This window comes from Cryphonectria parasitica, assembly GCF_011745365.1.
Source record: "Cryphonectria parasitica EP155 unplaced genomic scaffold M406scaffold_2, whole genome shotgun sequence".
Lineage (NCBI taxonomy): Eukaryota > Fungi > Ascomycota > Sordariomycetes > Diaporthales > Cryphonectriaceae > Cryphonectria > Cryphonectria parasitica.
The window spans coordinates 566,280-710,458 of record NW_024468910.1 but is presented as its reverse complement, the minus strand read 5'-3'; the positions used below and the strand labels follow the sequence as shown (position 1 = coordinate 710,458).

At 39.9% G+C, this 144,179-nt stretch overlaps 14 protein-coding genes across 14 annotated transcripts; 9 read left to right on the top strand and 5 right to left on the bottom strand.

Moving 5' to 3' along the window:
* Window positions 1-3,960: 3,960 nt before the first annotated feature.
* M406DRAFT_251087 (uncharacterized protein) lies at window positions 3,961-4,113 on the top strand (the record flags this gene model as incomplete). The annotated part of the gene is made up of 1 exon (XM_040916743.1): window positions 3,961-4,113. A coding segment is annotated over one exon (153 nt), but the record flags the coding sequence as incomplete, so codon positions are not given.
* A 22,715-nt stretch (window positions 4,114-26,828) lies between these two features.
* On the top strand, window positions 26,829-27,098 carry M406DRAFT_250937 (uncharacterized protein; the record flags this gene model as incomplete). The annotated part of the gene is made up of 1 exon (XM_040916730.1): window positions 26,829-27,098. The coding sequence occupies one exon, from the start codon at window positions 26,829-26,831 to the stop codon at window positions 27,096-27,098; it is 270 nt and encodes an 89-aa protein (XP_040779269.1).
* A 31,661-nt stretch (window positions 27,099-58,759) lies between these two features.
* On the bottom strand, window positions 58,760-59,023 carry M406DRAFT_250041 (uncharacterized protein; the record flags this gene model as incomplete). The annotated part of the gene is made up of 1 exon (XM_040916668.1): window positions 58,760-59,023. A coding segment is annotated over one exon (264 nt), but the record flags the coding sequence as incomplete, so codon positions are not given.
* Window positions 59,024-71,052: 12,029 nt separating this feature from the next.
* On the top strand, window positions 71,053-71,809 carry M406DRAFT_75461 (uncharacterized protein; the record flags this gene model as incomplete). The annotated part of the gene is made up of 2 exons (XM_040925852.1): window positions 71,053-71,064; window positions 71,114-71,809. 2 exons carry the CDS (start codon window positions 71,053-71,055, stop codon window positions 71,807-71,809), a joined length of 708 nt encoding a protein of 235 aa, XP_040779267.1.
* Window positions 71,810-75,501: 3,692 nt separating this feature from the next.
* Window positions 75,502-76,095, top strand: M406DRAFT_58315 (uncharacterized protein). Its single transcript, XM_040924599.1, has 3 exons — window positions 75,502-75,562; window positions 75,616-75,774; window positions 75,824-76,095. Exons 1-3 carry the CDS (start codon window positions 75,545-75,547, stop codon window positions 76,073-76,075), a joined length of 429 nt encoding a protein of 142 aa, XP_040779266.1. The 5' UTR covers window positions 75,502-75,544; the 3' UTR covers window positions 76,076-76,095.
* Window positions 76,096-86,059: 9,964 nt separating this feature from the next.
* Window positions 86,060-88,781, bottom strand: M406DRAFT_251055 (uncharacterized protein; the record flags this gene model as incomplete). Its single annotated transcript, XM_040916741.1, has 3 exons — window positions 86,060-86,870; window positions 87,129-88,590; window positions 88,640-88,781. The coding sequence occupies 3 exons, from the start codon at window positions 88,779-88,781 to the stop codon at window positions 86,060-86,062; spliced, it is 2,415 nt and encodes an 804-aa protein (XP_040779265.1).
* Window positions 88,782-91,295: 2,514 nt separating this feature from the next.
* On the bottom strand, window positions 91,296-92,019 carry M406DRAFT_249383 (uncharacterized protein; the record flags this gene model as incomplete). Its single annotated transcript, XM_040916608.1, has 2 exons — window positions 91,296-91,522; window positions 91,578-92,019. 2 exons carry the CDS (start codon window positions 92,017-92,019, stop codon window positions 91,296-91,298), a joined length of 669 nt encoding a protein of 222 aa, XP_040779264.1.
* A 2,692-nt stretch (window positions 92,020-94,711) lies between these two features.
* On the top strand, window positions 94,712-94,921 carry M406DRAFT_250828 (uncharacterized protein; the record flags this gene model as incomplete). The annotated part of the gene is made up of 1 exon (XM_040916724.1): window positions 94,712-94,921. A coding segment is annotated over one exon (210 nt), but the record flags the coding sequence as incomplete, so codon positions are not given.
* A 5,259-nt stretch (window positions 94,922-100,180) lies between these two features.
* On the top strand, window positions 100,181-100,551 carry M406DRAFT_326853 (uncharacterized protein; the record flags this gene model as incomplete). The annotated part of the gene is made up of 3 exons (XM_040920143.1): window positions 100,181-100,209; window positions 100,249-100,330; window positions 100,360-100,551. The coding sequence occupies 3 exons, from the start codon at window positions 100,181-100,183 to the stop codon at window positions 100,549-100,551; spliced, it is 303 nt and encodes a 100-aa protein (XP_040779262.1).
* Window positions 100,552-102,589: 2,038 nt separating this feature from the next.
* M406DRAFT_326852 (uncharacterized protein) lies at window positions 102,590-104,217 on the top strand (the record flags this gene model as incomplete). Its single annotated transcript, XM_040920142.1, has 4 exons — window positions 102,590-102,615; window positions 103,302-103,514; window positions 103,581-103,770; window positions 103,843-104,217. The coding sequence occupies 4 exons, from the start codon at window positions 102,590-102,592 to the stop codon at window positions 104,215-104,217; spliced, it is 804 nt and encodes a 267-aa protein (XP_040779261.1).
* Window positions 104,218-107,227: 3,010 nt separating this feature from the next.
* On the top strand, window positions 107,228-108,328 carry M406DRAFT_75465 (uncharacterized protein; the record flags this gene model as incomplete). The annotated part of the gene is made up of 1 exon (XM_040925853.1): window positions 107,228-108,328. One exon carries the CDS (start codon window positions 107,228-107,230, stop codon window positions 108,326-108,328), a length of 1,101 nt encoding a protein of 366 aa, XP_040779260.1.
* Window positions 108,329-109,202: 874 nt separating this feature from the next.
* On the top strand, window positions 109,203-112,642 carry M406DRAFT_349714 (uncharacterized protein; the record flags this gene model as incomplete). The annotated part of the gene is made up of 4 exons (XM_040922494.1): window positions 109,203-109,825; window positions 110,123-110,203; window positions 110,273-110,348; window positions 110,435-112,642. 4 exons carry the CDS (start codon window positions 109,203-109,205, stop codon window positions 112,640-112,642), a joined length of 2,988 nt encoding a protein of 995 aa, XP_040779259.1.
* A 10,674-nt stretch (window positions 112,643-123,316) lies between these two features.
* M406DRAFT_251266 (uncharacterized protein) lies at window positions 123,317-123,472 on the bottom strand (the record flags this gene model as incomplete). Its single annotated transcript, XM_040916755.1, has 1 exon — window positions 123,317-123,472. A coding segment is annotated over one exon (156 nt), but the record flags the coding sequence as incomplete, so codon positions are not given.
* An 11,267-nt stretch (window positions 123,473-134,739) lies between these two features.
* M406DRAFT_250676 (uncharacterized protein) lies at window positions 134,740-134,916 on the bottom strand (the record flags this gene model as incomplete). The annotated part of the gene is made up of 1 exon (XM_040916715.1): window positions 134,740-134,916. A coding segment is annotated over one exon (177 nt), but the record flags the coding sequence as incomplete, so codon positions are not given.
* Window positions 134,917-144,179: the final 9,263 nt, after the last annotated feature.

Genomic DNA, 144,179 nt, shown 5'->3' with positions numbered 1-144,179 from the left:
AGCAATACGGAATACGATAGCTCCTTCAGAAACCCCTTCGTCCTCGCACGCCCCCACTCAGGAGGAACTGGTTAACCAGGTGTACCAGCTTATTCAGCATATTCAGAACCTGCGCGAACAACAGCAGGCTCAGAGCGCCACCATCGCTAACCAGCAGGCCCAGCTAGCTCAACAGGCTCAGCAGGCGCAGTCTACCTCTGTGATCATCAGTAGCGCCGGAAAAGCATACAAGATGAACAAGCTTGCTATATATGATGGCAACCAGAAAACGCTGCATGGATTCCTCACCCACTGCAGGGCGTATTTCCTGCACTACGAAACCCAGTTTACTAAGGAATCTGAGAAAGTTATCCTTGCAGAGATTCATCTCGAAAAGGATGCTCTCATCTAGTACAAACCTTCTCTATACAACTACTTGGAGCATCAGAACAACTCCAATGCACATACCCAGGGTATTAAGGATATATTCGATTCCTTTAAAAGCTTTGAGAAGGCTTTTAAAGAGACCTTTGGCAATCCTAACGAAGAATGCACTATAGCTCAGCAGCTTATGAATCTCAAGCAGACTAAATCAGCTTCTGCTTACACAGTCAGATTCAAGCAACTCTCAGTGCAACTTTCATAGAAAGATAAGAATCTTATAAAGTACTATTACAAGAGATTCAAGAATAACATTAAAGATGAAATCTCCAAGCAGAATTGGCTGGAGAACTTTGCAATGTTCTCCAATCAAGCTATCCGCATCAACAACTGTTTGTATGAACAACGGGTGGAGAAATCCAAGAAGAAAGAAAGCTAGACTTGAAGGTTTTCAGCTAACACAGGCAAGAAACTCCAAAACAAGAATAGCGATTGATATAGCAGTACAGCTTAGAGCGGTACTATGCATGCTGATCCTATGGAGCTCGATGCTGCTAACAGGCAGTATAGTAAGAGGAACAGTATTACTTGCTACAATTGCAACAAATAAGGATATATTGCATGCAACTGCTATTAACTCTGGAAGAACAAATAGCAACTAGTTTAGAAAGAATGCTAGGTGAATATCGCTTGGCAATAGAAATCCAATCAACTGAATAAAAACATCTTCTTGGAGCAAGTATCGGATTCTGTTAATTACGGAAGTCTCAGCTGAACATTCTGCTATAATGATAACTGCTTAACATACCTCTTGAGTAAGAAAGGTTTAGGATGATTCTCTCAGAAACCTAAGCGCTGCAGACAAATAGCAATAGCAGGGCGAGGGTATACGCTCAGCATGATTACAAGCAGCAACAACTCGAACTGCTCCGATATCACGGAACAAAGCATTCAGGCATTGGAAGAAGAACTTAGCAACGATACCCTTCAACATTCTTCATCGCTTACGCCAAGCACTATAACTAGGGATATAAATAAAGAATGGTACTTCCTTGGTTACTGGTATGAATACTTAAACAATACCGAAAACGTCTCTCAGGCAACGGAAAGATCAAGCTAGAACGAACGATCTAACGATTTACCGGAGTCTTCTATAAACAATGAATCCAAGAAATTTACAGGAAGGTTTCCCTTCAGCATTGAATGGAACAAGGAAATAATATGGATTGAATATCTCGTCTATAGGATAGGATTGGAAGAGCTCTTTGCCTGCATCCCCTTGCAGAACATCGAAGCACGAGAAGATGAGGACTCTTGGATTAGTTCACTTCATAACCTATACCACGAACTAGCTTGGATTTCCTGCACCTATCATAGCTGCAGAACGCATTTCTCAGATAAGATGCAATACGAATGGTTCTCCATTAGAGAATCAGAACAAATCCTTCAAGCTATTGAAGAAAAGGAACTCCGCTTCAGAGAAGTTCTCAACAAATAGCACTATAATGCATACATCGGGCTACTGAATAACTATCCCATGCAATGTATAGATAAGAAGATAAAATGGTGGCAGTACAAAACGATACTCTGTACGATTTACATTAATAATAAGATTTGCAACTAGCATTAACAGAAGAAAGATCAGGAATAATAACAATACAGGCAAAAACAAGCTAAGAAGCTTGCTCGAGAAGCAGCGAAGTAGGCTCAGAAGGATAAACAGTTCTCGATGAATCCAAAAGGATAGGATCGCCTGTAAAGGGACTGCAGACGATCAGACTAGAACAGTTCCTATGTAAAGCTTCTAGAACAGATTACGCTCACATTAAGTTCGATATATACATTCAAGGATATAAATACAGCATACTATTGGATAGTAGCGCTTAGGGAAACTTTATATCTCTATACATTATTAATCAGATACAACTACAATAGAAATGGAAGAGATGCTTATACACTCTCAGCACTGTAGAAGAACAATCTGTTGCATATAACCAAGGAGTAATCAATAAGAAGACTAATCATTTATCTGTCTTGATCCAAGGATATGTAATCAGAGCTTCTTTTGATATCACGGATACAGCACAACATGAGCTGATTATAGAGCTTCTATAGCTCAAAGAGCACAATCCTCGAATCGATTGGACTACTAGCCAGATCTCATGGGAACAAGCTGTACCCAGAGAGATAGTTACAATCAACAGCGCAGGATTGAAGCCAGTGGTTGAAGAATACTCAGGAAAAGAAGCTTCACACAACTTTATACATATCTCCAAACCAGCAGAGCTAGCAGTTCAAGGAGAAGGACCTAGTAATAAGCGAACCCAAACAGTGCCAGAGCGCCAACAGATTAGCAAAACAATGGAAGCAAGACCCTCAGCAAGTCGGTTCGCTCCGGAGCAATAAGAAGAAGCTTCAGAATGTGAATTGTAGACTCATACGGGAAAAACCTCGAAACCAGGCTCTCGAACGCTCGGTCCGGCCCGGAGCGAACGCTTAAGGCTTTCAAAAACGTCACCAAAAACAACGAACAAAAAGAAGCACGCTTAGCAATACCTACTGTTCCTCCAGATAGCAGAAACAGCACAAGGATCAGAACCAACACTCGCGAACATACTACGAGAATATTACAAGTTCAAGAAACTATTCCAGGAAGAATTGGATACGGGATTGCCAGAATACAGCTTATACAACTACAAGATTCTGCTACAAGAAGGGAAACAGCCCAAATTCTTCCCCATCTACAAACTAGACAAAGCACAGCTAGAGACACTTAGGGAGTATCTCGATGAGAATCTTAAGAAAGAATACATACAATCATTGCAATCACCAGCAGAATACCCCATCCTGTTTATACCCAAGAAAAACAGCAAGCTCAGGCTATGCATTGATTACAGGCAACTCAATAATATTACAATCAAGAACCGATATCCGTTGCCACTCATCAAGGAACTACAAGATAGATTGCAAGGAGCTCAGTAGTTTACAGTTCTAAATCTAAAAGGAGCTTATAATCTGATCAGAGTAAAGAAAGAAGAAGAATGGAAAACTGCTTTCAGAACACGCTACGAACACTACGAATATTTGGTTATGCTCTTTGATTTAATAAATGCTTCAGCTTTGTTCCAGGAAATGATCAATCACGTTCTATACAAGCACCTGGATCAGTTCGTCATTGCCTACCTCAACAATATCCTTATCTACTCTCAAACACTGGAAGAGTACAAGAAACATATGAAGATAGTATTGCAAACGCTTCAGAATGCGAAACTCCTTGTAGAACCCGCAAAGAGCCACTTTTACATACAAAAAGTTAACTACCTCGGATTTACAATCAAGCTAGAATATATCAAGCCACAGAAAGATAAGATGGAAGCTATTAGGAACTAGCCAATTCCCAGAAATATCAGAGATGTTAGATCTTTCCTTAGATACATTAACTTCTATAAGCAGTTCATTAGAAACTACAGCCGGATCATACACCTTCTTACAAATCTCATCAAAAAGAAATAGCCTTTCGAATGAACCTCCAAGGCACAAGAAGCTTTCAACGAGATCATCAGGCATATTATCTCAGAACCAATTCTGTATAAAGCAGATCTCCACAAACCCTTTGAAGTTAAGATCAATACATCAGAATATGCATTCGGAAAACAACTTGATCAGCAAAACAACCAAGAACGTTTAAGGATTATAAGCAATTTCTCAAAGAAGTTGAATAGCTCGGAAATCAACTACGGAATCCCTGATTAAAAACTTATAGCAATAGTAAAAGCTTTCGAGAAGTAGCAATACTATTTCATTAGCATACAACACCCGATTATAATTTACTTAGATTATAAGAATCTAACTACATTTATAACAATCAAGATTTTGAATAAGCAATAAGTCAGATGAGCAGAATTCCTCTTACAATTCGATTTCAAGATTGTGCACTACAAAGGCTCGGAGAACGAACAAGCAGACGCTCTCAGCAGAAGATCAGACTATCGAGATGCAGATTCTTCGAACATACAGAACATCTTCGCCCAAGATGAGTTAGAAAATCTCGTTAATGCATACAAAGAACTGAACGCAGCTCTCAGAATCGAACTCTCGGAAAGGAATCCAGAATCAATAATTCCGAATAAACAAAACAACTACATCAAGAATGTATACAGTATACTAGCATATGAGCATCAAGAAGTTAGAGCAATCTACGAATGTATTAAAAGATACTAGAACTTATTAAATCTTAGGAAAAGGATTGAGAATATCTTATAACAATGCAATAGCTACAAAAAGAATAAAGCAGAAAAATACAAGCCTTACAAACTACTGCATCCCTTACTAGTACTTACAACTATTTAGCAATCCATCAGTCTAAACTTCATTACTAAGCTATCTCTCTTACAAGAACTCTTAACTAAGATACAATACGATAGCATCCTAGTAATAGTTTGCAAATTAAGCAAGTATGCTTATTTTCTTCCCTATAAGGAAAGCAGTACAGCAGAAGAACTCGCATATACATTCCTCAGAACAATCATCGCTAATTACAGCATATTAGAAGAAGTAATCTCCAATAGAGATAGAAAGTTTAATTCGAAGTTTTAAACTTCGCTTATAAAACAGCTCGGAATACATTACAGAATATCTATAGCATTTCACTCACAAATAAATGAACAGACAGAAAGAATGAATCAGATTATCGAATAATATCTTCAATACTATATTAACTAGGAACAGAACAACTGAATTGATCTATTGCTTCTTGCACAGTTCGCTTATAATAGCGCAGATATAAGCATGATAAAGAAATCACTATTCTTCGTACTCTATGAATATAATCCAACAGTCTACTACGAAGCATTGCAAGAAGCAGATGCAGAAGCTGCGAATAAAAGAGTTAAAAAGATTAAGAAAGTTCAGGAGAAACTCCGATCAGAACTACGATTCGTTCAGAAACGAATAGTATGATATGCAAACTCCAAAAGGATTGAGAGACCAATCTTACAGAAGGGAGATAAGGCTTACCTACTTCGAAAAAACATCAAAACAACCAGACCCAGCAACAAACTCAACCATAAAAAGTTGGAACTATTCAAAATTCTACGAAAAATCTCCCCAGTTAACTACGAACTTGCACTATCCCATGGAATAAGAATATATCCGGTTTTCCACATCTCACTGCTGAAACTAGCAGCATAGGAAATACTAACAGACAATATAGCAGAAGTAGAAAACAATAAACCAGAGTATAAGATGGAAAAGATTCTCAAGCACAGAGGCACAGACAATACGAGGGAATATCTCATCAAATGGAAAGATTACTCAGCAAGCGAAAATTCTTGGAAACCACAGAAAAACGTTAAAAATGCTCAGGGAAAAGTAGCTGAATATTGGAAAAGGAAAGCCAGCACCTAAGACAACCGCTCCGCCCCGGAGCGAGGTCCAGGGGCCTCAGAGATCTCGCCCTCCAGGAAACCCAACTAATCCACTACTGCATTCCCCAGATCCACAGAATTCCAGTCAAAACTCTCAAAAGAAGAATCTCCAGCTACAACAGCAGATTCCTCAGCTACTACAGCTTGCACTTCAGCAGCAACACACACCCTCTCAGCCTCAGCTTCCTCAGCCTCCTCTTTCTCAAGCTCTTCGAAGTTCTTGAGACCTCGACAAATAGCCCGAGACATCCTCTCACGCCACATCTTCTTTTGTTAATGCAGTCGAAGCAACTTCAACTCCAACTCTTCTATCTCATCCTCCAGCTTTCGATACTGAGTAGAGATAAGGAGGAGTTCAGCAGCGTTCATCAGCTCCAGAACGTCGTACTTAGCGCGATTCTGGGAAACGCACTCCGAGCAACGAGATAAATCGTGAGGAGAAACGATACACGATTGCAGGCCTCAACTGTTGCAATAAGAATAGAAATGCATATCGAAACTGTTTGAAAGAATGAACTGAAGAAGGAGATCTTTCTGCTTCTTTTTATCAGAGCGAGGATTCGAGAATTTCGGTTTTGCAACTTTGTTAATTCTATTCAGCATCTCAATTAGGAAAGCAAGATCATAGATACGGAGATTTGCTAGAATACTTACAGAAGATCATTGGGAATAATAACTGATAGAAGGGAGATGATATTATAACTCATCCAACATGCAGATTACGAAACAGATTACGAGTAACAAGAATCAGATATCAAGAATCTAACGTTCTAACAAAGCATTGATTATATAATCCAGGATTAGAGTTGTAAAGGAAGGAGAATCGTTGGGCTCGTCAGCGATCCCAACAAGCTTCACACCTTGGATCGCTAAACTCGCTAGCGATCCCAACAAGCTACACTGAAGAGCTGAATATATAATCACACGTTCATTACCATTAAACAGATCATTGTATATAGCTCTTCAGTTGTTAATCTAAGTATTCAGTTTCATATACTAAGTAGCTCCAAAGGCAGTGAACACTTGCATCGCTTATTAGGACTTGTACGGTTCCGTATTCAAGGACTTGACACTTTGATACCGCTCTTGTTAGCATAAACCCCTTCGTGTACTTAGAAATCTTCGGATTGCTGCAGTGCTCATTACAATAAGATAACTATATTAAGAATATATATAGTGCACTAGCATATGAATACTAGGAAGTTAAAGCAATCTATAAATGCATCAAAAGATACTAGAATCTGCTAAGCTTTAGAAAGAGAATTGAAAACTTTTTATAATAATACAACAGCTGCAAGAAAAACAAAGCAGAAAGATATAAGCTTTATAAACTACTGCATCTCTTATTAGTATTTATAACTATGTAATAATCTATCAATCTAAACTTTATTATTAAGCTATCTTTCTTATAAGAACTCTTAACTAAAATACAATATAATAGCATTCTAGTAATAGTTTGCAAACTAAGCAAGTATGCTTACTTCCTTCTTTATAAGGAAAGCAATATAGCAGAAGAACTTGCATATGCATTTCTTAGAATGATTATTGCTAATTGTAGCATACTAGAAGAAGTAATCTCTAATAGAAATAGAAAGTTCAATTCAAAATTTTAGATTTTGCTTATAAAACAGCTTAGAATATATTACAGAATGTTTATAGCATTTCATCTGCAAATAGATAAATAAATAGAAAGAATAAATCAGATTATTGAATAGTATCTTTAATACTATATCAACTAGAAATAGAATAATTAGATTAATCTATTATTTCTTATATAATTTGCTTATAATAATGCAGATATAAGTATAATAAAGAAGTTATTATTCTTCATATTCTATAGATATAATTCAACAGCTTATTATAAAGCATTGCTAGAAGCAGATGCAGAAGCTGCAAACAAAAAAGTTAAAAAGATTAAGAAAGTTCAGAAAGAACTCCAATTAGAACTATAATTCATTCAGAAACGAATAATACAATATACAAACTTCAAAAGAATTGAGAAACCAATCCTATAGAAGGGAAATAAGATCTACCTACTTCGGAAAAATATTAAAACAACTAGATCCAGCAACAAACTTGATTACAAAAAGTTAGAATTATTCAAAATTCTATAATAAATTTCCCTAATTAATTATAAGTTAGCATTATCTTATAGGATAAGAATATATCTAGTTTTCTATATCTTACTGCTGGAATTAGCAGCATAGGAAATACTAGCGGATGATGCAGCGGAAGTGGAAAACAATGAATTAGAATATGAAGTAGAAAAGATTCTCAGATACAAAAGCATAAACAGTACGAGGGAATACCTTATCAAATGGAAAGATTATTCAGCAAGTGAAAATTCGTAGGAATTACAGAAAAACATTAAAAATGCTCAGAAAAAAGTAGCTGAGTATTAAAAAAGAAAAGAAACCAGCATCTAGAACGATCGCTCCGCCCTGAACCGAAGCTCAGAGGCTTCAGAAATTTCACTCTCCAGGAAACCTAACTAATCCACTACTGAATTCCCCAAGTTTACAGAATTCCAATCAAAACTCTCAAAAGAAGAATCTTCAGCTACAATAGCAGATTTCTCAGCTACTATAGCCTGCACTTCAGCAGCAATACGCACCTTCTCAGCTTTAGCCTTCTCAGCCTTTTCCTTCTCAAGCTCTTCGAGATTCTTGAGATTTTAACGGATAGCTCGAGATATCCTTTCACGCTATACCTTCTTTTGTTAATGCAACCTAGTTAATTTTAGCTCCAACTCCTCTATCTCATCCTTCAGTTTTTGGTATTGAGTAGAAGTGAGAAGAAGTTTAGCAGCATTCGTTGATTCCAGAACATCGCACTTAGCGCAATTCTGAGAAACATACTCTGAATAACGGAACGAATCGTAAGGAGAAACAATATACAACTTCAGGCTCCAATTGTTACAATAGGAACAAGAATGCATATTGAAACTGTTTAAAAAAATAGACTGAAGAAGAAAGCTTTTCTGCTTCTTTCTGTTAGAACGAGGATTCGAAGATTTCGGTTTCGCAACTTTATTATTCATCTCGATTAAGAAGGCAAGATCATGCATACGGAAAACTTGCTAAAATACTTACAGAAGATCGTTGAGAATAACAACTGATAGAAGGGAGATGATGTTATAATCCATCCAACATGCAGATTACGAAACAGGTTACGAATAACAAGAACCAGGTATCAAGAATTCAACGTTCTAACAAAGCATTGATTACATAATCCAGGGTTAGGGTTGTAAAGAAGGGAGGATCGATGAGCTTGCTAGCAATCCCAGCGAGCTTCATACCTTGGATTGCTAAGCTCGCCAGCAATCCCCGCAATCCATACTGAAGAGCTGGATATATAACCGCGCATTTATTACCATTAGATAGATTCAGTACATAGCTCTTCAGTTATTAATCTAAGTATCAGATTACTCTCCTACTCTAATAGCTCCAAAAGCAGTGAATACTTGCATAGTTACTCAGTTGTATTTCCGTATTCAAGGCCTATACTTGGCATCGCTCTTATTAGCATAAAACCCTTTGTATACTTTGAAATCTTCGGATTACTGCAGTGCTCATTACAAATCCGTATAAGTATTAATTATTCGCTTTTAAAGCTATTCAAGTATATAATAAATGAATACTTAGATTAATAACTGAAGAGCTATATTCTGATAGTCTATCTAGTAGTAATGAATGTATTCTTATATATTCAGCTCTTCAGTAGGGGTTGACAGAGTCGGTTATTGACTTCTTCAACTGGTTAACAGAGTCGATCGTTAACTTCTTTGACTGTGCAACCATTATAACCCTAACCCTGGTTATGTAATACTGTCTGTTGTCCGACACTGAGTTGCGATACCTGGTTCTTTGTTGGCCGGGTCTTTCCTGTGACTTGCATACTGGATGGGTTATAATAATAAAGTAGTAACTAAATTTCAAATTTGAAATTTAAGTAATTTCGGAACTCACATATAGTAGACCTTAATTTCAAACTTTGTATATTTTAATTGATTCTGATATACTTTTGAAAATATATAGTTTATATGTTGTTGTGGTGGCTAGGGTGGTAGTCCGTGAGACATGGAGTACAGTGGGTTAAGGGTCCTCATACATATAAAGGATATCACTCACTTTTTAAATTCTTTAGCTATAAAAAAAACAAGCAAGCATCCTTTCTCTTCTTTTCAATTTTGAACCCTTTGAACAGGTCTAAGACAGGTTTTTCACCCTGTTCTTGCGCTCGTGTGGCTTTAGTTTGCTGTCCTCATCTGTACAAGCACGCTTGAGTTGCACGAGCTCTTGCTCATTGCTTCGGCAGCTGTTTGTTCCTTTTTTTTTCTTTCGAGAGCGACGGCGCCCTAGTTCTGATTCAATGTAAATAGCAGCCGGAAAATGAGTACTTTGCTTTAGTAAAACCTATTGCATATATAGAAAAAACAGTCATATTGTTCCAATATGTTCAAAGTTTAATATCTGATTTGAGCAAAAAGTAATATTCATAAGCTCAGATCCCATTTTGTATCTCAATAATGGTTTGGATTTCCTAATTGCGCTTTATAGAATTCTATACTCCTCGAATCAAATGCATCTGTTGTTTATATGTTAATTTAATCTTCAAGAAATAGCTACAGCTATTGCTATTATTTATTAATAGTATTAGTAGTGTTAGTACTGCAGTATTATTTTAAAAACAAATTGCTTTTTTTAGCTATTATTTCGAATTATAGAATTTAGCAGATTTACAGATTCCTCTTTTCAAAGATAGTACTTCAGCTGAGTTTACAAAATATGTTTTCCGAATTAAAGGAGCTGCTTATTCCAATAAGCGTATCTATTTATAAAAGCTATATATTCATGTCTTCTTGATTATATCTAATAGCATATTGATATACAAAAAAGTAATATAAATATAGTATAAATTTAGCAGAATTTATAAAGTTTTAAGCAAATAGCACAGCATTTATTTTTTTCTGCTTGTTCATTTCGTTCTTAAACGCCATGGACTCGCTTATGTTACTGATATTATCTCATTTATCAGGCTCTCCTGCAACATTATGCTTTTCCTGCTATAGCTCTTCTTCGCTATTCCTCGAAGATAGCCGAAAGACAGATGCAGAATCAGCAGCTCTTGCATCTGCTATCCTAGCTAGGGATATTGAAAAGGTTCAGCTGCTGCTTGATTTGAAAATCGTGCTGATAAAGCCGCAAACATGAGTGTTCTTCGATGTATGTTTGTGCGGGTTAGAAATGCTGCAGCTCTTGCTGTTCAATAGCGATATGGATTTCAATATTCCAATTTCTTACGATGATGGCGATGCAATATTTCACTTTGTTCTCCGTATACTCATAGAGCGTTTTTAGAATAATAAAAAGGATATTGTGAAGCTTTTGCTGCATACTAGCATTGACTTGCTTCAGCAGGATTGTTTAGGAGATACAGCACTCCATCTTTCAGCAAAAAATACGACTGAAGGCCATATGCTTCTGCAGCTCCTTTTGGAAGACTGCTCTGAAGCTTGAGAGCTTTGCTTAAAAAATATAAACAGCACAAACTTATATAAAGATACACTGCTTGTTATAGCTATCCGTTATGAAAATACTGATTGTATGCAGCTGCTATTAAAGCATGGAGCTGATTCAGAGCAGGCGAATGAAGATAGCATAACAACTTTGAATATTGCTATGAAGCAGAAGCTTTCAGAGATTGCTGAACTGCTTCTGTTTTGAATAGCAGAGCTAGAATAAGAAGAATCAGAGTTGATCGGAACTTATAATCTTTCTCAATTCGTGAATAAAAAATACAAGAGTAATATAAGTTTGTCTAATATTAGTACTTGTAATTATATGAAATAATTAACTTTTTGTAATAAGAGTTTTATTTATTAATGTTATAAATAGCTCTTGAAATATTATAGATTAATTATTACATGTATTTCAAGAGAGATTAACTTGAGGTCTGAGAGCTCTCTTTTTATCCCTTGCAATCAGCAATTTTATTCCGTTCGGTAGCCCCATTTAGCTACCTTTTGCTACAGTAGTATTAAAATCAGGAAGTCTTCTAAGCATGCAAGTAGAGTATGTGAATACATTCTTCGAGCTTAATTCTCTAGAAGCTGCCACATTGAAATCAGAACTAGGGCGCTATGAGGATGTGAAGCCATCACCTATTCCGTTTGCCTCAGGATCCCTAGCTCTAGCTAAGCCATACAATGGCCAGGCCTCAAGCAAGGCCATCACAGAGTATCAATCAGGCAATTTCCCCCTGATGTATTCAATGACTCAAACAAGGCCGGATATTTCCCTCCCGCTATCTGTAACCTCGAGATACAGCCACAGTCCGTCGTCTGAAAACCAAGCACTTCTCAAGCACAGATACCACTGTTGTGGTGGCCAGGGTGGTAGTCCGTGGGACATGGAGTACAGTGGGTCAAGGGTCCTCATACATATAAAGGATACCACCCACTTTTCAAATTCTTTAGCTATAAGCAACAATGAAGCATCCTTTCTCTTCTTTTCAATTTTGAACCCTTTGGACAGGTCTAAGACAGGTTTTTCACCCTGTTCTTGTGCCCGTGTGGCCTTAGTTTGCTGTCCTCATCTGCACAGGCACGCTTGGGTTGCACGAGCCCTTGCCCATTGCTTCGGCAGCTGTTTGTCCCTTTTTCTTTCGAGGGCGACAGCGCCCTAGTTCTGGTTCAATGGTGCGGTGAGTGTAGACTTAGCTGTTCAGGCTGGTAGCTCAGGGCTGTTTGCATCACAGTTCGTGAGAATCAGTAAGAGCAGCAAGTTTACCCTATGGACGGGCGCACTCTTTTTCCCTGCTAAGCTCTTTTATTTCCTTTATCTATCATGCTTATACAACAGGCTGTGCATCATATCTGGACTCTGGGTTATGCCTGAGATCTCTCGTAGAGAGAAGATGGGTGAACAGAGGAGGAGTGATGTGAGTTCTGATCGTAAGCTGGTAAACGATATATTGAGCCTGCAAGCTAATATTATGAAGAAACGAATTCCTTTTTCCAACATTTCCCACATTAATCAACAATCCTACACAGAAGCTGATACAGCTTAGACCTGTACAAGCTGCAGTGGAAAGTTTAACCATGTTGGATGTGGGTTCATGGTTAAATTACAAAGTGGGATGCTTTTGGTGGATGGTATTCTGCGGAGAAAAGTGGTATGATTAACAAGGTCTGTGCTCCTTGCAATAGTCCGATCAGCACGCTCTACCTGGACACGTCTAGCTACATTGATCCTTTGGATTAAAAGCTTGCTGATTGCATTATCCCAAAAGCAAAGAACACAGAGAGGTGAAGATAAGGAACTGTTAGTGCATACGAGGAATAGAAGTTAAGAATTACGACGATATCATCCGATATTAAACTTTAATCGACGCCTTATACCTAGTCAGAAATGCCTCCATTGATTAGCAGGACTATTGATAAAGAAAATTCTAGTGCAGCACAGAACAGCTAACTCAATCCTTTGTTATTTATCACAAGACAAACCTTATGCACGCTCTACTCACAGACTGAACCTCCCTCAAGCATCTGAACCCTCTCGACCTCTACAGTATTGTTTTCTGCAGGATACGGAAGGCATTCCGGCTGTAGCGCTCTCAACTCAAGGACCTCGAACTAGGAAGGCAAAGAAACATCGGAGGAAGCAACAACTAAGAGGGAAGATAGCCTTTACGTCTGAGAGCTCTTCTAATCAGATACTCAGTTCAGCTGACTATCTGGCCAACAACCACTATAGTCAGAACTTCAGATTCCCCTCCTACAGTAAGCTTGCTGGTGGTGGGTTGATGTTGTTTGCTCGTGTGAAAGTCTCCTTGTAGCTGAAGCGATTCAACTGATAGCATCAGATCAAAGGGATTGATGATACTCAAGTACTCAACTTCATGAAAGGCTTCTATACAGATATAATCGTTGCTGGAGAAGTGGAGAGATTTACTACAAGCGCTAAAACTTGGAATGAATAGAAGAAGCGACTGTTGGTTGCTTATCATCCTTGGAATCATCTCCAGGCGTATATCTCCGAGCAGGAGCGTCTGAATATCATCAACAACCGTTTCATTACTAATGCTGTTAGCCTCTGATCATTCATTGTAGATTATAATAATGCTCTCACTTGTCTTAAGATCAGAGATAGTCAATCTGTGGCAGAAGCATGGATGAAGCTCTTTTCAATCTGGATTAAGCGCTTCCAAGCTAACTATAGTATTACTGCTGAAAGCGTTAGCAACAAGAAGTAGCCTTATCTTATGAAAAAGCTGTTGGAGGTTTATTGTGAAGCACTTCAGAAGGAGACTCAAGACTAACTTGCTTCCAGTGCTACTAATCTTCAACTTTATCAACAGGCTCAATTCCAAAGTCCTTCTATACCTCTACCTCAGCTAGTCCTTGACCAGATACAGCCTGTTTCTGTTCTACATCCAATGCATAGTGCTCCCAGTCAACCGATGAATCCGTTGGAACAAGCAGTAGAGCTATCATACTATTAACTGCTTTAATAGTTAATTTGTAATTAGCAAGCTTAGCCTGAACTGATTAAGCAGATCTTAAAGGCTAAATCTGCTTAGAAGAGCAACTAAGGATACAACTAGTTAGCTTTAATGATGGAGCAATTCCGTATTGATTAAATTGCAATAGCAAAATTCTTAAAGCTGCAGACTAATGCTCTCAGACAGATGCAGAATGTTTCGTATAATCAAACCAAAGCTCTACAGGAGATCTTACAACTAATCAAGCATTTCCAAACTGTTTCTGCGAGAAATCCTTTCCAGGGGAATGCAAATTCCTTACAGATGAGTATTACCTACACAAGTCCGGAGAACGAAGGGAAGCAGTACTCTGAAGTATAACAAGCGGAGATCAATGAAATTCTGAAGAAGGATAGAACTCTATACAGATGCTACAGCTGTAGATTGAAGTTCTATAAAGCTTATGAATGCATAGAACTCCGTACTATTATGAACTATAGCATTTGCTATGCTCTAGCATTAGCGAAGCTAGAGTGGCATCTTAGCAATCATTCGGAGTTTCTGAACTCTAGATTAAAACCAGTATTATATAGCTAGATTATATCCGCTCGAGATAATTCCAAAGGCGGTATAATCCGTCTGATTCTCAGTCTCTGTAAGGATCAGCAGCTGAAGGGTGTTGAGGATTTTTGGATCTCTCGATATATTAGCCTGATTCAAGAGGATGAGAAATAGCGTAGAGACTCTGAGATAGCTAAGAATAAGATACTGTGGGAAGAGACCGATTCCGTTCTCAGATGCAACAATCAGTATAGGACTAATAATATTGAGATCCTTAGCAATGCTAGTGAGATTCAAGTAGGGAAGTTATATCTCACTTCAGCTCAAGCTGAATTGTATCTACTAAAGCTTCTCAGCATCAATGCTGTAGGTATTGGATCTGTTCAAGCTCAGATAAATGCGAGTAAAGCAAAGAAGTGCTGTATTAGGAAGGCTGGGTATGATGATGATGAGGTTGGAGGAGATGCAAGTATGAGAACTGTTGAGATCTCTATACATTTCGGGAATATTGGACCAGAGGAATTCAACAAGCAATCCAACAGTCTAGATAGAGAGCTAACAATTCAGGCTATTAGTAACAAGCTTCTGAATCAGTTCCTAAATCACTCATTGAAGATCTCAGGCTGAGAGATAACAGTTATATTACTAGGATGAGGAGCTCATCTGATTCATAGTTTTCAAGGAGTTAGCTCTGGAGCTCGAAAAGTTATTGATCTTGATAATCAAACCAGCTCGAACCTGTATAAGGTAGATACTGCTGGATCAGCCAATTTATTGCAGCATAAACCCGGAATCTCGACGCTTTCCCAGCCTGAAGAGCTTATTGATAATTAGATTATCAACACTTGGGATATTACTGAGTATCTTTCGAGACTAGCTCAACTACTCGCAGTTCAAGCTTTATCTCTTATTGCTAAATCTGGCTATATCAAGCCTACTGTTAATATGATTTGAGCTTTCAACAAATCCTCATTTCCTCCTATAATAGCTTTCATGACTGCTCTCAGCAGCATCCGAGATAGAAGCATCGCTCCGATAGCATACATCTCTCTGCAGCTGAGAGGTAAAGAGAATGAATCTGTACGAGCAATGCTGGATACAGGTGCTGAAATGAGCTTGATAGCTCTCTCTCTGTATTCGAGCATGCGCTTATCTTATATGCTAACATCGAATATTATCTTATATACATACAATAGATCAGATATAGCGCTTATTGAAATTCTTGAAACCGATATTTTCTGTAGCAGCTTCTCTGAACAGATGATATTCTATATTATCAACAACAGATTGATATTGCCAAATCATTCTGTACTGTTAGGAATGCTATTTGTAATGCAGATCAAGCTTTTCTTTAATCACTCCATCCCCAGATTTCTCCGTACGAGCTTCGCTTTTGGAGAAGTACAACTGATTATCACAATCAGCAGTCAGAAACTCCTTGAAGGAGAGAGTTCACACAGAACCACACCAAAAAACTGAGTGCTAGCAGCCATCCTGAGGAATGCAGGGCTGTTAGCAGAGAAGTCGTCCCAGAGTAGATGTTGTTGGAGGAGAGAGATATAGCTGTGATGTTCATATCTGAACGAGATATTGCGGCTGTTGTGAACGAGTTAATAGTAGAACTGATGAGAAGGAAGTTGAAGAAGGGTTGCTCCATAGTAAATAAGGAAGGAGCAATCCGAGAGTCTTGCTTGTATGAAATGCACAGCAGCCAGCGCTATTCACGCTAGCCACATTGTGTGGAGAAGGAAAGAAAAGATGTTTTAGGCCTGGTTAATACTCTTTACAAGCTCAAAGATAAGAAGATTAAGCCAATTAATGATTCCCAGCCTAATGATTTAGTACCGGAAGGGACGATTGAGTAGAAGCTTGCTAAGATTGAGGAGATGAGATGAGCTCAGCGATCCACAAAGCCTACCAAGTATGATAAGTAAATTGAATCCAAGTTCAGCGATCTGAATCCTGATTAGCGCCTGAGATCTGATCGATGGGCTGCTATGCAAGAGAAAAACTATGAAGGGTTTTCTAAAGCTGAGAAGGAAATGTTCAAACACATATTGAGAAACAGGATCAAAGCCCTTGCATGGGACTTTACTGAGATTGGAAAGATCATTGAGAAAGTAGCTCCCTTGCAAGAAATCAGAACTGTACTCTACGAAGTCTTTCAAGCAAGGCACATTCCAATCCCTAATGCTCTCAAGCTAAAGCTGATAAAGCTTCTGAAACAATGTATCAGGCGGGAGATCATTGAGAAAAGCCATGCATCATACAGAAACAACTGATTTCTGATTATCAAAAAGGATAGTAGCTTACGCTTAATCAATAATGCTCAAAAGTACAACAAGCACAGCTTCAAGAATGCCTTCATGCTGCCTGCCTCAGATGAATTCTCGGAGGAATTCGCTATATGCAAGGTTCTTTCACTGCTCAACTTCTTTTCCGAGTACAACTAAGTGCGACTGCATCCTAACAGCAGGGATATAACAACCTTCTCAACGCTCTTAAGCCTGTTCAGGATATATACTCTATTCCAGAGTGCTACCAACTCTATTGCTCAGTTTATAAGGATAATGGTTAGACTTCTGTATGATCTTATTCCTCATATATGCCAGCCTTTCCTCAATAACATTCCTGTTCGTAGTTCTACAACAACCTATGGAAATGAAGAGGTTCCGAGCTTTCTCGGAATGCATAGATATATTGCTGAGCACATCGGAAATCTTAACAAGATTCTTATAAATGCAGAGCTAGCTAAAGCTACAATCTCAGCATTCAAGTTAGAATAGTGCTGAATGAAAATCGATATGATTGATTATGTTGTCAGTTCCAGCGGATAACAACCTCAGAACAGGAAGATGGAAAAGCTTCTAGCCTGGACAGAATACAAGGATATCAAGAACGTTTGCTCTTTCATCGAACTGGTTGTTTATTATGCAGCTTGGATTTAGAACTTTGCAATCATTGCCCAATCACTCTACGATCTTCTCAAGAAAGATGCTGCGTAAAGATAGGAGAAGAAATAGAAAGAAGCTGTTGCCACACTTATCCAGATACTCACATCTCGTTCAATCATCATTTCAATTAATTACAGCACTAATGCTGAGAAGATCGTTCTTATAATAGATGCAAGCTTGTTGAGCTGGAGCGCTGTACTGATGCAGATAATAGAGAATAAACGAAAGCTAGCATATTTTGTTAGCAGAATCTGGATAGTTGCAGCATAGAAGTATAATGCTACCAAGAAAGAGTATCGCACTATCTTCTGTACTCTACAATCTCTTCAGCAGCATCTTTATAGTTGCTATTTCATTTTGGAAACTAATACTCATATTCTGGTAAACCAACTCAATAAAGGAATGAACGATATACCCAGTGCTCTTCTGAATAAATGGATAGCAGTAATCAAGATGTTTGACTTTACTATCAAACACATTTCCGAGTCAAAGAATCCTGTAGCTGATGCTCTTTCTCGATCTTCATACTCAATGCTATCTAAGAAAGATGAAGATAGCAATATTGAGAACTAGTATAATGCTCAGCTTAATAGCATGAATTCAGATGGAGCTAATCTAGTACTGCTGCTAAATCTAACTCTTTAGTAGATGGAATAGTTGAAACAGTATGCAGAGTTCTTATGCTACGGGATCATTTCATCAAAACTTTTCAAGAGAGATTGCAAGAACTTTATAGTAGAGGCATTAAAGCATCAAGTATTTGATTAAGCTCTGTAGCGCTGCGCTAGTGCGAAACTCTTATGCTAATGGATAGTAGATAATTCTAATCTTCATTGCTGAATCATTAGAGAATATTATGCTAAGTTTGGATATTGAGATTGAGATTCTATAGTAGCTCGTATCAAGCAACTTTACTACTGAAGAGATCTCTGAATAGATATAGCTAATGCTATCTCGGATTGCAAGAAGTATACAAAATTCAATTCAAAGATGTGAAAGAAAGAAGTGATTCCGATCCTTCCAAGTTAACCCTTTACAAGGATTAGCATCAACATTCAACATATAGCTGAGAATAGCAGTTACAGATACCTTGCAGAAGCTTGCTGTAATCTAACCAGCTATATGCTTGCAAGACCTCTCAAGAAAGCTACAGCTGCAGAAATAAGGAAGTTCATTTTGAAAGAAATCATTCTTATATTCAGATGCTCTCTCAAAATTACTGTTAATAGAGAACCAGAAAACAAGGCTGAGATAGCTAAGACCATCAGAGCTCTTGGGATCCTGCTTGTTCAGATCTCCAGTTATAATCCCTATGCTCAAAAACAAGTAGAAGCTAATCATCTTTCCTTAGCAAGTGCCCTTGCTAAGCTAGCTAATGCTTAATTCTGAAAATGGAGGTAATACTTGAGATTTGCACTCTTCGCTAAAAGAACTACAATCCGCCAGTTGCATAGATATAGCCTCTTCTATTTGATTTTCGGTTGGAAGCTGCTTATCCCAATTGAAACTGAAATCCCGATGTAGAGAGTTCTTATATAAACTGAAGACTAATCCCCTCAGAAAGCATTTAAAATGCAGTTAAGAATGATTGCAGCTAAAGAAGATAATATGCAGAAAGCAATTGAAGCTATTCAGGCATACTGTTAAAAGATTGCAGCTAAAAATCAAATGCAGAATCTAGTACGAAAATCTCGACTGAATATTGAAGATCTTGTGCTTATCTATAATCACATCCGGAAAATGAGCTACTTACATAATGCTAAGATCTCTTATAAGTAGAAGAGTTCATACCTAATTGCTCAGATCCTAGACAAACATGCTTATGAGCTCAAGATTACAGACAGAGTTCTGCTAAAAGGCACATATTCAGCTACCAATCTCAAAAAGTTCGTGCAGAATATAGATAGCATTTGGGAATCCGAGATGCTCATGCTCTGGGAAGAAGATATCGAGCTTCAATCTGGCTAACTATTAGCAGAAAAGCTGGATTCGATAAGAGCTTTCTAGCAAGAGGAACCAGACAATAATATCCTCGAAGTTCAGGAAGCAGATTTAAGCGACAACGCTATATTCTGGATTCCAGATATCATTGAGCACAATCTTACGCCTGGCTAGACCAGTTCTGATCCAGAGACTGTTAATCTAGCAACTGAAGCGGATGATAATGCTGAGAATGGAAATGGAGTTAGTAATAGTGAACATTTTACACAGGCAATAGAGAAGGAGAGATGAGAACAGGAGAAAGCAGATAGAAGTAAGATGTTTATATCAATTCCAACTAAATCAGCATTCCTAGCTCGTAGAGGAGATTGATTTCTTTCTGTTCATATTTCCTTTTTGTTTGCAAAATACATTTTCTTTTCATCTTTCCTATTTCATCTTATATGTTTTGCTGGAGAAGGAGGGATGAAGTATTATCTGCTACTACTTGCTACAGAATACTGTAAACCCATCTAAAAATTTCAAAGCACCCAGTACAGAGCATGTTGATCAGCTCTGAAGCTATTTTCGTTGTTCAAAAATTGCAGTATATTGGAATGCAATGCATGAAAAATGCAGAGCGCTGAAGAAATACTGCAATCTATAGAAACCCCTTACTTTTATACATTATTCTTATTACCGGAATATCCGTAAATATCATCCGATAGCTCTCTTCTTATTCTATTCAGATCTATATTATCCATATCATCCGCTGAAGAATCGTTGTTAAAAACAGAGGAAGAATCTTGAAACTGAACGAATTTAGCTCGTTTCTCAACACGAGATCCTACTACAGCCTTGCTCTTGCCTTTATCCTTGCTGCGAGATACAGATTATAGAGCTGCTTGCTTAGACTCAGATACTCCCTTCTTGGGAGCAGAAGAAGCAGTACTCTTCTTGCTAATCTATGCAGATAAAGTTAGCAGTAATCTTCTTGAGCATCGCAATCATAGTTGGTTATGAGACTTATAGTATCCTGTGAATACCATTTTCTTAGTATAAGAAGAATTCATTTAATCTGATTATATGCAATATCTTTATTCTGCATAAGCTTGTATTGAGCTTTAATAATACGCTTAATATCAGCATTGGAGTTGATTTGAGAATCTATCTCGATTATACATCAAGAGCTGAGTTAGTAAAATAAGTGCTAATGCTGCAAGAAGAATAATAATTAGTATATGCTCAAACCTAGTTAAGAATATTAGAATAGAAATCTTACTTATATATTGCGCTCTTTGATACAAGAAAAGTCTTTGGTATAGTTATACCCAAACTCTGCATAATAAATGCAGTTGCTATACTTTCTATTGAAGAAGCTCTCCATTGAGATGCATTCTAGAAAAAGCTAGTTAATATTGATCTGCTGCTTCTATATAAGCATGCAAGCAGTAGCGTATCGACGGGAGCAGCAATCGCAAGAAACTAGATTATGCTGATCATAGAACTGAATAAGAAGAGAATTTACTCGCTCAGATCGGGAGAAGATGCGAGTAAGGTACTCGCTGAAGAGCTTCCAACCGGCTTTACATACTACAATAGGATTCAGTTTGATAGAATCCTTATTATTCAGCCTTGCGAAATGAGCAGCAAAGCCAGGGCTTGGCAGTGAGTTGTTCCAAAACATGATATCGCCTTGAATATCCCAAGAAGCGTATATTAAGCCAAGATCTCCCTTGATAATATTGAAGTCTGTAATGTTAAGGAAGTTGATATGAACATTCTTGAGCTAGTAATAGTTGCTGCTCTGAGAAGGAGGAATCGAAGAAGAAAACCAGATCCAGATCTTATTAACTTTTTGAGAAGCAGTGTTTACCTGCGAAGAGAAAACAGCATTGGTAACGATTCGAGACATCTTGAGTATATTGCAGAGCTGGGCAAGAGAAGGTTGATAGAAGGAGAAGTTGTTGTATGAAGGATGAATTGAAAGGTAAGGTGAACTGAGGAAGAGATTGTTGAACAGTTTGCTGAAGGTTGATGAGATAGCAATAGGTAACAAATATACTCAACTGAGTTACCACGCTTTCTATCCGGTCTGTTGCTGAATAGCTCCTATCTAGCCAAGGATAAAGCTGTTTGCCTTGTAACAAACGGAAAGCAGTGAATTACTTGGATAGTTGCTAGATAAGATAAATTAGCCATTCCATCCATACTCGCAGCTAGCTATTCTTCTTCCTCCTTCAACCTCTTTACAACCACCTTTTTCAAGCATATATACACCCTTTTTCTTCCTCATTAACGCTGCTCCAGATCTGTATACTGATATCAGAGCAAATTGTTAACTGCTCTGCTTATATAACATCATCTTCCTTAACAGATCCTCAAGCTGAAGCTGCATTCTTCTCTACCTTTCTTTCTCAGTCAACATCCTCTCAGTCCCTTAACTTTATACCTTTGCAAACCCCTCTCGCAATTGCTTACCTTCCGATAAAGCTGTTCTTTTCTTTTCACTTTCCTTTCAACTCAGCAGCAATAGCCGAATTCAAGTACTCTCTGTTCCCACCTATCCAGCATAGCTGAGGGAACTGGATGATCAAAGCCTACTGCTTTCGGACTGTTTTTCCCAGAGCGCTGTACCTAACTGAAGTAATCAAGAATCATCCGCCCTACTTCAGTCTAAGGGATGAAGAAAATCATCTAGCAGCAGGACTCGTCGAGAAGTACTTCCCAGAGTTGCTCCCTTGCAAGTTGTATTTGCCTACGATCTTCAGCGCTAATCCTTCCAGATACCTTCTCGATATCTATAATCTAGTTGGATTCTTAGATGCAAGAGTTCCTTAAGATATTAGTTTGCAGCACGCTATAGCTGCTTTTCGTTATTACGCTCAGTACAACCAACAAAACGTATTCTTGATAGGATGCCTTCATATTCCATTGATAGCCCATTCATCTAGCTCTCCTGATATTCTTAATAAGCAGGATCTGCTCAGATATAAGGCTAGACAGAGGCGCCTATGGGTTCTTCTCTCAGTCAATACAGCAACTTCAGCTTGTGCTCTATCTTAACTCGATATGAAAACTGAAAAAGGATTTTACATTGCTATATACAAATCCAGCAATATCCTACTAGCTTATACAAGCAAGCATTATCTGAATAGTTAGCTCAGGAATGCTAGAGCCAATCAGGATTGGGATTTCGAGAATGTTCCAACTATGCTGCTAGATAATGATTCGAATGCAGCTCTGCTCTATACAATCGAACTGTTTCGCCTTTGAATTCTGGAATCTACTGATTTCTACCAATCATCTAGTAGCTGTTCAGACTGGAGGCAAGCTCTTTATCTTAACTATAGAGAGACTACACAAAATATGGAAGAATGGGGTGCAGAGATAGCTATAATGAGCCTGCACTGCTAAGCTTTCTTCTATGAGCTGGGATATAGCAACTATATACGATATCCTGATTAGCCATTAAGAAGAAGTGCTTTACTTCAAGAATACAAGGCTGTACAAGTAGAAGCTGGTGAAATACTGAATATAACTTACAAGCTGAATGTTACCTTCTTTGTGAAAGGAGTTGCAGACTTGCCTAAACTATCTATTGAAGGCAATCTCGATAGAATGAGAAGGAATATATCAGCCTTTGCTCTGGAGGATTTCAGAGCGAGTAGAGCACCCAGCCTAGTTCCATCAAGACAACAGTTCCGAGAGAGCATAGCTCCAGCTAGCCTGATCTTGCATTTATCAAGAGAACGTAGTATCAGCTCAGAGTTAAGTCGATTCCTATCCGGAACTCCTACCAATCCTTACTCCTCTTCACCTCGAGAAACGCCTATTGATCCAGAACCAACAATCAACCTATCAATACAGCAAACAGCTAAGCCTGAACATGCTACTGAAGCCCCATTGCATCAGAGACTGAGAAGCAGCAACATCATGCCTCCCAGTTTTCCTGATAAACCTCAGAAGCCTCGTATGCCTCTATAGAATGAGCTTCATAGCCTTAACCCTATCAGGCTCTCAGTAGGTTCTCCGAACTGAATAGAGTTTGATTATGCTATCAAGATGGATATGTATGAAGCGAATTGCGAAAGAATCCGTCGAGTGAGGATGCAGAATCAGGAAAGAACTGCTGCTGCTGCTGCTGCTCGAGCGGAGTTTGAAAGCAAACGGAAACAGAGAAGAGATTAGCGTTAGGATCTATCCAGATCATGCCCGTATTACAAATGAACTGAAGATGGATACTGATACTCCTGCATTGATTTGAATAATAGCTCAAGCAATAGGAAGAAGTATAAGAGTTGAATTGGGGAGGATGGTTTGGTTTGCAGTATTTCCTTTAGCAGTTTGCAATGAATTCTTTATTTCTTTACTTCATCTCCCTCTGATTAGATCTGATACACCATTGGACTTGTTACAACTTTGGAAGAAAATTGCTGGGGAAGGACTGTTGTAGTGGCCAGAGTGGTAGTCTGTAGGACATGGAGTACAGTGAGTCAAGGGTCCTTATACATATAAAGGATACCACCTACTTTTCAAATTCTTTAGCTATAAGCAACAATGAAGCATCCTTTCTCTTCTTTTCAATTTTGAATCCTTTGGACAGGTCTAAGACAGGTTTTTCACCCTGTTCTTGTGCCCGTGTGGCCTTAGTTTGCTGTCCTCATCTGCACAGGCACGCTTGGGTTGCACGAGCCCTTGCCCATTGCTTCGGCAGCTGTTTGTCCCTTTTTCTTTCGAGGGCGACGGCGCCCTAGTTCTGGTTCACCACTATACCAGCGCACCAGATACCTCGGCCTCAAGATCGGGGATAAGGACGTGGCCTTTCCCTAAGTACACTGGGACAGCGAAGCGTTCAGCAATGAGGCGGCAAGGGTTGAGGATAGAACATCCTTATCCCTATGGGTGAACTCTGATTGGAAAGGAGACAAGGCGACGGGCCGTTCAACGTACGGCGTCGCCGTTCAGATAAGCAATGGCGCGGCCAACTGGCGTGCAAGACGGATGTACGGACCGCATGATGCTGTCTACAACAGAGGCTGAATATCACTCCATCTGCAAGGGAATGCAGTCAGGTCTCTGTCAAAGGTGCTCAAGTCACAGAGAATGGCAAGCGAAATAACAATAAGGCCGCCGCTGCTTGCACAGAGTGGCTGCTAAGAGTTGAGCAATGTGAGAAGCAGCTCATTCCTGAGGTGGGGGTTGAGAGAATTGCATCAATTTTCGCACAGGCTTTTTCCTGTTTCAAGTGCCATGCCCTATACGCCTGTTTCCCCTTCTATGAATCCCTGCTCTCACCCTTCCCAGCCTTCAGCTTGGCCTTTTCCAAAGCTTCCTGATAAATCTCCTCCTAACTCTTATTCTCATGAAGCACGTCTCTCTGCAGAGTTAGGGCTTCAGCAGGGCTCTTCAGGTTAGCGATGGGCTCCTTGGATTTACCGGCTTCAAAGTGTTCCGAAGTGGCTTTCGAATTTTTCTGGTTATATTGAATTCATTGTATCCTGTAATTGTTCAATCTGAAGCCTTAATTGTATCTTGCTTATTGAGTTGCTATTAATCCTTCTTTTTCTGTAATCACTATGGCTGAATATACAATCCACTCCCTGGTCTTGTATCAGCTGGTCTAGTTCATATGAGCAATTGCTTATATTCCATGAGCTTCCAGCAGTATTTATGTCAATGCTAACCCAGATCTGCAACTGCAGAGACGAGACCTGTACCTTAATCATCCGGCTAAACTGGTCCTGCGCAAGCTGACCACGAGGGAGAAGTCTTGCAGCGCGGACTGTTTGTTCATCGCCTCGGAAATAGATTATACTATCCTTGATTTGCATCAAGAAACTATGCAGCCCTGAGCTGCGAATAAGCCTGCATTGCAGGTATAGAATGCAGAATGCCGAGGTAGCAAGGCATGGCTGCTCAAACAGCTCAATGAAGAAAAGTTGTGCTGCAATAGAGTTATACATCGATCTAGGGAGATCAGGTCCTGAGGTAATCGTGTAGTTCGTAGTAATGGGAAGCTTTAGCAAAACATCGTCTATTGATACCTTTCGTGGAGCATAAATGATCTGAACTCCATTAGTAGAGTGTAAAGAATGCAAGCTCCAGTTTAATTGGTTGCCAAAGCTGATAAGTCGAAGCACCCCCTTGTGGACACCCCCCCCTTGTGGACACCTCTGGCCAGCCACACCGCCATTTCCACCACCTTTACTTTTATAATCTTTTCTCAACCAATTCTTATCCGAATAACTTCATCTTTTTACAGGGCCTTCATACGACAATAATGAAGTCATATACCGAGTGTGAGGTAGCCCAGGCCGTCGAGGCTGTTAAAAAAGGCTGGTCTCAGAAACGAGCCGCACGCGAATACGGGATCCCGAGGACTACTCTTCTTCATCGCCTGGCAGGAAGAGAATCGCATCAAACAGCTCATCAACATCAGCAAAAGCTCTCCTTTCCTCAGGAAAAGAAGTTGGCTGAATGGATTCTTGTTCAGGAAAGCCTAGGGCTTGCACCAAGCTATTCAGAGCTTAGGCACTTTGCTCAGAGGATCCTGAAGGTTCAGAAAGATACTCGAGAGCTAGTGTAATGAGCACTGCAGTAATCCGAAGATTCCAAAGTACATAAAGGGTTTATGCTAACAAGAGCGATGCTAAGTATAGGCTTTGAATACGGAAATACAACTGAGATAACTGTATAAGTGTTCACTACCTTTGGAGCTATCAGAGTAGGGGAGTAATCTGATACTTAGATTGATAACTGAAGAGCTATATACTCATGATCTATCTCATGATAATAAGCGTATTCTTATATATCCAGCTCTTCAGTTCTAACTATGATAACTATATTCTAATTTCTCATAGTTATCTTCTGACTCTGTTAACTATGTTCATAGCTAATATAGTTGCGCTAGTAATTCTAACTCTGGATTATATAATCCTTATTAGCTGTTCTGATGTTGAGTTATGATATCTGGTTCTTCTGTTAGCTGAGCATGATTCGTGATCTGCATGTTGGATGGATTATAACATCATCTCTCTTCTATGGATCGTTGTTCCTAATGATTTTCTGTAAGTTCTCTCAGCTATTCTTCTTGTTATACTTCATGCTTTCCTGATTCATCATGTTGAGCAGAGTCAACAAATCTCGCATTTGCAAACCCTTCTCTGTTCCAAAAAGTACCTACAACCGAAATCTCCTGGTTTCTCGCCTTCTGGAGAATTTTGTTGAGATGCTCATCTGTTCTTACTGCAAAGAGCGCGGTTTTGAGTTCTGCAAGGTATTTTCCGGAGACTCTTCTCGTTGCATCAAATATATTCGCCTAGATTGCTCCAAGTACGATGTTATAGATTCCTCTTCCGAGAAGCTTTGCAATATTGCTATCCAACATTGAAAGTTGGAGGATGAGATTGAGAGGAAGGAGACCGAGCTTCTCTGTCTGTATTAATAGAAGTGGATGTGGTTTGAGAAGATGAAATGTGCTCTACGCTGTAGCATTACTCGCATAGAGGAATTGGACTGCATGGAGGCTGAAGAGCGTAAGGCCGAGCGTCGCTGTGCTGCTGTGATTGTGCAGGAGGTGGTTCTCGAGGAAGCTGCTGTGATAGCTGGGGATTCTTTCTTTGAGAGCTTTGATTGGAATTCTGTGGATATAGGGAATTCTGTAGTAAACTGGTCTGGTTTCCTGAAGAGTAAGATTTCTGAAGCTCCTGGGTTTCAGTTCGGGGCGGAGCGATCATTCTAGGCGCTGGTTTCCTGGAGAGTAAGATTTCTGAAGCTCCTGGGTTTCAGTTCGGGGCGGAGCGATCATTCTAGGCGCTGGTTTCTTTCCTTTTCCAGTATTCGATTATCTTTTTCTAAGCGTTTTTAATGTTTTTCTGTAGTTTCTACGAATTTTCGCTTGCTAGATAATCTTTCCATTTGATAAGATATTCCCTTGTGCTATCTATGCTTCTGTATTTAAGGATTTTCTCTATCTCATACTCTGATTCATTGTTTTCTACTTCTGCTGTATCATCTGCTAGTATTTCCTGTGCTGCTGATTCTAGCAGTGAAATGTGGAAAATCAGATATATTTTCATTTTATAAGATAATACTAACTTGTAATTAACTAGGGAAATCTGTTGCAAGATTTTGAATAGTTCTAACTTCTTATAATCGAGCTTGCTGCTGGATCTGATTGTTTTAATATTTTTCCAAAGTAGATAAATCTTATCTCTCTTCTGTAAGATTAATTTCTCAATTCTTTTGAAGTTTGTATATTGTATTATTCATTTCTGAATGAATTATAGTTCTAATTAGAATTCTTTCTGAACTTTTTTAATCTTTTTAATTCTTTTGTTTGCAGCTTCTGCATCTGCTTCTAGCAATGCTTTGTAATAAGCTATTAGATTATATCTATAGAATATAGAGAATAATGATTTCTTTATTATGCTTATATCTGCGCTATTATAAGCGAATTATATAAGAAATAATAGATTAATTTAGTTATTCTGTTTCTGATTAATATAATATTGAAGATACTGCTTAATAATTTGATTTATTCTTTCTGTTTATTCATTTGTCTGCAGATGAAATGCTATAGATATTCTGTAGTATATTCTGAGCTGCTTTATAAGCAAAGTTCAAAACTTTGAGTTGAATTTTCTGTTTCTATTGGAGATTATTTCTTCTAGCATGCTGTAATTAGCAATAATTATTCTGAGAAATTGTTATGACCCATCCAACATGCAGGTCACGAAAACAAGTCACGAGTAACAAGGACCAGATATCAAGAATCCAACGTTCTGACAAAGCATTGATTACATACCCCAGGGTTAGGGTTGTAAAGGAGGGAGGATCGTTGAGCTCGCCAGCGATCCCAACGAGCTTCATACCTTGAATCGCTGAGCTCGCCAGCGATCCCAACGAGCCGTACTGAAGAGCTGAATATATAAGGACACGTTCATTACCATTAGATGGATTCAGTACATAGCTCTTCAGTTGTTAATCTAAGTATTCAGTTTTATATACTGAGTAGCCTCAAAGGCAGTAAATACTTGCATCGCTTATTAGGACTTGTACGGTTCCGTATTCAAGAACTTGATACTTTAATACCGCTCTTGTTAGCATAAATCCCTTCGTATACTTAGGAATCTTCGGATTGCTGCAGTGCTCATTACATTTTGACAACTCTTGTTCAAGAACAGTTCAGTGTTATCCTCTTGAGCAATACGGAATACGATGGCTCCTCCAGGAATCCCTTCGTTCTCGCGCGCCCCTACTCAGGAAGAACTAGTCAACTAGATGTATCAGCTTATCCAGCGTATTCAGGATCTGCGCGAACAACAGCAGGCTCAGAGCGCTACTATCGCTAACTAACAAGCTCAGCTAGCCTAATAGGCTCAGCAGGCGCAGTTTACCTCTGCAATCATCAGTGGCGCTGGAAAGATATACAAGATGGATAAACCCGCTATGTACGACGGCAATCAGAAGACGCTGCATAAGTTCCTTATCCACTGCAGAGCGTATTTCCTGCATTACGAGACTCAGTTTATCAAGAAATCTGAGAAGATTATTCTTGCAGAAACTTATCTCGAAAAGAATGCTCTTATTTAATACAAGCTTTCTCTATGCAACTATTTGAAGCATCAGAATAATTCCAATGCATATACCCAGAATACCAAGAATATATTCGATTTCTTTGAGAGCTTCAAGAAAGCTCTCAAGGAAACCTTTAGTAATTCCAACGAAGAATATACTACAGCCTAGCAGCTCATAGATCTCAAACAGACCAAATCGGCTTCTGCTTATACAATCAGATTCAAGCAGCTCTTAGCAAAACTTCCGTAGGAAGATAAGAATCTCATGAAACACTATTATAAGGAACTCAAAAACGATATTAAGAACAAGATCTTCAAGCAGGATTGGCTGGAGAACTTCGCAACATTCTCCAATCAAGCTATCCGCATCAACAACTGTCTATATGAACAACGAGTGAAGAAATCCAAGAAGAAAGGAAGCTAGACTTAGAGATTTCCAGCTAATACAGGCAAGAAACTCCAAAATAAGAATAGCAGTCGATATAGCAATACAGCCCAGAGCAGCACTATGTACGCCAGCCCCATGGAGCTCAATGCAGCCAACAGGCAGTATAGCAAGAAGAATGATATTATTTGCTACAACTGCAACAAACAAGAATACATCGTATGCAACTGCTATCAATCCCGGAAGAACAAATAGCAATTAGTCCAGAAAGAACGCTAGATGAATATCGCTTAATAACAGAAATCCAATCAACTAAGCAAAAATACCTCCTCGGAGCAAGTATCAGATTCTATCAATCACGGAAGTCTTAGCTGAACATTCTGCTACAATAATAACTGCTTAATACACCTCTCGAATAAGAAAGGTTCAGAATGGTTCCCCCAGAAGCCTCAGCATCGCAGATAAATAGCAACAGCAGAACGAGGATGCACGCCTAGCACCCCCACGAGTAGCAACTCGAACTGCTTCAACATTGTGAAACAGAGCATTCAAGCGTTGGAAGAAGAGCTTAGCAACGATACCCTTCGGCATTCTTCATCGCTTACGCTAAGCACCATGATTAGAGATATAAATAAGAAATAATACCCTCTTGATTATTGGTATGAATACCTAAACAATACTGAAAACGCTTCTCAGGCAATAGAAAGATCAAGCTAGAATGAGCGATTCAACAATTCACCAGAGTCTCCTGTGAACAATAAATCCAAGAAACCTACAGGAAGATTTCCCTTTAGCATTGGATGGAACAAGGAAACAATATGGATCAAATATCTCGTTTACAAAATAGAGCTGGAAAAGCTCTTCACTTGCATTCCCTTGTAGAATATCAAGGCACAAGAAGATAAGAATCCTCGAATCAGCTCATTCCATAATCTATACTACGAACTAGCATGGATCTCCTGCATCTATCATAGCTGCAGAACGCATTTCTCAGACAAGGCGCAACACGAATGGTTCTCCGTTAGAGAACCAGAACAAATCCTTCAGGCTGTTGAAGAACAGGAACTCCGCTTCAGGAAGGTTCTCAACAAGCAGCACTACAATATATACATCGAACTACCAAACAACTGCTCCATGCAATGCATGAACAAGGAAATAAAATGGTAGCAGTACAAAACAATACTCTGCATGATTTACATCAATGATAAGATTCGTAATTAGCATTAATAGAAGAAAAACTAGGAATAATAATGATATAAGCAAAAGCAAGCTAAGAAGCTTGCTTAAGAAGCAGCAAAGCAAGCTCAGAAGAACTAGCAGTTCTCAACAAACTCAAAAGAATAGAATTGCTTATAAAAAGACTATAGATAATTAGACCAGAACAATTCCTATATGAAGCTTTCAGAACAGATTACACTTATATCAAGTTCAATATATACATTTAAGAATACAAGTACAGCGCACTATTGAACAGTAGCGCTCAGAGAAACTTCATATTCCCATACATCATTAATCAGATACAACTACAATAAAGATGGAAGAGATGCTCATACACTCTTAGCACTATAGAAGAATAATCTATTGCATACAACCAAGGAGTAATCGATAAGAAGACTGATCATCTATCTATTTTGATCCAAGAACATATAATCAGAGCTTCCTTTAATATCACGGATATAGCACAATATAAGCTAATTATAGAGCTTCTATAGCTCAAGAAGCATAATCCTCAAATCAATTGAACTACTAGCCAGATCTCATGAGAATAAGCTGTACCCAGAGAGATAGTTATAATCAACAGCATAGGATCGAAGCCAGTAATTGAAGAACACTCAGGAAAAGAAGCTTTATACAACTTCATACATACTTCCAAGTCAGCAGAGCTAGCAGTTCAGAGAGAAGAACTTAGTAATAAGCGAACCCAAACAATACCAGAGCGCTAATAGATTAGCAAAACAACGGAAGCGAGATCCTCAGCAAGTTAGTCCGCTCCGGAGCAACAAGGAAAAGCTTCAGAAAGTGGATTGTAAATCCACACAGGAAAAACCTCGAAACCAGGCCCTCGAGCGCCCGCTCTGGCTCGGAGCGAACGCTCAAAGCTCTCAAAAACGTTACCAAAAACAACGAACGAAAAGAAGTACGCTTAACAGTACCTACTGTTCCTCTAAATAGCAGAAACAGCATAGAAACTAGAACCAATACTCGCAAACATACCACGAGAATATCACAAGTTCAAGAAACTATTCCAGAAAGAATTGAATACAGAATTGCCAGAATATAGCCCATACAATCACAAGATTCTGCTACAAGAAGAGAAATAGCTCAAATTCTTCCCCATCTACGAACTAAACAAAGCATAGCTAGAGGCACTTAGGGAGTACCTTAACGAGAACCTTAAGAAAGAATACATATAATCATTACGATTATCAGCAGGATACCTCATCCTATTTGTACCTAAGAAAAATAGCAAGCTCAGGCTATATATTGATTATAAGCAATTCAACAATATCACAATTAAGAACTAATATCCATTGCTACTCATCAAGGAACTACGAGATAGGCTGCAAGAAGTATAATGGTTCACAGTTCTGAATCTGAAAGAAGCTTATAATCTAATCAGAGTAAAGAAAGGAGAAGAATGGAAAACTGCTTTCAGAATACGCTATAAACACTACGAATATTTGGTTATGCTCTTTGGTCTAACGAATGCTCTAGCTTCATTCCAGAAAATGATTAATTATATTCTATGCAAGTATCTGAATCAGTTCATTATTGCTTATCTTAACAACATTCTTATCTACTCTCGAATACTTGAAGAATATAAGAAATATATGGAAACAGTATTGCAAACGCTCCAAGATGCAAAACTCTTTGTGAAATCTGCAAAGAGTCACTTTCACATACAAAAAGTCAACTACCTCAGATTCACAATCAAGCTAGGATACATTAAGCTACAGAAGAATAAGATAGAAGCTATTAGAAACTAGCCGATTTCTAAGAATATTAGAGATATTAGATTTTTCCTCGGATATATCAACTTCTACAAGCAGTTTATTAAAAACTACAGCTGGATTGCACATTCTCTTACAAATCTTACCAAGAAAGAATAGCCTTTCGAATAGATCTCCAAGGCACAAGAAGCCTTTAATGAGATTATCAGGCATATTATCTCAGAACTAATTCTATATAAAGCAAATCTCTACAAACCCTTTAAAGTTGAGACCGATGTATCGGAATATGCACTCGGAGAATAACTTGGCTAGCAAGACAACTAAGAATATCTAAGAATTATAAGCAACTTCTCAAAGAAGTTAAATAGCCTGGAAATCAATTACGGAATCCCTAATCAGAAACTCATAGCAATAATGAAAGCTTTCGAGAAGTAGCAATACTATCTCATTAGCGTATAATACCCGATTATAGTTTACTCGGATTACAAGAATCTGATTATATTCATAACAATCAAGGTTTTGAACAAGCAACAAGTCAGATAAGCAGAATTCCTCTTACAGTTCAACTTTAAAATTGTATACTGCAAAAGCTCAGAAAACGGATAAGCGAATACTCTTAGCAGAAGATCAAACCATCGAAATGCAGATTCCTCGGACATACAGAATATCTTCGTCCAAGATGAGTTGGGAAATCTCATCAATGTACATAGAGAACTGAACGCTGCTCTCAGAATCGGATTCTCAGAAAGAAATCCAGAATCAATAACTCCGAACGAACAAGACAACTACATCAGGAATGTATACAATGCACTAGTATACGGATATCAGGGAGTTAGAGCAATTTATAAATGCATCAAAAGATATTGGAACTCATTAGATCTTAGGAAAAGAATTAAAAGTATTCTATAATAATGCAATAGCTGCAAAAAGAATAAGGCAGAAAGATACAAGCCTTACAGACTACTGCACTCCTTATCAGTATCTATAATTATTTAGCAGTTCATCAGTTTAAACTTTATTATCAAGCTATTTCTTTTATGAGAACTCTTAACTAAGATACAATATAATAGCATTCTAGTAGTGATTTGCAGACTGAGCAAGTATGCTTATTTTCTCTTCTACAAGAAAAGCAGTATAGCAGAGGAACTTGTATATGCATTCCTCAGAATAATCATTGCTAACTACAGTATACCAAAGAAAGTAATTTCCAACAGAAACAGAAAGTTTAACTCAAAGTTTTGAACTTTGCTTATAAAACAACTCGGAATATACTATAGAATGTTTATAGCATTTCATCTGCAAATAGATGAATAAATAGAAAGAATGAATCAGATTATTAAATAGTACTTTCAATACTATATCAACCAGAAACAGAACAACTGAATTAATCTGTTGCTTCTTATACAATTCGCTTATAATAGCGCAGATACAAGTATAATAAAGAAATCGCTATTCTTCATACTCTATGATTATAATCCAACAGCTTACTACGAAGCATTATTAGAAGCAAATGTAGAAGCTGCAGATAAAAGGGTTAAGAAGATTAAGAAAGTTCAGAAGAAACTCCAATCAGAATTACAATTCGTTCAGGAACGAATAGTACGATACGCAAACTCCAAAAGAATTGAAAGACCAATCCTACAGAAGAAAGATAAGATCTACCTACTTCGGAAAAACATCAAAACAATCAAGCTCAGCAATAAACTCGATTATAAGAAGTTAGAACCATTCAAAATCTTGCAACAGATTTCTCCAGTTAACTACGAGTTAGCATTATCTCATAGGATAAGAATATATCCAGTCTTTCACATCTTACTGCTGGAACTAGCAGTACAGGAAATACTAATAAATAATACAGCAGAAGTGGAAAACAATGAATCAGAATATGAGGTAGAGAAGATTCTCAAGTACAGAGGCACAAATAATACAAGGAAATACCTCATCAAATGAAAAGATTACTCAGCAAGTGAAAATTCATGAGAACCACGAGAAAACATCGAAAACGCTTAGGAAAAGATAGCTGAATATTGGAAAAGGAAAACCAGCACCTAAGACGATCGCTCCGCTCCAGACCGAGATCCAGGGCTCTCAGAAGTCTCATTCCCCAGGAAATCCGACTAGTTAATCATAGAATTCCTCAGATCCACAGAATTCCAGTCAAAACCCTCAAAAGAAGAATCTCCAGCTACAACAGCAGATTCCTCAGCTACTACAGCCTATACTTCAGCAGCAACACGCATCCTCTCAGCCTCAGCCTTCTCAGCCTCCTCTTTCTCAAGCTCTTCAAGATTCTTGAGATCTCAACAAATAGCCCGAGACATTCTCTCATGCCACATCTTCTTTTATTAATGCAGTTAAAGCAACTTTAACTCCAACTCTTCTATCTTATCCTTCAGCTTTCGATACTGAATAAAGATAAGGAGAAGTTCAGCAGCATTCATCAGCTCCAGAACATTGCACTTAGCGCAATTCTGGGAAACGTACTCCGAGCAACGGGATGAATCGTGAGAAGAAACGATACACGATTGCAAGCCTCAACTGTCGCAATAAGAACAGGGATGCATATCGAAACCGTTTGAAAGAATGAACTGAAGAAGGAGATCTTTCTGCTTCTTTTTGTTAGAGCGAGGATTCAAAGATTTCAGTTTCGCGATTTTGTTAATTCTGTTCAGCATCTCGATTAGGAAGGCAAGATCATAAACACGGAGACTTGCCAGGATACTTACAGAAGATCGTTGGGAATAACAACTGATAGAAGGGAGATGATGTTATAATCTATCCAATATGCAGATCACGAAAACAAGTTATAAGTAACAAGAACCAGGTATCAAGAACCCAATGTTCTAACAAAGCATTGATTATATATCCCAGAATTAGGGTTGTAAAGGAGGGAGGATCGTTGAGCTCGCCAGCGATCCCAACGAGCTTTACACCTTGGATCGCTAAGCTCGCCAGCAATCCCAACGAGCCGTACTGAAGAGCTGAATATATAAGAACACGTTCATTACCATTAGATGGATTCAGTACATAGCTCTTCAGTTGTCAATCTAAGTATTCAGTCTCATACACTGAGTAGCCCCAAAGGCAGTGAATACTTGCATCGCTTATTAGGACTTGTACGGTTCCGTATTCAAGGACTTGATACTTTGATACTGCTCTTGTTAGTATAAACCCCTTTGTGTACTTAGGAATCTTCGGATTGCTGCAGTGCTCATTACAGAAATGCATATGCGAATTCTTCTACTATACTGCTTTTCTTATAAAGAAGAAAATAAGTATACTTGCTTAATTTGCAAATTATTACTAAAATGCTATTGTATTGCATTTTAGTTAAGAGTTCTTATAAGAGAGATAGCTTGATAATGAAGTTTAGATTGATAGATTGCTAAATAGTTGTAAGTATTGATAAAGAGTACAGTAGTCTGTAAAGCTTATATCTTTCTATTTTATTCTTTTTGCAGCTATTGCATTATTATAAGAGGTTTTCAATTCTCTTTCTAAAGCTTAGCGAATTCCAGTGTTTTTTAATATGCTTATAGATTGCTCTAATTCCTTAGTATTTATGTGCTGGTATACTGTATATATTCTTGATATAGCTATTTTATTCGTCTGAAGTTATTGATTCTGAATTCTTTTCTGAAGATTCGATTCTAAAGATAGTATTTAGCTTCTTATATGCGTTGATAAGGCTCTCTGATTTGTTTTGAGTAAAGATATTTTGTATATCTGAGGAATCTGCGTTTCAATAATCTAACTTCCTGCTAAGAGCATCTGCTTATTCATTTTCTAAGCTTTTGCAGTATACATTTCTGAAATCGAATTATAAGAGAAATTCTGCTTATCTAACTTGCTATTTATTCAGAACTTTGATTATTATAAATATAATCAAGTTCTTATAATCCGAGTAAACTATAATCAAGTATTATATACTGATAAAATAGTATTGCTATTTCTTAAAAGCTTTTACTATTGCTATAAGTTTCTAATTCAGAATTCTGTAGTTAATTTCTGAGCTGTTTAACTTCTTTGAAAAGTTGCTTATAATTCTTAAGCATTCTTGATTATCTTGCTAACTGAGTTGTTCTCTGAATATATATTCTAATACATTAGTTTCAATCTTAAATAGTTTATAGAGATCTGCTTTATACAGAATTGGTTCTAAGATAATATATCCAATAATCTTATTAAAAGCTTCCTGCATTTTGGAGTTCTACTTAAAAAGCTGCTTCTTCTTAATAAGATTTATAAGAGAGTATGCAATCCAGCTATAATTCCTGATGAACTGCTTGTAAAAGTTAATATATTCAAGAAAAGATTTAATATTTCTAATGTTCTTAGAGATCAGCTAACTTCTAATAGCTTCTATTTTATCTTTCTATAGTTTGATGCATTCTAGCTTGATTATAAATCCGAAGTAATTAACTTTTTGTATATAGAAGTAACTTTTTGCGGATTTCATAAGGAGTTTTGCATTCTGAAGCATTTGCAATACTATTTCCATATACTCTTTATATTCTTCTAGTATTCGAGAGTAAATAAGAATATTATTGAAATATGCAATAATAAATTGATTGAAATGCTTGTATAGAATATAATTAATTATTTCTTGGAATAAAGCTGGAGTATTTATTAAACTAAAGAGTATAATCAAATATTTGTAATGTTCATAGTATATTCTAAAAGCAGTTTTCTATTTCTCTCTTTTCTTCATTCTGATTAGATTGTAAGCTTCTTTGAGATCTAGAGCTGTAAACTACTATACTCCCTGCAATCTATCTTATAGTTCCTTAATGAATAGTAACGAATATTGGTTTTTGATTATAATATTATTAAGTTATTTATAATTAATATATAGTCTAAGCTTGCTATTCTTTTTGAATATGAATAGAATAGAATATTCTACTAATAATTGCAATAATTATATATCTCTTCTTAAGATTTTCATTGAGATATTTCCTGAGTATCTCGAGTTATACTTTGTTTAATCTATAAATAAGGAAAAACTTAGGCTATTTTCTCTTTTATAGTAAGATCTTATAATTATATAAGCTATATTCTAATAACTCTGTATTCAATTCTTTTTGAAATAATTTCTTAAATTTGTAATATTTCTGTAATATACTTGCAAGTATTGATTTTGATTTATATTCTGTTTCTGCTATCTGGAGGAATAGTAGATATTGTTGGGCGTGCTTCTTTTCGCTGGTTGTTTTTGATAGCGTTTTTGAGGGCCTTGAGCGGTTGCTCTGAGCTGGACTGACTGCTTGAGAGCTTGGTTTCGAGATTTTCCTGTAAACTTACAATTCACATTCTGAAGCTTTCTCTTGTTGCTTCGGAGCGGATCGATTTGCTGAGAGCCTTGCTTTCGTTGTTATATTAACCTGTTAGCGCTCTAGCACTGTTTGGATTTGCTTGTTACTAGGTTCTTCTTCTTAAGCTGCTAGCTCTGCTGGCCTAGAGGTATATATGAATCCGTTTGAAGCTTCTTTCCTCGAGTATTCTTTAGTAACTGAATTCCGTTCTGCGCTATTGATTGCAACTATCTCTCTGAGTATAGCTTGTTCCTATGAGATCTAATCAGTAGTTCAATCGATTCAAGGATTTTATTCTTTAAGCTATGAAAGCTCCAAAATCAGCTCATATTGTGCTATATCTGTAATATTAAAAGAAACTCTGATTATATATTCCTGGATTAAAATAGAAAGATAATCAGTTTCTGTATTGATTATATCTTGGTTGTATGCAACAGATTATTCTTCCATAGTGCTGAGAATATAGAGTTAGCTTTTCCGTTTCCATTGTAATTGTACCTGATTGATGATATATAGGAATATGAAGTTTTCCTAAGCACTACTATTCAATAATGCGCTGTACTTGTATTTCCGAATGTATATATTGAGCTTGATATAAGCATAGTTTGCCTTAGAAGCTTTATATAGGAATTGTTCTAATCTAATCATCTGCAGTTTCTTTATAAGTAATTCAGTTCTTTTGGGATTTCTAAAAACTGCTTATTCTCCTTCTAAGCTTGCATAGCTGCTTCTCAAACGAGCTTTTTAGCTTGTTTTTGCTTATATTATCATTACTTCTGATTATTTTTCTGCTAATGCTAGTTGCAAATCTTATTATTAATATAGATTATATAGAATATTATTTTATATTGCTACTATTCTTTCTTTTTATTTATATATTATCTAGAGCAGTTATTAAATAGCTCAATATATGCATTATTATACTATCTATTAAGAATTTTCCTAAAGTAAAGTTTCTCTGCTTCAATAGCCTGAAGAATCTGTTCTGATTCTCTAATAGAGAACTATTCATATTGCATCTTCTCTGAAAAATATATCTAGCAGTTATAATAAGCGCAGGAGATTCATGCTAGCTTATAATGTTGGTTGTAAAGTGAGCTGATTCGAGAGTTCTTATCTTATTATGCTTCAATATTTTGCAAGAGAATGCAGATGAAAAGTTCCTCTAATTCCATCTTATAAATGAGATACTCAATCCATATTATCTTCTTATTTTATTCGATGCTAAAGGGAAATCTTTCTTTCTGAACTTCCGTAGAGCTGTTGAGTTCGCTATTTATAAAAGATCCTGATAGATTGCTAGATTGTTTGCTCTAGCTTAATTCCTCTGTTACTTGAAAGATATTTTTAGCATTATTCAGATATTTGTATCAATAGCTGAGAGGATATCATCCCTTGTTCATATTCCTAGTTGTAATGCTTGATGCGAGTAACGGGAAGTAATGAAGAGTGCTGTTATCAAGTTCCGTCTCTAGCTCCTGAATGCTTTATTCAATAGTATTAGAGTAATCCGAGTTATTACTGCTTGTAATTATACTGAGTATATAATCTTATTCTTTTATCGCTATCTATTTATAATGCTTTAGTTTCTGAGAGAACTATTCTGAGCTTTTCTTATTCAAGAGGTTTATTAAGCAGTTATTGTTATAGCAGAATGTTCAGCTGAAACTTCCATAATCAATAGAATTTAATACTTGCTCTAAGAAGATATTTCTACTCAGTTAATTGGATTTCTGCTGCTAAGCAATATTCACTTAGCATTCTTTCTGAACTGGTTGCTATTTGTTCTTTCGGAATTAATAGCAGTTGCATGATATATATCCCTGTTTGTTATAGTTATAGCAAGTAATACTGTTCTTCTTGCTGTACTGCCTGTTAGCAGCGTTGAGCTTCATAAGTTCAGCATGCATAGTGCTGCTCTGAGCTGTGCTGCTATATTAACTGCTGTTTTTGTATTAGAGTTTCTTGCTTATATTAGCTAGAAATCTTCAAATCTAGCTTTCTCTCTTTTTAAACTTTTTTATTTATTATTCGTATAAATAATTATTAATATAGATTGCTTGATTTAAGAATATTGCAAAGTTCTCTAGCTAATCTTATTTAAAGATTTTATTCTTAATATTATTCTTAAGTTTCTTATAATAATATTTTATAAGATTCTTATCTTTCTATAAGAGTTGTACTAAGAGCTATTTAAATTTAACTATATAAGCAGAAGCTAATTTAGTCTGCTTAAGATTTATAAGCTGCTGAGCTATAATATATTCTTTATTAGAATTATTAAAGATTTTCTTGAGAGCTTTTTCGAAATCTGCAAAGAAATCGAATATATTCTTAGTATTCTGAATATATACATTAGAATTATTCTAATGCTCCAAGTAATTATATAGAGAAAGCTTGTATTAGATAAGAGCATTCTTCTTGAAATGAGTTCCTGCAAGAATAATCTTCTCAGATTCTTTAGTAAACTGGATTGTATAATGCAAAAAGTATGCTCTGCAGTAGGTAAGGAATCTATATAGCATTTTTTGATTGCTATTATATATAGCAAGCTTATTCATCTTGTATGCTTTTCCAGCATTATTAGTGATTATAGAAATAAGCTGCGCCTGCTGAGCTTATTAAGCCTGCTGCTCTAGCTAAGCCTGCTGATTAGCAATAGTAGCACTCTGAGCCTGCTGCTGATTGCACAGATTCTGAATATACTGAGTAAGCTAGTATACTTGGTTGATCAGTTCTTCCTGAATAGGGAGGTGCAAGAATGAAGAGGATCCTTGAGAAGCTATTGTATTCCGTATTATTCAAGAATAATACTGAACTGTTCTTGAATAAGAGTTATCAAAATATAATAAGCACTGCAGTAATCCGAAGATTCCAAAGTATACAAAGAGTTTATGCTAACAAGAGCAGTACCAAGTATAAGCTTTGAATACAGAAATATAACTGAGATAACTATGCAAGTATTCACTGCCTTTGGAGCTATCAGAGTAGGAAAGTAATCTGATATTTAGATTAATAACTGAAAAGCTATATACTCATGATCTATCTCATAATAATAAGCGTGTTCTTATATATTCAGCTCTTCAGTTCTAACTATAATAACTATGTTCTGATTCCTCATAATCATCTCCTGACTCTGTTGACTATGTTCATAGCTAACATAGTTGCGCTAGTAATCCTAATCCTGAATTATGTAATCCTTATTGGCTGTTCTGATGTTGAGTCATGATACCTGGTTCTTCTGTTGGCTGGGCGTGATTCGTGACCTGCATGTTGGATGGGTCATAACAGCTAGGGAAGAGATGGACTGAGGGCTTTTTGAAGAGAAATTCAGAGATAAGGGTATGAAAGCATAAACGGATTGCTTCTGAACGAATCAATAGAGCTACAACAGAGATAATAAGGCCTTGGTTTCGTTTTTTCGATCTTCCTCAAATCCAAGCTATCAAACCAGCTAATAGATGGAATATGGATGAAGCTGGAATAGCTGAGGGCTAAGGAGAGAATGGATTGGTTCTTGGGAGCTCTTCTTCACATTCAATTCATCAAAAAAAGCCTGGGTCGAGATCCTGAACTTCGATCCTCAAGTGTATCTCTGCTACAGGCACTTATCTTTCTCCTCTAGTGATCTTCAAGAGCCAAACAGTACAATAACAGTGGTTTCCTCTCTTCTTGGAGTCATTTGAGAGCTGGCAGTTCACAGCTACGAGCAATGGATGGACTGATAATGCTGTAGCTCTCGAATAGCTGAAAAAGATCTTCATCCCAGGCAGCAAGCTAGCAGACCCCTCAGAGGCTCGACTATTAGTCCTGGATAGCCACAGCAGCCATACAACTGATGAGTTTATGTGGCAATGCTATCAAAACAACATCCTGTTGATTTACTTGCCTCCTCATACCTCTCACATACTTCAGCCCCTCGATCTAGAGATCTTCTCGTCTCTCAAGAGAGCATACAGGCGAGAAGTCAGTTCTATAAGCTAGTAAGGGGATTCAACAGTCTTTGGCAAGCGAATATTCCTCGAGACCTATCATCAGGCTCGCTTGGAAGGCCTTTCGAGCCAGAATATCAAGTCTGGATGGAATGCTTCAGGCTTATGGCCTATTAAACCTTCCAAGCCACTCCTCAGCTCTCTTCTCGAGAACACCTCTCAGTTCATCCAGACTCAGGCAAATTCAAAGTCAACAGCATCAAAAGCAGCCCAGAATACCCTGAAAGCCTCCTCAGGCTAAGCAATTATCTTTTCAATGCCTTGCGAAGCTCGAGATATATACTATCAACTACAGTAGAATCAGCACTAGCTTTCATCTTTGCCAGTACAACGTATACTTTTCAGGAAGATATGCAAAGCATTCAGTGAGAGGGATGTTGAACTAGCTAGAGCTCTGGAAAAGAATGAGATACTGGAAAAGCAGGCTGAGGCCAGAAGGCCAACTAAAAGAAGAAAGGTAGATACAAGCCCAAATTCGAGGTTTGCAGATATTGAGGCTATACAGAAGGCTCAAAATGCAGTCAACAGGAATAACGATAGTCTAAATGAAGAGAGCGATGCCGAAGTACCTACTGATTAGGAGGACTGTATCGTAGTAGCTGATTAGGAAGAGAAATGTATATAAATCAATGTATATATATATATGCGATGTGGCTGGCCAGGGGTGTTCACAAGGGGGGGGTGTCCACAAGGGGGTGCTTCGACTTACCAAATGAATAACGTTTAAGCCGATTATCTAGTGAAATTCGTCAGTGTGCTGTATGCTGCATGGAATACTTGTGCGTAGTCCATATTCAACTCAATATTTCGATCACCTTTTGCATCAATACTTAAAATCCATTCGCCTCCTACTGTAGAAACATGCTCCCATCAGATAATGAATTCAATATGTCCGACTCTCCTCAGCAGCAAGGCCAGCAAAAGAAAGAGTGGGCCTCGCCTCGCGATGAGGGCCGAACTGCTAGATCCGGACCTTCCGCGGAAACCCGGGCGCGACTGCCGTGAATTTCGATGCTCCAACTGTAAGAAGCATAGAGAGCCACTGACATCACTGGCGTCTCCGTAGTACTAGTAACCCATCGCCATGCTACAGGATAACAACGCCTGGGCCCTGGGATCAACGCCGTCATCTCCCTCTTCCAGAGAACTTGGGGGCAGGGGGACCCGTGTTGTACATAGTAGGCAGCAGGCTGGTTGGGTTTGAGTTTGGCAAACTGCTGTCTTTGCAGTATTGTCAACTGGACCCAAGTATATACCTCGGCCTCAACCTCGGCCTCGATCGACACAGAGTCAAGGGTGCTCTTATATTCTCGAAAGACACAAATAAGTTATGTCTTATATATGCGCAGATCCTCCTAATCCCCCCCACAGCCCGGCAAGGGCTGGGGGCCAACTTGAGTACAATCAGATATCAAATCCTCGAACGCGAAATCTGTTACAGCATCCCAAGACTCGTCCGCGGCTATTCGATTTGCGAGCAATTCCTGGCTGGCGGCGATGCTCTGAGGCATGTCAGGTTTGCTCAGAATATAGGTGGAGATATATTGTAAGCTCCCTACTCGGTTACTCTCCTAAATCTTTTTTTTTGTTTTTTTGCTAACAAATACAGAAACTTATCAAAACTTCTCTATGGAGATCTCTGGATCGAGTCACTTGCTACAAATCCTCGTAGCAGTTTGATTCTCATTTCTTTTTGGTATTGCAGGATATTGAGAAGATATGAATCATACTACATAGAAAGATATCATTACTAACCTGTATAGTTATTGCTATACAGCTTATAACTTATGCTCTGATGCGCTTCTTGCACTTCAAGAAGAGATACTACATCCGTATAAGATAATGCTATAAAGAGGGAGATTCTCGGAAACTGTTATGACCCACCCAACATGCAGGTCACGATAGGGAAGCGGCACAGCACCAAGGACGTCCAGAACGGACCCTTCGGCATCAGAGATTCGACACTAGCCCACGGAAAGGACACAGGCCAGGATTACATAACCAGAGTTAGGGTTATAATGGTTGCACAGTCGAAGGAGTTAACGAGCGACTCTGTCGATCAGTCGAAGAAGTCGACGAGCGACTCTGTCGATTCATACTGAAGAGCTGGATATATAAGGATACGTTCACTACTATTAGATAGCTTATCAGGATATAGCTCTTCAGTTGTTAATCTAAGTATTTATCTGTTACACACTTGAATAGCTCCAAAGGCGAATGATCAGCACTTGCACAGACTACAGTTATATTCCGTATTCAGTGGATTCTACTTTGATACTGCTCTTGTTAGCATAAACTCTTTATATACTTCAGATCTTCGGATATTGCAGTGCATTCATTACATTTTAACAACTCTTGTTCAAGAACAGTTCAGTATTACCCCCTTAAGCAATACGGAATACAATAGCTTCTCAAGAATCCCCTTCGTTCTCGCACGCCCCTACTCAGAAAGAACCAGTTAACCAGGTGTACCAGCTCACTCAGCGTATTCAGAACCTACGCAATCAGCAGCAGGCTCAGAGCGCCACCATTGCTAACCAGCAGGCTCAGCTAGCTTAACAAGCTCAGCAGATGCAGTTCACCTCTATAAGCACTAGTAACACCAGGAAAGCATACAAGATGAACAAGCTCACCATGTATAATAGCATCCAGGAACTTCTTTAGGAATTCCTTACCTACTGCAAGATGTACTTCTTGCATAATGCTTCTCAGTTTATTATAGAATCCGAGAAAGTTATTCTCGCTAGAACTTGCTTTAAGAAAAACGCTCTCATTTAGTACAAATCTTCTCTCCGCAACTATCTGGAATATGCTAACAATTCTGATATATGCGCTAGAATTACTAAGAAGATATTCAATTCCTTTGAAGATTTTGAGAAAGCTCTTAAGAACATCTTTGATAATTTTAACAAAGAATATATAGCAGCTAAACAGTTAATAGATCTTAAGCAGATTAAATTAGCATTAGCTTATATAATTAAGTTTAAGCAACTTGCTATATAATTTCTATAGAAAGATAAGAATCTTATCGAATACTATTATAAGAAACTTAAGAATGAAATTAAGAATAAGATTGCAAAATAAGAATAGCTTGAAGACTTTATAGCATTCTCAAATGCAGCTATTAAAATGAATAACTGCTTTTACAAATAGCAAATGGAAAAATTCAAGAAGAGAGAAAGCTAACTTATATAGCGATTGCAGCTAAATATCAGCAAAAAGTTTCAACTCTGAAGCTAGAACAAAGATCTTTAGCAGAGCATAGTATAGAGTAGAAGTACTTATGCTAGATCTATAGAATTAAATGCAATTAGAAGAAAGATATACAATTGAAACTATTACAACTGCAATAAACTAAGCTATATTGCACAAGATTGTTGCTAGCTTAAAAAGCTTTAATAATAGAAATCTATCTTCAAAGAATAATAGCTTAACGTGATGCAAGTATAGCAATCTAATCAGCTAAGCAAAAATATTCTCTCAGAGCAAGTATCGGATTCCATTGATTACAGAAATCTCAGCTGAATATTCTGCTATAATAATAACTGCTTAATACATCTCTCGAATAAGAAAGATTCAGAATAGTTTCCGAAAGCATTATAAAGAAAAACTAAGCAGCTAGCAATAGGAAGAAAGAAATCAATCTATAATACAGTTCTGAATAATAGCAACTCAGATTGCTCTAATACTCTTGAGAAAGAATTAGTCTTTAGAGAAAATAACAAAGAAAAATATCTCTTGAGATATTACAAGCAATAATAAGCGGAATAGCTCTTATAAGCATTTGAAGAAGTATTTCTCAATAGGCAACTGAATAATTCATTAGAGCTTATTAACAGTTTATTGGAGATTATTAGCTCTAGTAAAGCAGACTGTAATGAGCACTGCAGCAATCCGAAGATTCCTAAGTACACGAAGGGGTTTATGCTAACAAGAGCGGTGTCAAAGTGTCAAGTCCTTAATACGGAACCGTACAAGTTTTGATGAGCGATGCAAGTGTTCACTGCCTTTAGGGCTATCAGAGTACGAGAGTAATCTGATACTTAGATTGACAACTGAAGAGCTATGCACTGAATCTATCTAATGGTAATGAACGTGTTCTTATATATCCAGCTCTTCAGTATGGATATGTTGGATAGCAATATATCCAAGTTATCCTGCTAGCTTTGGATAGCACCTATCCGGAGCTATTCTTCCTAATTGATCCTGCTTATAATCCTAACCCTGGATTATGTAATCAATGCTTTGTCAGAACGTTGGATTCCTAATACCTGGTTCTTATCACTCGTGACCTGTTTCGCGACCTGCATGTTGGATGGATCATAACATCATCTCCCTCCTATCCGTTGTTGTTCTCAACAATCTTCTGTAAGTATCCTAGCGAGTTCTTCGTATGCATGATCTTGCCTTTCTAATCGAGATGTCGAGCAGAGTTAATAAATCTCGTTCTCGCGCTGAGAAGACTAAACAAAAAGATTCCCTTCTTTCTTTGATTCTTACGAATGCTATTACCATGCCTTTCTGTTCCTTCTGCGAGGATCATAGTATTCAATTTTGTTAAGTTTCTATTGAGGATTCTTCTTGTTGCGCTGAATGTGTTCGCCTGGGTCGCTCCTGGTGCGATGTTCAGGGGTTGGGTGCAGCGGAAATTCGTTGGATAGGGGTTCAATACCAGCGTTTGGAGAACCAACTCGAGAGTGCTGAGGAGCAGCTGCATGATGCTGCTGCAGAGGTGGAATGTTTGCGGAAGCAGAAGCATCTGTGGTTTGAGAGGATGATGAAAGCTATTCGTTGAGGCTTTTCCAGTGTGGAGGAGCTGGAATGTAAGGAAGCTGAGGAGGAGCGGGCTTGCGTTGCTGCTGAGGTGCGGGCTGTAGTGGCTAAGGAATCCGCTGTTGTAGCTGGAGATTCTTCTTTTGAGGGTTTTGATTGGAATTCTGTGAACTTGGGGAATTCTGTGGTAGATTGGTCGGGTTTCCTGGAGAATGAGATCTCTGAAGCCTCTGGATCTTGGTTTGGTGCAGAGCGACTATCCTAGATGCTGGTTTCTCTCTTTTTCCAATATTCAGCTACTTTTTCTGAAGCGTTTTTAATGTTTTTCTGTGATTCCCATGAATTTTCGCTTGCTGGGTAATCTTTTCATTTGATGAGGTATTCCCTTGTATTATCTATGCTTCTATACTTGAGAATCTTTTCCACCTTATACTCTGATTCATTGTTTTCTACTTCTGCTGTATTATCCATTAGTATCTTCTTTGCTGCTGATTCCAGCAATAAGATGTGGAAAACCGAGTATATTCTTATTTCATAAGATAATGCTAACTTATAATTAACTGAGAAGATCTGTTGCAAGATTTTGAATAATTCTAACTTCTTGTAATCAAGTTTGTTGCTAGATCTAGTTATTTTAATGTTTTTTCGAAGTAAGTAGATCTTATCTCCTTCTTGTAGGATTAGTTTCTCAATCCTTCTGGAATTTGCATATTGTATTATTCATTCTTAAATAAATTGTAATTCTGATTGGAGTTCTTTCTGAATCTTCTTAATTTTCTTAATCCTTTTGTTTGCAGCTTCTGCATCTGCTTCTAGTAGTACTTTGTAATAAGCTGTTGGATTATATCTGTAAAATATGAAGAATAATAACTTCTTTATTATACTTATATCTGCATTATTATAAGCGAACTATATAAGAAGTATGTTATGACCCATCCAACATGCAGGTCACAGAACAGATCACGAGTAACAGGGACCAGGTGTCAAGAACTCAACGTTCTAACAAATCATTGATTACATAACCCAGGGTTAGGATTGTAAAGAAGGGAGGATCGTTGGGCTTGCTAGCGATCCCAACGAGCTTTACACCTTGGATCGCTAGACTCGCTAGCGATCCCAACGAGCTATACTGAAGAGCTGGATATATAAGAACACGTTTATTATCATTAGATAGATCCAGTATATAGCTCTTCAGTTGTCAATCTAAGTATTCAGTTTCATACACTGAGTAGCCCCAAAAGCAGTGAATACTTGCATCGCTTATTAGAACTTGTACGGTTCCGTATTCAAGAACTTGACACTTTGATACCGCTCTTGTTAGCATAAACCCCTTCGTATACTTAGAAATCTTCGGATTGCTGCAGTGCTCATTACATTTTGACAACTCTTGTTTAAGAACGGTTCAGTATTATCCCTTGAGCAATACGGAACACGATGGCTCCTCCAGGAATCCCTTCGTCCCTATGCGTCCCTACTCAGGAAGAACTGGTTAATCAGGTATATCAGCTTATCCAGCGTATCCAGGATCTGCGCGAACAACAGCAGGCTCAGAGCGCTACTATCGCCAACCAACAGGCTCAGCTAGCTCAACAGGCTCAGCTAGCTCAACAGGCTCAACAGGCGCAGTTCACTTCTGCAGTCACCAGCGGTGCTGGGAAGGCGTACAAGATGGACAAGCCAGCTATGTATGATGGCAATCAGAAAACGCTGCATGGATTCCTCATCCACTGCAGAGCGTATTTCTTGCATCATGCAATCCAGTTTACTATAGAATCTGAGAAAGTCATCCTCGCAGGAACTCGTCTCGAAAAGAATGCTCTCATTTAGTATAAGCCTTCTCTATGCAACTACTTGGAGCATTAGAACAATTCCAATATACATACCCAGAATATCAAGAACATATTCGATTCCTTTGAGAGCTTCGAGAAGGCTCTCAAGAAGACCTTTAGCAATTCCAACGAAGAACGCACTACAGCTCAGCAGCTTATGGATCTCAAACAGACCAAGTCAGCTTCTGCCTATACAGTCAGGTTCAAGCAGCTCTCAGTGCAACTCCCGTGGGAAGATAAGAATCTCATGAAGTATTATTACAAGGGACTCAAGAACGACGTTAAAGATGAGATCTTCAAGCAGGATTAGCCGGAGAACTTCGCAGCGTTCTCTAATCAAGCTATCTGCATCGACAACTGTCTGTATGAACGACGGGTGGAGAAGTCTAAGAAGGGAGGAAGCCAGACTTGAAGGTTTTCGGCTAATACAGGCAAGAAACTCTAAAACAAGAATAGCGGTTGATATAGCAGTACAGCTCAGAGCGGCACTACGCATGCCGGTTCCATGGAACTCAACGCTGCTAACAGGCAGTATAGCAAGAGGAATAGCATTACTTGCTACAATTGCAATAAACAAGAACACATTGCATGCAACTGCTATCAATCTCGGAAGAACAAATGGCAATCAATTCAGGAAGGATGCCAGGTGAATGTCGCTCGATGACAGAAATCCAATCAACTGAGCAAAAACATTTCCTCGGAGCAAGTATCGAACTCTATCAATTACAGAAGTCTCAGCTGAATATTCTGCTATAATAACAACTGCTTAATATACCTCTCGAGTAAGGAAGGTTCAGGATGGTTCTCTCAGAAACCTAGGCGCTGCAGATAAATAGCAACAGCAGGGCGAGGGTATATGCTCAGTACAACTACGAGCAGCAACAACTCAGACTGCTCTAATGTCACTGAATGAAGCATCCAGGCGCTGGAGAAAGGGCTTAGCAACAGTGCTCTTCGCCATTTCTCATCACCTGCATCAGATACTATAATCAGAGAAATGAACAAAGGATGGTACCCTCTTAGTTATTGGTATAAATACCTGAACAATACCAAGAAGGCTTCTCAGGCAACAGAAAGATCAAGCTCAAACAAGCAATCCAACAGTTTACCAGAGTCTCCCGTGAACAATAAACCCAAGAAACCTACGAGGAAGTTCCTCTTCGGTATTGGATGGAACAAGGAAACAATATGAATCGAGTATCTCGTCTATAGAATAGGATTAGAGGAGCTCTTTACCTGCATCCTCTTACAAAACATCAAGATATAAGAAGATGAGAACTCTCGGATCAGCCTACTTTACAACCTACACTACGAATTAGCTTGGATCTTCTGCACTTATTATAGCTGCAAAATGCATTTTTCAGACAAGATGCAATATAAATAGTTCTCCATCAGAGAACTAGAACAAATCCTTCAGGCTATTGAAGAACAGAAACTCCGCTTCAGGGAGGTTCTCAATAGGCAATATCACAATGCATACATCGAACTACCAGACAACTGCTTCATGCAATGCGTAAATAAGGAAATAAAATGGTGGCAGTACAGAATAATATTCTGCACGATTTATATTAATAATAAAGTTTGCGACTAGCATCAACAGAAGAAAGATCAGGAATAATGACGATACAAGCAAAAGCAAGCTAAGAAGCTTGCTTAAGAAGCAGCGAAGCAGGCTTAGAAGGATAAACAGTTCTCAACGAATCCAAAAGAATAGGATCATCTGTAAAGAGATTGCAGATGATTAGATTAGAATAATCTCTATATAAAGCTTCTAGAATAGATTATGCTTATATCAAGTTCAATATATACATTCAAGAATACAAATACAGCGCACTAATGAATAGTAGCGCTCAGAGAAACTTTATATTCCTATACATCGTTAATCAGGCACAACTACAATAGAGATGAAAGAGACGCCTATATACCCTCAGCACTGTGGAAGAACAACTTGTTGCATACAACCAAGAAGTAATCGATAAGGAGACTAATCATCTATCTATCTTGATTCAAGGATGCATAACCAGAGCTTCCTTTAATATCACGGATACAGCATAGCATAAGCTGATTATGGGGCTTTCATAGCTCAAGGAGTACAATCCTCGAATCGATTGGACTACTGGCCAGCTCTCATGAGAACAAGCTGTATCCAGAGAGATAGTTGCAATCAATGATGCAGGATCGAAGCTAGTGATTGAAGAATACTCAGGAAAAGAGGCTTCACACAACTTCACACATACTTCCAAGTCAGCAGGGCTGGCAGCTCAAGGAGAAGAACCTAGTGATAAGCGAACTCAAACAGTGCTAGGGCGCTAACAGGTTAGCAAAACAACGGAAGCGAGACCCTCAGCAAGTCGGTCCGCCCCGGAGCGACAAGGAAAAGCTTCAGAATGTGGATTGTGGACATACACGGGAAAAACCTCGAAACCAGGCCCTCGAGCGCTCGGTCCGGCCCGGAGCGAACGCTCAAGGCCCTCGAAAACGCCATCAGAAAAGAAGCACGCTCAACAATACCTACTGTTCCTCCAGGTAGCAGAAACAGCACATGGATCAGAACTAACACTTGCAAGCATACCAAGAGAATACTACAAGTTCAAAAAACTATTCCAGGAAGAATTGGATACAGAATTGCTAGAATACAGCTTATACAACTACGAGATCCCGCTACAAGAAGGGAAATAGCCCAAATTCTTCCCTATCTACGAACTAAACAAAGCACGGCTAGAAGCACTTAGAGAGTACCTCAACGAGAACCTTAAGAAAGGATATATACGATCATCGCAATCACCAGCAGAATACCCCATTCTGTTTATACCTAAGAAAAATAGCAAGCTCAGGCTATGTGTTGATTACAGGCAACTCAACGATATTACGATCAAGAACCGATACCCGTTACTACTTATCAAGAAACTATGAGATAGGTTGCAAGGAGCATAGTGGTTCATAGTTCTGAACCTGAAAGAAGCTTATAACCTGATCAGAGTAAAGAAAGAAGAAGAATGGAAAACTGCTTTCAGAATACGCTATAGATACTATAAATATTTGATTATGCTCTTTGATCTAACGAATGCTCTAGCTTCATTCCAGAAAATGATCAATCATATTCTATGCAAGTATCTGGATCAGTTCGTAATTGCTTATCTCGATGATATTCTTATTTACTCTTGAATACTGGAAGAATACAAGAAGCATGTGGAAACAGTATTGCAAACGCTCCAAAACGCAAAACTCCTTGTAGAACCCGCAAAGAGTCACTTTTACGTACAAAAGGTTGACTACCTCGGATTTACAATCGAGCTAGAGTGCATTAAGCTACAAAAAGATAAGATAGAAGCTGTTAGGAATTGGCTGATTTCCAGGAATGTTAGAGATATTAGATCTTTCCTCGGATATATCAACTTCTACAGGCAGTTCATTAAGAACTACAGCCGGATCGCACACTTTCTTACGAATCTCACCAAAAAAGAATAGCTTTTCGAATGGATCTTCAAAGTATAGGAAGCTTTCGACGAGATCATTAGGCATGTTACCTCAGAACCAGTTCTGTATGAAGCAGATCTCTATAAATCCTTTGAAGTTGAGACTGATGCATCAGAATATGCACTCGGAGAATAACTTAGCTAGCGAGATAACTAAGAATATCTAAGGATTGTAAGCAACTTCTTAAAGAAGCTGAATAGCTCGGAAATCAATTACAGAATCTCTAATCAGGAACTTATAGCAATAATAAAGGCTTTCGAGGAGTAGCAATACTACTTCATTAGCGTATAATATCCGATCATAGTTCACTCGGATTATAAGAATCTGATTACATTCATAACAATTAAGATTTTGAACAAGCAATAAGTTAGATGGGCAGAATTCTTTTTACAGTTCAACTTCAAGATTGTATACTACAAAGGCTTAGAGAACAGACGAGCAGATGCTCTTAGCAGAAGATCAGATTATCGAGATGCAGATTCTTCGAATATACAGAACATCTTCGCTCAAGATGAATCAGAAAATCTCGTTAATGCATACAGAGAACTGAATGCTGCTCTCAGGATCGAATTCTCGGAAAGGGATTCAGAATCAATGGCTCCGGATGAACAAGATAACTACATTAAGGATATACATAATGCATCAGCATACGGATATTAGAGAATCAGAGCAATCTACGAATATATCAAAAAATACTAGAACTCATTAGATCTTAGAAAAAGGATTGAGAATATCCTATAATAATGCAACAGCTACAAAAAGAATAAAGTAGAAAGATACAAGCCTTATAAATTACTGCATTCCTTACTAGTATCTACAACTATTTAGCAATTCATTAATCTAAACTTCATTATTAAGCTACCTCTCTTACAAGAACTCTTAACTAAGATGCAATATGATAGCATTCTAGTAATAGTTTGCAGACTGAGCAAGTATGCTTACTTTCTCTCCTATAAGGAAAGCAGTATAGCAGAAGAACTTGCATACGTATTCCTCAGAACAATTATCGCTAATTACAGCATGCTAGAAGAAGTAATCTCCAACAGAAACAGAAAGTTCAACTCAAAGTTTTGAACTTCGCTTATAAAATAGCTCAGAATATACTATAGAATATCTACAGCATTTCACTCGCAAACAGATAAACAGATAGAAAGAATGAATTAAGTTATTGAATAGTATCTTCAATACTATATCAATCAGAAACAGAACAACTGGATTGATCTGTTATCCCTCGCACAGTTTGCTTATAATAGCGCAGATACAAGCATAACAAAGAAATCATCATTCTTCATACTCTATGAATATAATCCAACAGCTTATTACGAGGCACTGCTAGGAGCAGATGCAGAAGCTGCGAATAAAAGGGTTAAGAAGATTAAGAAAGTTCAGAAGAAACTCCGATTAGAATTACAATTCGTTCAAGAACGAATAATGCAGTATGCAAACTTCAAAAGAATTGAGGAACCAATCCTACAGAAGGGAGATAAGGTCTACCTACTTCGAAAAAACATCAAAACAACTAGATCCAGCAACAAGCTCAATTATAAGAAGTTAGAACTATTCAAAATCTTGCAACAGATTTCTCTGATTAACTATGAGTTAGCATTATCTTATGGGATGAGGATATATCCAGTTTTCCACATTTCACTGCTAGAACTAGCAGCACAGGAAATATCAGCGGATAATATAGCAGAAGTGGAAAATAACGAACTAGAGTATGAGGTGGAAAAGATTCTCAAGCATAGAAGCACAGATAGCACGAGGGAATATCTTATCAAATGGAAAGATTACCCAGCAAGCGAAAATTCTTGAGAACCGAAGAAAAACGTTAAGAACGCTCAGGAAAGAATAGCTGAGTATTGGAAGAAAAAGGAAACCAGTATCTAAGACAATCGCTCCGCCCCGGAGCGAAACCCAGAAGCTTCGGGAACCTCACTCTCCAGAAAGCCCGACTAATCTACCACAGAATTCCCCAGATTCACAGAATTCCAATCAAAACTCTCAAAAGAAGAATCTCCAGCTACAACAACAGATTCCTCAGCTACCACAGCCTGCACTTCAGCAGCAACACGGACCCTCTTAGCCTCAGCCTCCTCAGCCTTCTCCTTCTCAAGATCTTCGAGGTTCTTGAGACCTCAACAAATAGCCCGAGACATCCTCTCACGCCACATCTTCTTTTGTTAACGCAGTCGAAGCAACTTCAACTCCAACTCTTCTATCTCGTCCTCCAGCTTTCGGTGCTGAGTAGAGGTAAGAAGGAGTTCAGCAGCGTTCATCGGCTCCAGAACATTGCATTTGGCGCGATTCTGGGAAACGCACTCCGAGCAACGGGATGAATCGTGAGGAGAAACGATGCACGATTGCAGGCCTTAACTGTTGCAATAAGAACAGGGATGCATATCGAAACCGTTTGAAAGAATGGACTGAAGAAGGAGATCTTTCTGCTTCTTTTTGTCAGAGCAAGGATTCGAGGATTTCGGTTTCGCGACTTTGTTGATTCTGTTCAGCATCTCGATTAGGAAGGCAAGATCATGAATACGAAGATTTGCTAGATTACTTATAGAAGATTGTTGAGAATAACGATTGATAGAAGGGAGATGATGTTATGATCTATCTAACATGCAGGTTACAGAATAGATCATAAGTAACAGGAACTAGATATTAAGAACTCAATGTTCTAACAAATCATTGATTATATAACTCAGAATTAGGGTTGTAAAGAAGGGAGGATTGTTGGGCTTGCTAGCAATTCCAACGAGCTTCATATCTTGGATTGCTAGACTCGCTAGCAATTCCAACGAGCTATACTGAAGAGCTGGATATATAAGAACACGTTCATTATCATTAGATAGATCCAGTATATAGCTCTTTAGTTGTTAATCTAAGTATTCAGTTTCATACACTGAGTAGCTCCAAAGGCAGTGAACACTTGCATTGCTTATTAGGACTTGTACGGTTCCGTATTCAAGGACTTGACACTTTGATACCGCTCTTGTTAGCATAAACCCCTTCGTGTACTTAGGAATCTTCGGATTGCTGCAGTGCTCATTACAAAGTAATAGATTAATTCAGTTATTCTGTTTCTGATTAATATAGTGCTGAAGATACTATTTAATAACTTGATTTATTCTTTCTGTTTGTTTATCTATTTACAGATGAAATGCTGTAAACATTCTGTAGTATATTCTAAGTTGTTTTATAAGCAAGATTCAAAACTTTGAGTTGAACTTTCTATCTCTATTAGAGATTATTTCTTCTAGCATGCTATAATTAGCGATGATCATTCTAAGAAATATATATGCAAGTTCTTCTGCTATACTGCTTTTCTTGTAGAGAAGAAAATAAGCATACTTGCTTAGTTTGCAAATCACTACTAGAATGCTATTATATTGTATCTTAGTTAAGAGTTCTTATAAGAGAAGTAGCTTAATAATAAAGTTTAGATTAATAAATTGCTAAATAGTTATAAGTACTAATAAGGAATATAGTAGTTTATAAAGCTTATATCTTTCTGCTTTATTCTTCTTGCAGCTATTGCATTATTATAAAATGTTTTTAATTCTTTTTCTAAGATCTAGTAAGTTTTAGTATTTTTTAATGCATTTGTAGATTGCTCTGACTTTCTAGTATCTGTATGCTAGTGCGCTGTATATATTCTTAATGTAGTTATCTTGTTTATCTGAAATCATTGATTCTGGATCTCTTTTCAAGAGTCTGATTCTGAAGGCAGCATTCAGTTCTCTATATGCATTGATGAGGTTTTCTAACTTGTTTTGAGTAAAGATGTTCTGTATATCTGAGGAATTCGTATCTCGGTAGTCTGATTATCTGCTAAGAGCATCTGCTCATTCGTTTTCCGAGCTTTTGCAGTATATAATCTTAAAGTTGAATTGTAAGAGGAATTCTGCTCATCTAACTTGTTGCTTGTTCAAGATCTTGGTTGTTATGAATATAATCAGATTCTTGTAATCCGAATGAACTATGATTGAATGCTATGCGCTGATGAGATAGTGTTGCTATTTCTCGAAAGCTTTCACTATTGCTATGAGTTTCTGATTAGGGATTCTGTAGTTGATTTCCGAGCTATTTAGCTTCTTCAAAAAGTTGCTTATAACTCTTAAACATTCTTGGTTATCTTGCTGACCAAGTTGTTCTCCAAGTGTATATTCTGATGCATTAGTTTCGATTTTAAAAGGTTTATAGAAGTCTGCTTTATACAGAATCGGTTCTGAGATAATGTATCTGATGATCTTATCGAAGGCTTCTTGTGCTTTAGAGATTTATTCGAAAGATTAATTCTTTTTAGTAAGATTTGTAAAAGGATATGCGATCCAGCTATAGTTCTTGATAAACTGCTTGTAGAAGTTGATATATCCAAGGAAAGATCTAATATCTCTAATATTCTTAAGAATTGATCAATTTCTGATAGCTTCTATCTTGTCTTTTTATAGCTTAATGTATTCTGGTTTGATTGTGAATCCGAAATAGTTAATCTTTTATATATGAAAGTAACTCTTTGCGGGTTTCATAAGGAGTTTTGCATCTTGGAGCGTTTACAATACTGTTTCTATATGCTTCTTATATTCTTTCAGTATTTGAGAGTAAATAAGAATATTATTAAGATATGCAATAATGAACTAGTTTAGATATTTGTATAGAATATAATTAATTATTTCTTGAAATGAAGCTAGGATATTTGTTAAACTGAAGAGCATAATCAAGTATTCATAGTATTTATAGCGCATTCTGAAAGCAGTTTTCCATTCTTCTTCTTTCTTTACTCTGATTAGATTATAAGCTTTTTTTAGATCTAGAACTGTAAACTACTGTACTTCTTATAGCTTGTTTTGTAATTCCTTGATGAATAGTAATAAGTATCAGTTCTTAATTGTAATATTATTGAATTGTTTATAATTAATATATAGCCTAAGCTTGCTGTTTTTCTTGAGTATAAATAGAATGGGATATTCTGCTGGTAATTGCAATAATTGTATATATTCTTTCTTAAGATTCTTGTTAAGATACTTTTTAAGTGTTTCTAATTGTATCTTGTTTAGTCTGTAAATAGGGAAGAATTTGGGCTGTTTTTCTTCTTGTAGTGAGATCTCGTGATTATACAAGCTGTATTCTGATAGTCTTATATCCAATTCTCTCTGGAATAGTTTCTTGAATTTATAATATTCTTGTAGTATATTTGCGAGTGTTGGTTCTGATTCTTGTGCTATTTCTGCTATCTGAAGGAACAGTAGGTACTGTTGAGTGTGCTTCTTTTCGCTTGTTGTTTTTAGTGATGTTTTTGAGAGCTTTGAGTGTTTGCTTTGGGCCGGACTGAGCGCTTGAGAGCCTGGTTTCGAGGTTTTTCCTGTATGAGCCTACAATTCACTTTCTGAAGCCTTTCCTTATCGCTCCAGAGCAAACCGACTTGCTGAGAGTCTCGCTTCCATTATCTTGCTAATCTGTTAGCGCTCTAGCACTATTTGGATTCGCTTGTTACTAAGTTCTTCTCCTTGAATTGCTAGCCCTGCTGACTTGGAAGTATATATGAAGTTGTATGAAGCTTCTTTTCCTGAGTATTCTTCAATCACTAGCTTCGATTCTGCGTTATTGATTATAACTATCTTCTTGGATACAGCTTGTTCTCATGAGATCTGGCTAGTAGTTCAATCAATTCGAGAATTATGCTTTTTGAGCTATGGAAGTTCTATAATCAGCTTATGCTATGCTATATCTGTGATATTAAAGGAAACTCTGATTATGCATTCTTAAATCAAGATAAATAGATAATCAGTTTCCTTATTAATTACTTCTTGATTATATGTAACAGATTGTTCTTCTACAGCGCTGAAAATATAGAAGTGCTTCTTCCATTTTCATTATAGTTGTATCTAATTAATAATGTATAAGGATATGAAGTTTCCCTAAGCGCTACTATTCAATAGTGTGCAGTACTTGCATTCTTGAATGTATATATCGAATTTGATGTAAGTATAGTCTGTTCTGAAAGCTTTATATAGGAATCATTCTGGTCTGATTATCTGCAGTTTCTTTACAAGCAATTCTGTTCTTTTGAATTTGTTGAGAACTGCTCGTTCTTCTGAGCCTGCTTCGCTGCTTCTTGAGTAAGCTTCTTAGCTTGCTTCTGCTTATATTGTTGTTATTCCTAGTCTTTCTTCTGTTAATGCTAGTTGCAAATCTTGTTGTTAATATGAATCATACAGAGCATTATCTTGCACTGCTATCACTCTATCTTTTTATCTATATATTGCATGAAGCAATCATTCAGTAGCTCGATATATACGTTGTAGTGCTGTTTATTAAGAACTTCTTTGAAGCGGAGTTCCTGTTCTTCAACAGTCTGAAGGATTTATCCTAGTTCTCTGATGGAGAACTATTCGTATTATACCTTCTCCGAGAAATGCGTTCTGCAGCTATGGTAGATGCAGGAGATCTATGCTAGTTTGTAATATAGGTTGTAAAGTGAGCTGATTCAAGAATTCTTATCTTCTCGTATCTTAATATTTTGCAAGGAAATGCAGGTGAAGAGCTTCTCTAGTTCTATTCTATAAATGAGATATTCAATTCATATTGTTTCCTTATTCTATTCAATACTGAAGGGAAACCTTTCTGCAGATTTCTTGAGTTCATTGGAAGGCTTTGGTGGATTGCTAGATCATTCGTTCTAGCCTGATTCTTCTGTTACCTGAGAAGCGTTCTCGGTATTGTTCAGATACTCATACTAATATTCAAGAGGATACTATCTCTTATCCATATTCCTAGTTATGATGCTTGGCATGAGTGATGAAGAATGTTGAAGAGTGTTGCTGCTAAGTCCTTCCTTCAATGCCTGGATGCTTCGTTCAGTAACATCGGAGCAGTTCGAGTTGTTACTGCTCGTAGTTGTGCTAGGCATATATACTCGCCCTGCTGTTGCTATCTGCCTGCAGCGCCTGGGTTTCTGAGGGAACCATTCTGAATCTTTCTTACTCGAGAGATATATTAAGCAGTTGTTATTATAGCAGAATATTCAGCTGAAACTTCTGGAATCAATAGAATTCGATACTTGCTCCAAGGGAATGTTTTTGCTTAGTTGATTGGATTTCTGTTGCTGAGCGATGTTCATCTAGCATTCTTTCTGAACTAGTTGCTATTTGTTTTTCCGAGATTAATAGCAATTGCATGATATATGTTTCTGTTTATTGCAATTATAGCAAGTGATGCTCTTCTTGCTGTACTGCCTGTTGGCTGCATCGAGCTTCATGAGATCGGCGTGCATAGTGCCGCTCTGAGCTGTGCTGCTATATCGACCGCTATTCTTATTCTGGAGTTTCTTGCCTGTATTAGCTGGAAACTTTCAAGTCTGGCTTCCTCCCTTCTTGAACTTCTCCACCCGTTATTCATATAAACAGTTATTAATATAGATAGCTTAATTAGAGAACGTTGCCAAGTTCTTTAGCCAATTCTGCTTGGAGATTTTATTCTTAATATTATCCTTAAATCCCTTATAATAATATTTTATAAGATTCTTATCTTCCTACAGAAGTTATATTAAGAGTTGCTTGAATCTAATTATATAAGCAGAAGCTGACTTAATCTGCTTGAGATTCATAAGCTGCTAAGCTATAATGTATTCTTTATTGGAATTATTAAAAGTTTCTTTAAAAGCTTTCTTGAAGCTTTTAAAAGAATTGAATATATTCTTAATATTCTGAGTATGCGCATTAGGATTGTTCTAATGCTCCAAGTGGTTATATAGAGAAAGCTTGTATCAGATGAAAGCATTCTTTTCAAGATAAGTTTCTGCAAGAATCACTTTTTTAGATTTCATAGTAAACTGAGTTGCATGATGCAAGAAGTATGCTCTGCAGTAAGTAAGAAATCCATGCAGCATCTTCTGATTGCTGTTGTATATAGCAGACTTATTCATCTTGTATATCTTTCCAGCACCAACGGTATCTATGAAGGTGAAATGCGCCTGCTGAGCTTGTTGAGCTAGCTGAGCTTGTTGATTAGCGATGATAGCGCTCTGAGCCTGCTGTTATTCGCGCAGATTCTGAATGCGCTGAATAAGCTGGTATACCTGGTTAATCAGTTCTTTCTGAGTAGAGGCGTGCAAGGATGAAAGAGTTTCTGGAAGAGCTATCGTATTCTGTATTGCTCAAGGGATAATACTGAACCGTTCTTGAACAAGAGTTGTCAAAATGTAATGAGCACTGCAGCAATCCGAAGATTTCTAAGTATACAAAGGGGTTTATGCTAATAAGAGCGGTATCAAAGTGTTAAGTTCTTAATACGGAACTGTACAAGTTTTGGTGAGCGATGCAAGTGTTTACTGCCTTTGGAGCTATCAGAGTACAAGAGTAATCTGATACTTAGATTGATAACTGAAGAGCTATGCACTGAATCTATCTAATGGTAATGAACGTGTTCTTATATATTCAGCTCTTCAGTATGGATATATTGGATAGCAATATATCCAAGTTATCCTGCTAGCTTTGGATAGCATCTATCCGGAGCTATCCTTCCTGATTGGTCCTGCCCATAACCCTAACCCTGGGTTATGTAATCAATGCTTTGTCAGAACGTTGGATTCCTGACACCTGGTCCTTGTCACTCGTGACCTGTTTCGCGACCTGCATGTTGGATGGGTCATAACACAGACTTAGTAATACTTTGCAGCGTTCTCGATTTCGCTAGCACATATTATCATATTCTCATATGCAATGCAGAATACATAGTATATAAACTCAGCTTCAGAGAATTCTTTATCCATATTCCTATTTACAGCATAGAATTAGTTCAGCACAAAGATTCTAGAATTGATTATATATACCGAGATTACTATAAAACTGCTTAGATCTTATATATTAGCTATAGCTGCAGGCTGCACTTTTCAGAAAAGATTAAAAACGAATGATTTCCAGTACGAGAATAGGAACAGATTATCCAAGTTATTGAGAAATCTAGCATTAGATTCAGAGAAGTTCTTGAAATAAGATATAATAATGCATATATCGGGCTACTAACAAACAGCTCTTGAAACTGTATTGATAGCAGAATGAAATAATAGCAGTATTAAACAATCAACTGCACTATCTATATAAGCAATAAAGTCTGCAACTAGTATAATAAGCAAGAAGCTAGAAAGAAATATCAATATAAATAGCAATAAGCTAGAAAGCTTGCTCAAAAAGCAGTATAATAAGCTTAAACTTCAAAAGGAAAGGATTATCTGTAATAGGATTACAAACAATCAGAGCTTAAAGATCCCTATATACTGTATATAGCAGGAACGAAGCATATATAAAACTTAATGCTTATATTTACAGAAATAAGTATAGAGCTCTATTGAATAGTAGCGCTTAAGAAAATTTCATATCTCTCAGAATTATTAACAAGGCATATATTAATTAGCATTAGAAGAAGAAAATCTACAATCTTCTTACTATAGAAGGATAAACTATTATATATAATCAAGATATAATCAATATAGAAACTAATTATCTACTAATCTTAATCCAAGATTATATAATATCTATTGCTTTTAATATTATAGATATAGCAGAATATAAATTGATTTTAAATATTTCTTAGCTCAGATAGCATAATTCTCGAATTAATTAAATTACTAGCTAGATCTCTTGAAAACAAGCTATATCCAACGGAATAATTGCAATTAATAGCACAAAATCGAATTCAGTTACTGAAAAATACTTGAGAAAAGAAGCTTCAAACAGATTCATATATATCTTCAGATCAGCAGAGCTGATAGCAGAAGAAGAAGAATCTAGCAGAAAGAATGCTACTACTATATCAAAATTCTTGCAGATTACAGAAATAAGAATGCAGATACTAATACAAGATAATTAGTCTGCATCAGAGCAATATATTACAAGTTAGAACAAAGAATGGAAATTGCATCTCAGAAAAATCGCTTCAGCTAGAGCTAATAAATAGCAACTCAGCAAAAGAAAGAAAGCAACAGTTCTCTATGCAATACAAGAAAGAAAGAATGCTCAACAATATCTACTATTTCTTCAGATAGCAGAAACAGAATATGAATTAGAACTAATACTTGCAAGCATACTACGAAAGTATTATAAATTCAAGAAATTGTTTCAAGAAGAATTGAATACAGAATTATTAGAATACAGCTTTTACAATTACAAGATTCTATTATAAGAAGAAAAACAATCCAAGTTTTTCCTTATCTACAAACTAGATGAAGTATAATTCGAAGTATTTAGAGAATATTTCAATAAAAACTTCAAAAAGAAATATATATAATCATTGCAATTATCAGCAGAATATCCTATTCTATTTATATCCAAAAAGAATAGCAAGCTCAGGCTATATATTAATTATAAATAGCTTAATAATATTATAATCAAGAACTAATATTTGTTATTATTTATTAAGAAGCTGCAAAATAGATTGCAAGAAGCATAATAATTTATAGCTTTAAATCTTAAAAGAGCTTATAATCTAATCAGAATAAAGAAAGAAAAAGAATAGAAGATTGCTTTCAAAACATGCTACAGATATTACAAATATTTAATCATACTCTTTAGTTTAATAAATGCCCCAGCTTTATTCCAAGAAATAATCAATTATATTCTATATAAGCATCTTAATTAGTTTATTATTGTATATCTCAATAATATTCTTATTTTCTCTCGAATACTGGAAGAATATAAGAAATATATGGAAATAGTATTATAAACGCATCAGAATACAAAACTTCTTATAGAACTTACAAAGAGTTACTTCTATATATAGAAAGTTAATTATCTCGGATTTACAATTAAGCTAGAATGCATCAAGCTACAGAAAAACAAGATAAAAGCTGTTAGAAACTAGCTAATTCTCAAAAACATTAGAGATGTTAAATCTTTCCTCGAATATATCAACTTCTATAAGCAGTTTATTAAGAACTATAGCTGGATTACATATTCTCGTACAAATCTTACCAAGAAGAAACAATCTTTTAAATAAACTTCCAAAATATAAGAAGCTTTTAATAAGATTATCAAGCATATTACTTCAAAGCTAATTCTATATAAAGCAGATCTCTATAAACTATTTGAAATCGAAACTAATACATTAGAATATGCATTCAGAGAATAACTTAGTTAATAAGATAACTAAGAATATCTAAGAATTGTAAGCAACTTCTTAAGAAAGTTGAATAGCTCAGAAATCAATTATAGAATCCCGGATTAGAAACTTATAATAATAGTAAAAGCTTTTGAGAAATAGCAATATTATCTTATTAGTATACAACATCCGATTATAATTTACTCGAATTACAAGAATCTAACTATATTTATAACAACTAAGATCTTGAAGCAATAAATTAGATAAGCAGAATTTCTCTTATAGTTTGATTTCAGAATTGTATACTGCAAAAGCTCAGAAAATGAATAAGCAGATGCTTTCAGCAGAAGATCAGATTACTGAAATGCAAATTCCTCGGATATACAGAATATCTTTACTCAAGATAAATCAGGAAATCTTATCAATACATATAAAAAGCTGAATACTATCTTCAGAATCGGATCTTCAGAAAAGAATCCAGAATCAATAATTTCAAGCAAACAAAACAGCTATATCAGAAATATATACAGTGCATCAGCATATAAATATCAAGAAGTTAAGGCAATCTACAAATGCATTAAGAAATACTGAAATCTGCTAGATCTTAGAAAAAGAATTAAGAATATTCTATAATAATACAATAGCTGCAAGAAGAACAAGGCAGAAAGATACAAGCCTTACAAATTACTGTATTTCTTATCAATATTTACAACTATTTAGCAATCCATTAATCTAAACTTTATTATCAAGCTATCTTTCTTACAAGAACTCTTAACTAAAGTATAATATAATAGCATTCTAGTAATAGTTTGCAAACTGAGCAAGTATGCTTACTTTCTTCTTTACAAGAAAAGCAGTATAATAGAAGAACTTGTATATACATTTCTCAGAATGATTATTACTAATTACAGCATGCTAGAAGAAGTAATCTCTAATAGAAATAGAAAGTTTAATTCAAAATTCTGAACTTTGCTTATAAAATAGCTTAAAATATATTATAGAATATCTATAGTATTTTATTTATAGATAGATAAATAGATAGAAAGAATAAATCAGATTATTAAATAATACTTTCAATACTATATCAACTAAGAATAGAATAATTGGATTAATTTATTATTTCTTATATAGTTTGCTTATAATAATGCAGATACAAGTATAATAAAGAAGTTACTATTCTTTATATTCTACAGATATAATCTAACAGCTTATTACGAAATACTGCTAGAAGCAGATACAGAAGCTGCAGATAAAAGGATTAAAAAGATTAAGAAAGTTTAGAGAAAACTTTAGTTAGAACTATAATTCGTTCAGAAATGAATAATACAATATGCAAACTCTAAAAGGATTGAAGAACTAATTCTACAGAAGGAAGATAAGATCTATCTACTTCGAAAAAACATTAAAACAACTAAATCTAGCAATAAACTTAATTATAAAAAGTTAGAACTATTCAAAATCTTGTAACAGATTTCTCTGATTAATTATGAATTAGTATTATCTTATAAGATAAGAATATACTCAGTTTTCCATATCTTACTACTGGAACCAGCAGTATAGGAAATATTAGCGAACAATACAGCAGAAGTAGAAAACAATGAATCAGAGTATAAGATAGAGAAGATTCTCAAGCATAGAAGCATAGATAGCATGTAAGAATATCTCATCAAATGAAAGAGTTACCCAGCGAGCGAGAATTCATAGGAACTACAGAAGAATATCGAAAATGCTCAAGAAAAGGTAGCTGAGTATTAGAAGAAGAAAATTAGTATCTAAGACAACTGCTCCGCCCCGAACCGAAACCCAGAGGCCTCAGAAACCTCATTCTCCAGGAAACCAGACTAGTCTACTACGCCATTCCTCACATTCACGGAATCCCAATCAAACCTCTTAAGAAAAGAATCTGCATCAGCAACAGCAGACTTCTCAGCTACCACAGACTGCACCCCGGCAGCAGTATAAGCCCGCTCGGCCTCAGCTTCTTCCGCCTCCAAGCATTCCAGATCTTGAAGATTCGTTAAGCTACAAGGAATAGCCCGCGCCATCTTCTCCCTCCACATCCTCTTATAAGCCCGTACGCAGCTGATCTTAGCATCAAGAACCCAGCGCTTCTTCTCGAGATTTTCGATCTCATTCTCTAACTTTTGGTACTAAGAAGAAATATGGAGGAGATCCGAAGAATTTATCAGTTCAAGAATATCACATTTGGAACGCTGATGATGCACGCATTCGGTACAACGAGAAGAATCCTCGGAAGATACTTAACAGGATCTCAGACTCCGCACATTGCAAGAAGAACAAGGAATCATATCAACAGCCTTAAAAAGGATGATGGAATAAAGAGATTTCTTCTGTTTTGATTCATCAGAACGAGAATTGAGAAACTTTGGTTTTTCGATTCTGTTTAATATCCTGATTAGGAAGACATGATAAGGCAACAAGAAAACGATAAGAAACTTACAGAAGATTGTTGAGAATAACAACTGTCAAATGTGGGGCAGTGAACTCATCGGGGTGAAGGATGGGTGAAAAGCCAGGTCATCGATTTCTTGCACTAATCCTTCTAACTATCCTGGGGCCAGAGGTACTGGTGCACCCGTTTCTATAGGAAAAGTACAACAAAGGGCCGGCTAGCCCGAAACCTAGTGAAAGGGCCCTGGTGTCAGGGGCCTGAAAGGCCCTTTCACCCACATGAGACCAATGCCTTTATTCCGACAACAACTGATAGAAGGGAAATGATATTATAATCCATCCAACATGCAGATTACGATAGAGAAGCAGCACAGCACCAAGAATATCCAGAATGGACTCTTCAGCATCAGAGATTCGATACTAGCCTACGGAAAGAATACAGGCCAGGATTATATAACCAGGGTTAGGGTTATAATGATTGCACAGTCGAAGGAGTTGACAAGCGACTCTGTTGACCAGTCGAAGAAGTCGACAAGCGATTCTGTCGATTCATACTGAAGAGCTGGATATATAAGAACACGTTTACTACCGTTAGATAGCTTATCAGGATATAGCTCTTCAGTTGTCAATCTAAGTATTCATCTGTTACACACTTGAATAGCCCCAAAGGCGAATGATCAGTACTTGCACGGACTACAGTTATATTCCGTATTCAGTGGATTCTACTTTGACACCGCTCTTGTTAGCATAAACTCTTTGTATACTTCAGATCTTCGGATATTGCAGTGCATTCATTACAGAAACTGTTATAGCATCTTTTACCCTTTATATCTGCATTGAGGCATCTTGATCATCAGTTATAAAGGTTTTACATCTATTGTACTGCAGCGATTTCTGGAAGAAACCTGAACAGCTAATCATAAGGAGATCTATGATCTCATGAGCTAAGAGGATGAGATGATCTACTCAGATGGCTTTAGTACTATTGATCTGAGCCGTTTTCGAGAGTGCCTAACCTCACTACTTGAAAGCCTTACTGCTTCAGACAGTACTGAGGGTGCACTATTCTATATGTATGAACTCATTTTATTCCGAAATATCTTTTCTTTATTATTAACTTCGCGCTCAGAAGATAGGATTATCTCATGCTGCTCACTGCTGTATATCAAATCCTGCACTTAGGAAATTGTATTTAATAAGAACAATTGTAGCAATTATATCATTGAACTGAAGAACTACTTTAGAAGTTAGTGTTTGGAAGTAGATTGGATATTGAAGTATAGATGGAAGCTTTGAAGAGTCTATTAGTTATGATGCCTTCTAAGCTGGATTTATAGCTTCTTGGATTATAAATAAACATTATTATACAGCAATCAAATAAGAAGTGCTGCAGCAACTGAGCTGATTTGTATTGCTAGATTTCTCTCTTATATATGATGCTTTCTTGCTTCTTGCTCTGCAATGCTTTGAATTTGCAAATCTCAAGCAACAGTAAAACCTAATATCTATATTCAAGGCTCATACAAGCATTAACTTTAATAATATACAGTTAGACTTGCTACAATTTATAGCTGGAAACTCTAGCTAGAGACTATAGCTGAGGGCTATTACTAGAAGCAATAGCTAAGGACCATGCTGAGGGACCATAGCTAGAGTCTTGTTTCTTACAAAATAAGATCTTTCTGTGGGAATTCTATACTGGTCAACCCCACTTTTATCAAACCTACTATTATAGTGTGTATGCACTACAAGCTTCAACTTGATTCAATCTGGTGATGTATTATCCGATATCATGATTTGTCTTCTTCCTCATTTCCCGATACTAGCTGGCAGAATGTTCTAGCCATGCATCGAGGAATTGCTTAAGCAATATAAGCTAGCCTTAATGCAGTCTGTATCTGCAATGCAATACATAATTTGATTAGTTGCTTAGCTTAATGCTTGCTAATTGCAACAAGCTATGTGAGCTGCAACAAGGGTTGAGATTTGCATCATGGCCCAGCGCTAAAGTCCAAATTTACATAACTAACAGCAGCAAGCCTTATTCAACTGCAAGATGCTTTTATCACCAACAAATATTTCGGTGCTATTGCAATCACCTGAACACGAAGAAAGTTGGGGGCGCAAATTTGTGCTGGCCTTCAGATCTGCTTCGATAATCAGAACCCGTTTAGAATATTAGAAAGACACATCTTGCAACTTGAAAACTTTCTCCAGCTATGTAAATTATATATTCAGATTATTATCAACTCCTTCATTATCCAGTATAGATTCTTCAAAGCAGCTTATTAATTGTATTATTGCTTACATCGCTGCAAATCCTGAGTTAATAAATGATCTAGCTTTGATAATTATCCGACAGGGCTGCTGAGAACGTGGCTGGCTCGAAGAGACCTCTTCAACTCTGCTTATTTCCCTAAGCCTCAGTGATCTTTTCTTCTCTGGATTTGCGATTGGGATAATAGCAACATATGATCTCAGACTTCCTGATTTAGATGAAATTGCGATGAAAAGTTGTTCTCTCATATTCCAAGAAACTAAACTAGTTCTGCAGAACCTCGCTCCTGCTATTAACAGAGATGATATTGCAGTCAACATGCATAGTTAGATAGCGAACGAAGTTTATGAATTCTCTCGGATCTTATGGAATAGTTTCATGACTGCTACTTATGTAGAGCTCAACTTTCATTCGGAACTTCGATATATTCTTTACCTCCACCCTAGCAGGCTGAAGGCCTTCTACAACTTCATCAGCTATATCTCGAATATCCCTGCACCACTTTTACATCAAACTCGAGTCTTTGAAAAAGAATTACCTCTTTTTCTAATAAGACTTGAGCAGGATTCTTAGCAAGATCTTCGATTGCAATACTCTGATCCGCAGATAGCAATCGAATCTGAGAATATATATTGCTCAAATCTTTTATTATATATCATATTCTAATAACTGTTGCAGAATAGGGTTGATTTATTGCATAGCTCTAGTAGTTCTCACTGTAGCAGGTACTTTGAGAGCAATGAACAGGTTGATATGCAATGCTGTTTTTCAGACAGAGATGATAACAGGGATAACAATCCTATAGCATCAGCTTTGGATTCTGAAGCAGAGGCTGTTCAGAAGATTCGAGACCTCGAAGCTGGTTACATACAACCTAGCATAGTTGGCAGAGATAGTGGCTTACTACAAGTTAATTCTCTGTGTTCTGTCTGGGATTACAAGTCAACAGCAAGTTTGAGACTTATGCTTGCTAAAGCAGGCTTTCCCGCTGTCTTTGTAAGAAACACAGCATATTTCTCCCTACACCAAATCGTTTTCTGTTGCTGCTATCTACTGTTCAGAACAAGAGAGGAAAACAGCAACACAGCTGAGGAAGCTATCATCAAGATTGTGAAGAAGCTTCACCCAAACATCAGTAAGATTGATGCTGAGTTTGCATTCAAGAAGCTCCATATTAAGAACAAGACTGTTCAATACTTACTATCTTACAACCTGATCCATATAGAAGATATTATCTGGGCAACGGGCTGTGCACAATCACTCCGAGAGGTGGTTGACATGTTGGATCAGTCCGATATGCGTACGATTGACTTCTTTAAAATGGGTTCAGTCATTTTCATTACAAGAAATGCTGCTCAGCGGCTCATTCAACAACAGCACGAATTGGGAGGAATGCTTAGCATGATAGAGCAAGTATTTTAATTATAAGAAGCATACTGTCAAAACAAGATTATTTTGCTGCAAGTGCGTTGGACTGCTAACACTTCTCAGGACTCAGCGATGAGATCACTTGCATATTCATTGACTCCATTCTTTTCAAACTCATTATTATTTGAAGGTATAGCTTCATTCTGAGCTGTTACATATTATAGAATGATCAAGTTATTATTTTATTTGTTTGTTCATTTGCTTAGATGAATGGCGTAGCCAGGCATCCAGAAACTCTGAGCAGTATGGGGTGAGCTGAGCCAATTCTAGATTTACAGTACATAAATCCTGTGACTTGAAGTCCATTGATAGCAATAGCTAAGCAATCTATAAAATCCCTTTCTTACTTCCATATGGGTGCAGGTCAACGGAAAACCAGTTGTTGTCGTCGCGGATGGGAGCTCTACTCTAGAATAAGTTGAGATCTTCGGTCGCTTTTTCTTGATATTACCTTCATCTCCAGATTCCTTAATATCAAACCTTGCCACTTAGGGTAGTATTGAGTATGTAGAGAACCCTTGAGGCGACCAGAACTAGAGGTTCTAGTGCCCGTTGTGTATGGATGGTCATTACCGGGGGGTTCTGATCTTGGGTGTGTGGATGACCATTACCGGGGAGTTCTGATCTTGGGTGTGTGGATGACCATTACCAGAGGGGGGGTGCAGAGGATACAGGGTAAGAGCGCTCAGAACCGCTAGTTACCTTGCTACAGCATTCAAAAACATACGGCAGCCTTATCCCTTCAAAGCTTGTTGCCTGCTTTGTGATGTTATCATGTACTCAATCTTTACAAAATGACCTACGATACCAGCCAATATTCAATTGTCATAACATGTATCTCATTTGTTCTTGTAATTCGAGTTCTATTGATATCCAATGATAACAGAGCTATCAAATCGATTCCACCCTCCCTTCCGTATGCGAGCTGAAACCAGGAGTGGCCACTATCAGGGTCCTAGGTTGGCCAGCTCAGCCGAGTAGCCAACCTGCATAATCACCCCAGCCAGACCTATAGAGGCCTTGTTCATTGCTGTTGCAACCTTCCGGGTTACCAAGAAGCAAATCTCAGCCAACTGAATGTCTGCTGGTCTCTGGATCAGCATTTTGGAACCTGAATCTTGGGCAGAGTAGATAAATAAGAATACCCGGAAAACTCAAACCCTTTTTTTGAACATGGATTGAGATGATACCCATCATTGCCCATTACCCTTATCAATCACAATACCATAGCTTCGCGGATGCAAAAGAGCTTCATTGTGATCTTCATAACTGCAAGTAATAAGCCAGAAGCCGAATTGTTTAGAAGGACGATTCAAGCCAATCTCCAGTACTATAGATTGTCTAAGGGAGCTGGTCCTACCCTTCATATCACACAGTACGATAGCCTTTACACCCAATTTGTATTTGGAATAACATATGGCTGCAATTTCAAACTGCCTGCTTTGGATGGCATGGGCCAGCAGTGTCTTTCTCTTAGTTTTCAGGGGAGGAGCTTGATTCTTCAGGATCTCAATGCTTCAATTCCTGGCGAGTATCCTTCGCTTTTCAGAAACGGTTGAACATTTCAGAGAATCGATGGTCCTTATTGCACCTTGTGGAATGGAGAAACGGCTGCTCCTGGTGTTCACCTTAAATTCCATTCTCAGCTGCACTTTGTTCTTTTCATCTACGAGAGATTTCTGCAGGCTGCATACAATACATTGTGCGAACAATGGAGCTTACTATTATATCGATCTCAATCTCTTGGAAAGAATCTGAGTCCTCCTGCAACAAACTCTGAGCAAGACTTTCAGGAGAGCTTCAGCCTAGAGGAATCCCAAATGCAGATTGTAAAGATGTTTGAAAATGTATGTTATCCAATCTTTTTGTTATAAATTGTTGTCTAATAGTTCATAGGGAAGTGTTGTTTATTCATCGTGTATTCCTAGCGAATCCCAGAGTGGTGAAAGCTCTGGAAGCGGTGAGAGTACTGAAGCGCAATGGAATACTGCAGAGGGAGATAACGATGGTTGCGCCAGTCCCGCGCTACAACATGCGAGCCCTCCAGCGGTGATAAGGCTCTTGGATGTTGATATCCCTCACATTCTTCCTGGCTCAGCTGGCGTGCATGAGAGTGGCTTACTGGACGTCGCCAGTTTATCGATTGCCTGCTGCTACAGGAGTTCAGGGCATTTGCGCGACAAGTTGAAAGAAACGCAGACATCAATTTTCAATTGGGGAGGCAGGGACCACGCTTCTCTGCACGACCTGATCCTCTTCTACCGCCACAAAGATTTCCAATTCAGAATAGGAGATGAGTCCAGACTCGGGGCGAAGATTCTTAGCGTGATCGAGATGCTAAACTCAAAACTCGAGTTAACTGATGCTATGTTTTCATTTGAGCGAATCATCCTGCACACTCGGACGGTTCGATACCTACCATCAGATAAGCTGCTAGAATTGAGCGACTTCGTTGCTGCAGTGGGAATCAACCGCCACACAATGGGCGAGCTGAAGGAGTACGTGCAGCAGAGGATCTGCATACACGGGCTCAAAACTACGAGGGTTCTGATGAAGTTTGTCAAATTGGAGGATGCTAAATCGTTATGTTAAAATGATCCGATATTTGGGATGTTATTTTCTGATATCCAAGATTTCAGTAGATGTGTTATGATCTGTTCAACACAGAGGTCACAAGGAAAGCGGATCGGAACAGCGGAACAACAAGCCAATCGGGCTAGGAGAATGCCAGTCCAATACTGAGCAAGAAGACCCTGGATTAGGTCTTACGTAACCAAGGGTTAGGGTTACTCCAGACTATGAAGACTATGAACATAGTCGGCATATTCAGGTAACCGACTATGAGGACTATGAACATAGTCAGGATAGTTAGGACAGAAGAGCTAAATATATAACCACAGCCATTCCCAGCAGTAGGTAGATTCAGTGCATAGCTCTTCAGTCGTCAATCTAAGTATTACTTCTGAACACCACAGCAGTGATAGCCCCAAAGGCAGTGAACACTTGCAACACTTATTAGAACTTGTATGTTCCGTATTCAAGGACTTGACACTTCGACACCGCTCTTGTTAGCATAAACCGCATCAGTACTTTAGATATCTTCTGATTACTGCAGTGCTCATCACAAGATGAATCAAAATCCGATATTTCTATGCCTCCCTATTCGAGTCTGTCCTTCTGCGGTAATTTGATGCTGACAATGTCCATCCAAACTATCCCTTACCCCATGAAATGGTATTGACAGCCTGTTGTAGAAAAGATCCTTCTCGCTTCATTGTTCAGCTGATTTGCATCACCTATTCTAAGCTGCAAGGCTATTTCACTCTCAGAATAAAGTGAAATCATTGCAGCAAACCCCGTTGATAGCCAACAATTCATCGCAGCTTTCCGTACTCTTCTCCATGCTTGCATCGCTTCAACCATTTTTGCAACATCTGAGAATAACTAGTCAAGATTTCCCCCTAAATAAAAATCTTTCTCCAATGGGAATGTTGATAGATGAGAGGCTATAGCTGAGCTAGCAAGAGCGAGATAGTAATTGCGCTTGTTAGCCTTAGTAAGATCTGCAGCGTATCGAGGTCTCCAAGTCTGCAAATAAGATGTATAACGATTCTGTGCTTCAAGCAGCGATGCTGAAGAGAATTAACCCGAGCTCTGAAATTGAAGCATGCATTCTATGAGCCATGCCTTCGCTAGAGCTAGTTGTAATCGTATTCCTGCATCTCCTGTACGAAAGTTAATCTCGCTTTCCAATATGGTGATTGCTTTTGATATGTTCCCAAGCTTGCAGAGCATTTCAGCTTGATTAGCTAGAAGGTCGTGGCTGATAATCATCCCAGCCTTAGCTGATATATGCTTGCTGATTAGCTTCTAATATTGATCAGAAGCTTCTTCAAATTGGCCTTTATACCTGTAAGCTTTGGCGATGACTCCTTATCCATTCATCAGAACACGATATTCCTGGAGAGATGGCTCAGACCCAGGAAAGGGTTGGAACCTTGCTTGATAAGCTTATAATTCTCTTATAGAAGCGCTATTGTTCAAGAGAATTTTCATTTTGAAAACGATTCGCTTGCTGTAGATCCCGTTTTCATAGCAGCTGATGAATCTCCGATCAGGCTCCTTTGTGAAATCTAGAGATACGTTCTCAGATCTTAGTTTCCTGAGTATTAAGCCATGCAGACGCAAGAGTTGAAGAAACGAAGAGTTTGTGCTTCCGAATGTTTCAGCAATCTGTAGCATTGACTCCTTCCAAGGCAGTAAACCGAAGTATGAAGCTGAGAGATATGTTCTAGCTAGAGCTATCCGTAGCTTATCCCCTGGTCTGATCTTATGTAGATATGATAGTACAGTTGCGAGCAGCGGAATCATATAATTTGCTTTGGTGAAGCTGCTGGAATTAGCAAGAGAGTGTTGCAATGCAGGGCATGATGCGTACTACAGATCTTGATCCGGAAATCTAGGAAATGCTCGAACAACAGCCTTCAGAGCAGCTAGTTTCGCTTTATAAGTATTATGAAGTTGGACTGCTACTAACGAGCTGATTGCGAGTAGTTCTTTAGTATCGCATACCATGAGGGCTTGCTGCTGGAGCAAATCTCGAAGAGCAAGTGCATATCGCTTTTTATCAGTCAGAACTTCCGAAGCTGGTGTTGCAACAGGAACAAGCTCTCCTTGTTCATTCAACTCTAGAGCGGCTTGCGAGAAGGACTTTGCCTTCAGCTGCATGTATAATGGATAAGAGGGTATGTGCATCGGGGGCAAGAAGCAACAACTGATTTGTTCCATCTTGCAGCTGGTTGGGAGATGTTGCGAGATTGGTGGTGCGGTTACTGGCTGGTGCATCGGGAGTGGAAGTTGCTTGAAGTCCTGGCTATGAATGCAAGTCCCTAGCTATTTCAGCAGCTAATTCTGTTTCTCAATATTAGCTTACATTGATAAGGTATATGCGAGGTATTACCTGAGCAGAGCTTCTGAGCAGCAGATGGGCTCAAAGTGTGCTTGACTCTCTCTTTGGCTTCTCGAATGCGATCGGCATCGGGTGCTGATAATAGCTTCAGTTCCTAATACTACAAAACAAACATGGTCAGACTTATCAGTGAAATAAGAATCTCGATATATCGACCTCACGAAGTCATTACTTGGGTTACCGAACAGCCAGAAGGATACCTCAGCTCGCCTATCTGTTCGAATGCTGAATACGAAAGTTTTGGAGACTTCATCTGCATTGAAATATGGACCATCTTGTTGCAGCTGCGCCTGGGTAGATGAGATGGCGAGGATCTGTGCGAGTCCTGTCTATATAGACCACCATCATTTCCAGTCAGCTGGGAGTGGTCACTCCTTTTAGCTGTTTCATAGGTTATGGGCCCTTTGTCTCTGATTCAGTAGATATGGATAAGCAGTTTACGACCGAAATTTAGAAAAGTAGGGGACTAGCGCCTCCTACCTTTCATTCACCAGCCATGGTTCAAATGGCAGAGAAACCAGCTACGGTACAAAACGGCAGGAATACCAGCTATGGTTCAAATAGTGGATACACCAGCCACGGTACAAAACGGCAGGAATACCAGCTATGGTTCAAATAGTAGACATACCAGCCACGGTACAAAACGGCATCACGGTCACCATCAGCCTCGCGTTAGTTAGCTCTACACTCCTCTTGTAGAGCTAAGGGGCGGTGTGCGAGTCCTGTCTATATAGACCACCATCATTTCCAGTCAGCTGGGAGTGGTCACTCCTTTTAGCTGTTTCATAGGATCTCCATCTCGAGCTGATTCAGCTTGGCCACTTCTTTCGCGAAGGCCTGATTGCACTCCAGGTGTCTCCTGAATTCTTTGCAGTGTTCTCTGGCAGTATTATTGAGAGGCTGGTCTTGTTGCAATCTTGAAAAAGCAAGTTGCAATCTTTTCTGGAATTGTATCCTCTATCGCTAGTGTGCCTCGGCATCGCGAGGAGGGGCTGAAGGCGCAGACGGGGCTATGGATGACATGATAGTACAAAAACTAGAGTGCGCTGGAATGAAGTGGAAATGCACTGGTAGAGGGTTGATCTGTTCTCAGCAGACTGACTTGATGTAAGCTGACAGGAGGAATATGTTGATTGAATGGCGATGGAATGTTGTCAGGGCGCGGCGAATCCTCGGGCCGAGAAGAGAAGAAACAGGCTCTTATTGGCTGATCATCAGTATTATGTGATATCTCGCTGGCGGTGGGGCTATGACGCATGCGCTATCATACTCCAGGCCGGAAAGATTTGTGTCTTTCTTTTATCGGCCTGACTGCGCAGTTCGGATATTTTTGCAATATCAAAGCGTTTCTATCCAGCATGGAGAGAAATTTTACTGTAAGACCTCTCTCTCCACCCATGGGTTTAATATATCTACTGACTTATCGAAGGCTGCTCTGGCTCTTCTCCGGAGTAGATCGAGGCCGAGATCGACTGCAGTAGTGAATACAGATCTTCCAAAGGTGGTCTTGCCTGCTGGTGACCTTGCCGGTAGAGGCAATCCGCCAGTACTTGGAATGAGAGGATGGCTGAAGCAACTTGGCCATACGGTTCGTTGTTCGTTGCAGCTGCTTATTATTGTTCTAACAATTACCGCAGGATTGTGTACTTGCCAATCTGAAGATTATCCACGTTGCTGGCACTAAGGGAAAGGGCAGCATGTGTGCATTTATCGAATTCTTTCTCAGAACTCATGAAGAGCGGACTCATTTTCCGCTCAAGACTAGTCTTTATACTTCGCTACATCTGATATCGATAACGGAAAGGATTCGAATCAACTTTCAGCTGCTTTCTGAAGCTGCTTTTGCACAATATATCTTCGAAATCTCCAACGCCCTATCCCTCGATTAGCAAAACGAAGATTCTGGTTTTCTTTAGCTTCTTGCTCTGATCTTGTTTCATGCTTTTATCCGAGAAGAGGTTGAAGTAGCTATTTATGAGATGCATTATAGCAGCGAGTTCTATGCAACTAATGTGATACAAAATCCTATTGTTATTGCAATCACGAGTATTGAGATAGATTATATTGTTAATCTAGGTTTGAGTATGGAGAATATTGTATAGCATAAAGCAAGCATTTTGAAGAATGGGGTAGCAGCTTTTACAGTTCTGCAACAACTAAAATGTTTTAGCTGTTTTAGAGCATTATGCATTCAAGAAAGATGTGGATCTCAAGATTGTTAAAGCAGATGCAAATCTTTCAAACGGGTTCAACGATTCTTTATAGCGACTTAATTGCTCTCTCGCTCAAGCTGCAACGGATGCATTCCTGCAGCAAACTGCATTTCCCAATTCATCACATTATCTTTCGCAGCAAGATGTTATCCAGGGTATATATTGATTCCGTTGGCCGGGACGCTTTGAGATAATACAGAACCTTGGCTGCACTTGGTTTCTAGATGCAGCGCATAACGAAATGAGCATAATCCATGCTGCGCAGTAGTTTCGAAGAGTATCTCTATAAAAGTAACATCCTGCTCTAGAATTGTATTTTCTCTTGCTGACTAAGCTAGCAGGGGCTATATTCCTGTTCGCCGCATTGTTATTTTCTCTCACTTACCGACCGAGCAATGAGATAACAACGGCATAGTCAAACGTCTAGCAGAATCTCTCGATATTGCGCTTCATAAGGTTATATTTACAACAGACTACCAAGAAGAAAATAAGAGATTTCATTCTTAGAAGCTGGTTGATTATGCTGACTATATCTCAGCTGATATTCCAGTCAATATTGACTATACATTTGCTCAATTCAGCCAGCTTTGAGCAAACATTCGGTCTAGGAGTGAACGCATCCGCACAGCGAAAACAATTCGCGAAGCTACTAAGGCTGCTCAGAGCAACTGTACTGAAATACACGATGTTCATATCCTTGTTACAAGCAGCTTGTATCTAGTCGGGGGCGTTCTCCAGCACACACTACGCTGTCCATTATCTTAGTCCAGTCTAGGTCATATATAATAGATCGATGAATAGAGTCTATCAATAGCAATTTCATTAGGGTGGCGGCTAGGGTGGCGGATCTCGGGGCAGAGAGTGAAGATGGGTCCCAGGGTCGAACGGCTCTGGGAACCGTCACCTTACCCCTTCAGTTCTTACTTGCATAGACAGCAGTAGGTATTATCTTTGCTTTCCCTTTCAATAACTAGGAAGGTCTACACTTAATGCCTTTATGATATTCGTTTGTTATCATGCTCTTTACCTCAGTACGCTTGGGTTGCGGGAGCTCTTGCCCATTCCTCTGGCATCAGTGCTCTCATGTAGTAATTCAAATATGTTCGTAAGCTTCTTTTGAGCAGCAGGCAAGCACCGATGCCTGCGTTCTGAAAATGGTCAGCTAGGCTACCATATGGTGACTAGTGACCAGTCTCTGCTTTCCAGGGACAGAAGTTATGACCAGTCCCCTGCACTCCCATGTCAAGAGCTGTGTTGGACTGACAGCCTCTGGGGTCCTTTCCTGCCGGCTGCTGTTCCGCAGCTTGATCCGCTTTCCCTGTGACCTCTGTGTTGGACGGGTCATAACATCATCTCCCCTCTATCGATCGTTGTCCCTAACGATCGCCTGTAAGTTTCCTGAGTCATTCCTGCGCTTTTTCGTGCCTTCCTAATTCGTCATGTCGAATAGAACTTCCGACTCCCGTATCGTCAAGTCGAAATCTCCCTCTTCTTCCTGGGTTCTGTCGACGAAGGTTGATCAGCAGAACGAGTTTCTTCTAACTGTTTTTTTCCCGTCTTAGCAGGATGCCTTTCTGTTCTTTTTGTGATTCTCACAAGGAGAAGTGCGAGTCCTCTGATACCGACACTACTCGCTGTTCGTTCTGCGTCGCGCGCGGCCGTGGTAGTTGCGATCGCCTTGGTCTGTCGTCTGCCCAAGTGCAGAAGATTGCTTCCTTGCATCGTAAGGCCGAGGCCGAGCTCGATGCGGCGGAGGAGGAACTTGAGCTGGCCGCTGCCCGCGTTCGTCGTTTGAGAAAGCAGCGTTTTCAGTGGGCCGACAAACTTTCCCAGGCCCTTGCTCGTGGTTTGGATAGTGTGGAGGCCCTTGAGGAGCTCGAAGCTCGAGAGGTCGAGGAGGAGCGTCGTCGTGCTGAGGAGGGGCAGAGGGCTGCTGAAAGCCCTCTCCCTGAGGGTACTCTTTCTGATGGGTTGCCTGCTTGGGCTTCCGAGTTCGTGGGTGATTCTTCGGTGGATTGGTCCGGGTTCCTGGATAGCGGGGAGGCTGTCGCGGCTGGGCCTTCTGAGAGTCGCTCCGGGCCGGAGCGTCCCTCCTAGGGGGCCTGGCGTAGGGCGTTCATCCAGTCTGGGAAGTGGTTGTCGAAGTTGGCTACTTCTTCCGGCGTGAGTTTCCTCCATCCCTGAAAGTCCTGTGCGTATCTACAGTGGTTGTCGATGTTGTGCTGATGTTTTTGGTACAGTTGTTTGTGCTGCTGTTGGGTTGTTTGGTGGAATTTTGTCAATTTTTCGCCGCAGTCGAGGTTTTCGAGTGGCTCCCATGAATTTTCGCTGCTAGGGTAACTCTTCCATTTGATGAGGTATTCGACATGATCTCCTTCTCCTCGTGCCTTGAGTACTCGTTCCACTTCGTATTCTGGTTCGTAGTCTTCTGCTTCGATGTCTTCGTCTACTGCCGTTTCTTGTGCTGCTGGTTCGAGTAGTGAGACGTGAAAGACTGGATGCATCCTCATTCCATAAGGTAATGCGAGTTCGTAGTTGACTGGTGAGATTTTCCGTAGGATTTTGAATGGTCCTAGCCTCTTGTGGTCGAGTTTGTGACTAGGTCGTTTTGTTTTGATGTGGTCTTTTCGTCTGGTCAAGTAGACTTTATCTCCCTCCTGTAGGATTGGTCCCTCAATCCTCTTGCGGTTTGCATATTTCGTCATCCGTTCTTGGATGAATGCGAGCTCCGCCTGGAGATCTTCACGAATTTTCTTGATTTTCTGAGCCCTTTTGTCTGCTGCTTCTGCATTGGCTCCTGGGATTTCTTCGTGGTATGCTGTTGGATTGTATTCATAGAGTGCGTAGAAGGGTGATACCTTCGTAGTGCTCGTGTCTGCGCTGTTGTATGCGAATTGCGCCATAGGTAGCAATTCGACCCAATCGTCCTGCTCCTGGTTGATGTAGTGTCGAAGGTACTGTTCGATGACTTGATTCACTCTTTCTGTCTATCCGTCCGTCTGCGGATAGAATGCTGTTGACATTTTGTGTTTTGCTCCGAGGTGTTTCATCAGGGAAGGTCCAGAAGTGTGATGCGAACTTTCTGTCTCTGTCGGAGATTACTTCTTGTAGCATGCTGTAGTTGGGAATGATCGTTCTGAGGAATGCATATGCGAGATCTTCTGCAGTGCTGCTCTCCTTGTAAGGTAGGAAGTATGCGTACTTGCTCAGTCTGCAAACCACTACTAAGATGCTATCGAACTGCATCTTAGTTAAGGATTCTCGTAAGAGAAGTAGCTTGACAATGAAATCTAGGCTGATGGAGATCCAAACAGCGCTAGGTACTAGTAAGGGTTGAAGCAGTCTGTAAGGCTTGTGTCGGCTGGCCTTGTCTTTCTTGCATGTGTCGCATTGCTGTAAGAGGTTCTCAATCCTCTTTCTGAGTCCTGGCGGGTTCCAGTATCTCGAAATCCGTTTGTACATAGCCCGAATCCCTTGGTGTCCGTGTGCTGGGGCGCTGTGCGTGTCCCTGATATAGGCGTCTTGTTCTTCTCGTGTCATGTCTTCTGATTTCTTGCCTTGGTTGTTGATTCTGAGGGTGATGTTCAGTTCTCTGTATGCGTTTGTGAGGTTCCCATTCTCATTCATCCCGAAGATGTTCTGAATTTCTTCTTTGATGCGATCCTTGTAGTCTGGTCTTCTGCTGAGAGCATCTGCCCTTCCATTTTCTTTTCCTTGAACGTGGATAATCTTAAAGTCAAACTGGGATAGATATTCTGCCCATCTTACTTATCATCTATTCAGAACCTTTGTTGTTATGAAAGTTGTGAGATTCTTATGGTCCGAGTATACCTTGATCGTGTGCTTAGCACTAATGAGATAGTGTTCCCATTCCTTGAATGCTTTCACTATAGCTATAAGTTCCTTGTCTGGTATCCCATATCGTAGTTCCGGTTCGTTGAGTTTCTTTGAAAAGTTGGCGATTAAGCGTAGACATTTCTGGTTATCTCGCTGGTTGAGTTCTCCGCCGAGTGCATAATCTGACAAGTCTGTATAGAGCTCGTATTCCTTGAGGGGGTTGGATTCTTCTAAAACCGGGTCTTTCGCGACCAACTCCTTGATTCTGTTGAATGCCTCGCTTTCTATATTGCTCCATTGTAATGGGTGATCTTTCTTTGTAAAGTCCGTGAGTGGTCTAGCAATATCGCTGTATCTGCTGATGAATTGTTAGTAGAAATTGACATATCCGTTGAATGCTCGAACGTCCGTGACGTTCTTGGGTTCCAGCTACTCCCTAAGTGCCTGAATTTTATCCTTCTGCATCCGAATGCATCCTAGCTCGATCATATATCCTAAGTAGTTAACTTTCTGGATGTGGAAGCGATTCTTCGTTGTTTCGACTAGGAGATTAGCGTTTTGAAATATCTATAGTATAGTTCGTACGTATTGTTTATGCGTATCGAGATCTTTTGAGTAGATGAGGATATCATCAAGATATGCAATGACGAAAACGTCGAGGAATTCGCGAAGGACATAGTTGATCATTTCATGGAAAGATGTGGGTGCATTAGTTAATCCAAAGAGCATAACTAGGTATTCGAAATGCTCGTAGCGAGTTCTGAAGGCTGTTTTCCATTCTTCTTCTTTCTTGATGTATATGTAATAGTATTCTTCCTTAAGATCGAATGCTGTGAACCATTGTGCGCCTCGTAGTCGGTCTCGTGGTTCCTTGATGAGTAGTAGAGAGTATCGATTCTTGATTGTAATATTGTTGAACTATCAGTAGTCAATGCATAGCCTGAGTTTGCTGTTTTTCTTTAGCACAAACAGGATTGAGTATCCTGCTGAGGATCGTGATGATCGTATGTATCCTTTCTTGGTGTTCTCGTCGAGGTACTCCCTGAGTGCCTTGAGCCTGGCTTCGTTGAGTCCGTAGATGGGGAAGAACTTGGGCGAAGTTCCTTCCTTGAGTGGGATTTCGTGGTCGTATGGGCTATGTTCTGGAAGTCCGTGCTCGAACCTTCCTGAGAACAGTCTCTTGAATTCGTGGTACTCCTTGGGTATGCCATCGAATGTCGGTGTTGGTCCTCCTTCTGTTTCTGTTACCCTGAGGAACAGGAGGTACCGTTGAGCGTGTCTCTTCTCGCTGATCGCTAGTCTCTTTCGTGGCAATTCTAGGGGCCTTGGACGGCCTCTCCGGGCCGGACCGAGCGTCTGGGGGTCTGTTGTCGAGATTTCTCGTATAGCGCTTTCTGGCGCTTTCTTTCGTCGCTCCGGGGCGGACCGTTCAATCGAGGGTCTCGCTTCCGTTGTAGTATTAACCTGCTGGCGCCCTGGCACTGGTTGGGTTCGCCTTCCACTAAAAGTCTTATATGTTATACGTTATATGTGCGAGTCCGACCGTCTATACAGCTATATAGGCCACCACTACTTCCAGGCAGCTGGGAGTGGTCACTCCTTTTAGCTGTCGCACATTATACGTTATACATTATACGTATGGCTATAGATATAGCTATAGCATTGCAACAGAAAATATAAAGAAAGTTTTAATCTATATTGTCACGAGCTGGGCCTTCTCACATACGAGCTGGGGTCCTCTTATTGACCCACTGAGACCCACAGGACCTAGCGCTCTACTCATATAAAGCGCTGCTCCTTTTGTCTCTTTTCCTTCCCTTTTCTATTCAGAAGATAGTCCAAATGCATTCACGTTTAGGCTCACCAACGCTCGCCTTGCTCGTCTCATATATGTATATATATAATAAGTATCAGACTTCTAAATTTGGTTTTTCATTTACTTAGCCTACTTTCTTAATCCAATTACGAATTTAATTAAATAATGGCGAAAACAAGAGGCTTCAAGGGTGCTCAAAAAGGTTTTTGGAATGGGAAAAAAGCCTGAAAAAAGCTAACACACTTTATCGCTTAACCGGAGCCTATGTTGCTATGCTTATCGAGTTTAAGGGAACCAGCTACTTATATCAGTCTGATAAGCACTTCGCCTTTGCAACTCGCCACCTTTCTTTTGAGCAAAGATTCGGTCCAGACCATTTCGATACGGTTGCTGCTAGAAATGCTGGGATATAAAGCCCTCCACTTATGCCAAACCAGCTATTCAAAAGCGATATTGCAACACCTCCTCTGTCATCTGCCTCTTCTACATTCACACTCGCTCTATGTATATCAGAAGCAGCACGCTATTCAAAGGCACCTTTCATACAGATGCAAAAACTTGAGAAGCATCGAATGAAGCAAGATGTAAATAGTGATTACCCTTGAGTAGCCGACCTTTTTGGAGTTTCAAATATGCAATAGGCTCGGATATAAACATGCAATAAATTGCTTGTATTTCCTTATGCAGAAAAAATAAATAAATTTGAAAGTAGATTATCGAAATAAGTTTTAAAATAGTGAAATTAAGCTATAAAGAAGACTTGTTAGCATCTAAGTTAATAAGAAGCATAGTTATGAAATACAACTGCTATACCTCTCATTACTCTTCGAACATTATAATAGTAACTTCAGATGGAGTCAATCGAGCTATGATTAGTCAGTGTTTTCCGTGCACCCATATCCTGTCTATCTGTCTTGCGAGTTGAGTCGGGAGCCCGACTTCCCAATCGTTCTAATCTCGAAAAGAAATTAAAGACTGTTCAAAAAAACCGAATTGTGTAGACCGTGAATATTGGAAAATCATATTCTGATCCAGATCGACTCGGGAACGCGAAAACAAATCCTCTCGTTGCTGAATATTCCAGCCGAGGACCTCCGGGATCCTAGCGTGATCCATCCTCTGCCAGCTCAGTTTCAATTCCACTGTCAAGATGGTCGACACCGTATAGAAGCCGCACATAGCCTGTGGGGACTAGACTGTCAATAGATTCTTAGGCTCTACTGCGCGGATGAATAAGGTTCGTACTATGCAGATGAGGCGCAGGGAGGCATGAACCGCTAATGCACCAACGAGCAGGTGGCAGTCGAGCCCGGTTCCAATACTTGTTCCAGCGTAGATGCGAAGCATTTTCCTTTGAAGTACCCTACAGTTGTCGGGAAAATGACCCTAACCCTGACCATTTTGGGTATATAAAACACTCTTTCTGTGCTCTCTTTTGTGTTCTCTTTTATAGATCTTAAGAAAATCCATTCAAGAAATGCTTATAGAAAGACCGTTTCTCCCCACAACAGTGACAGCGAGATTTACTGCAAGATACGCATTAATAATAAGAATCTCGATTACTCTGAGAAAAAAGACTGGCTTAAGCGATTGAGTAATTGCAAAGAACCAATTTTTCACATGTTAGAACGCCATACGATAATTGTATAATCACTCGACGAGTTATTCTGTTTCTCTGAGTTTTGGTTCAGCTTGCAGCTCGGAAATATGAACAAATATATTGCCTTGCATGGTGATGAGGAGCTTGTCAACTATCTCAAATATATCTACGTAACTTGGCATATAATTACGAATGGAGATGATTTAATTGCACAAGCTGTAGATATCCATACAGTTCGACATTTATAACATCGTATCCCCTATAGCCAGGATGCAGCTGAGGTCCAAGTATTATTCCTGCGTGGCGAGCTCTTCCCGTCTATTATAGACAGTTCTATAAGAGATGAATTGCAAAAGAGGGTTCTGGGTCTGAAGTGCTTCATTCCCAGTATCGCGATATTTCATAAAGATACAGCATACTTTTCACTTGCAGCAAGGTCGATCAAGACCTGGGTAGCTCCCGACATAGACCCGCCTGAGACCGACCGTGGCACGCTGCGTAGCGCGTACTCGGTGCGAGTTTCCAACCTGTCGAGCCTGTGCCAATCCAAGCCGCAGATCATCGCTAGGAGCACTGAAGAATGCGCTCACTTAGACCAAGAACAAGGATTCCTTCTCACTTATAGACAGCTTTTCATAGCGGCATTCAGGAGGTTTGCAGACCTGACAAAACGAGTTACCGCTTCAAGAGATCCGAGTACGTCATCTCCAAAGCATCATCGATAAGAGTTATGTGCATCACTTTCAATACATAGCGCAGCGTCTAGGCTTTATGACTGCCAAAGTTAGCATGAATACTAGAGATCTAGGTTATCCAGAGCCGAAAGACATATCGAAGTTCAACCTCGCGCTGGGAAAGCTTTGGCGCGGTAGAAAGCCATTCATTAGCACATATTTGCAGCTTCAGTCAAGTCTATTCGATGGAAGCTGTGCGCCTATACACTATAAATATAATACAGATAATGCTGCTAGTATATGTCGGAGTTGATAAATCATTTTTAAGCAACTGTACAAGTGTTCTAGAAGCAGCTTGCAGAGTCTACCGGAAACAACGAGCACCAGAGCCTAAGAACAGTCAGCAGGGGGCAAAATTGGAAGTAAGGACAATGAGAACACACCCGACTGGTCTCGGCAACGGACCAGGGGCAGGGAGCGCACCGCACCAGGCCCCGAGGGAACCTTGTTCCTCTTGGAGGGCTAGCAACGCCAGCGCGGCGCTGTATTCGAGAGACAGGCGGGACTCACGGGAGGCGTGGGGGAGGGGGTGGAGGAGGGCACGAGGGCCCGGGGTGAAGGGGCCCTCGGCGGGAGGGTCGTCGGCGGGGCGCTTCTTGCCCTTCTTGAGGGCGGCCTTCGCGGACTTCACGGCCGCCTGGCGGCGAGGCCGCGTGAGAGCAGCGGGGGCGGGGGCAGGGGCGGCGGCGACGGGGGCGCCCGGGGGCAGAGGTCGGCGTGGGGCGGGGGTCAGGACGAGGCGAGGAGGCGAAGAGGCCTCACCAGCCTGAGGACCCTCAAGGGCTCTGGGGGTTGGATCAGCCCCTCCCTCCCCCTCGCCAGCAGGCGTGGGCTGAGGAGACATCTGCAATCAATCAGCTTCCACGCAACTGATCAACGAATCAGGGATACACGTACTGTTGTTGCTGTTGCTGCTGTTGCTGGTGGTGGTGGTGGTGAGGAAGGAAAAGAAAGGATAGAAAGAACGCGTACCAGGCCGGGTAAACAAAGGATAGAACGGCCCCACTAGCGCGATGGCCCTGGCGGTGTCGAGGACTGCCAAAGTGCTACTATTTCGGAGACGGGTGTACACCCGACGCGGCACCGGAGCAGAGCAGGCATGGCGACTACGCTGCGCTCGAGCTGAGTGCATCACTCGACCAACCTCGCGACAACACCTGACACCGGGGCAGAAGATACGAGCGGTACTGTGGGCGGGCCGTTCCATTTGAATAGGGAAAAGAAGCGGGAAGGGGACCACCCGCGGTCTATGGAGAGTTGAGCGACTCGAGATAGGATGTCCACGCTGCTTGAGAGCGGTGTTCCTGGGGACAGGAACCTGGAAGAGGGAGAGTTCTGTCAGGGCTAAAGTGCGCACTCTGTGATACCGGCGCACACCTTGGCGCTGGGGCTAAAGAGAGGCGCTGCGGAGGCTCCGCTCTAAAGCAGAGCGGTCATATGGTGCCAGCGAAGCCCTCACACTACTGTTATCTAAGTCGGCCCTGAGCCATCATGTACTTAAAGAAGGCTCTGCTTGAGAAGAGCAAGGGAAAAGGAGGGAGGAGACAGGTTCAGCAGTTGCAAGGAATCAAGAAAGCAGCTTGGGAGCAGCTCATACCCTCCCTCTCACCTCACTTGTGTGCCCTTTTCGCCTGACAGTAGCGCTCATGAATCTTCAGTTCCTTTTCCATAATCTACCTATCTTGCAAAGCAGTAACATCAGGATCTATACAGCCTTCTGCAAGGATTTTTCGTACCCTAGCATACAGTCCTACATCTTCATGCTTCCAACGATCACCCCCAGGAAAGATCACCTGCCGCAGTTTGTTTACAACTATGGTCAGCGGCCGATAATAATCGGTAAAGTTCCGTGCGGATGTCTGCGCAAATACACTGCTGTTAATCTCACCAAGTTTGACCTTGAGCAGCGTGTTCGTATCCATAAAGTTCCACTTGTCAAACTCGGAAACAATTCTCTCCTTGCCCGGCCCCTCGTAGTGAATGCAGATCCAAAAAAGAACCCAGTAGAAGGACTCGATGTCGTGCATAAACGAATGCAGCTCGCCCATGAGTGCTCCTATCGCTATGAAAGCCCTGGTTCCGGTCATACTCTTTGCGCCCGATATACCATCTCGCTGTATCTCAATAGCAAGATCCAGATCGATCAGGTATGACTGCCAGGACGGGTTATCAGGATCTTCATTGATGATGAGGTTGTTGATCGAGATATCTCTATGCAAGAATCCTGCTCGGTACAGAGACTCATGTCCCGCGATACAGCTCTCTAGTGCAGTGAGCAGACGCGCTGGAGAGCTTGCTTTGTAGATCGGCAGTCCATAATCACGAACAATGATACGCCTGTGTTCCCGGTCCGGCAGGGTGGTGGTGCTGGCCTCGTTGGGGTTTTGCGAAAGGCGGGATCGTTTGCTGGGTGGCAGAGGTGCATCGGTACGGCTGGATGGCCGTTTGGTTGATGGCAGAGGTGTCACAGGTGTGCCAGCTTGGCTGGACAGCCGTCTGCCTGCCGGCTGTCTGCTGGACGGCAGAGGAGCGCTAGCTTGGCTGGATGGCTGCTTGCTTGATGGCCGAGATATGCCAGCTTGGCTGGATGGTGGGCTGAATGGTGGCAAAAATGCGCCAGCTTGGCTGGACAGCCGTCTGCTGCTTGCTGGCTGTTTGCTCGGCGGCAGAGGGGGAGGGGCGGCAGCCTGGCTGGATAGCCGCCTCATGACGGCAACACTGCTGCTTCGGCCTCTCCGCGACATACTTCCTGATTTCGCGCGCAGCGTAAAGTCTGTCCAGTCCGGCTTGTAGTTGGAAGCTTTGGTGATATCCAGCCCCTTGCGCACATTGCTCAGGATAGTGTCATCGGCACCGCCTACCTGGACAATCTCGTGATGATAGTACCGGGCCATATTGATGACCTTCTTCTCAGTCGCCTTGCGGAGCAGGTCGCCTTCTACGTCCCGCTCTGGGAACTGCCACGAATCTTTGATAACAAGTATTGTCCGAGGATCCTCTTCAGAATGAGCCTTCCAGCAGGTCGTTGCTCGGCCAGCGATGCAGTGCGGGTGTATTATTGCTCCATCGATCATAAGATGCTCATTCGCGCCATTCCGGTTGATCTCGATAAACTGCTGGCCGCTGGGGGTTCTTTTGAATGTTGGATCGAAGCCGAGCTCCTCTTCATCCATCCACAGAAACCCGAGCATCGTGAATACAAATCGCAGCCCGTCTTTATTGATATCGAACTGTTCGGAAGCGATCCCCCCGAGCCGGTCAAACTCCCATAGCCTCATGAGCGATCCACAGAGGGTAAAGGCCAGGACGAAGCGACGGGTGTTGGAGGCTGAGAGCACCTCCCTCGCATATCTTGCGATGCTTATCCATGCAACCGAGGGTATATCGTCAGACGCATCGATCTTCAGCTCGCCAGGCACAAGGACGTGCGACCATCGATATCCGGAACCGCTTGCTGCTGCTGTAATGGGATCGTCCTTCACAAAGCCGATGTCCATGCTGCGCTTCCCTACAGAGTCTGGGAGCGGCGTGCTGGGTTGTATCAGCAGCTTTCGTTGAGGTATCTGCACAGGTATCGGTGTAGATGCTGGCGTAGATGCCGGCGCGACACCCCACTCTTGTGCAAATGCTTCCAGCTGGGGAAACAGGTCGTGGAACCAGTCCACCACATTCTTCTCTGATGTGGCTGCTGGCCAGTCGCGCCACCCTTGGGGGCCAAAGAGCGGGTTGCTGCCCTTGACGCACTTCTCGAAGACAGCCCTGGACGCTGCTTCTATGCCAGCTACCTGTCCGAAGTATGTCTCGTGGAAGGAAGGAATATCGACGTAGAGAGGACCAAGTTCCTGCTTAAGGATCCTGTCTACCTCTTCGCGCTTCTCGAACGAGCTCATGATGCCGCTCGTAGTGTATACCCACGGGGTCTGCTCGAGGAAGGTTGCGATCGGCTGCGGCGGCGGGGTACGCTGCGGCGACAAGACATCGGTGGTCAGGCGGCAGATGTGATCCCAGATGAGCTCATCGGCGTCGTGCTCGAGGACGGAGCGGAGCAGGGGCTTGACGCTATCGAAATCGAAAGCACTGGAATTGGTTGTCGAGTTCAGTCGGATTAAATCGGTTCGAAGGTAGCCTGACTTGGAAGATAAAAGACGAGCAGCGGGCAGCATCGAGAGCATAGTAAGAAGAACTGATGAAAGACCTTGCATATCTGTCTGCTTATTAGAAGAGACATTCAAGCAACAACTAGTCTGCCTTACCTTCTTGGCTCAGATCCTCCAGCGCATCCAAAGTACAGGAGATGCCTGCCTTGTCGCAGATCGAGTTGAACATATTGTGGAAGCCATCGAGATCCTTGCCGATCGGATGATCTTTGATCAGTTGTTGCTGCTGGTCTAGCATGATGGCAGCAGTGGAGGAGGTCGTGGTGATGATGAGGATGGAGCTTACTTCGTTAAGGAGGCAGGAAACACCATCCAGGTAGCGGCCTAAGGCTGTAGCATAGCTTACCACGGATTATATAATATATACATTAACTCCGATAGCATGTGCATCATCTGATTGCGCTAGCCTTTTTCGAAAATTGGCTAAAGCGGAGAATAGCATAGCCAAGCAGATGCAATACAGTTTTGCTAAAAACAGTAGTGAAAGTATTCCTCAAGTAGCGTAATGACTTTAATTAAGCCTTGACTGCGAGGCGCACCCTGACGCATCCGGCCGCGATGCCATGACGTTCCCGGCGTGTCGCGATCCAGGGAGGGTGCCTGAGGTCCGCCGCCCTTTCCTAGTAGGTACGCCCCCATCCACTCCTCCTCAGCACTGCCTCCGCCTGATTCTATGCTATCCAACATGCAAGTCACAAAAAAGGTTATACGGACAGGACCCCAGGTTGGCAGATCCGAGATCGAAACATGATGCTTACAGAGGGGAGAGGGAAGACCGCAGCCAAGAAGAAGGCACTGAAGGCAGGACCGGCCGGGGTCGGCCAAGCGGCCGGCCCCGCCACTCCCGTCTCGATTGGGTCCTCGGACCCGGCAACCCCTACGGCGTTTACGCCTATCATCATCACCTTTCCCTCCGGAATTCTTCAAGGGGCAGTCGAGACTCTCCCGCCGTGCCGGGTTTGATCGAATTTCCTAAGAAGCTCACCGACATAAAGCTGCGAGCGGAACTAGCCGCTACGAAGTCGCTGTCTTGGTAGCACAATCTGCCCCTTAATTATAGCTTTCTACTAATGCATAAGATTTATAACAAGAACGGAAACTAACTCTGACTTCCGTAGTATAATGCAAGCTTTGAATGAAGTGAGCATCCCGTCTTCGTCCAGCTTATATACCGGTACACCCATTTGAGTAGCAGTGGCTTAAATGCGGCTTTTTCCCGCTCGAGAGTCTGCCACACCCCCTTGCACACTAATCCTTGGATTTTCGCCTTCATGGCTTTCCACCAGTCGATATGGAATTGGCCTGGGCATCTCTCCAGGTGGCTGGCTCAGTAGACCGAACGTGAGACTTTGGGGGCGAGGTGCTCCCGGAAAGACTTTATCCCATATACTGAACCACTGCTCAGAAAGATCATGCTCCTTGCCCACGCGACACCTTAGCTCTTCAACCAGTTCGTGAGTACAGCAGCAGGTATTCCTTTTAGATTCTGGTACCTCTAGGATCCATAGAGCTACCAAAACTACGCCTACCGCTTGTCAAATGGACTTCATGCCAACCACATGCTCCTTGAGGAAGCTGCTTTCTGCTACGAAGAGCCCAGCTTCTTAAAACAGCCCTGACTATTCAAAACCTTGACGCTGAATACGAGCTTACGGAGATGCATAAATAGCTCGCATCAATACAGTGTCAGCTTCTTTATTGCTATACTTAAAGCGTTCGGTGGGCCCAGTAACAAGCCTCGACTAGTAAACTGATTGCGTCTCGCTTCATAGCAATTTAATCAAATCAAAGTGTTATCTCTGCCATGAAGTGTACGAGTAGCAGGACTATCGATGCTATATCAAGAACTACATCATCTGCAATACCAGAAATAGCAACTGAAAACGAATTGACGTTTTCTCTTGCTTGCCTACAGTGCGCCAGTCGCTCCGAGGCTTGACAAGAGGCTGGTAAGCGGTGGTTGCCGTTGGCCAGCCTAGGCCCAGTATGGTCATGCAAGTATCCTTCCAAAGCGCCCCAAGAACTGCTTGGCTCGAGGATGAATCCTATTTGTTATAGATTAAGCAACTGAGGATTTCAACTATATGCTAGTTTCATATGGGGATATTAGGTTAACTTTAACAATATATGTTCTCAGTTCTCAGCTATAATGATGCAAACTGATTGTATACTAGTGAATAGAACAATAATTCAGCAGAAATTGCAGAGTATATCCCTGAAGCGTCTATATCCCTAAATGCATAGTAGTCCAGACTATATAATACTCAAATATATTGGGGATGATAGCAGAATCTCTCATGAACGTGCATGCGAGCCCTGCTATCAGAAACTAGCAGTGTGCGAGGGCCAGTGAGTCACTGGCCCTGGGCAGTGCACGAGCCTTCCAGCCAGCAGCCAACTCTAGATAGCCTCAGCCAGATTAGCTAGCTTCCTTTTTCCTTTTCTTTTCTTTGGTAGCGTTCACCAATCAACAGTTCCTTTTTCCATAAGCAGCCTATAGCTTTACCTGCTGGTTAGTCTTTCTAGCTTTCATAACTTGGTAGATCTCATAACTCCAGTTCACAGTTATCGCCGCTGTTAACACAAAGGCAGTCCACGTAATGGCGATGAACTTTTGGCCGGTAGATGCTGATAGCCCAATGTGCTGACCGAGATTATTGATCTTCATCGCCGACTTTCTGCTTACAAATACGACGATGATATTGCCAGCCAATAGTACGAAGGCTGCAAGCAGAGCAACAATGACATTCGCTCAGGACATGCAATAGATAGGTCGATAGAGCCACCAGATACAGAGAAGAAGAGAGAGGACCGAAAAGGCAATAGCCAAAATATAGAGGCCTGTCAGAGCTTGGAACAACCCGGGAATCTTGTTTAGCTGATCCTGGAAGTCTTGTGTGAAGCCAAGCTTGTTTAAGTTCAGATGTAGAGGACCCATCTTTAGCTGGTGATCAAGGAGCGTCGAAATATTGAGGAGGGCTGTTGAGCGTTAGCGGCAAGATATATACACTGTGGATGAAGACGAGATACCTACTAGTATTCAGAGGCTGCGTACAACTGCTCACATTGTATCCAACCCTGAGAGTCGTAACGTTCGGGGTGAAAGTGCCCTGGCAGATGTTCATAACATGGAGAGAATACCACTGCTTGATCCCTAACTCCTTCGCGAGCTTGTCGGCAATATCGTCTTCAATGCTTGGAAGCTCCGCAAGGTCGGAGCTGACGGACGACTCTAACGCTGCGGTCGCGCTAGCGCAAAGATTGCCTAGAGTCCCGCCAAGAGACTCACAAGATGTGGGTGAAGGATCTAGCTCTCTGCTCGTCTGTGCCGTAAGAAGGTTTTGATCCAGCATGGAGGTGTTCAGCAAAAGAATGTGGTAATCCTCCATGAAGCCAGGGCTTTTGCCAGCTATAAGAGCTAGCATAGTCAGCACCAGACTTATTATCATGATAGGCATGCCGATTGCAGGGCGCATTTCGGGCCTTGAGACCTGCTCAAAGGTTGTGCGGACTATGCGCACCGGCATCTTCGAGACCTGCTCGAGAGCTATTGCGCGGATCTTCCAGACCTGCCCCATATTGACCGAAGCTCTGTAGAGTGAGCTGATAAGACATGACAATGAAAATCTGGAATAAGGAAGGGCTTAGGTTATAAGTGCAGCAAGGCCCGAAATCCCGGCTTCTGGATGCCGCAAGCGCCCACGAATTCGAAGATGCACACATATTAAACCGGGCATCAAGGCACTGAGCAATTACCCTCTTCTTTTTATATAATTAATGAAATTCATACCGCCGAGATCAGAACCACTCGAGCTAACCAGGGTGCGGGTTTTCGGGGCGCAGAAAAATAGGGAATTGAGTTACTAGGATTCCAAACCTATCTGCGGACCCATCTAGTTCAACGGAGTGGATGCCGTGGCGGAAGCGGCTTGCCGCTGGAGGCACGGCAGGAACGGAGAGTTCTAAACTGGGTTCCACTGCAATAATTCCTGTACGGAGATTGGTCGAAGGTCACGTGAGGAGGTACCTCCAGGGAACTACCCCTGTTCCATAGCGCTTGATGAGGAGGAAAAGGAGGAAAGTGTGGCATCGTGCCTTCCTAATCTGGAAGGAAATCGTAGAAAAGGTAGTTCAGGCAAGAGCGCTGCAGGCCATAGCGCTACAGGCAGCGCTGCAGGCAGAGAGATTCAGGGGGTCTCCTCCTGATAGTTAACTGAAGCTCTTCAAAATGAAGATCTTGAATGATGTCTTTCAATATAAATAAACTGAAGCTATTCAGATATTTCTATTGATTGCTCTTATCGTTAGTCCTATCAAGTTTGCTGAACAGCCTGCCACAGTAAATGCCAGCTACAGTAAGTGCTAGCTATATGCCAGCCGAACATGCCTGCCACATATATATTCACCCACCTTTCTTTCCATCTAATAGAAAAATCTGCTACGAAATAAATAAACAAACAAACAAATAAACCTACAAACCACTCAGCAGAGCCCTTAAACCATTATTGCTATCAATATCTATTCAAAGTATATTTCAATGGACTCGTTGCTCAGCTAAGTCTAGAGTATACTCTATTTCAATGCATCCGTTACTTCCGCTCGTTATAAGTATACTTAATTTCGATGCACCCTCTACTGGCCTTCGTTACGAGTGCACTCAATTTCAGTGCACTCTCTACTAGCCTTCGTTACAAGCGCATTCTGCTCAAATGCACCCATTACTGCTCTTGGTTACGAGTGCTCTTTCAATAGACTCTACTAATATTGTGATAATATATAGGCTTAATATGTTAGCTGCTGTAGGCTAATGCCCGCCCGACCCTCCTCGCTCTCCTGGCAGCGGTGAACAGGATTCTTTCCAGCCCTACCAGGCTGATCAATCCAACATCACCAGCTACAATAGCAATCAGAAAACGATTTATAATTGCAAGGCTTCCAAAGCTACTTAGCGATGCTGCAACTGTAGTAAGATCAAGTCTATTGCATGCTTTCAGAAGAAGAAAGGCTGCGAAAAGCTAGCTATCAACTGTTAGAAGTGCTGTAATAAACAGAACTCCTTACAGATTTGGTTCCCGTGCTATATTCCCCATTCACAGATTTCTAATACTTTGATAGAAAGTATTAAATACTGTACATCGAGTTCTTTCTGCTATCACTAGGAGAAGCGCAGCAGCAGCAGAGCTGTTCTCCCCAGAGGGCGCCAATCCAGCATCCAGGCTGCCTATAAGGCCTCTTCGTCCTACTCAAGAAGAGATCGTGGTTGCACTTGGTTCTCGTCCTCTTTCCCCGATCCCTTCTCCTCGAGGCTGAGGACGGGGCATTCTACAGGCTGCCTCTATGAGTCAGCTAGATGGGCGGCCGCCCCTTCCTCCTGCACTTGCTCATTCTTCTATACCTGCTCTTCCCCTTTCTCAGTCTAGCCTGAATCGCCCCTCTGCTATGGACTGGCTGAGCGGAATATTCCATTGCTATAGTCAGATTAAGAGCTATATGCTAGCTAAGCAGCATGCTCACAATCAACGCATACGAGATCAGCATCAGCATCGGGTTCAGCGCTGCCAGAGCGAGATTTCTGATCCCACTCCCCCTTCACAGGAATATCTCTTACAGAAGCCTGCTCCAGGCAGAAGCTTGATAACCAGCAGCGCTGGCAATGATAACAAGAATCCATAGTTTGAGTATTCTATCTGCAGCTTCTATTATCATCCCTAACTCCGCTGCTCTGATAAGCTGGATATCTGCTGTATCTGCTGTGATCAGGATGAGAATATCTGGAATAATAATACGCTTATAGTTTGTATTCGATATAGCAGAAAGCTTCTCTTGATAAACTTTCTACGCTACGAGCAGCATATGAATATCTGCATAGAGTGTTCGTCTTTTCCTTTCTTTCTATCCGCAGGTTCAGCCTTTATGCTATCTTCCAGCGCAGGCTAGCTTATCTAGCTAACGCCTGCTGCTTGCTGTAAACGCTCTCGAGCCTCTGATCAATCTCCCGACTAGCTAGAAGAGATATCTCAGTTCCTTCAATGCAGCAATCTGAGGTTTGATAGTAATCTCGCGCTGCTCGCGCTCTGGTCCGAAGAGATAGATTTTATTCAAGCTTTCCAGAGTGCAATGAATGAAGAAGCTCAATATGAGATCTGCAGCTGCTATAATCACTGCTAGTTTCGTCTTAAGGTTCAACAGAATGGGATTTGTAGAGCCTGCTATAAGCTTGATAACAAGAAAGATAATAAGCTGCTCAACTTCTTTTCGCACGAGAACAGCCTGAGCTTTAGTATGGTTTTTGCTAATCTTTCTGAAGCTATGCAAGTTAAGAAGCAGCTGTTTGCTCGAATTCACATCTTCATCAACTGCTGTCTGATCTGGGGCTAGCAGTATCAATATAGCAAGCATTATATCAGCTTTCTTTGAGATATTGCTTATCTCTTTCAATAGCTCTCTTATCTGCTCAAGAAGGCAGATCTTCTGATTCTTTGGCCTTGCAATACCCAGAATAAGCTTCATATTATGCAAGCATATAAGAAGAAGATGAGAGTCTGCTGCAAAATGATAGAGATCTGGCTATGATTCCTTATAGCTAATTATAGCGGATATAGCAATCTTCAGTTAAACTACAAGCAGCTTGCTCAGCTGCCTGAGGATGGGAATATGATCGATAAATGCATAATCATCAAGATTGATAATAAGATAGCTGCATTACAGCTATCTAATAACAAGGAGAAGAATGAAGAGGAAGCTTTTGAGGAGATTGCTGCTGCTTCTAATGTTATTGCTATCCACTCGGATCTGCACTGCCTTCGCCAGCAGCTCTCAGGCCGAGATTTGCAGCTCGAGCAGCTTCCTATGCACCCCGAGAAGCTTCCTGTACAGAATTTCATCGAGATACTAAGCATCCAGTCCACCCCTTTAAGCAATCTGAATCATTGTATAGCTCTGTTCAGCTTTGCAATACCTACGCTTTTTCCAGAAGCTAAGAGCGAGTTTATCAAGCTTTGTATATGCGAATGTATATTTAAGTAGTAAGTATATTATATGATTTTCCATAAGAATGAACAGTTTGCCTAGCATTCTCGCTTTAACTTTATAGTCTTCAATATACTGATAAGAGCAGATATTAATAAGAAGAGCAATTTCTTTGTTAATCGCTCTGATTACATCTTGCTAATATTTAATATTATTAATGCATTTAAGAAAGCTCTTGAGAGAGATGAGCTTGAGGCTTGTATTATTCTTAATTCTATTATTCGCTTAGCTGATAAGCTAAAAAGCACTTATCCCTTCTGAAACTAGATCAGGAACAAGTTGCAATCTCTCTGCTATGCGCTCAAGTGCTCGCATATCTTCGTTACTGCTTCTGCAGCTGATCTGCACTAGGAGTTGCTAGCTTATATAATGCTACGATATCAAGAGTAGCTATAAGCTGATGATAAGAGCAAGATGGTTATTATGCATTGGAATCTAAAGGAGAACTCTCATATTGCTGCTTATCACTTCTACATCAGGTTCCAGGTTTTCTTCAACGAGTATCTGTTCAAGAAGTTGAAGATTAAAGCTTACTAGCAGCGCTATGAGTAGCAAGGCTGAGGAAGCACTTATGTTTACAGCCTTTACTGAATCAAAGCTATAATACAGGCTCTTGATGAGGGATTTCTCAGCAATATTCAGAAAGAAGAGTTCGTAAGAGCTTGGAGCTTTCACATTACTGCTTATAACCCAGAGCCTGCTTGCTAGCTACTCTCTTATAAGGCCAACTCCTTGGCATTCAAGCCTAGCAAGGATATTATGTTCAGCATGCTTTCTCGCATTATCAATCATATACAGCAACACCAGTGCTCTGAGGCTTACTGTCTCCGCTAGTACAAGCTTTCTGATAGCAAGTAAGCGGAGAATAAGCTCTGCTGCTTCTACTACAAATACATCCTTCGCGAGATCGCTGCTATAACTATCAGAATCAATAAGCAGAAGAATCCGTCTTAGGAGGTGTTTGATAGCATTCGGAACAATAGCTGCATGAATAATTATATCCGGAGTATCACGATAGCCTAGCTAGCTAATACAGATATAGCGCTATATACTTCTTTGCAAGCTGTAATCAACTACATTGCTAAGTACTGCTTCAAGGCTAAGGTAAAGACTTAGCTATACAAGAAGATAATATCCGAATTAATTTCTAAGATTAATCATGCAAAGCTTATAATATCTCTGATTGCTAAGATAATGAATAAGCTTCTCTCTGAACAAGACTAGCTAGCTATGGAAGTTGCTTATTACTTGCTCAGCTTCCCTCTCATTCAGTACAATCATCAGTTTATCAATGTAAATTGCTATTCATCTAATCAACATAAGAGCTCCCTTACAGTTCTTAATGCTAATAACTAGATTCGAGATTTCAAGCTTCTCTACCAGAAGTATTATAAGCGCTATGCTATCTAGAAGAATCTTATATACTTTGATTTCCTCTCCAAGATCAACTATACTAGAGCGCAGTAAACATAATTCAGCTTTACAGCTAAGCTTCGAGTTTTGAACTATTTCCCTCGGTATTCTCTCAAGAGCTTCTTGCTGAACTTTGAAAGCTTTGCTTGCATCAAGCTAATGCTCAACCATCTCTTTAGAAACTACTATCATCTCAAGAAGATTAATAGCGTATCCTTTCCGATCTTCAGCAAAGCTTTCGAGCACTGCCTTGCTATCTACAATCACTCTAACAACTACTACAGCACAGCAGAGATAGATGCGCCAGAGGAAGGCTTTGAGAAGAATCCTGATGCTGTACAGATAAACCTTGAGGCTGCTGATTGGAATATATTAGCTACAGAGCTTTCCAACTATACTATTGAGACTAATAATATCGAGATTCTTAGCAATCACTCTATCAATCTCAACTATAACTGGAGTTCTCATATTAATCGATATCTCAATCTCTGGAATATGCAAACCAACTTCTGAAAGGATCTTCGGGCTATCTTGCATATTCCAGCATCAGCAGACCAATTACAATCAGAGTTTGCTATTCTGAATCTAAATACTCAGCAGCACTTGCTATATACTACTATTGTAAATCACTAGAAGGAATGCTTTGAGTATGATTATTATGGGAATAGCATGATTTGCAATTCAGATTATTAGCTTCTATTGCAGATTAATAAACAAAAGAGCATAGGAAAGTCTTATACGTTAAAGATTATTACTGCAGCTATGCAGAGAGTCTCGAATAGATTCGCTTATCCTTACGAGATGATCATAAAGGCTGCGCTTACTAGTATTGCTGCTAATGCTATTAATAGCCAGACAATTCATTCTCTCTATCGGATTCCTATTATAAATATAATAAAGCTCAATAATCTTACTATTAGCAAAGCTACAAATATCCGCAATAAGCTTTGCTATATCGAATACTTCATTATTAATAAGAAGTTAATAATCTTATGCAAGCTTTTGGTATGGATTAACTACTACTTTCGCCAGATCTTCAAGTGCAATCACATCTTTGATAGCTGCTATATTATCCTGTTAAGCAATTTCTATCAGCTATCTCCAGTAATAACGAAGCTTCTCTTTTCTCATAAGAAAGACCTTCCAAACTTTGTAAACAAAGCTAGCCGGATAGCATACCTCGAGTTCAAGAAGACTATCGAATTAACCGAGATTATGCAGCAAGCAGGCGCAAGCCAAGCTCCTTTTCGTAATGTGCTTGAGAGCCTCCGAACTAACAAGCCTACTGAGAAGGACTGGAAAACTCTCTCATTCCGCATATCTACTTCCCTGCTTCTGAACGAGATAAAGCGCTTTAATAATGCTCTGCGCATCTATTCTACCAATGCTGAGATTGTTGAGTACAATACAATCCATCTAGAACATCTTAATAAGCCTGTAATCCAGAACATTGCTATTAATATAGAACTATAAGCGCATATAGTTCCTTCTTGAGATGCTGGCAATCTGCACAATTCTTTGCTGCTCTATATTAGTGCTAAAATTATACTTATAGATAATATATGAATCGATATTAGCTTGGTGAATAATGCTATCAGCACTGTTTATGATATTATCTAGTTTGCTAAGATTAAGAATTCTTGCAAATACTAGCCTTTTGTTATACTTATCAAGATGAATAGCTATTCTGAGCCATACTGCTTCCCAGAGAATTACAAGATTCCCTCCAGTATAATCCCCATCTTCCTTATCTATCAGAACTTTCTCAAGAGAAATGCCCCTTGCTTGCATATCCAGTTTCTATTGATCATTGCATACGCTATTACTATATACAAATCGCAGAGCTCTATACTGAACCAGGCTATAATGAATATCTCTTCCAAGAACTTTGCATCTAGTCTAACATATGTGGCAGTATCTCGCGTAACTCATCTGGAAGGGCTGATGTTTGATAAGCTCTTTTATCTTTCTGATCTCTGTATCAAGAAGAATCAGATAGAAGCTTGCTGTACCAGGGATTACCAGAGACGAAAGGATGCAAGCCAGCTTCTCAAGCCTTGCCTAGCTGCTTACTCTCAGCAGTCCCAGCCTCAGCAACTGCAATCTTCTCAGTATAGTAACAGCTTAGCAGTTAATAATGCCTAGTGGAAGCTGGAGAACCTTTATAACTAGCTTAGATAGCATATATAGAGATTTTGAAGCACCTTAATTGATAATGCTTTCCTTTAATACTCTGAGCTCTAGATCTTATATTAAGATTATACTAAAGATGATATATATATATTCATACTTATTCCTTTATAAATTTAAAGCTATATTGCAACTATATATACTCATAATCATCTCATATTACATATGCACTAGATTTAAATGCACTCATTACTGCCTTATATTACAAGTGCATTAGATTTCAGTATACTCGCTACTGCCTCATATCACAAGTGCACTAGATTCCAGTATACTCTCAACTGCCTTATATCATAAGTGCATATAGCTTGGAAGCTTTCAGATCTTGCTAAGTAGAATAAATAAACACTTTCCCCTCTCTCTTTTTGCATTTTTAGAAATCTTAATCTTTCCTTTCTTTCTTAACAACAACATCTATATTGATACATTTGTTTACTACACTTTTCAGATATTCAAATCATTAATTACTATATTATTATCAGATTGATTATTATATCTTCATTACAAGCTGCATCAGAAGCTATTTTTGAATCAGCTTGAAGCAGTATGCTCCTCTCAATGCAGCTTCCTCTCCCTCTGCATCATTAAGCTAGCTAGCTAATGCATTTCTATCTGCAAGCTCGACTGCTTAGGAAGCAATCTACGCTTCCCTTGAAGCTATACAGAAGCAGTTCTCCAAAAGCACTCTGCCTACCAATACTCAAGTTATTAAATTAATAGCAGCTACTGCAATCAGACTACTTATAGTCAATTCAATGCATTGCAAGAGCCTAAGAAGCTTTAGCCTCCTATATAGCACTTCAGCAGCAACGAAGAATTTGATTTCAGCTCTCATTCAGGCTTCTAGCATGTTAGCCTTGATTCTGTATCAGCATTATGCTCAGAAATACAGACTCTGAACGGATTGTATAGTTATGCTCTGCAGCATAGTTGATTCTACCCCTCTCTGTATCAACTGCTATTATAGCGGAGGAACGGATCGTTGCTTGTAGAATCCATAAGTGCGAAATGATTCTCAGAGATCCCAGATTCTATACGTAATAGTTGCGCAGGCAGAGGCTCTCAGGCTCCTGAAGAAGAGTCAACTATCCAGCGAGGCTCAATCCCTCGCTGAACAAGCACTCGTGGAGCATCTCTGCTATCAAGCCGAAGCCCTTAGTAATGGAGACTGTGGTCATCTAGTATAGGCGCTGGCGAGGAAGGTGAAGCCCACTGGGGAGGAAGAGAGTGATTATACAGCGGTGAAGAGGGAGGAGCAGCAGCAGCAGGAGGAGGAGGAGCAGCAGGAGGAGGAGCAGCAGGAGGAGGAGCAGCAGGAGGAGGATGTTGCGATGCCAGATGTGGGCTGCGATCTCTTTATAAGAGATGAGGAGGGCTAAGGCGAGGAAGGAGAGCCTTCGGGAGCGCATGCCCCTGTTATTCGCATACCTGAACCGCTTGCTCGTGAAGAGGAAGTATATCTTGATGATACCTCTGTAAGGAACTCAGCTGATATTGAGCTCGAGATAGCTTCTCTCTAGCTAGCTTTTCTCGAGAAGGCTACTTCTCAGCCTAGCGATAATAAAAGCTAGTTGTGCAATCAAGATGATAAATTTGCTGGATTATCTATCTTCGCTTTAAGCTCAGCTCTGGTTCTTACTCATAGCTCTAGCTCTCTTCCTCCTTTCGAGATCAGCTCTATGCAATCTCAAAGAAGGCTAGGCCAGACGTCGCTTGCAAGCCAGATGCAGAAGAAGTGATGCTGATATCAAGAGCTTGTATATCATTAGTCTATACATAGTTGCTTTTCTATTGTTGCTTTCTATTGTTGCTTTCTGTTATCTGCTTTTCTATTTATCTCATATATTCCACTATCATATACCCTTTGAGGCGCCAAGTAGCAAGCTGAATAGGACTGCTAAGTAATAATCATTGCACTATCTTCCTTGAGAAGGTATGTAAAGACTGCTCAATTAATAAATATCGTTAGAAAGAGTAGCTATATAAGTAGCTATGTAAGCGGCTGTTAGAAAAGTAGGCTTTATTTGCTGGAGGATATAGAGGAAAAAAAAGTTGAATCGAAATCAAAATTTCAAGTCCAGGGTAAGTTTGTAAGGTATACTTATTACTCAATCGTATCAAGAGTGCACTGTAATAAGATGCACTCGTCACTCGATCATGTCAAGAGTGCACTGTAATAAGGTGCACTCATTACTCGCACCAGTCAAGGGTATATAGAACTCTTCCGGTCCGGCCGTACCCTCCAGTGGCAGGCTGCTTTCGCTACAGCATCCACTCCGTTGATCCCTTAACCGTTCCGGCTGGCAATTAAATGATAAAAACAGGGCTGGCAATTGAATATAAAAACAGTGGCTGGCAATTGAATATAAAAACAGTGGCTGGCAATTGAATGAGCCCCCTAGGATATAGATTTAAATATACGAAAAAATTTGGTGTACTCCCCAGAGCGTGCGGAGGGCCGTAGTATACCAAATTTAGTGGAACGGTTTCGTATATTTTAATATATACATTGCTCTCCTGCATTCTAGTCTGTATCTCCTAAATCCACTGCATAGCACATCCCGAGAAGTGTATTATGGGAGAGCTCAAAGCAGACAGCAAGCTTGGAGCATGGCGCTGATACAAACGAGAGAGGCGAATACAGTATGACAGCTTTAGAGTTCGTAATACAGCGTAGATATTCTGAGATTGCTGGATATTACTGGCTACTTCTCATCTTCGCGATAATATAAGTTAGCACTCGAAGAACGGCAGCAACGTGCGCATGTATCAATAGGACAATTCATTGGTTAAAACTTCTGTGCTAGAGTGAGTCACTGTAGTTAATTATAGAAGTATTGCAATATCTTATTTTTGAAATCGAATGTAGAGTAGTAATACGTCTAATTTCAAATTGTAATCGGAAGTATCTAGCTTGAATTCTATAACTTTCTGCTTTTGCTAGTTATAAATCAGATAGCAGAGTCAGATTTCAATATTGATTGAACCAAGTCCTTTGAGTTATACTATTCATAAACCCTTTTCCATATTTTCTTCTTTGACTACTCTCTCTGCTTCTATGCGAATCTTTTCTCTGGGCTCGAACTTGCTAGATTTGAAAACTTATAGTAGAATTGAATTGCATCATGCTTAGCAAACAGGCAAGCCGCAAGTGTTAAAAAACAAGATGAAAAGTTGACTGCATAGGCAGCACAGTTTCAACATGGTTCTACAAAGTTTTGTAGCCCAACAAAGCAACTCATGGGCACAAATCCAGATATCAAAAACAAATTGCCTCTACCTTGTAGAGATGGAACCAATCTTTATATCAAAAGCATGCCACTCGAGGCTATCAATGCTCTTGCAAGAAGTTGTACAGACTCTATAAAATGATTACTATACAGGTATTCAAGGTCTTCTGCAATATGAGAGCCGAGGATGCCCTCCACTGTAACATCGCTGCAGTAAGGGATCGATCTGATTCACTTAGGATATAATCGAACATAGGAAAATACACCATTGACCTACACCTCTTTGAAATTCCTGTCCATCCCTATCACTATAGGTTTCGTCCAGTCTCTTTTCATCTTTGCTGCTAGCCAACTTCCGCAATTCATCCCCTGCATGATCTTTTATAAACATTAGATACGCCTCATGATGAGCCTTATAATGATCGGCAATCATGTTAGGAGCTCTATGCTCTGACCACGCTCCAATCCCCGATGGTTCGCAGCCCACACATTGCACCGAGACGAAATTCCGGAACCCAGGTCACTCACTCCTCTCCAAATAGACGCAGAACCATCCTCTGACTAACCCTGTTCTATTCCTATCGAATCTTAACTTTTTGCTGCTATAAAACAAGAATACATTTATTATCATTAAATAAACTATTAGAATATAGCTCTTCAGTTATTAATCTAAGTATTTATTTATTACATACTTGAATAGCTCCAAAGGCGGATAAAAGCACTTGTACGGATTACTTGTTATATTTCCGTATTCAATTGATTCTTATTTTGATACCGCTCTTGTTAGCATAAATCCTTTGTGTACTTCAGAATCTTCGGATATTGCAGTGCATCATTACAATATGCTACAGATATTATTTGACCCTGCTTCAGTTCCGCGCATGTGACGCCGACGGCAGCCCGGACCTACCCTCGCCCTGCCTGCCCGCCGTCTTTGGACGCTTCGTCCCTAAGTACGGCGACCTGGGCATCTGGGCGCCAGAAGGCATAGATGCGCTGCGCGTCTGGCAGCTGCGGTGCCCCCGCGGGCGGCCTTTTGTCTGCGTGGTAGCCGAGCTCGCCGAAAAGAAGAACCGCAGCTGTCTCGAGGGGGTCATCAAGGATCTGGCTGAGTGAGTGCATCAGAGCCGAGTGGCGGCCTCCCATCCGTAGTCCCCAATAGCTAATCCATGTCGTAGATTAGTCGTTACGCCACTGATGCTCAATGCAGCTTCGCTGGGCGAGTGCAGAGACGAGGCTTGGATGACGTTCAAGTATCGCATGCTACCCTCACTGCTGCTAAAGCCGCGCGGATACGAAAAGAGGGCAAAGAGAGAAATGAGAACCGACTACGCCCGCAACACCAACCCCGAGCTCAGTACGATGCCCGTAAAATGCTCGATGGAGGAGCTGAGCGACATCTTCGACCGCAGCTGGCCCTGAACGCCGCACAACCACGAGCTCTCCGACATGAGCATCCTGGTCAAGCCTGACCTGTCGGGCATCGCGTGCGTGATGGAGTGGCGGGTCTCACCCCTGCCCTTCGGGGCGAGCCTCGCCGCGGTCCAGTGTCTGCTGGGCACCAACTTGGGGAATGACGACTGGCTATACTATCCCTCGGACCCCTTCGAGCTCTCGCGGCTCCTCATTCATTCCGTTCACTACCTCCTCTGCAGAGAGACGAATACGGTGCTGAAAGCCACGGGCCGGAGGAGGTTACTGGTTGCCATGCGATTTGGCTACGCGTTCGATTTTGGCCCAAAAGTGGCCAGTGACCCCCGACGGTTCCGAACATCGCATCTAAGTCGAGTCATGTGTGCGTTTGAGGAGCTGTAGTGGGACGAAGAGCACTTCCAGTTCGGATGATACGGCAATAATCTGTAGGTCTCGTGGACTCCTGTTGTGGGGGCAACCGAGAAGCTCAAGAGGAAAGTGGAGCGGGATTGTTCTCCATACCTAGGTATTTCCTTAGTTTTCCATACATGTCAGTCAACTACCTTGTTCTATGACTCGTAAAGGCGCCATAACAACCTACCTTGGCTTCAAAGGCCTGCTGTTTAGAAGAGAAGTGCTGAAGGATGTCCGGGCGTCAAGCTACGGGAGCCGCAGTGCCAGGGCACAAATAAATCAATGCTCATCCACTCGGAGATCTACAACATCCACATGATTTCCGACCCATCCTTGTCTGAGCCACATCCGACACAAAACCGGGCCAAAACTCGGGTGCCCAGCGCTGGTCACCGGAGCGAAAATGAAAAATGAGGCGAGCGCTAACAAAAGGCTAGAAGTGCTCTTGTGCCCGGACTGTGCCGCCGGGGGGCGTAGCGTGTCTCGGTGAGGAAATACGAGGCAACTAGACTTAAAAAATGAGGCGTGAGGTGAGGTGAAGACCGAGAGGCATGACCGTAGAGCAACGCGCCCGAAGGAAGCAAAACATTTTATAAGGGGAAGTCCGGGGGGGCAAGTCGTGTATTTATATGCAAGAGCCCCCTCGCGTTTGGAAATTACAAGTTCCATTTCCTCCATCGAGTGCATAAGGCACTTGGAGTTTCTACCAATCGTACAACTTCTCACTCAATTTTTACCAATCATACTACGCCACCTCCCGCACATATGGCCCCCAAGGCATCTTTGTTTCATTACCGCCAATAGCGTCGCGCCACACAAGTTTGTTAGCCCGGCATGTACAAGCAGATCCGTCATGTTTGTCCCCCCTCTGTTCCTTCCAAACAATCAGACTTCCATCAATTAATTAGCGGTATCTAACATGATCTTTTCTGCAGGCTTCCATCTTCCAGATGGATTGGGGCATGACTGGTAAGAGGGTGTTTCCCTCTGTTGATATGACTTTTGTTCCCACGACGCGCCGCATGGGGAGACGGAAACCCCATACGGTGCAGGGCAATCAGAGTCATACGTTGGGCGTCTACCTAGTCAAGTGGTACATCAAGTGCACCGCCATTTTGAGGCTGTTGGTTTGAACTTTGAAGCTGTTTGCCTTAATTTTCGGCCATTGGCCACACAACGTTGGAAGCTTCTCATTACTGTCTCGGGTCTGGAGACGGGAGGCTTTACAGAAGATTGGAATCGACTCATTCAAAGCTTATGTATACAATGCGTCTCGGAAGCCAGGTGGATACCGGGAAGCCTCTTTTTTGGGCAGAGAATAGAAACTGATCCTACCTTCATATGTCGGTATCTTGGTAACTCTTGCTTGCATTATCGTGCTCTACTTATATTTATCCTCGAGGATTCTGAACTTTGGCAATCGCCCTTGCCAACCAGGTGCATTTATAGGCGCTAGGCGTGCGCGCGTCTAACGGTGTCCGGGGATGGCCGGGCCCCAGGGGCAGTCAAGGATACCCAGAAGCGGCCAGGAATCCCTGAAGGTCCTCGAGGGCGTCTTGAGTGTGGTCAAAGTCAACGCAATGGAGGCTTTAGGTAGCCAGAGACAGGTGTCGGAAGCACTCATACCATCTATCATTGACAAGCTCCTATTCATCCACAATGCTCCGGCCACTGGCGGGCCTACTTGGTGAACGCTGAGGAACAGCGGATGTGATGCGTAATCAATGGATTTTTCAGGCTGGCTGCTCTAGACTATTTCCAGTCAAACTAGAAGCGGAAGTGTGTTGGGCTTCGTACGAGTAGTGCTTGGTTTCTGAATTGTTAACTCCTTCATAATCTTGCTCATAAGCTTATAGGTTGCAAACAGGGCTGCTGAAGCAGGACCCCAAGCAGCAGCATAGGCCGGTTCTGCTAGTAGATCACTTTCTGGTATCATTGCTTATTAGCAACCGTTTGTATGGCTACAGTTAGGCATTTTGCTCTTCTTAAAATCGCCGCCATGCATCACAACTCCGGCCCTAGGACTCGGTAAGTCGTGCGACTACAAGCGAGCGCTTGGGTTCTAAATCTTAGCTACTTGTAGTTGGAGTTCCAAATATCTGGAAGTTGTATTTTAAGCGCTCGTTTGTAGAGCAAAATGGAGCCAAAGAGATGGAGTATCGGGCAAGGGTATTCATCAGGGTTAGGGTATATGATCCCGGTTACGATGACAAAGATCATTAGGCGCTGTGGTCCTTTAGTTACCGGGAAGGCCTTCCTACTCTCCATATGCGTATTCCTATGTATAGATAGAACAACCTACAGTCATGCTATACTCGTGGTATGAGGATCGGTTGCAAAATCTAGATTCGCTGTATGGTTAGACGATGCGCTTCGCGAAAGTGGATGTGACTGAGTGGCGGAAAATGTTTGCACTTGAGAGAAGGATAGAAAATTTAGAGCCCATTTGACCTTTTTTTAAGTGATGTGAAATGCGAACATGGTCTGTGCTGCCCAGCGGCTGCCTGGAGACTGATGCAAGCTGATTGGGTACTGCATGCCCTCTCCCTTTCCCTTCATTAGCCTCAGCCAAACTTAAGTCCATTCTCTGAAAGCTGGACCCCCCTGCTAACCCAGCTTAATTCCGTTCCCAGCTCCCTACCCCTTTGCCAAATTTTTGTTCGCATCGACAACTCGGCATTCTACCATCTTCATGTCTGTGTCTTGCACATTACAAGCTATCTTTCTAACCACCATTACTCGGCTCGGCAACAGCAGTCTGCATACAATTGGCAAGCACGTTTGACTTGTCAGAAACAGTACATTAACGAAAACTCCTTCGAGCCGACGCGAGCTATCGAGGCTACCAGATACGAGAGCGAACGCAACGAGGAAAGAAGGATGCGATAATCAGCGATACGAGAGAGAACAGCACGAAAAGAACAAAACGAGAAAGAACGATACCTTCACCAACAACGAAAAAAACAAGACCGAGAAGAGCAGCTTCCACACCAAAGTCATGGCCATAGGCAGCCCAACCGGCGGTAGCCAGGCTTCGGAGGACGAGTTGCCTGGCAATACGCGCCTTGCTAACGGAGAAGAGGCTACCTTTTTCAACACGGGGTATCTCATGATCGGGCAGGACCTGGAAAATCTGGCGAGGAAAAGGAGGAAAGCTACGCCAGATTTTGAGCTACTCGAGCCAGAGGCCAGGCCCATGCCTGCCAGGCAGCAGTGCGCGGGGCTGTGGCCTTCGTTGCCCGACGGAGACGCAGTGGACCAGGTGCAGCGCGACATTCCGGACGCATGGTACCAACTCTGCAGGGTCTCTGCCTTGTTACAGTTCATAATGCTCATGGCGGAGAAGGGAGGGTTTTGGAGGCGCGGTTTGCACCTCTTTGGCGACGGAAGCAACCACGAAGGACAGTCTGATGGCTACTGGCGGCATGTCGCCGACACTCTGTGCGACATTTTGCACAAGATGGAAGCCACCAAGGCCGAGGCGCGAGAGCATATGCAAAAGATCCCGCTGGATGAGTTCTGGAAGGTGGAACTAGAGAATTTGGAGCCCATTGCGGCGGAGGCGGAGCAGAAATATCACGAGGCTATGGTCGAACAAGTGCGGCAAGTGGGATTGGAAAGCGCTTCTTCTACTCAGCAGACGGCTCAGGGGACGGTCTCTCAACCAGCGACTCCACAAGCATTGCGAGCCCGGCAGCCAGGGAAAGTGCGGAAAAGCCAAGCCGCAAGACCAAACAGGACACGACCGAGAACACAGAAAGCACAGGAATCACAGGAATCACAGGAATCACAGAAAGACGGTTCTCAACTTAGGACTATGATAAGGGGGAATGTGGCATCAAGAGCGGCCCTAAATTTCTCAGAAGACAGCAAAAACTCGGGTCCAGCCATGGGCAGCAGCTTCGCATCAACAGCATCTGGGAAGTCATCTAGAATGGCGTACGGCTTGAACACCAAGAGCATTATCGACATCGAGAAGCGCTCCTTACGAAACCAGAAAAAAAAGACAAACCAGACGCCGGCCAGCACTGGAGTTCTCGACGGTAGGGTCGACACGAGAAAGCAGTATAGACGCACGCAACGTCCTAGAAAGGGTTAAGGGTACCACTTCCAACTCCACCAGTTCTCTGGGGTGTTTGGAAACCCAAAGAATACGACTTGCTGAACAAGCATCATCATCAACAAATTGCACGGGCGCAGCCTGGTTTTGGCCCATGGGCAGCTTGCCCAAAGTGCAAAGGATCGCACCCGCGTCGGCCTCAGGAGTGCGGACATTCAGGCTGCGAGGACTTCTTCCGGGCCAAACACCTTGACCAATAGAGGCCAAGGAGCATGGCCAAAATAGCGCTCCAAACCGCCTTACCTCGCCTGAACCTGAAACAGATAGGTCCGAAAGGCCGAGGAAAGGGGAGACAGGAGCGGAGCGGACAAACCGCGTCGCATGCACAGAAGTAACCAATGAGATAATGGCATGAGGCGCATGACGTGCCGGGCTGCAGGGATGACAGGAAAGGGAGACGCGCGCTCGGGGTCCAATCGGGTAGTAGAGCCCGTGAGTTAGGTACCTGGGCAACGAGATAGCTTGACCAATAAGAAGGAAGGCCACGAACCAGGTCTGCATGAGATCTGATCCAATGGCTGTAATCCAATGGCTGTCATGACGCCTCTCTGATCCCGTTCCAAGTGAGTGAGAATAACATGCAGGGGTCGCAAGCGTATCCCCGCCACCAGTTGTCAGTGCCAATCACCTACGTAGCAACCATCCTAGCGCGCAGCCCTTCTCTCATAGCCTTCTACCCCCCTCCTCAGTCCTTCATCGAACCTATCCACCTAAACTTGTCTTCTTCCATTTTCTTTTCTTTCTCAATTCCGACATTGCGCTCCTGCAAGGCCCAATGCTTGTTCCACCACCCACGGGCACAGCCACCTTTCAGCAACTTTTTTCTTTTGACTAGTTTTGACAAGCGACAGCCATGAATCCCCCAGAGGGAACCGACTCTCTGGACCTGAGCCAGTATCTGGTCATGCTCGGTTCGTTCCGCATAGTCACTGACAACAACACAGTGGCGGAGAAATCGGTGAAGGCGATCGCGGACCACAACTCAGAGTTTCGTTTCGACTCTACGGCTCATGATAATCATAGCACTGACGCGTGGATGGGCAGCAACCCGCGCGAGGAGCTGTGGGGTCCGTTCTTCGCGCTGCCGCTGGAAAAGATGAGTAAGACGAGCATGCCCAAGAACAACAGCGCCTACATCCTCGGGTCGCTGGACCCGGAAGAGGCTGAGCTCGCGGGTAAGAGCCACCCGAAGCAGCGGGCCAAAGATAATTGCGCGTGCGACTTTGAGCTCGCTGAGAACAACCAGACGGGCATCAGTCGGAAGACGATCAGCATCGACCTTTACCCGCAGCCCAATGCCAACAAGCAGGTAATGGTGCGCGTGGGCGTGCTGACCGAGAGGGTGAGGTACGCGACGCTAGACGCGGACCCGGACGCGGGCTGGTCGACGTCGCATGCGGTAGAGAAGGGCAAACACTTCCCGGTGCCGCAAGACGGCTGCCTCCTCATCACCATCTCGCGGCTCCAGTTCCGCATGTGGGTGCCGAAGCTTACGCCTGTCCAAGACGCACGCCGCCGCAAGTTGGCTCACGCATTCGAACTCGAGGCCCACTATTGGAAATAAACTGTATTGAACTGCGCTTAGGGAAGGAAAAAAGGGAGGAAAAGAAAGGAAGGGAAGAAAAAAGCTGGCTAATTGAGGCTATAGCTAGGTTGGCTGGCGATAGTGGGGCCAGTGATCCACCTGGCCTCGCACACCCACCGCAGCCCGCCGACATACTTTCCGAGCATGCACATCGGCGTCGACACACGCCACAACAACATGCGTATCAGCACGTCCAAGTCCAAGTCCAAGCCGACGGCGACGTACCTGTACATGGGGACCGGCGCCCCTACGAGCATCCTCGCGAAGCCGTTTTTTACCGTCTGGAGCCCTCCGAAACAGCTACTCTCTGCCTAGCAGCCGATGGTAGAGCCTAATAGTCCCTCCCCCGTGTTGGAAGTTCAAGTGAACAAGGTGGTGGTATATTGCGCCCTAGCTCCATTTCTCCCGTACTATGTAAGTTGGATCCGCAAACAGTCATTTACAATCAACCCGCGAACCAACCTATACTGAGACTGTTGGTTATTGCTCTCTTTTTCCAGCCCAACGTGTACAACTTCGTAGAAGTGGCTGTCTACGCCGCCGATGACTCTCGGTCGAAGCCGAATAACCTGCCGTGGGCCATCGGAGATTTTGTCCCCGACAACACGGAGACGCTTGGCACCCTGCTCGACCTGGAGGCTGCCGGCGAGGACACGCTCGGGCCCAGGGAGCGGTTGTTCATCTTTCAGCAGTTGTGCAGCGCTATATGCCATGTGCACTCGCACGACATGGCACACGGCGGGCTCACCAGCCGTGAGATTCTCATCATCCCAGGGGCAGCCACAGAGAACCCCATTACGGAAAAGGCGGACGACGAGGCTGTCGTCCAGACCGACCCCGTGTGCACCGTCAAGGTGTTTGGGTTCACCGTGTCGACCCTCAAGTACCGCAACGAGGAGGTGGTGAAGGCCCAGAAGGGCGACGCTGTCGAGCTCGGTCACCTGGGCGTGCGGCTGCTAGCCGGCTGCGAGAAACGCCTGCGCACACTGTCCTACAAAGACAAAGATGCCTGGATCGAAGCCAGCTACGGCGCAGACTATCGCGTCCAGCCGCTGCTCGAGTACCTGATTGGCGGCCGCCTTTCCTCGGAACATGCCAAGGACTGGGCGTCGGGCATCCTGATCGACAAACCCGGCGTGAGCGCCCTGGCCAAGAGAATGGAGCAGCGGTCCGCCAAGCGCAAGTGGACCGAGTCGCGCCTCGCCCCGCAGGAGTCATCCAAGCGTCAACATACGGCCCAGCCCATGTCCGGCAGCACCGCCGTCGCCAATGGCACGCGCGTGATCAGAATTCCAAAGAGGAAAAACGCTGCTGCGGCTCGTGCCGCTGCAATGCTGAAACCCCAGACGGACCGAGTAGAGCGAGCAAGCGCGGCGCAGCTGCGTTGCGTCAAGCCGCTGTCGTCTAACCGAAAAATCGTACGACCCCGGGCGGTTAGAGGCCAGATACGAGTTAGCCGCGCTTCCATTGCCAACTTGCGGGGCTCAGAAACCCACCCTCCGCTTCGGTCGTCGCTGAAATCCGGAACAAGACAGGCTCGCGGCACTGTTGGGGCGTCTGTTGCGTGGCAAGAAGATCTGAAACCGAGTTCTAGCAAGCTAGGCTCGCAGAAAGGCCTAGAGGAGGTCGCATCGCCCAACGCACAGTCTCCAAATGACCAAGCTGCCAGGAAGAGTGCTCAGCCTGTAGACTCTCTAAGCAGATCCAGCGGAAACCTAGAGGTTGAGAATTATCAAACGGCCCTTTCTCACACCCGGGCCGCAAGACAAGATTTTGTGGACCCGGTCGATGAGGACGACGCCTTGTCGTTTGACCAAAAGTACGCGAGTGAGGAAGAACAAGCGCGGCAGGATGCTGTTCCCCATAAGCACGTCGAAGTAGACGACGGAACCACAGCCTCAGAAGCGAGCCTGAATGACAAAGTCGCGGCGGAGCCGTCTGACCTTGATCTGGCGCAGGACGACGCCTTGTCGTTTGATCAAGTCTATGCAAGCGAAGAAGAACAGGCGCGTCAGGACGCTATTTCGCCTGAGGTCATCGAATGGGAAGAGGGAACCACAGAGTCAGAATCGAGCCTGAACGGCGTAGACGGGGCGGAGCCGTCTGACCTTGATCCGATGGCGGCGTCAGAGGTGCAGTCGGGGCACACGTCGGCGATCTTAGTCGGCAGCGAGGCCGACTCACACGACGAGGCCAAGCTCTCCTCGCAGCTGCGGCCGTACATGTGGGGTAGCAGCCAGAACAAAGAGAGTGGCAAGGTCGAGGATGATGACGACGAGGTCGTGGATGATGAGGACTACGAGTTTGACCCCATCGTCAGCGGGGCGAACAAGGACGTGCCTCTAGACTCCCAGTACGATGATGACCTACCCGACACACAGCCCTGGACCAACGAGCCCCCAGTCGCCGAAGGCGAAAAGCCCGGCGCGGTGTCTCAGCTGTTCGAGTTCGAGGAATTGCAGCCGGCGGATGAGGAGGCGCGCGAAGAAGACGAGTTGAGCGATAGCCGCGCGGAGCAGCAGATACAAGACCAAACCGCTGGTTGGAACTCGTGGTGGACGACGAAATGGATGAATCGCGAGCGCAAGCTCGGCGGAATTCGCGAGGAAATGCAATCCGCCGGGAATCAGAGCCGGAGAGACGGGTTGTTGTCTGGCACGACGGCACACCAGAAGACGCACAATTCGGGGTTGTGGTTGTTCCGGTAGAGAGATAGGGGAGAGGGTAGAGGGAGAGATGTGCATGTGTATCAGTATCCCGTCGCACCGCTAACCGTGGTCGACGTGCCTGGATTGTCATCCAACACCCAAATTTACTTTGTTGATGGGACTTGGTTTAGCATATGTATATAAGACTCATTGTATACTTGATTTTGATAGTGTTATACAAGGTTACTACTAAACAGTCAAAAAGTCTCTAATACCGATCTATACTGAAAATATACTTAAATAATGCTTCTTCTAAGCTTAAGCAGTGATATTGCAGATAGAATCTTTGTTCTATTATTTCTATCTGCAGGCAAGTCGAGCTTATCAGAGTTACTTGCAGATACTGAACCAGAACTAGGGCGCCGTCGCCCTCGAAAGAAAAAAGGGACAAACAGCTGCCGAAGCAATGGGCAAGGGCTCGTGCAACCCAAGCGTGCCTGTACAGATGAGGACAGCAAACTAAGGCCACACGGGCGCAAGAACAGGGTGAAAAACCTGTCTTAGACCTGTCCAAAGGGTTCAAAATTGAAAGGAGAGAAAAGAATGCTTTTTTCTTGCCTCTAGCTAAAGAATTTGAAAAGTGGGTGGTATCCTTTATATGTATGAGGACCCTTGACCCACTGTACTCCATGTCCCATGGACTACCACCCTGGCCACCACAACAGCAGTATTGTCAGGGCCGATTGTGCCAGCAAGGCTCAGAGCCAGCTAAGCCAGCTGGATTACGGATGACTAAGCAATATGCGGCTATAAAGCGGCTTTCTAGCCACGTCAGCACTGCTGAGCAGAACTTAGCTCCTTAGGCCTCAATGTTATTCTGGTTGTATGCCCCTGAAAGAGAGAAAGACCTCGCCACATTGCCTTTGCAACCTTTCCACCTGACAAGTATAGCAGAAGAACTTATATATGCATTTCTCAGAATAATTATTGCTAACTACAGCATACTAGAAGAAGTAATCTCTAATAATAAAAGCTTATTTTCAAAGAATAATAGCTTAATATAATATAAATATAATAACTTAATTAGCTAAGCAAAAACATTTTCTTAAAGTAAGTATTGAATTTTATTAATTATAAAAATCTTAGCTAAATATTCTATTATAATAATAACTACTTAATATATCTTTTAAGCAAGAAAAGTTTAGAATAGTTTCTGAAAGTATTATAAAGAAAGATTAAGCAATTAGCAATAAGAAGAAAGAAATTAATCTATAATACAGTTTTAAATAATAGCAACTCAGATTGCTCTAGCATCTTTGAAAAAGAATTAGCTTTTAGAGAAAATAATAAAGAAAGATATTTCTTAGAATACTATAAGCAATAATAGATAGAATAACTCTTGTAAGTATTTAAAGAAGTATTTTTTAATAAGCAATTAGATAATTTATTAAAGCTTATTAGCAATTTATTGAAAATTATTAATTCTAGTAAAGCAAACTTAGTAATACTTTGCAATATATTCGATTTTATTAGTATATATTATTATATTTCTATATACAATATAGAATATATAGTATATAAATTCAGCTTTAGAGAATTCTTTATTTATATTTCTATTTATAATATAAAATCAGTTTAGTATAAAGATTCTAGAATTAATTATATATATTAAAATTATTATAGAATTGCTTAAATCTTATATATTAGTTATAATTATAAGTTATATTTTTTAGAAAAGATTAAATATAAATAATTCCTAGTATGAGAATAGGAATAGATTATTCAAGTATTATAACTCATTCAACATGCAGGTTGCAGAATAGGCTTATCAAACAAGGAATCAGGTATTACAACTCAACATCAGATAATCAATAGTGATTATATAATTCAGAACAAGGATTACAGCAGAAACGGATTATTAGATTAGTAGATAATTCAATGAGCCTGAATTACTTGAATTACTTAAATTGCTAATAATTCAAGATAAGCTATAACAAAGAGCTAAATATATAGTTATACATTCATTACCATTAGATAGATTATTATATATAGCTCTTTAGTTATCAATTTAAGTATCAGATTACTCTCTTACTTTATTAGCTCCAAAGGCAGTAAATACTTGCATAGTTATCCTAGTTGTATTTTCATATTCAAAGCTTATACTTAGCACTGCTCTTGTTAGCATAAACTCTTTATATACTTTAGAATCTCTAAATTACTGCAGTGCTTATTACATTTTGATAATTCTTATTCAAGAATAATTCAGTATTATTCTCTTAAGCAATATAGAATATAATAGCTTCTCAAGAATTCTTCTTATTCTTATATGCTTCTATTTAGAAAGAACTAATTAACTAGATATATCAGCTTACTCAGCGTATTTAGAATCTGTATAATCAGCAATAAGTGCAGAGTGTTACTATTGCTAATTAGCAAGCTCAGCTAAAATAGTAAGCTTAATAAGCTTAGCAGGCATAACTTATTTCTATAATTACTAATAATGCTAGAAAAGTATATAAGATGAATAAGCTTGCTATATATAATAGCAATTAAAAGATGCTATATAAATTTCTTACTTACTGCAGAGCATACTTTCTATATTATATAATTCAGTTTACTAAGGAATCTGAGAAAGTTATTCTTATAGAAACTTATTTCAAAAAAAATATTCTTATTTAATACAAGCTTTCTCTATATAATTACTTGAAGTATTAGAATAACTCTAATACATATATTCAGAATACTAAGAATATATTTGATTTCTTTATAAGTTTCGAAAAAGCTCTTAAGAAGATCTTTAATAATTTTAATAAAGAATATATTATAGCTTAGCAGCTTATAAATCTTAAACAGATCAAATTAGCTTCTACTTATATAATTAGATTTAAATAGCTCTTAGTATAATTCTTATAGAAAGATAAGAATCTTATAAAATATTATTATAAGAGATTTAAGAATAATATTAAGAATGAGATCTTCAAATAGAATTAACTGAAAAACTTTGTAATATTCTCAAATCAGATAATCCGCATTAATAACTATTTATATAAATAATGAATAAAGAAGTTCAAGAAAGAAGAAAGCTAAACTTGGAAGTTTCTAGCTAATACAAACAAGAAACTTTAGTATAAGAATAGCAGTTAATATAATAGCATAGCTTAGAGCAGCATAATATATGCTAATCTTATAAAGCTTAATATAGCTAATAAATAGTATAGTAAAAAGAATAGTATTACTTGCTATAACTGCAATAAATAGAAGCATATTTTATATAATTGCTATTAATTCAGAAAAAATAAATAGCAATTAGTTCAGAAAGAATACTAAGTAAATATTGCTTAATAATAAAAACTTAATTAATTAAATAAAAATATTCTCTTAAAGCAAGTATCGAACTCTATTATTTATAGAAGTTTCAGCTAAATATTCTGCTATAATAATAATTGCTTAATATATCTCTTAAGTAAGAAAAGCTCAGAATAGTTTTCTCAAAAACCTAGATACTATAAACAGATAGCAATAGAAGAATAAAAGCATATGCTTAGTATAATTACAAGCAGCAATAATTCGAATTATTTTAATATTATTGAATAAAGTATTCAAGTACTAAAAATAGAACTTAGCAATAGCATTCTTCATTACTCTTTATTACTCATATTAAGCGCTATAGCTAGAAATATGAATAGAAAATAATATCTTCTCAGCTACTAATACAAATACTTAAATAACGCTGAAAATACCTCTCAAGCAACAGAGGGATTAAGCTAGAGCAAACAATCTAGCAATCTATTAGAATCTTTCGGAAACAGCGAACTTAACAGCTTTATAGAAGTTCGGAAAGAAAAATTTCTCTTTAGCATCAGAAAGAATAAGAAAGCAATATAAATTAAGTATCTTATCTATAGAATAGAATTAGAAAAGCTCTTTATCTGCATTCTCTTGCAAAACATTGAAATACAACCAGATAAGAATTCTCGAATCAGCTTACTTCACAGTTTATATTACAAGCTAACATAAATCTTCTGTGCTTATTATAGCTATAGAGCACATTTCTCAGAGAAGATATAATATAAATAATTCTCTATCAGAGAATCAGAATAAATTCTTCAGATTATTAAAGCAGAGAAGCTTTACTTTAGAAGAATTCTTAATAAGCAATATAGCAATACATATATTGAGCTGCTAAACAACTGCTCTAGATAATATATGAATAAAGAAGTAGAATAGTAGTAATGCAGAATAATACTCTATATGATTTATATTAATAATAAGATTTGCAACTAGTATTAATAAAAAGATAATTAGAGATAATAATAATACGAGTAGAAGCAAGCTAAAAAGCTTGCTCGAGAAGCAGCTATGCAAGTCTAAGAGAAAGCTAAGCAATTTTCAAAAACTTCAAAAAGCTAGAATTGCTTATAAGAGAACTGCAGATAATTAGATTGGAGCAGTTTCTATATAAAGCTTCTAAAGCAGATTATGCTTATATTAAGCTCAATATATATATTCATGAATACAAGTATAGCGTACTATTAGATATGTTATGACTCATCCAACATGCAGGTTACAAAACAGGTCACGAGTAACAAGGACCCGGTGTCATGATTCAACATCGGACAACCAACAAGGATTACGTAACCTAGAGTTAGGGTTACAGGCTGCAACCAATCAGGAAGGGACTGGAGCAGTCGACGATCGGTCCTCACGGTCCAGGCAGAGGACCGCAACAATCAACCACCGACTCTTACGGTCCATACTGAAGAGCTGAATATATAACCACACGCTCATTACCATCAGATAGATTGAGTACATAGCTCTTCAGTTATCAATCTAAGTATCAGATTACTCTCTACTCTGATAGCCCCAAAGGCAGTGAACACTTGCATCGCTTATTAGGACTTGTACGGTTCCGTATTCCAGGACTTGACACTTCGACACCGCTCTTGTTAGCATAAACCCTTCGTGTACTTAGGAATCTTCGGATTGCTGCAGTGCTCATTACAAGATAATAGTACTCAGAAAAACTTTATATTTCTATATATTATCAATTAAGTACAACTATAATAGAAATGAAAAAAGCAGCTATATATTCTTAGCACTATAAAAGAACAATCTGTTGCATATAATCAAAGTATAATTAATATGGAAACTAATTATCTATTTATTTTGATTCAAGAATATATAATCAGAGTTTTCTTTAATATTATAAATATAGCATAGCATAAGCTAATTATAAAGCTTTTATAGCTTAAAAAGCATAATTCTCGAATTAATTAAACTATTAGCCAGATCTTATAGAAATAAGCTGTATTTAGAGAGATAGTTATAATTAATAGCATAGAATGAAATCTAGTTATTAAAGAATATTCGATAAAAAAAGCTTTAAACAGATTCATATATACTTTCAGATTAGCAGAACTAATAGCTTAAGAAGAAGAATCTAGTAATAAGCGAATCTAAACAGTGCTAGAGCGCTAACAGATTAGTATAATAGCAGAAGCGAGATTCTTAACAAGTTAATCTATTCTGAAGCAATAAGAGAAAGTGTAATGAGCACTGCAGCAATCCGAAGATCCCAAAGTATGCAAAGGGTTTATGCTAACAAGAGCGGTATCAAAGTATCAAGTTCTTGAATACGGAACTGTACAAGTTTTCAATAAGCGATGCAAGTATTCACTGCTTTTGGGGCTACTCAGTATGTAAGACTGAATACTTAGATTGATAACTGAAGAGCTATATACTGAATCTATCTAATGATAATGAATGCATGGTTATATATCCAGCTCTTCAGTATGAATATATTGAATAGCAACATATTCAAGTTATCCTACTAGCTCTGAATAGCACATATCCAAAGCTATTCTTTCTGATTAGCTGTGCTTATAATCCTAATTCTGGATTATGTAATCAATATTTTGTTAGAATATTGGATTCTTGATATCTGGTTCTTATTACTTGTGATTTATTTCGTAACTTATATATTAAATAAGTTATAATATTATCTCTCTTTTATTAGTTGTTATTCTTAACAATCTTTTGTAAGTATTCCAGCAAGTCTTCCGTATGCATGATCTTGCCTTTCTAATCGAGATGTTGAACAGAATTAACAAATCTTATTCTCGTGCTGAGAAGACTAAACAAAAGGATTTCTTCCTTTCCTTACAAACGCTGTTACTATGCCTTCCTGTTCTTTCTGCAAGAGCTGTGATATTCAGTTTTGTTAAATCTCTATCGAGGATTCCTCCTATTGCGCCGAATGTATTCGCCTGAGCTGCTTCCGGTGCGATGTTCAAGGGTTGAGCGCAGCGGAAATTCGTTGAATAAGCATCCAATACTAATGCTTGGAGGACCAACTCGAAAGTGCTGAGAGGCAGCTGCATAATGCTGCTGCGAAGGTGGAACGTTTGCGAAAGCAGAAACGTCTGTAGTTCGAGAAGATGATGAAGGCTATTCGTTGAAGCTTTTCCAGCGTAGAGGAGTTAGAGCGTAAGAAGGCTGAGGAGAAGCGAGCTCGTATTGCTGCTGGAATTCGTTCTGTAGTTGCAGAGAAGTCTGCTGCTGTTGCTGAAGATTCTTCTTTTGAGAGTTTCGACTGGAATTCCGTGGATATAGGGAATTCAGTAGTAAACTGATTGGATTTTCTGGAGAGTGAGATCTCTGAAGCTTCTGGGTTTCGGTTCGGAGCGGAGCGATTGTTCTAAGTGCTAGCTTCCTTTCTTTTCCAATACTCAGCTATTTTCTCTTGAGTATTCTTAATATTTCTCTATAGTTTCTACGAATTTTCACTTGCTGAGTATTCTCTTTACTTAATAAGATATTCTCTTGTGCTATCTGTACTTCTGTACTTAAGGATCTTCTCTATTTCATACTTTGGTTTATTATTTTCTACTTCTGCTATATTGTTTGCTAGTATTTCCTATGCTGCTAATTTCAGCAGTAAGATATGAAAAATCAGATATATTCTTATTTTATAAGATAATACTAACTTGTAATTAATTAGGGAAATCTGTTGCAAGATTTTGAATAGTTCTAACTTCTTGTAATCGAGTTTGTTGCTAGATCTGATTATTTTGATGTTTTTTTTTCAAAATAGATAGATTTTATTTCTCTTCTGTAGGATTGGTTTCTCAATTCTTTTGGAGTTTGTATATTATATTATTCGTTCTTGAACAAATTGTAATTCTAACTGAAATTCCTTCTAAATCTTCTTAATTCTCTTAACTCTTTTATCTACAGCTTCTACATCTGCTCTTAGCAGTGCCTTGTAATAAGCTGTTGAATTATATCTGTAGAGTATAAAGAATAGCAACTTCTTTATTATGCTTATATCTGCACTATTATAAGCAAACTGTATAAGAAATAACAGATTAATCCAATTATTCTGTTTCTAGTTAATATAGTATTAAAAATACTATTTAATAATCTGATTTATTCTTTTCATCTATTTATCTGTTTACAAATGAAATGCTATAGATATTCTGTAGTATATTCTGAGCTGTTTTATAAGCAAAGTTCAAAATTTTGAATTGAATTTCCTATCTCTATCGGAGATTACTTTTTGTCAGGGTAAAAAGGGCACACAAGTGAGGTGAAGGGGTGTGAGCTGCTCCCAAGCCGCTCTGTTGATGCTTCCATTCAAAGGGACTACTGAACCTATCTCCCTCCTCCTCTTTTTCGCTGCTGGACCTGTTGTTCCCCTTTCCCTTATGTACACAATTGGCCTGGACTAGATGGGATGACAATGGCCTGATGGCCACGCGGTATCGTACGAGAGCGCTGCTTCGGAGCGAAGCCCTCGCAGCAGCCCTGGACCGCCACCAGGGGTCGCAAGGGCCACCTATTTCCTTTGTGCGCATACAAGCCCTGACACTAGGGCGTTCGTTAAACTGAAGAGCATGATCAAGTATTCATAGTATCCGTAGCATATTCTAAAAGCAGTTTTCCATTCCTCTTCTTTCTTTACTCTGATCAGATTGTAAGCTTCTTTTAGATTCAGAGCTGTAAACTACTGTGCTTCTTGCAATCTATCTTGTAGTTTCTTGATGAGAAGCAATGAATATCGGTTTTTGATTGTAATGTTATTAAGTTGCTTGTAATCAATACATAGCCTGAGCTTGCTGTTTTTCTTGAATACAAATAGAATGAGATATTCTGCTGATAATTGCAATGATTGTATATATTCCTTTTTAAGATTCTCGTCGAGATACTCCCTGAGTATCTCTAATCATGCTTTGTTTAGTCTGTAGATAGGGAAGAATTTGGATTATTTCCCTTTTTGTAGCGGGATCTTATGGTTGTATAAGCTGTATTCTGGCAATTCTGTATTCAATCCTTTCTGGAATAGTTTCTTGAACTTGTGATATTCTCGTGATATACTTGCGAGTGTTGGTTCTGGTCTATGTGCTGTTTCTGCTACCTGAAGGAACAGTAGGTACTGTTGAGCGTGCTTCTTTTCGTTCGTTGTTTTTGAGGGCTTTGAGCATTCGCTCCGGGCCGGACCGAGCGCTCGAGGGCCTGGTTTCGAGGTTTTTCCTGTATGAGTTCACAATCCACTTTCTAAAGCTTTTCCTTGTTGCTCCGGAGCGGACTAACGTGCTGAGGGTCTCGCTTCCGTTATTTTGTTAACTTATTAGCGCTCTGATACTGTTTAGGTTCGCTTATCACTAGATTCTTCTTCTTGAACTGCTAGCCCTGCTGACTTGAAAGTATATATAAAGTTGTATAAAGCCTCTTTTCCTGAGTATTCTCCAACCACTAGCTTCGATCCTTTATTGTTAATTGCAACTATCTCTCTGAGTATGGCTTGTTCTCATGAGATCTGGCTAGTAGTTCAATCAATTCAAGGATTATGCTTCTTGAGCTATAAAAGTCTCATAATCAGCTCATATTGTGCTATATCCGTGATATCAAAAGAAACTCTGATTGCATATTCTTGGATTGAGATAGGTAGATGATTAGTTTCCTTGTTGATTACTCCTTAGTTGTATACAATAGGTTGTTCTTCTATAGTGCTGAGAATGTATGGTTGCTTTTTTCATTTCCACTGTAGTTATGCCTGATTGATGATGTATGGGGATATGAAGTTTCCCTGAGCGCTGCTATTCAATAGTGCGCTATACTTGTATTCTTGAATGTATATATCGAACTTGATGTAAGCATAATCTGCTTTAAAAGCTCTATATAGGAACTGTTCTAGTCTGATTATCTGCAGTTTCTTTACAAGCGATCTTGTTCTTTTGAGTTTGTTAAAAGCTGCTTGTCTTTCTTCTAAGCTTGCTTCGCTGCTTCTTAAGCAAGCTTTTTGGCCTGCTTTTGCTCGTATCGTTATTATTCCTAATCTTTTCTCTGTTGATGCTAGTTGCGAATCTTATTGTTGATATGAATCGTATAAAGCATTGTCTTGCATTGCTACTACTCTATTTTTTTATCCACGCATTGCCTGGGGCAGTTATCTGATAGTCCGATGTATGCATTATAGTGCTGCCTGTTGAAAACCTCTTTGAAGCGGAGTTCCTGTTCTTCAACAGTCTGAAGGATTTGTTCTGGTTCTCTGATGGAGAACCATTTGTATTGCACTTTCTCTGAGAAATGCATTCTGCAGCTATAATAGGCATAGGAGATCCATGCTAGCTCGTGGTATAGATTGTGAAGTAGGCTGATCCGAGGATCTTTGTTTTGTTGTATCTCGATGTTTTGCAAGAGGATGCAGGTGAAGAGCTTTTCTAGCTCTATTCTATAGATAAGATATTTAATTTATATTATTTCCTTATTCTATTCAATACTGAAGGGAAATCTTTCTGTAAGCTTCTTGAGTTTATTGTTTATGAGAAACTCTGGTGAACTGCTAGATTGTCTGTCTTAGCTGGTTTCTTCTGTTGCTTGTGAAGCATTCTTAGTGTTGTTCAGGTGCTTATATTAATAGCTGAAAGGATACTATTCTCTATTCATATCCCTGGTTGTAGTGCTTAGCATAGATAATGAAGAATGTTGAAGAGTATTGTTGCTAAGTTCTTCTTCCAATGCTTGAATGCTTTGTTCAGCAATATTGGAGCAGTTCAACTCGTTGCTGCTCGTAGTTGTATTAAGCATATGTATTCGCTCTGCTGTTGCTATCTGCCTGCAGCGCTTAGATTTCTGGGAAAACTATTCTGAATCTTTCTTGCTCGAGAGATATATTAAGCAGTTGTTGTTATAGCAGAATATTCAGCTGAAACTTTCATGATTAACAGAGTTCGATACTTGCTCTAAGGGGATGTTTTTGCTTAGTTGATTGGATTTCTGTTGCTAAGCAATATTCACTTAGCATTCCTTCTGAACTGGTTGCTATTTGTTCTTTTGTGATTAATAGCAGTTGTATGCAATGTGTTTCTGTTTGTTGCAGTTGTAGCAAGTAATACTGTTCTTCTTGCTATACTGCTTGTTGGCGGCGTTGAGCTTCATGGAACTGGTATACGTAGTACTGCTCTGAGCTGTACTGCTATATTGACTGCTATTTTTGTTTTGGAGTTTCTTGCTTGTATTAGCTAGAAATCTCTAAGTCTAGCTTCCTTCCTTTTTAGACTTCTTTATTCGTTATTTGTATAAACAGTTATTGATACAGATTGCTTGATTAGAAAACGTTGCAAAGTTCTCTAGCCAATCCTGCTTAGAGATCTCGTTCTTAATATCATCCTTGAATCCTTTATAATAATATTCCATAAGATTCTTGTCTTCCTATAGAAGTCTCGCTGATAACTATTTAAATCTAACTGTATAAGCAGAGGCTGACTTGGTTTGTTTGAGATTCATAAGCTGCTGAGCTGTAATACATTCCTCATTAGGATTATTAAAGGTTTTCTTAAAAGCTTTCTCAAAGCCTTCAAAGAAATCAAACATGTTCTTAGTATCCTGGATGCATGCATCGGATTTATTCTAATACTTTAAATAGTTGCATAAAGAGGGTTTGTACTAGATAAGAGTATTCTTTTCGAAGCGAGTTTCTGCAAGAATAACTTTCTCGGACTTCATAGCAAACTGGATTGTATAGTATAGAAAGTATGCTCTGCAGTGAGTAAGGAATTCATATAGCATTTTCTGATTGCTATTATACATAGCAAGCTTGTTCATCTTGTATGCCTTTCCAGCACCGCTGGTAACCATAGAGATGAACTGCGCCTGTTGAGCCTGTTAAGCTAGCTAAGCCTGTTAGTTAGCGATGGTAGCGCTCTGAGCCTGCTGTTGTTCGCACAGATTCTGAATATGCTGGGTAAGCTGGTATATCTGATTGACCAGTTCTTCCTGAGTAGAAGCGCGCGAGGACGAAGGGATTTCTGGAGGAGCTATCGTATTCCGTATTGCTTAAGAGGTAACACTGAACCGTTCTTGAACAAGAATTATCAAAATGTAATGAGCACTGCAGCAATCCGAAGATTCCTAAGTATATGAAGGAGTTTATGCTAACAAGAGCGATGTTGAAGTATTAAGTTCTTGAATACAGAACTGTATAAGTCTTAATAAGCGATGCAAGTATTTACTGCTTTTGGAGCTACTCAGTATATAAGACTGAATACTTAGATTGATAACTGAAGAGCTATGTACCGAATTTATCTAATGGTAATGAACGTTTGCTTATATATTCAGCTCTTCAGTGTGGCTCGTTGGGATCGCTGGCGAGCTCAGCGATCCTCCCTCCTTCACAACCCTAACCCTGGGTTATGTAATCAATGTTTCGTCAGAGCGTTGGATTCTTGACACCTGGTCCTTGTTACTCGTGACCTGTTTTGTGACCTGCATGTTGGATGGGTCATAACATCAATGCTTACAAAGAACTGAATGCTGCCTTCAGGATTAAATCTTCGGAAAAGAATTTAGAATTAATAACTCCAGATGAATAAGATAATTATATCAAGGATATACATGGTGCGCCAGCATACGAATACCAGGGAATCAGAGCAATTTATAAATGTATTAAAAGATATTGAAATCTATTAAGCTTTAGAAAAAGGATTGAAGATATCCTATAACAATGCAATAGCTGTAGAAAGAATAAAGTAGAGAGATATAAGCCTTATAAACTACTGTACTCCTTACTAGTATTTACAACTATTTAATAATCTATTAATCTAAACTTTATTATCAAGCTATCTTTCTTATAAGAACTCTTAACTAAAGTGCAATATAATAGCATTCTAGTAGTAATTTGCAGATTAAGCAAGTATACTTATTTTCTTTTCTATAAGGAAAGCAGTATAGCAGAAGAACTTGCATATGCATTTCTTAGAATAATTATTGCTAATTATAGCATATCAGAAGAAGTAATTTCCAATAAAGATAGAAAGTTCAACTCAAAGTTTTGAATCTTGCTTATGAAACAGCTCAGAATATACTACAGAATATCCATAGTATTTCATCTACAAATAGATAAATAAACAGAAAGAATAAATCAAGTTATTAAATAATATCTTCAATACTATATTAATTAGGAATAGAATAACTGAATTAATCTGTTGCTTTTTGCATAATTCGCTTATAATAGCGCAGATATAAGCATAATAAAGAAGTTGCTATTCTTTATACTCTATAAATACAATTCAATAGCTTATTATGAAATACTGCTAGAAGCAGATATAAAAGCTGCAAATAAAAGAATTAAGAAGATTAAGAAGATTTAAGAAAAACTTCAATCAGAATTATAGTTCATTCAGAAATGAATGATATAGTATGCAAACTCCAAAAGAATTGAGAAACTAATTCTACAGAAGAGAGATAAGATCTATCTACTTCGGAAAAACATCAAAATAATCAGATTTAGCAACAAACTCGATTACAAGAAGTTGGAACTATTCAAAGTCTTATAACAGATCTTCCCAGTTAACTATGAATTAGCATTATCTTATGGAATGAGAATATACCCGGTTTTCCATATCTTACTGCTGGAATCAGCAGTATAGAAAGCACTAGTGAATAATATAGCAAAAGTGAAAAACAATGAGCCAGAGTATAAGATAGAGAAAATCCTTAAGCATAGAAGCATAGATAGTATAAGGGAATACCTCATTAAGTAAAAAGAATACTCAGCAAGCGAAAATTTATAAGAACCACAGAAAAACGTTAAAAACGCTTAGGAAAGAGTAGCTGAATATTGAAAAAGGAAGGAAACTAGCACCTAGAACGATCGCTCCGCCCCGGACCGAGATTCAGGAGTTTCAGTAATCTCGTTCTCCAACTCAGAACAAACCTCTCGAGCATCAGAAGAACCTCCATCACCCCCAACACCATTCACATCGCCTAAAAAGGAATAGTTCAACATACTATCAGGAGACCAGGAGGGCTCTCCTGAAGCTAAAGCAAAAAACCTCTCAGGAAGGGAACCAACAGGGATACAAGCCTGCTGCTCCTTCGCCAGCTCCTCCGCTTCCACACGATCAAGCTCCTCAATCGTATCCAGACCCCGATAAACAGCGCGCACCATTTTCTCGGCTCACAGCTTGCGCTGTTTCCGCAACCAGCGCACCTTAGCTATAGCACGCTCTAGCTCCTCCTCCGCATCATCAAGAGCAGCCTCAGCAGCAGAATGCTGAGCCACAATCTTTTCTACCTGCAATGGTAACAAGCTGTGCATATCACAATTCCCACGCTTATACTTAATACACTCTGTACAGCATAACGAATCCTCCTCAGAAATAAGGCAGCAAGCTTTGCGATCTCCGCAGAAAGAGCATATCAGCATCTCGATGCAACGAGAAAGAGCAATGAGCCAGAGGAAGATAGACTGTTCCGTCTTTTTGTAACGAGCTTTATCAATTCTGTTCATTATCCGAATTAGAAAGGCAAGATTATGCATGAAAGATTTGCTAGAATACTTATAGAAGATTGTTGAGGATAATGACTGATAGGAGGGAGATGATGTTATAACTCATTCAACATGCAGATTACAAAACAGATCACAAGCAACAGGGATCAGATATCATGATGCAACATCAGATAACCAACAAGGATTACATAACTCAGGATTAGGATTACAGGCTGTAACTAATCAGGAGAGAACCGGAGCAGTCAACGATCAGTCCTCACAGTTCAGGCAATGGATCGCAATAATCAATCACCAACTCTTGCAGTCCATACTGAAGAGCTGGATATATAAGGATGCGTTCTTCGCCATTAGATAGATTCAGTATATAGCTCTTCAGTTATCAATCTAAGTATTCAGTCTCATACACTGAGTAGCCCCAAAGGCAGTGAATACTTGCATCGCTTATTAAGACTTGTACGGTTCCGTATTCAAGGACTTAATACTCTGATACTGCTCTTGTTAGCATAAACTCTTCGTGTACTTAGGAATCTTCGGATTGCTGCAGTGCTCATTATACGAAGATTCAATTCTGAAAGCAGCATTCAGCTTCTTATGTACATTAATGAGATTTCCTGATTCATCTTGAGCAAAGATGTTCTATATATCTGAGAAATCTGCATCTCAATAGTCTGATTATCTACTAAGAGCATTTGCTTATCCGTTTTCTAAGCTTTTGCAGTATACAATTCTGAAGTTGAATTATAAGAGAAATTCTGCTCATCTAACTTATTGCTTATTCAAGACTTTAATTATTATGAATATAATCAGATTCTTATAATTCAAGTGAATTGTGATCAGATGCTGTATGCTGATAAGATAGTATTGCTACTCCTCGAAAGCCTTCACTATAGCTATGAGCTCCTGATCAGAGATTCCGTAGTTAACTTCTAAGCTGTTCAGCTTCTTCGAAAAGTTGCTTACAATCCTTAGATGCTCTTAGTTGTTTCGTTAACCAAGTTGTTCTTCGAGTATATACTCTAATGCATTAGTTTCAATTTCAAAGGGTTTGTAGAGATCTGCTTTATACAGAATTAGCTCTAAAGTAATGCATTTGATAATCTTATCGAAAGCTTCTTATTCTTTGGAAATTTATTCAAAGAATTATTCCTTCTTAGTGAGATTTGTAAGAGAATATGCGATTCAGCTGTAGTTCTTAATGAACTGCTTATAGAAGTTAATATATTCGAGAAAAGATTTAATATCTCTAATATTCTTGGGAATTAGCTAATTTCTAACAGCTTCTATCTTATCTTTTTGTAGCTTAATACATCCTAGCTTGATTGTAAATCCAAGATAGTCGATCTTTTGTATATGAAAGTGACTTTTTGCGGATTCTATAAGAAGTTTTGCATCTTAAAGCATTTGCAATACTATTTCTACATATTCCTTATATTCTTTCAGTATTCGAGAGTAAATAAGGATATTGTTGAGATATGCAATAATGAATTGATTCAGATGCTTGCATAGAATATAATTGATTATTTCTTGAAATGAAGCTAGAATATTCGTTAAACTGAAGAGTATAATCAAATATTTGTAATATCCGTAGCGTATTCTGAAAGCAGTTTTCCATTCTTCTCCTTTCTTTACTCTAATCAGATTATAAGCTCTTTTTAGATTTAGAATTGTAAACTACTATACTTCTTGCAGCTTATCTTATAGTTCTTTGATAAGTAGCAATGAATATCAGTTTTTGATTGTGATATTGTTGAATTGCCTATAGTCAATATATAATCTAAGCTTGCTATTCTTTTTGGGTATGAATAGAATAAGATATTCTGCTGATAATTGCAATGATTATATGTATTTCTTCTTAAGATTCTTATCAAGATATTCTCTGAGTGCTTCTAATTATACTTTATCTAGTTTATAGATAGGGAAGAATTTGGACTGTTTTTCTTCTTATAGTGGAATCTTGTAGTTATATAAGCTGTATTCTGGCAGTTTCGTATTCAATTCTTTCTGGAATAATTTCTTGAATTTGTAGTACTCTTGTGGTATGTTCGCGAGTATTGTGTGATGAGCACTGCAGTAATCCGAAGATTCCTAAGTACACGAAGGGTTTATGCTAACAAGAGCGATGTCGAAGTATCAAGTCCTTGAATACGGAACCGTACAAGTCTTAATAAGCAATGCAAGTGTTCACTGCCTTTGGGGCTACTCAGTGTATGAGACTGAATACTTAGATTGACAACTGAAGAGCTATGTACTGAGTCTATCTAACGGTAATGAATGTGTTTTTATATATCCAGCTCTTTAGTATGGATATGTTGGATAGCAACATATCCAAGTTATCCTGCTAGCTCTGGATAGCACATATTCAAAGCTATTCTTCCTGATTAGCTATGCTTGTAATCCTAACTCTGAATTATGTAATCAATGCTTTATTAGAACGTTGGGTTCTTAATACCTGGTTCTTGTTACTTGTAACCTGTTTCGTGATCTGCATGTTGAATGAGTTATAACATTATCTCCCTCCTATCAGTCGTTGTTCTTAACGATCTTCTGTAAGTATCCTAGCAAGTTTTCTGTATGTATGATCTTGCTTTCCTAATTGAGATGTTGAACAGAATCAACAAATCTCGTTCTCGCGCTGAGAAGACTAAGCAAAAGGATTCTCTTCTTTCCTTAATCCTTACAAACGCTACCACTATGCCTTTCTGTTTCTTTTGCGAGGGTTGTAGTATTCAATTTTGCTAAATCTCTGCTGAGGACTCCTCTTGCTGCGCTGAGTATGTTCGCCTGGGCCGCTCTTGGTGCGATGTTCAAGGGCTGAGCGCAGCGGAAATCCGCCGAATAAGCGTCCAACACCAACGCTTGGAGGACCAACTCGAGGGTGCTGAGGGGCGGCTGCGCGATGCTGCTGCGGAGGTGGAACGTTTGCGGAAGCAGAAACGCTTGTAGTTTGAGAGAATGATGAAGGCTGTTCGTCGAGGCCTTTCCAGCGTGGAGGAGCTAGAGCGTGAGGAGGCTGAGGAGGAGCGAGCTCGTATTGCTGCCGGGGTTCGTTCCGTAGTTGCAGAAGAGTCTGCTGTTGTTGCTGGAGATTCTTTCTTTGAGGATTTTGATTGGAATTCTGTAGATGTAGGGAATTCTGTGGTGGATTGGTTGGGTTTCCTGGAGGGTGAGATTTCTGAAGCTTCTGAGTCTCGGTTCAGGGCGGAGCAATCGTTCTAAGTGCTGATTTTCTTTTTTCAGTATTCAGCTATCTTTTCCTGAGCGTTTTTAACGTTTTTCCGTAGTTTCCATGAATTTTCGCTTGCTAAGTAATCTTTCCACTTGATAAGGTATTCCCTTATACTATCTATGCCTCTGTGCTTAAGGATTTTCTCTATCTCATACTCTGATTCATTATTCTCCACTTCTGCTGTATTATCTGCTAATATTTCCTATGCTGCTAATTCCAGCAGTAAGATGTGAAAAACTGAGTATATTCTTATTCCATAAGATAATACTAATTCATAGTTAACTAGAAAGATTTGTTATAAGATTTTGAATAATCCTAACTTCTTATAGTTGAGTTTATTGCTGGATCTGGTTATTTTGATGTTTTTTCGAAGTAGGTAGATCTTATCTCTCTTTTGTAGGATTAGTTCTCCAATCCTTTTGAAGTTTGCATACTATATTATTCATTCCTAAATGAATTGCAATTCTGATTGAAGTTTCTCTTGAATTTTCTTAATCCTCTTAACTCTTTTATCTGTAGCTTCTGCATTTATTCCTAGCAGTATTTCATAATAAGCTATTGGATTATATTTATAAAGTGCGAAGAATAATGATTTCTTTATTATACTTATATCTGCGCTATTATAAGCGAACTGTATGAGAAGTAATAAATTAATTCAGTTATTTTATTTCTGGTTGATATAGTGCTGAAGATACTATTCGATAATCTGATTTATTCTCTTCATTTATTCATCTATTTGCAGATGAAATGCTATGAACATTCTATAATATATTCTGAATTATTTCATAAGCGAAGTTTAAAACTTTGAGTTAAACTTTCTATTTCTATTAGAGATTACTTCTTCTAATATGCTATAATTAGTAATAATCATTCTAAGGAATGCATATGCGAGTTCTTCTGCTATACTGCTTTCCTTATAGGAAAGAAAATAAGCATACTTGCTTAGTTTGCAAACTATTACTAGAATGCTATTATATTGCACTTTAGTTAAGAGTTCTTATAAGAGAAGTAGCTTAATAATGAAGTCTAGACTAATAGATTGCTAAACAGTTATAAGTACTGATAAGGAGTGCAGTAATCCATAAGGCTTGTATCTTTCTGCTTTATTCTTTTTGCAGCTATTACATTGTTATAGAATATTTTCAATTCTTTTTCTAAGGCCTGATGAATTCCAGTATCTTTTAATGCATTCGTAGATTGCTCTAACTCTCTGATATTCATATGCTGATGCATTATGTATATCCTTGATATAGTTATCTTATTTATCTGAAGTTATTAATTCTGAATTCTTTTCCAAAGATTCAATTCTGAAGGCAGCATTCAGTTCTTTGTATGCATTAACGAGATTCTCTGACTCGTTTTGAGCAAAGATATTCTATATATTTGAGAAATCTGCATCTCGGTAATCTGATCTTCTGCTAAGAGCATCTGCTTATCTGTTTTCTGAGCTTTTGCAGTATATAATTCTGAAGTTAAACTATAAAAGAAATTCTGCTCATCTAACTTGTTACTTATTCAAGACTTTAGTTATTATAAATGTAATCAGATTCTTGTAATTCAAGTGAACTATAATCGAGTATTATATGCTAATAAGATAGTATTGCTATTTCTCGAAAGCTTTTATTATTGCTATAAGTTCCTAATTAGGGATTCCGTAGTTAACTTCTGAGCTATTCAACTTCTTCGAGAAGTTGCTTATAATTCTTAAACGCTCTTAATTGTTTCATTAACCAAGTTGTTCCCCGAGTACATATTCCGATACATTAGTTTCAATTTCAAAAGGTTTGTAGAGATCTGCTTTATACAGAATTAGCTCTAAAGTGATATGCCTAATGATTTTATCGAAAGCTTCTTATATCTTGAAGATTTATTCAAAAGATTGATTCTTTTTAGTAAGATTTGTAAGAGAATATACAATTCAACTGTAGTTTTTGATAAACTGCTTATAGAAGTTAATATATCCGAGAAAGAATCTAATATCTCTAATATTCTTAGGAATCAGCCAGTTCCTAATAGCTTTTATCTTATCTTTCTATAGCTTGATGCATTCTAGCTCGATTATGAATCCGAGATAATCAACTTTCTATATATAAAAATAACTCTTTGCAGATTCTATAAGGAGTTTTGCATTCTGAAGCGTTTGCAATACTGTTTTCACATATTTCTTATATTCTTTCAGTATTTGAGAGAAAATAAGAATATTATTGAGATAGGCAATAATGAACTAATTCAGATGCTTGTATAAAATATAGTTGATCATTTCTTGGAATAAAGCTGGAGTATTCATTAAACCGAAAAGCATAATCAAATATTCGTAGTATCTATAGCGTATTCTGAAAGCAGTTTTCTATTCTTCTTCTTTCTTTATTCTGATCAGATTATAAGCTTCTTTTAGATTTAGAACTATAAACTATTATACTCCTTGCAATCTATCTTGTAATTTCTTAATAAATAATAATGAATATTAGTTTTTAATTGTAATATTATTGAGTTGCTTATAATTAATGTATAGTCTGAGCTTGCTATTCTTTTTGAATATGAACAGAATGAGATATTCTGCTGGTAATTGCAACAGTTGTATATATCTCTTCTTAAGATTCTCGTTGAAGTACTCCCTGAGTGTTTCTAGCTGTGCCTTATCTAGTCCATAGATGAGGAAGAATTTGAGCTGTTTCCCTTTTTGTAGCAGGATCTTGTGATTGTATGAGCTGTATTCTAGCAGTTCTGTTTCCAATTCTTTCTGGAATAGTTTCTTAAATCTGTAGTATTCTTATAGTATGTTCGCGAGTGTTGATTCTGGTTCATGTGCTGTTTCTGCTATCTGAAGGAACAGTAGGTACTGTTGAGCGTGCTTCTTTTCATTCGTTGTTTTTGGTAACGCTTTTGGTGGCGTTTTTGAGAGCCTTGAGCGTTCGCTCCGAGCCGGACCGAGCGCTCGAGGGCCTGGTTTTGAGGTTTTTCTTGTGTGGACTCACAATCCACTTTCTGAAGCTTTTCCTTATCGCTCCGGGGCGGACCGACTTGCTAAGAGCTTCGCTTCCGTTGTTTTGCTAACCTGTTGGCGCTCTGGCATTGTCTGGGTTCGCCTGTCACTAGATCCTTCTCCTTGAACTGCCAGCTCTGCTGACTTGAAAGTATATATGAAGTTGTATGAAGCTTCTTTTCCTGAGTATTCTTCAATAACTAACTTTGATCCTGCGCCATTGATTGCAACTATCTCTCTGGATACAGCTTGTTCTCATAAGATCTAGCCAATAATTCAATCGATTCGAGAATTGTGCTCCTTGAGCTATAAAAGTTCTATAATCAGCTCATGCTATGCTGTATTCGTGATATCAAAGAAAATTCTAGTTATACGTTCTTGGATTAAGATAGATAGATGATTAGTCTTCTTATTAATTACTCCTTGGTTGTATGCAACAGATTGTTCTTTTATGATGCTGAGAGTATATGATTGCTTCTTTCATTTCTACTGTAGTTATGCTTGATTAATAATATATGAAGATATAAAGTTTTCCTAAGCGCTACTATTCAATAGTATGCTGTACTTGTATTCTTAAATGTATATGTTGAGCTTAATGTAAGCGTAGTTCGTTCTGAAAGCTTTATATAGAAACTATTTCAGTCTGATTGTCTGCAGTTCCTTTATAAGCAATTCTATTCTTTTGAGCTTGTTGAGAACTGCTTGTTCTTCTGAGCCTGCTTCGCTGCTTCTTAAGCAAGCTTCTTAGCTTATTTTTGCTTATATCATTATTATTCCTAATCTTTCTTCTATTAATGCTAATTGCAAATCTTGTTATTAATATGAATTGTATAGAATATTGTTTTGTACTGCTATCATTCTATTTTCTTGTTTACGTATTGCATGAGGCAGTCATTTGATAATCCGATATATACATTATAGTGCTGCCTATTGAGAACTTTTCTGAAGCAGAATTCCTGTTCTTCAACAGCCTGAAGAATTTATTCTGGTTTTCTGATGAAGAACTATTTGTATTATATCTTTTCCGAGAAGTGCATTCTGCAGCTATAATAAGTACAGGAGATCCACGCTAGTTCGTAGTGTAAGCTGTGAAATGAGCTGATTCGAGGATCCTTGTCTTATCATGCTTTGATATTTTGTAAGAGGATGCAGGTAAAGAGCTTCTCTAGCTCTATTCTATAAACGAGATATTCAATCCATATTATCTCCTTGTTCTATCCAATGCTAAAGAGGAATCTTCCCTTAAGCTTGCTGAGTTCGTTGTATACGGGAGATTCTGATGAATCGCTGAGTTGTTTGTTCTAGCTTAGCTCTTCTGTTGCTTAAGAAGCGATTTCAGTATTATTCAGATGTTCGTACTAATAGCTAAGAAGGTATCATCCTTTATTCATATCTCTGGTTACAGTGCTTAGCATGAGTAATGAGGAATAGTGAAGGATATTGTTGCTAAGTTCTTCTTTCAACGCCTGAATGCTTTGTTCAGTGATATCGGAGCAGTTCAAGTTGCCGCTGCTTGTAGTTGTATTGAGCGTATACGCTCGCTCTGCTATTGCTATCTATCTGCAGCGCCTAAGCTTCTGAGAGAACTATTCTAAACCTTTCTTGCTCAAAAGGTGTATTAAGCAGTTATCATCATAGCAGAATATCCAGCTGAAACTTTCATAATTAACAGAGTTCGATATTTACTCCGAAAGAATGTTTTTGCTTAGTTAATTGAATTTCTATTGCTAAGCAATATTTATCTAGCATTCTTTCTAAATTAATTGCTATTTGTTCTTTTAAGGTTGATAGCAATTGCATGCTATATATCTCTGTTTATTGCAATTATAGCAAGTAATACTATTCTTCTTGCTATACTGTTTATTAGCTGCATTGAGTTTTATAGAACTAGCATGCATAATGCTGCTCTAAGCTGTACTGCTCTATCAACTGCTATTTTTGTATTAAAGTTTCTTATTTATATTAGCTGGAAACTTCCAAATCTAGCTTTCTTCTTTCTTAAACTTCTTTACTTATCATTCATACAAATAATTATTGATGCAGATTGCTTAGTTGGAGAATATTGCAAAGTTCTCTAGCTAATCCTGCTTGGAAATCTTATTCTTAATATCATTCTTAAGTTCCTTATAGTAGTATTCTATAAGATTCTTATCTTCCTATAGAAGTCTTGCTAAGAATTGCTTAAATCTAATTATATAAATAGAAGCTAACTTGGTTTGCTTGAGATTCATAAGCTGCTGAGCTGTAATGCATTCTTTATTGAAATTATCAAAGGTTTTCTTAAGAGCTTTCTCGAAGCTTTTAAAAGAATTGAATATATTCTTGATATTCTGGATACATATATTGGGATTATTCTGATGCTTTAAGTAGTTATATAGAAAAGGCTTATATTAGATAAGAGCATTCTTTTCGAAATGAGTTCTTGCAAGGATAACTTTCTTAGATTCTATAGCGAACTGAGTTGCATAGTGCAAAAAGTATGCCCTGCAGTGGGTGAGGAATTCATGCAGCGTCTTCTGATTGCTGTTGTATATGGCGAGCTTGTTCATCTTGTATGCTTTTCCAGCATTACCGATCGTAGAAATGAACTGCGCCTGCTGAGCCTGTTGGGCTAGCTGGGCTTGTTGGTTGGCGATGGTAGCGCTCTAAGCCTGCTGTTGCTCGCGCAGATTCTGGATACGCTAGATAAGCTGGTACACCTAGTTAATCAGTTCCTCCTGAGTGGGGGCGCGTGAGGATGAAGGGATTCCTGGAGGAGCTATCGTATTCCATATTGCTCAAGGGATAATACTGAATCATTCTTGAACAAGAGTTGTTAAAATATAATGAGTACTGCAGTAATCCGAAGATTTCTAAGTATACGAAGAGTTTATGCTAACAAGAGCGATGTTGAAGTATTAAGTTCTTAAATACGGAACTGTACAAGTCTTAATAAGCGATGCAAGTGTTTACTGCCTTTGGGGCTACTCAGTGTATAAGACTGAATACTTAGATTAACAACTGAAGAGCTATGTACTGGGTCTATCTAATGGTAATGAATGTGTCTTTATATATCCAGCTCTTCAGTATGGATATGTTGGATAGCAACATATCTAAGTAAGGAGAAATGTATGAGCTGAGCACGTGGAAGTGGCTGAATGAGTATTGAGATTGAATCTATCTAATACAAAAGAAAGATCTTCTAAGTAACTAAACCAGGCTCTGAGATGGTTTATGAGGAGATCAAAACAGAGGATTAGAGTTAAATATGCCTCATTTTTCACACACCCCTCATCTAACTGATCAGATATGCCAGAAAAGTGGGTTTTTTGTAGGGTTCCTGCAGATGTATTTAAGCTTATTGTTATGACTCATCCAACATGCAGGTCACAGAACAGGTCACGGGTAACAGGGACTAGGCGTCAAGGACTCAACATCCTGACAAAGCATTGATTACATAACCCAGGGTTAGGGTTATGAGCACGGCCAATCAGGAAGGATAGCTTCGGATATGTGCTATCCAGAGCTAGCAGGATAACTTGGATATGTTGCTATCCAACATATCCATACTAAAGAGCTGGATATATAAGAACACGTTCATTACCATTAGATAGATTCAGTACATAGCTCTTCAGTTATCAATCTAAGTATTCAGTTTCATATACTGAGTAGCCCCAAAGGCAGTGAATACTTGCATTGCTTATTAGGATTTGTACGGTTCCGTATTCAAAAACTTGATACTTTGATACCGCTCTTGTTAGCATAAACCCCTTTGTGTACTTAGGAATCTTCGGATTGCTGCAGTGCTTATTACATTTTGACAACTCTTGTTCAAGAACGGTTCAGTGTTACCCCTTGAGCAATACGGAATACGATGGCTTCTCCAGGAATTCCTTCGTTCTTGCGCGCTCCCACTTAGGAAGAACTGGTTAACCAGGTGTACCAGCTTATCCAGCGTATCCAGGATCTGCGCGAACAACAGCAGGCCCAGAGCGCTACCATCGCCAACCAGCAGGCCCAGCTAGCTCAACAGGCTCAGCAGGCTCAGCTAGCCCAACAGGCTCAGCAGGCTCAGCTAGCTCAACAGGCTCAGCAGGCACAGTCCATCTCCGCAGCTACCAGTGGTGCTGGAAAAGCATACAAGATGGACAAGCCCGCCATGTACAACAGCAATCAGAAGATGCTACATAGGTTCCTTATCTACTGCAGAGCATACTTTTTGCATCATACAATCCAGTTCACCATGGAATCTGAGAAGATCATTCTTGCAGGAACTCGCCTCGAAAAGAATGCTCTTATTTAGTACAAGCTTTCTCTATGCAATCACTTGGAGTATCAGAACAATCTCAGCGCATGTATCCAGGATATCAAGAATATATTCAATTCCTTTAAGAGCTTTGAGAAGGCTTTCAAAGAAATCTTTGGTAATCCCAATGAAGAATGCACTACAGCTCAGCAGCTCATGGATCTCAAGCAGACCAAATCAGTTTCTGCTTATATGATCAGATTCAAACAGCTCTCAGCAAAACTCCTGTAGGAAGATAAGAATCTTATGGAGCACTATTATAAGGGACTCAAGGACAACATTAAGAATGAGATCTCCAAGCAGGATTAGCCAGAGAACTTTGCGACGTTCTCCAATTAAGCTATCTATATCAACAATCGTCTGTATGAATGATGGGTGGAGAAGTTCAAGAAGGAAGGAAGCCAGACTTGGAGATTTCCAGCTAATACGAGTAAGAAACTCCAAAATAAGAATAGCAGTTGATATAGCAGTACAGCCCAGAGCAGCACTATGCATGCTGATTCCATGGAACTCAATGTAGCTAATAAGCAGTATAGCAAGAGGAATAGCATTACTTGCTACAACTGCAACAAACAAGAACACATCGCATGCAACTGCTATCAACTCTGGAAGAACAAATGGCAACCAGTTCAGAAAGAACGCCAGATAAATGTTGCTTGATGATAGGAACCCAATCAACTGAGCAAAAACACTTCCTCGGAGCAAGTATCGGATTCTGTTAATTACGGAAGTCTTAGCTGAATATTCTGCTACAACAACAACTGCTTAACACACCTCTCGAATAAGAAAGATTCAGAATAGTTCCCTCAGAAATCTAGGCGCTACAGGCAGATAGCAACAGCAGGGCGAGGATATACGCTCAGCACAACTACGAGCAGCAACAACTCGGACTGCTCCGATGTTACTGAATAAAGCATCCAGGCGCTGGAGGAAGGGCTTAACGACGATACCCTTCGCCATTCCCCATCACCTGCACTAGATATCATAACCAGAGAAATGAACAAAGAATGATATCCTCTTGATTATTAGTATAAGTATCTAAATGATACCAAAAACGCTTCTCAGGCAACGGAAAAATCAAGCTAGAATGAATGATCTAACAATTCACCGGAGTCTCCCATGAACAATAAACCTAAGAAATCTGCAGGAAGGTTTCCCTTCGGTATTGGATGGAATAAGGAAACAATATGAATTGAATATCTCGTCTATGGAATAGGACTAGAGAAGCTCTTTATCTGCATTTCCTTACAGAATATTAAGATGCAAGAGAATAAGGATTCTCGGATCAGCTCACTTCATGATCTATACTACGAATTAGCTTGGATCTTCTGCACCTATCATAGCTGCAGAACGCATTTCTCAGACAAGATGCAATACGAATGATTCCCCGCTAGAGAACCAGAACAAATCCTTCAGGCTGTTGAAGAACAGGAACTTCGCTTCAGGGAGATTCTCGATAGATAGCACTATAATGCATATATCGGATTACTAGATAACTGCTTCATGCAATGCATAAACAAGAAAATAAAATGGTGGCAGTGTGAAACGATACTCTGTACAATTCATATTAATGATAAGGTTTGCAACTGGCATTAATAGAAGAAAGATTAGGAATAATAACAATACGGGCAAAAGCAAGCTAAGAAGCTTGCTTAAGAAGCAGCGAAGCAGGCTCAGAAGGACAAGCAGTTCTTAACAAATTCAAAAGAACAGGATTGCTTGTAAAGGGACTGCAGATGATCAGATTAGAACGGTTCTTATGTAAAGCTTCTAGGATAGATTATGCTTACATCAAGTTTGATATATACATTCAAGAATACAAATACAGCGCACTATTAGATAGTGGCGCTCAGGGAAACTTTATATTCCCATATATTATTAATCAGGCATAATTACAATAGAGATGGAAGAGATGCTCATATACTCTCAGCACTGTAGAAGGACAATCTGTTGCATACAACTAAGAAGTAATTGATAAGGAGACTGATTATCTATCTATCTTAATCCAAGGATGCGCAATCAGGGCTTCTTTTGATATTACGGATACAGCATAGCATAAGCTGATTATAGGGCTTTCATGGCTCAAGGAGCACAATCCTCGAATCGATTGGATTACTGGCCAGATCTTATAGGAATAAGCTGTACCCAGAGAGATAGTTACAATCAATGATGCAGGATCGAAGCTAGTGGTTGAAGAATACTCAGGAAAAGAAGCTTTATACAACTTCTCATATACCTTCAAGTCAGCAGGGCTAGCAGTTCAAGGAGAAGGACCTAGTGATAAGCGAACCCAAACAGTACCAGGGCGCCAACAGGTTAGCAAAACAACAGAAGCGAGATTCTCAGCAAATCGGTCCGCCCCGGAGCGATAAAGAAAAGCTTCAGAATGTGGATTGTGGAACTACACGGGAAAAACCTCGAAACCAGGCCCTCGAGCGCTCGGTCCGGCCCGGAGCGAATGCTCAAGGCCCTCGAAAACGCCATCAGAAAAGAAGCACGCTCAACAGTACCTACTGTTCCTCCAGGTAGCAGAAACAGTACAAGGATCAGAACCTACCCTCGCAAACATACCACAAGAATATCACAAGTTCAAGAAACTATTCCAGGAAGAATTGGAAACAGGATTACCAGAATACAGCCCATACAACCACAAGATCCTGCTACAAGAAGGGAAACAGCTCAAATTTTTCCCTATCTACAGACTAGACAAAGCATGGCTAGAGGCACTTCGGGAGTACCTTAATGAGAACCTTAAGAAAGGATACATACAATCATTGCAATCATCAGCAGGATACTCCATCCTATTTGTATCCAAAAAAAACAGCAAGCTCAGGCTATGCATTGATTACAGGCAACTCAATAATATTACAATCAAAAACCGATATCCGTTGCTATTCATCAAGGAACTATGAAACAGATTGCAAGAAGCACAGTGATTCACAGTTCTGAATCTAAAAGAAGCTTATAATCTGATTAGAGTAAAGGAAGGAGAAGAATGGAAAACTGCTTTCAGAACGTGCTATGGATACTATGAATATTTGGTTATGCTCTTTGATCTAACGAATGCTCCAGCTTCGTTTCAGGAAATGATCAATTACATTCTACGCGAGCATCTGAATCAGTTCATCATTGCCTATCTTGATAATATCCTTATTTACTCTCGAATATTGGAAGAATACAAAAAACATGTGAAAACAGTATTGCAGACGCTCCAGGATGCAAAACTCCTTGTAGAACCAGCGAAGAATCACTTTTACATGCAAAAAGTTAACTACCTCGGATTCACAATCAAGCCAGGATGCATTAAGCTACAGAAGAATAAGATAGAAGCTGTTAGAAACTAGCTAATTCCCAAAAACGTTAGAGATATCAGATCTTTCCTCGGATATATCAACTTCTATAGGCAGTTCATTAAGAACTACAGCCAGATTGCACATCCTCTTACAAATCTTACCAAAAGAGATCAATCCTTCGAATGAACCTTTAAAGCACAAGAAGCCTTTGATGAGATTATTAAGCACATCATCTTAGAGCTAGTTCTATATGAAGCAGACTCCTACAAACTCTTTGAAGTTGAGACTAACGCATCAGAATATGCACTCAAAGAACAACTTAGCTAGCAAGATGATCAAGGATATCTAAGGATTATAAGCAACTTTTCGAAAAAACTGAATAGCTCGGAAATCAACTACAGAATCCCCAATCAGGAACTTATAGCAATAGTAAAAGCTTTCGAGGAGTAGCAATACTATCTCATTAGCGCACAACACTTGATCATAGTTCACTCAGATTACAAGAATCTGACTACATTTATAACGACCAAGGTTTTGAACAAGCGACAAGTCAGATAAGCAGAATTCCTCTTACAGTTCGACTTCAAGATTGTGCACTGCAAAGGCTTGGAGAACGGATGAGCAGATGCTCTCAGCAGAAGATCAGATTATTGAGATGCAGATTCTTTGGATATATAGAATATCTTTGCTCAAGACAAGTCAGGAAATCTTGTTAATGCATATAGAGAACTGAATGCTGCTCTCAGGATAGGATCCTCGGAAAGGAATTCAGAATTAATAACTCTGAACGAACAAGATAACTACATTAAGGATATATACAGTGCATCAGCATACGGGCATTAGGGAGTTAGAGCAACCTACGAATGCATCAAGAGATACTGGAACCTATCAGGCCTTAGGAAAAGAATTGAAAGCATCCTACAACAGTACAACAGCTGCAAAAAGAATAAGGCAGAAAGATATAAGCCTTATGAACTACTATACTCCTTATCAGTATCTACAATTATTTAGCAATCCATCAGTTTAGACTTTATTATCAAGCTATCTCTCTTACGAGAACCCTTAACTAAGATGCAATACAATAGCATTCTAGTAGTGATTTGCAAACTGAGCAAGTATGCTTACTTTCTTCTCTACAAGGAAAGTAATATAACAAAGAAACTCGCATATGCATTCCTCAGAACAATCATCGCTAACTATAGCATGCCAGAGGAAGTAATCTCCGATAGAAACAGAAAGTTCAACTCAAAATTTTGAACTTCACTTATAAAACAGCTCGGAACATACTACAGAATATCTACAGCATTTTACCCACAAACAGATAGATAAACAGAAAGAATGAATCAAGTTATTGAACAGTATCTATAACACTATATCAATCAGGAATAGAATAACTGGATTAATCTGTTGCCTCTCGTACAGTTCGCTTATAATAATGCAGATACGAGCATAATGAAGAAATCGCTATTCTTTATACTCTATAAATACAATCCAACAGCTTATTACAAAGCACTGCTAGAAGCAGATACAGAAGCTGCAAATAAAAGAGTTAAGAAGATTAAGAAAGTTCAGAAAGAACTCCAATTAGAATTACAATTCATCCAAGAACAAATAATGCAGTATGCAAACTCCAAAAGAATTAAGAAATCAATCCTACAAAAGAGAGATAAGATCTACTTACTTCGGAAAAATATCAAAACAATCAGATCCAGCAACAAACTCAACTACAAGAAGTTAGAACTATTCAAAATTTTATAATAGATCTTCCCAGTTAACTACAAATTAGCATTATCTCATAGGATGAGAATATACTCAGTTTTCCATATCTTACTACTGGAATCAGCAGTATAGGAAATATCAGCAGACAATACAGCAGAAATAGAAAACAATGAACCAGAATATAAGATAGAGAAGATCCTCAAGCACAGAGATACAGATAATACAAGAGAATACCTCATCAAGTGGAAAGATTACCCAGCAAGTGAAAATTCATGAGAACCACGGGAGAACGTTGAAAACGCTCAGGAAAAGATAGCTGAATATTAGAAAAGAAAAGCCAGCACCTAAGACAACCGCTCCAGCCCGGAAAGGAGCCCAGAGCTTACCATCTCATCCAAAAACCCAAACCAATCCACCACTGCATTCCCCACATCCACGGAATTCCAGTCAAAACCCTCAAAAGAAGAATCTCCAGCAACTACAGCAGATTCCTCTGCAACCATAGAACGAACCCCAGCAGCAATGCAAGCTCGCTCCTCCTCAGCCTCCTCACATTCCAACTCCTCCACACTGGAAAGGCTTTGATGAATAGCTTTCATCATTCTCTCAAACCACAGACGCTTCTGCTTCCGCAAACGTTCTACCTCCGCAGCAGCATCGCGCAGCCGCTCCTCAGCACTCTCGAGTTGGTTCTCCAGGCGTTGGTGCTGAACGCCTATCCGACGAATTTCTGCTGTGCTCAACCCTTGAACATCGCACCAAGAGCAATCCAGGCGAACACATTCGGCGCAGCGAGAGGAATCCTCAACGGAGACTTAACAAGACTGAATACCACAACCCTTGCAGAAGGAACAAGAAGGCATAATGATAGCGTTTTGAAGAACCAAGGAAAGAAGAGAATCCTTTTGTTTAGTCTTCTCAGCACGAAAGCGGGATTTGTTGATTCTGTTCAACATCTCAATTAGGAAGGCAAGATCATGTATACGGAGAACTTGCTAGGATACTTACAAAAGATCGTTGGGAACAACGACTGATAGAAGGGAGATGATGTTATAACCCATCCAACATGCAGATCACAGAACAGGTTACGGATAACAGGGATCAGGCATTAAGGACTCAATATTCTGACAAAGCATTGATTACATAACCCAGGGTTAGGGTTATGAGCACGGCTAATCAGGAAGGATAGCTTCGGATATGTGCTATCCAGAGCTAGCAGAATAACTTGGATATATTGCTATCCAACATATCTATACTAAAGAGCTGGATATATAAGAACACATTCATTACCATTAGATAGATTCAGTACATAGCTCTTCAGTTGTCAATCTAAGTATTCAGTTTCATACACTGAGTAGCCCCAAAGGCAGTGAATACTTGCATCGCTTATTAGGACTTGTACAGTTCCGTATTCAAGAACTTGACACTTTGATACCGCTCTTGTTAGCATAAACCCCTTCGTGTACTTAGGAATCTTCGGATTGCTGCAGTGCTCATTACACTTATATAGGCGCGTTTTACAGTTGCTTTGCCTTCTTCCAGTCCTCTTTCTTTTTCAACTAGCTCTTTTTCCATCTGTTTTCAAGATTTTTGAAAGCCTCCGCGCGTCAATATGCCTCTTCTAGTCACTCCAGATTTCTTGTCAGGCGAGTCTGACATTTCTATCCCTCTCAGCAAGCTCAGTATAGCTGTTTCCAATAACAGCAACTCTGCTGAAAGCGAGATCCATGTAGCTTCTTCTGATCCTTCTTCCGATGTGGAGACTGATGAGGATTCCTTGGATGCAAACCCCAGCTCCTCTGCTAGCATGTCTGAGTTGCATGGTGGTCCCTCGATAGCTATAGAGAAGAGCGCAAGCTCTGTTCAGCTTATCTTGATTCCAACTGCTGATCAGTATTCTCTTTCTGATATGAGTATAGAAAGAGCTGCCTGGGGATTGATATGAGCTGAACTGATTGTTCTTGTTTCCAGGGATAGCAGTCTGGCCTGCCTGCTTCAAGTTCTCAAGCTCCAGTCGAGTTGTCTACCGCTCGTGCTGATACTCTGATTTTGCATTCTTCAGTTAATAGTACTTCCAATTCAGTTAGTATTGATCTTTCCAAGCGCTCTAATGCTGGTTCTATGGGGATTTCTAGCTTGTTTATTAATGATGACGATGATGATGATGAAGATAGCTCTGTGCTTCTTTAGGAGGCGCTCAAGACTGTAGATTCGCATTGCTTTTTCTTTCAATGTTTATCTAGCTGATTCTTTTTCAGGCTTTCGGTAGCTTTTCAAGTTCTAAGCTAGTTGCAACAAA

Bases quoted from the DNA above. Each gene is read 5' to 3' on its own strand.
- M406DRAFT_58315 (XM_040924599.1), top strand. The intron at 75,775-75,823 runs GTTCGTTGTTCG...CAATTACCGCAG, and splicing joins TGAAGCAACTTGGCCATACG to GATTGTGTACTTGCCAATCT.